At 46.6% G+C, this 144,179-nt stretch overlaps 1 protein-coding gene across 1 annotated transcript; it reads right to left on the bottom strand.

The window, feature by feature from the left end:
- Positions 1-25,280: 25,280 nt before the first annotated feature.
- Positions 25,281-110,924, bottom strand: AQP9 (aquaporin 9). The gene is made up of 6 exons (XM_068275516.1): positions 110,683-110,924; positions 90,957-91,083; positions 78,849-78,986; positions 76,420-76,538; positions 63,802-64,019; positions 25,281-26,156 (listed from the first exon to the last, which is right to left on the bottom strand). Exons 1-6 carry the CDS (start codon positions 110,863-110,865, stop codon positions 25,988-25,990), a joined length of 954 nt encoding a protein of 317 aa, XP_068131617.1. The 5' UTR covers positions 110,866-110,924; the 3' UTR covers positions 25,281-25,987.
- Between the last annotated feature and the right edge of the window lie 33,255 nt (positions 110,925-144,179).

Raw genomic sequence — 144,179 nt, 5'->3', positions numbered from 1 at the left:
TCGTGTATTTTGTGGTCAGTTTAACTACCGTCATTGTGTATTTTGTGGTCAGTTTAACTACCGATATTGTGTATTTTGTGGTGAAATCTGGTGCTGACATTGTGTATGTTCTGGTCAAATCTACCGCAAGATTGAATGATTTTTTTCTGGTCAAATCTGCCGACATGATTGAATGTATTTTCCTGTGAAATCTGCTCACATAACGTGTAATGTCTGGTGAAATGTTCTCGCATTACGTGTATTTTATGTTGAAAGCTTCTGACATTTTGTGTATTTTCTGGAGAAAAGCTGCGCAATGATGTGAATTTTCTGGAGAAAGGTTGACTAAAACTTGGGTGCACTTTTAAATTAGCTCCGCCCCATCCGGTCATAGCCACGCCCATTTTTTCGCGGTGGTGGACCGTGGGTGGGGGGGTGTCTTTCAATACCTAGCACCGGGTGTCAAATGCCCTAGGTACGCCACTGATTACCAGTACTCTACTGTACTAAGAAAACAACCTTTTTGCTTACTGAAGTTGCTAAAATCAGCTTTTCAGGGGGAATCACAACAATAGCATTTGCTAAAATGATTCTAGTTGAGGTTCAGACTACAAAATACAAGTATTTTAATTTGATTAACATTTCTTTAAAAAAAATGTTTTGACATTTTGATGTAATATCTAAACAGGGCTATTACAAAATTGACATATACAGCAAACTGTGTTGTCAAGGTTTGGTGCTGCTGAGTCCCAGAAATGTCTCTCAGGCCTCTTTCACAATGGGTCGATGTGTTTGAAAGTCGCACAACGTGCCCCTAATGCAGCGCATGTAGGTTATGAAATTGGACGTTATTTTGCACTGCGTTATGTGTCTCTTGGTGCGCCGTTTTCATTGCATGCGGATTGAACGAAACCAGCGCATGCGTTACATTTAAAAAAAAAAAAACATTACTGAGCATGTGCAACACACATAATGCAGCGAATGTATTGCTAAACGCACAGCATGCAGCACTTTCTAAATATTGCTACACGTTACACACAACGCAACGTGTGCACTGTGAATGTCGCACAGACTTTGTATTGCTGTGTGTTAGTCTGCGTTATAATTTTTTATAACGTGCAACTTTAACGTCCCACTGTGAAAGAGGCCTTAAGGCTGCCATACACTGGTTGATTGCCACTAGATCGACCAGCAGATAGATCCCTCTGTAATCGAATCTGATCAAAGAGGGATCTATTGGCTGCCTACACTGATTTCACTATGAAACCGATTCACAATCTGTGGAGCTGCTGTTGCCGGCGCCCCCCCCCCCCACATACATTCCCTGATCCGGCTCGAGTCCCCCGGTCTCTGCTGCCTCTTCTCCGCTCTCTCTTCTCCGCGCTGGGCTACAGGGCTCCGGCTTCACTTTACTTCCTGTCGGGGGAAGTTTAAACAGTAGAGGGTGCTCTACTGTTTAATCAAACTCCCCCGACAGGAAGTAAATGAAGCTAGCCAGAGCCCTGGAGCCCAGCGCGGAGAAGAGACAGCGGGGACACACACCGGTGGAACAGGTAATGTATTACCGCTAGCGTTGGTCGTTGGACATTTGAGTGCCGCTATCGACGCACTCCTGACCCGCCAGCGATCGGGTGAAATCTTCTGCGTGGATAGATTGACGGGAACGATCGATTTCGGATGGAAATCGATCGTTCGGTCAGCGTTTGCACAACAATTTCACAGCAGATTCGATCACAGTGATCGAATCTGCTGTATATTGGTGGGAAATAGTATAAGTGTATGGGCATCTTTAGTGACTATGTGCAACAGTAAGTGTCCCCAAGAGGTCCTCAAAGATAAAAGCACAACTGAAATGAGAGGCATATGGAGGCTGACATATTAATTTCCATTTAAACAATCCAGATTGCATAGCTGTCCTGCTGTTCCTCTGCCTCTAATGCTAGGTACACACGATACAATATTCTGGCTGATTTACCTGCCAGATCAAATTTTTTTCCCAACATGTCCGATCTGAATTTCTATCGGTTTCCATTCACTTTATGGAAATCAGTCAGAAAATTGGTCGAAATTCAAATCAGACATGTTGGAAAAAATAGATTTTGCATGTAAATCTGCCAGAAAATTGTATTGTGTGTACCTAGCATAATACCCTTAAGGGCCCTTTTCCACCTGCAGTCGCTAGCGTTCACGCTGAACGCTAGCGATTGCTGAATCGCAAAACCGGCGATTCCCCGACGTTCGCGGCCGCGATTTTGCTATGCTATGCACTGCATAGCAAAATCACGGCAAATATCGCTCCGCCGCGCGTTCGCGTTCCCGTCAAAAGCGAATCGCGGTAGTGGAAATGACCTACCGCGATTCCTATGTTAAAAAGCAAACCGTAGCGATTGTAAAATCGCTAGCGGTTTGCGTTTTTGCGATTCAGCCAGCGCAAACGCGCTGGTGGAAAAGGGCCCTAAGACCCTTAAAAAGCATACAGATCAGGTCTCTGACTAAAGTCTGAGTAGATTAGCCACATGCTTGTTTCAGGTGTGTGATTAGATCAGCTGGGCTGCCAGGTAACTGCTATTGTTGAAAAGGAAATAAATACGGCAGCCACCATATCCCTTTCACTTCAGGCGTGCTTTAACATAAAATGGCTCTTCCCATTTTTAAAGTGGTATTAAACTCTGACATAATATTCAATAAAAATGTGTTTTCTTACTTTTTATAACCCATATAGTTATCATATTTCCTTTTGTGCACAACTATTATTATTCATTTAGAAATTACAAGTTCCCAAAATACAGTTTTGTTGTTTTTTTTGCTCTGAAAGCTGCCATTACATTTTATTCATAGCTACAGTATTTATATATTTTAATGTACCCAGTGAATTTTTCTGAGCTGTGTCTGATCTGCACACGTTAGAAGGAGTTTCTGCACTGCCAGGGAATGTTTACATTCCTCTCTTGCTACAGTTAAGTAAACACAAGATAATATCACCTATTCGGATTCGGGTCTCACTGCAGGGAGCTTTCTATTTAAAAAACGTAAGTCCTGTATATAACTGTTTGAATGCTGTTAAAAAAAATTGTGGTAGTGTAATGAATAGCGGAGATGCCGCCACGCTGTCTGGCGGCGGGGCGGCTGTCTCCGCGTTCAGACCGGCGGTTTCCGCACAGCAACATGTGTCTGGTTTGCCTGGGCCTTCTAGTGCACTCAGATGGAGAGCTACGCGCGCGCGCGCCAGAAGACAGGACCTTTATGCCAGCAGGAGAGGTATCAGCTGATCAGGACGATCAGCTGATCCCAGCAGAACTCCTGATTGGCTGAGTGGCTGGGGGCGGCACTGCGGAGCGCTGTAGTATATATAGATCTTCCTTGTCAGTTGCTGGTTGTCTGCCGTTGCGAATACATACGTGTGAGCACTCAGACCTCAGTCAGATCCCACAGTGTGTTAGAACCAGTTGGAACTGGGAATTCACACTTAGCCAGATTCCGCTCTTGTCATTTACTTTGTCATCTCTGTGTTATACTTTAGACCAGTTCCAGGGTGTTGAGACCAAGGACCTCACACCCAAGCTTAGGATTACTGTGTCATTACTGTGTTATACTTTAGACCAGTTCCAGGGTGTTGAGACCAAGGACTTCACACCCAAGCTTAGGATAGTGTGTTATTCTATAGACTAGTTCCCGGGTGTTGAGACTAAGGACCTCACACCTCAGACTAGGATTGTTTTTGATATCTATTATGACCACTGGCTCCGTTGACCTCTCGCTTACTGATTCGGTACCTCTGCCTATCTGTCTACCAGTTGCCAACCTTGCCTGTACCCGGTTACCGAATCAGCCTTCTGTCTCTGTACCTTATCTGCTCGTGTGTTGCCGACCTGGCCTGTCTGACCCTTCTGACTGTCACTCATCCCTCGAGTGATCAGTCTGTCTGTACTATCCGTGACACTAATCCCCCAGGTGTCAGTTAGCTGAAAGGACCTCCTGCTCCTCAGAGAGTCCTTCCTGCAGTTCAGCCAGTGGCCTTACCCTACAGGAGTCCACTGGTTGCAGTACAGTCGGATTCCCAATCCATCTGGGAATCCTTGGCTGCAGTACAGTCTGATTTCCAGTCCATCAGGGAATCACTGGCTGCAAGATTATCTCCTCCTCTCAAAGAGATAGTCCCTGCACAGCCAGAGGCCACCTGCCTCTCAGGTGGTCACTGGCTGCAGTAGTCTCTGTGTCTCCCGCTTCACGGGAGATAGCCTTACAGTTGCACCAAGCGTTTACACTTCATTAGGTGTCCAGAGGTTAGTCATACTTGTATTATTGGTGATTCTGCAGATCATCCATAATCAGGTATTTATCTGTATTGTTGATGATTTTGCAGATCATCAATGATCAGATTCTCTCTGTGTGCTGACACCAATCGTTACAGGTAGTACATTATATGCTGTAAATAATTTTTTAGAGCAAAGAAGAAATGCTGGGTTTCATACCGCTTTAAACAACATGTTCCCCAAAAATGTGGTTGGCATCCTGTGTCACTTTCGTCCCATTTACTGCTGTAGTTACATTATAAGCTGCCAAACAATCTGTCACAATTTTCCTCTGTTGACTTCAGCTGTGTTCAGATTTTAGGAGCTGCTGTGCATAATCATTTTGGCCTGTTTATCTGAATTTCTGCTCATGTTTGAGTAACACTATTTATCTGTGCACTGATCAGGGATAAAGTGCAAAGCAACCACGAAAGATTGTTTTGATAAACCATTTATCCCCAATGATAACTTCAAAGCTTTTCTTCACTGCACATCTCCAGTAGTAAATAAGCCACATGCAGCTCTGTCATGAAAGCAGTAACTTGTTTTTCTGAGTCCATAAATCATTTACCATGACGACCAGAAAAAAATATGTATGCTTTTGTCTGTACTTGTATCTCTTACTGAAGGTATAAAATGTCCATATTTACAAAGGTTGACAGGTTGTATGGACACATAGCAAGGTTGTATGGACACATAACATAAACCTGTCATTATCAGTGTCAGAATAGAAAACAAATCCTTCTTACAAACACCATATACAATAATAAAAGTCTTTTTACATTGACATTATCAGATGCTGGGCAAACCTCAGAATTTGCTTCCTTTATCTAATCCAACATTTGAGGAGGTAGATTTCACTGTCTGCCACTTTACTGTAATGTGAAATATGTGTGTTATAAAGCTTGTTGGCTCTTTTTTTTTTTTTGCAAGCACTTTCTTGTCATTATGTAACACAACAAACGTACTTTTCATGACAGCCCCACGGTGCATATAAGGGAGCATAGTGATAGTAACAAAAGTAGAAATAGCGTTTAACCTCCCTAGCGGTGCATTTCTGTCTGGATTTATGGGTCTATAAACAGTACATTTTTTTCAATACTTTTAGGCCTCCACTTCTTAAAGGGATACTGTAGGGGGTCGGGGAAAAATGAGTTGAACTTACCCGGGCCTTCTAATGGTCCCCTGCAGACATCCTGTGCCCACGCAGCCACTCACTGATGCTCTGGCCCCGCCTCCGGTTCACTTCTGGAATTTAAAGTCTGAAAACCACTGTGCCTGCATTGCAGTGTCCTCGCTCCCACTGACAACACCAGAAGTGTATAGCACAAGCCCAGTATGGTCTGTGTCTGCGCAGTACGCTCCTGGTAACATTAGCGGGAGCGAGGACACGGCAACGCAGGCGCAGTGGTTTTCAGACTTTAAAGTCTGAAATTCCAGAAGTGAACTGGAGGCGGGGCCAGGGCATCGGTGAGTGGCAGTGCGGGCACAGGATGTCTGCGGGGGACCATTAGAAGCCCTGGGTCAGTTCAACTCACTTTCCCCCGACCCCCCCTACAGTATTCCTTTAAGTCTTAACTCGCCAAAATATATCAGAATGAAGGCCTGATAGACATTCTGCATATGAATAAAAGACTGAAACACAAAATTGTTGAAATAATTACATTTATAAACTGAAAATATAGCAAAACTGTACAAATAAGACAGCAGATTATTATGCAGTGTGTACATATATACACCTAATACAGCTCCCGCGTATGGTAGATTTTAAAACTGGGAATGGCACAGAGGGTAACATCACAATCGGGGAAGTCATGGTCGGTGCATTTTTTGGGGGGAGTTGGTGGAATGTATTCCATGAAATGACGGCCTGTGAGGCGCTCTGGGTTCACTACATAGAAAGCACAGTGCCCAACTCTGGCATCTGCTGCAGTCTGTTATTTCATGCAGATGCACTCACACATCTTCCAGATTACGTCAGTGTGTGTTACTGGGTTGTCACTTCGCTGCTTGTGGAGGATGTAGGCATTCCACAAGCTTTGCTCCAGGAGATGACGAAAGATCTTTGTAATATTTTTTTTCCTTTTGCTGCTTCCTTACTGCAGGGTAAAAAGTCACTGCCTGGTCGGCTCTATCCACATCACACATGGTGCTGTTGTAGTCCACCATGCCCTGAGACGTTTGGATTTCTTTACCTCCTCTTGTCCTGGTGGTGACAGTTGAGGTGTCATGCACTGTTTAGGAGACAGACATCCTTTTTGTCACACCAGCGGAGAGCCAGCATTTTCCCCTTTTGTCAAGCAACTATGTCCCCAGTTTTCAGCTTCTGCTTGGCATTTCCTGCCTATTAGGCCTAACGGTGCCAAAGGCATCAGTCTATTGCTTTATGCGGAACTCAAAAAGTTCAGGGGAGCTGCAGAAATTATCAGTGGTCACACAATAGCCTTTGTCCAGTAAAGGCTCAACCAGAGACAGTACAGAGGATGTCGCCACTCCGTAGTTGCTGAACCTGGGGTTGAACTTGGTGCCTTTCCCAGTATACAGTATAGTGTTACAGATGTAACCGGTTGCTGACTCACATAGCATGTATGACGCCAAAGGGGCCCACTTGGATGCTATATACTGTATCCGACTCAGCCTCCGCTTATAGGCCATCAGACTCTAGTTAACACTTATGTCCCTCTGTGGTACATAAATGCTCCGGAAGTTCTCAACAATGAGCTGATACACCTCACAAATTTGTTTCAGTTTTGGCGCAGTGTGAATGGACTCCTCGAAGGTGTAGTTGTTGGCGAAGTGCAAAAACGTAATGATCAAACTGAAGCGATATTTGGACATCACCGTTCCAAAAAAAAGGGGTCGCAATGAGTTTATTGGAGGTCCAATACCATTTCTGCAGGGGCTTCCCCATCACTCCTTTAAAAAAATGTTATTAAATGATTTTACACTATTAGGAGCTCTCTTAGTTTAAGTGTCTCCAGGAACTTCAGTGGTAATCTGCCTGCCCCCATATGCTTACATCCTACCTCTGGATTTTGGGAGGATATTAGGGTGAGTGCAGGCACATTGGGTGCCGTTGCATGTGAACAGGTGCGGTGGAGGCGGCTTGGTTTACACTGGTGAAGAGGTTACATAGTTACATAGTTATTTTGGTTGAAAAAAGACATACGTCCATCGAGTTCAACCAGTACAAAGTACAACTCCAGCCCGTCCCCCACAAACCCCTGTTGATCCAGAGGAAGGCAAAAAAAAACCCACAAGGCATGGTCCAATTAGCCCCAAAAGGGAAAAATTCCTTCCTGACTCCAGATGGCAATCAGATAAAATCCTTGGATCAACATCATTAGGCATAACCTAGTAATTGTAGCCATGGATGTCTTTCAACGCAAGGAAAGCATCTAAGCCCCCTTTAAATGCAGGTATAGAGTTTGCCATAACGACTTCCTGTGGCAATGCATTCCACATCTTAATCACTCTTACTGTAAAGAACCCTTTCCTAAATAAATGGCTAAAACGTTTTTCCTCCATGCGCAGATCATGTCCTCTAGTCCTTTGAGAAGGCCTAGGGTCAAAAAGCTCATCCGCCAAGCTATTATATTGCCCTCTGATGTATTTATACATGTTAATTAGATCCCCTCTAAGGCGTCTTTTCTCTAGACTAAATAACCCCAGTTTATCTAACCTTTCTTGGTAAGCGAGACCTTCCATCCCACGTATCAATTTTGTAGCTCGTCTCTGCACCTGCTCTAAAACTGCAATATCTTTTTTGTAATGTGGTGCCCAGAACTGAATTCCATATTCCAGATGTGGCCTTACTAGAGAGTTAAAGAGGGGCAATATTATGCTCGCATCTCGAGTTTTTATTTCCCTTTTAATGCATCCCAAAATTTTGTTCGCTTTAGCTGCAGCGGCTTGGCATTGAGTACGATTATTTAACTTGTTGTCGATGAGTACTCCTAAGTCCTTCTCCAAGTTTGATGTCCCCAACTGTATCCCATTTATTTTGTATGGTGCTAGACCATTGGTACGACCAAAATGCATGACTTTACATTTGTCAACATTGAACTTCATCTGCCATGTATGTGCCCATATAGCCATCCTATCCAGATCCTGTTGCAATATGACACTATCTTCCTGAGAGTTGATGATTCTGCACAATGTTGTATCATCTGCAAAAATAGCAACATTGCTCACTACTGCATCTACTAGGTCATTAATAAATAAATTGAAGAGCACTGGACCCAGTACAGACCCCTGTGGGACCCCACTGCTAACAGTCTCCCATTTTGAGTACGATCCATTGACCACAACTCTTTGTTTTCTGTCCATTAGCCAGTTCCCTATCCATGAACAGAGACTCTTCCCCAGTCCTTGCATCCTCAACTTTTGCACCTGACTTTTGTGGGGAACAGTGTCGAAGGCCTTTGCAAAGTCCAAGTATATCACATCTACAGCATTCCCAATATCCATATTAGCATTCACTACCTCATAAAAGCTGAGCATGTTAGTCAAACAGGACCTGTCTTTAGTAAACCCATGTTGATGCTGAGAAATAAGATTATTTTCTACTATAAAGTCATGTATAGTATCTCTTAGTAACCCCTCAAATAGTTTGCATACAACTGATGTTAAGCTTACAGGTCTATAATTTCCTGGATCTGATTTTTTGCCCTTCTTAAGTAATGGGAAAACGTGGGCTGTATGCCAATCCACTGGGACTCTGCCAGTTGCAAGAGAGTCACAAAATATAAGATAAAGGGATTTATCTATAACTGAACTTAATTCCCTTAGGACCCGAGGATGCATGCCATCCGGGCCAGGTGCCTTGTCTATTTTTAATTTATTTAGTCTTGCCTTCACTTCTTCCTGCGTTAAAGAGAATCTGTATTGTTAAAATTGCACAAAAGTAAACATACCAGTGCGTTAGGGGACATCTCCTATTACCCTCTGTCACAATTTCGCCGCTCCCCGCCGCATTAAAAGTGGTTAAAAACAGTTTTTAAAAGTTTGTTTATAAACAAACAAAATGGCCACCAAAACAGGAAGTAGGTTGATGTACATATCCACACATAGAAAATACATCCATACACAAGCAGGCTGTATACACCCTTCCTTTTTAATCTCAAGAGATCATTTGTGTGCTTCTTTCCCTCTGCAGCTATCTTCCACTGAAGTGTCAGGCTGTTTCTTCCTGCAGAGTGCAGACAGCTGTGCCTGTATGTAATTCTTCAGTATGTGAAAGCCCAGCCAGCTCAGAGGACGATTTATCCAGCTTGTAAAAGATAATAGAGCAGAGAGAGCTGCACTAATCTAAATAATACACAGGCAGTGTGCAGAGAGGGGCCTGGAGGAGGGAGATGCATCACAGAACCACAACACTGAAGAACTTGGCAGCCTTCCAGACACAGCCTGACAAGTCTGACAAGAGAGAGATAAGTTGATTTATTACAGAGATGGTGATAGTAGAACGTGCTGCAGTAAGCCAGAACACATTAGAATAGCTTTTGGAACTTGTAGGATGATAAAAAACAGGATGCAATTTTTGTTACGGAGTCTCTTTAAGTATTTAATATTACAGTTAGAAGATTGAGACTCTTCCGCCTCTGTAGTTTGCAACAGTGCTGTTTCTTTTGTGAAGACAGAAGCAAAGAAAGCATTTAATAACTCTGCCTTACCTTGGTCATCCACCATTGAGTTCCCACCCTCATCCTTTAGGAGTCCTATACAGTCAACCTTTCTTTTTTTAGAGTTAATGTACTTGTAAAACTTTTTTGGGTTAGATTTGATATCCTTAGCGATTTGTTTTTCAGCTTCAATCTTTGCCTGCCTAATTTCTGTTTTTGCAATTTTTATTGCACTCCTTATAATTGCTTAGTGCAGCCTCGGTCCCCTCCTGTTTTAAGACCTTATAAGCATTTTTTTCCCTCTTCATTTTATCTTTAACCTTTCTATTCATCCATAGAGGCCTTTTTTTATTCCTAGACATTTTGTTTCCATATGGGATATACATACTACAATATTGATTGAGTAGAAGTTTAAAAGCTTGCCATTTCCCTTCAGTGTCTTCCCCTTGTAGTACATTATCCCAGTTCACCAAACTTAGTGCCTGCCTAATTTGATTGAACTTTGCTTTTCTAAAACTTATACCCAGGGAGAAACCATAGTCCCACTGACTTTGGGCTGCACTCTTACTAGGATATTTTAATTGGCCACACCCACTGTGTTGTGGACACGCCCACTGCATTCTGTAGCCACGCCCATTTTTCACCGTGGCGCGTGAAGTTCTCCTGGGGGGGGGGGCGCCGTAGGTTTGGGGTGCCTAGGGGAGCCCAAACTTTAAATACAGCCCTGCTGCCCCCTAGTGGCACCTCTCATTACTGCGCCACTGGAGGAGTCAGAGAGGAGATATGGAACTGCGTGATGGGGAGAAGACTTGCAGATGTTCCCGACGGTGCTGACAAGTAAGTTGTACTGTCACTTTTGCTCGCATCCCTCTGAATATCAGGTGGGGGGAGACTGCTTAAAATGGGGGGACATCTGGCAATCTATACTAGGGGCAGACCACCTAATACTCTAGTGTACAGCTGGCAATTTATGCTTGGGGGGGCTAACCAATCCTGAGGGGCACATCTGTCTATCTTAACTGGCGGAGGCTACCTAATTCCTGGGGGCACATCTAGCTATATATATTGGGGGGCTACATAAACCTTGGGGACACATCTGGCTTTATGGGGAGGGGGAGGTTATCTATACCTGGGGAAAGATCTATCTATACTGGGGAGGCTACCTAACACTGGGGGCACATCTGGCTATCTATACTGGGGAGGGGGGGGGGGACTTCCTACGCCAGCACAGTGGTGGACATGGTCAGGGGGGAGGGTGTCGGGAGGGCCTCCAAATTTCTTTTGCCCCAGGGCCCCATTGGAGCTAGAACCGGCCCTGGCAGAGTCAGGCAGCGGGCGGCTTTACTCACCTCCTGCTACTTGGTCTCAGACATCTCCTCTTCCGGGCTTCTTTCCCTTCTCCATCACCACACCCAGCATGCCCAATAGAGACACCACTGCACCCAGCATGGCACCACACAGGGCATCTATGTGGGCATACTGGGTGCTGTGATGCCTTTATGGGGGCATGCAGGGAGCTGTGGTTATATTATGGGGGCATGCTGGGAGTTGTGGTGCCTCAATGGGAGGCATACGGGAGCATGGGAGGAGGTCCACTATAAGCTCAGGGGACGCTATGGGGAGACTGACAGACAAACTGGCAGCAGGCCTGCCTGCCCAGCAGAAAGCCAGACCAGCCGGCACAGAAGCCAGGTAACTCTGCCTAGTTATGTTTAAATGACACTGCCTATTTATGTGATATGCTGGATTTTTTTTATTAATGGAGGGGGGTGGGCTTCATCCAACATCTCTGCACAATTGTTCTAATGACTGCATCTGCTCAGCCACTGACAGGGCCGGCCTGCTCATGAGGCAGGGTGAAACATTTGCCTCAGGCGGCAAACTTCAAAGGGCGGCACCCGCCCGGGGGGGCCGGCCGCCGAGCCGGAGGGGTAGCGGGCAGGTCGGGGGTATTGGGCCTAGCGGTGGGGAGGGGGGTCGGACCCCCACCTCCCTCGCCTGGGTCCCCCGATCTGCGCTCCCCTCCAGCCTGTAATTAGTAAGCCGCTGCCAGATCGTAAGAGGCACGGGCGGGGAGGACTCACCTTTTCCGCGTTCCAGCGAGCGCTCCACTGACGTCACTTCCTGCATCGCCGCCCACTGTATTGTAAGTGGACGGCGATGCAGGAACTGACGTCAATGGAGCGCACGATGGAACGCGGAAAAGGTGAGTCCTCCCCGCCCGTGCCTCTTACGATCTGGCAGCAGCTTACTAATTACAGGCTGGAGGGGAGCGCAGATCGGGGGACCCAGGCGAGGGAGGGGGTGGGTCCGACCCCCCTCCCCACCGCTAGGCCCAATACCCCCGACCTGCCCGCTAACCCTCCGGCTCGGCGGCCGCCCCCCCCCCCCCGGATGGGACGGGGGGGGGGGGGGGGCGGCGGCAGCAGCTCTGCTAAATTTGCCTCAGGCGGCAAAAAGTGACGGGCCGGCCCTGGCCACTGATAACGAATCTATAAACTTTTGTAGACAAAGATTTCTAGACAGTGCCAATTCAGTGTGCAGGGGGAGGGGGCCCCATCCAAAGTTTTGCAGGGGGGCCCAGTTCTAGTTACGCCACTGCTTAGACCGCTGTTAAGTTCATGTAAATGTGGCTCCACCCATGACCACTCCCACATTCTGGTGCATGGTCACACCCATTTTTCGGCTGGCGTGCCCAAAAGTGCCCCGGAACTCTTAGGATCCTAGCAACGCCCCAGTCAGTTGCTGACCCTGCACCAACTGGAGATCGGCAATGTGGTGTGTGACAACGGCAGCAATCTCATTTCGGCTTTGAATTTGGGGAAGTCGACACATGTACCCTGCATGGCACATGTGCTGAATCTAATAATTCAGAGATTTGTGTCTAAGTACCCAGGCTTACAGGAGGTCCTGAAGCAGTCCAGGAAGGTGTGTGGGCATATCAGGTGGTTCTACATGGCCATGGCACGCTTGGCCGATATTCAGCGGAGAAACAACCTGTCGGTGAGGCGATTGATTTGCGATAGCCTGACTCACTGGAATTCAACGCTCCTGATGTTTAACCGCCTGCTACAACAGGAGAAAGCCATCAACCAGTATATATACAACTACAGTGAAAGGTCATGCTCTGGGTAGCTGGGGTTGTTCTGGCCGAAGTAGTGGACACTCATGCAAAATGCCTGCAGGCTTATGCGGCCGTTTGAGGAGATGACAAACCTGGTGAGTCTCAGTGAAGGTGCCATCAGCGACTTGATCCCATATGCTTTCTTCCTGGAGAGTGCCGTGCGTAGAGTGGTGGATCAAGCTGTGGAGGAGCGTGAACAGGAAGAGACGGAAAAGTGGGAACAATCATAAGCAGAACCAGATGTTTCCTCAACACCTGCGGCAGCACAGAGGAGGGGGGAGGAGGAGGAAGAGTCATCTGGGGAAGAGGAGTCAGATGAGGAAGGTTTTTTTTTTTAGGCGGAAGAACAACCGCAGCAGGCGTTGCAGGGGAGCTTGTGCTGCTCACCTTTCCCGTGGTATTGTTCGTGGATGGGGGGAGGAGGAAAACTTACCTGAAATCACTGAGGAAGAGCAAGAGGAGATGGATAGTATGTCGGCATCCAACTTTGTGCAGATGGCGTCTTTCATGCTGTCCAGCCTTTTGAGGGACAGTCCCCGCACACAGCATCTATGCCTGCACGCCGTGTGACTGCCTGCCCCAAGACTAAGTTGGTCCCCCACACAGCAACTCTGCCTGCAGGCCGCTTGACTGCCTTCTCCGCCACCACCAACAGGGTCCAGGACTCCAGGTGGATTCCTGAATTTTTAAGGCCGCTAACAAAAACAATACTAATTTTTTCTGGTGCGTGTACATGCCTGCCTAATTTTTCTGGCTGCGCTGCAGCTGCAACAACAAAACCAAAGGCATGTGCATGTACATGTGTCAATTCTCCTTCGTGATCGTTACCTTGCTACGGTGAAAGGGCTTGCATATCACAATGAAGCAATGACCTCCATATGAGAGTGTTGGGTAGAGTGACCATTTTTTTGTTGGTTCAGCCTGGGACGGGGGGACGCTTAAAAATGGGGGGATGCAGCGGGCATAGCGCGCCGTGCTGAAAATAAACGCAATGTGGGCAAAATTTCAGCACAAAATAAATGCAATGGGCAACATGTCAGCACAAAATAAACGCATTGTGGGCAACATGTCAGTACAAAATAAACGCAATGGGCAACATGTCAGCACAAAATAAACGCATTGTGGGCAACATGTCAGCACAAAATAAACGCATTGCGGGCACAAAATAAACGCACTGTGGGCAAACATGTCAGCACAAAATAAACGCACTGTGGGCAACGTCAGTACAAAATAAACGCAATGCGGGCAACATGTCAGCACAAAATAAACGAATGAGGGCAAACATGTCAGCACAAAATAAACGCACTGCGGGCAAACATTTCACCAGAAAATAAACGCACTGCGGGCAAACATTTCACCAGAATATAAACGCATTGCGGGCAAACATTTCACCAGAAAATAAACGCAATGGGGGCACAGTTCACCTGGAAAAACAAGCATTTACTCACCTGGCGGAAGTCTCCTCTGGTGCGCTGCTCCTGGGACCGTCTTGTTCCTCCTGCAGTCTCCCGCGCTCAGAGTGCAGGGCTATGGCAAGATGGCACCCGAAGCCCTGTACTGGAGAAACAAATAGTCTCCAGTACAGGGCTTCGGCAGCCATCTTGCCGTAGCCCTGCTCGCCTGCCGGTGTCGGAACAGACACCGGAAGACTAAGGAGGGTGGAGCGGGGCCGCGGGCAATGAAGTGGCACTGCGTCTATAGACGCCGCAGCCAGTTCATGCAATACAGTGACCAGAGTCCCGAGGCCAGGACGTCCCACTGCTGAAAGCAGGACAATTCCCGGGACCTCATGCAGCCTGGGACAGCGGACCCTGAATATGGGACGCGTGACGTCCCGGGCAATCCGGGACGTCTGGTCACTCTAGTGTTGGGGGGTACACCCAGGATAATAAGGTCGTTGCTTCATTGTGGACAGACCAAATTCGATCAGCTGGACAGACCGCCATCGCCTGCACTCTCACGATGGTGCGCACCAGTCCAGCACGGCCGTCACTACACAAACAGCTGTGTGCGGTGCGTTACACAGTGAGTTTGGTCTGTCAGTGTAAAGCAGTACACTAATTACACTCCCTGATTGATGTATACACATGCAAGATGTTTTAAAACACTTTATGCCTCCAATTTAGCATTGCAATGTGATTTCTGCCCCTAAAACACTGCTGTGCGTCAAATCCTGTTTTTTCCCGGGGAGTTTTGGCGTGTATCCCACTCCGCCATGCCCCTTCCAGGTGTCAGACCCCTTGAAACATCTTTTCCATCACTTTTCTGGCCAGAAATAATGTTTGAAGTTTTGAAAGTTCGCCTGCCCATTGAAGTCTATTGCGTTTCTCTAAGTTTGCGCGAACGCGAACTTTTGCGGAAGTTCGTTTTCGAGGTTCGTGAACCTTAAATCGGAGGTTCAAGCCATCTCTAGAGTAGTGTTGGGCGAACAGTGTTCGCCACTGTTCGTGTTCTGCAGAACATCACCCTGTTCGGGTGATGTTCGGGTTCGGCCGAACACCTGATGGTGTTCGGCCAAACTGTTCGGCCATATGGCCGAACTAAGAGCGCATGGCCGAACGTTACCCGAACGTTCGGCTAGCGCTGTGATTGGCCGAACGGGTCACGTGTAGTGTTGGGCGAACATCTAGATGTTCGGGTTCGGGCCGAACATGGCCGAACTCCGAACATAATGGAAGTCAATGGGGACCCGAACTTTCGTGCTTTGTAAAGCCTCCTTACATGCTACATACCCCAAATTTACAGGGTATGTGCACCTTGGGAGTGGGTACAAGAGGAAAAAAAATTTAGCAAAAAGAGCTTATAGTTTTTGAGAAAATCGATTTTAAAGTTTCAAAGGGAAAACTGTCTTTTAAATGCGGGAAATGTCTGTTTTCTTTGCACAGGTAACATGCTTTTTGTCGGCATGCAGTCATAAATGTAATACATATAAGAGGTTCCAGGAAAAGGGACCGGTAACGCTAACCCAGCAGCAGCACACGTGATGGAACAAGAGGAGGGTGGCGCAGGAGGAGAAGGCCACGCTTTGAGACACAACAACCCAGGCCTTGCATGAGGACAAGAAGCGTGCGGATAGCAATTTGCATTTTGTCGCCATGCAGTCATAAATGTAATACAGATGAGAGGTTCAATAAACAGGGACCGGAAACGCTAACCCATCACAGATGTTCATTGTTCATGTTACTTGGTTGGGGTCCGGGAGTGTTGCGTAGTCGTTTCCAATCCAGGATTGATTCATTTTAATTTGAGTCAGACGGTCTGCATTTTCTGTGGAGAGGCGGATACGCCGCCGATCTGTGACGATGCCTCCGGCAGCACTGAAACAGCGTTCCGACATAACACTGGCTGCCGGGCAAGCCAGCACCTCTATTGCGTACATTGCCAGTTTGTGCCAGGTGTCTAGCTTCGATACCCAATAGTTGAAGGGTGCAGATGGATTGTTCAACACAGCTACGCCATCTGACATGTAGTCCTTGACCATCTTCTCCAGGCGATCGGTGTTGGAGGTGGATCTGCACGCTTGCTGTTCTGTGTGCTGCTGCATGGGTGTCAGAAAATTTTCCCACTCCAAGGACACTGCCGATACCATTCCCTTTTGGGCACTAGCTGCGGCTTGTGTTGTTTGCTGCCCTCCTGGTCGTCCTGGGTTTGCGGAAGTCAGTCTGTCGGCGTACAACTGGCTAGAGGAGGGGGAGGATGTCAATCTCCTCTCTAAAGTCTCGACAAGGGCCTGCTGGTATTCTTCCATTTTGACCTGTCTGGCTCTTTCTTCAAGCAGTTTTGGAACATTGTGTTTGTACCGTGGATCCAGAAGGGTATAAACCCAGTAATTGGTGTTGTCCAGAATGCGCACAATGCGTGGGTCGCGTTCAATGCAGTCCTAGGCCGAAGAGGTCATAGCCTAGGGTCACAAAACCTGTTTATTGGGCAATTTCAATGGTGGCGAGTCTGACGTACATAAATCGCAGCAATGGCCGTTAGCAACGTCTGAATCTCATGAAATGTCTCATGCAGGTAGAAGACATATTGTTAGACTTGGGCTCCAAAGATGGGTTCCCTACATCTCTGCAAACCAGAGTTACAGGGCTCCAAATTTGGTAAAATCCCCCATAGGCTTTCATTGGGCCTCCTATTTACAGTTCCAAAATCTCACATCTTTTCAAAGGGCAATTACTCAGCAGTGGCAAATTTTCTAGCATTGTAGGGACCCTTAGGGGGAACATGACTGGTGAGTTTCGGGCCCCTAGGCCAAAGAGGTCATAGCCTAGGGTCACAAAAACCTGTTTATTGGGGCTATTTCAATGGTAGTGATGGTGACGTACATAAATCGCAGCAATGGCCGTTAGCAAAGTCTGAATCTCACGAAATGTCTCATGCAGGTAGAAGACATATTGTTAGACTTGGATTCCAAAGATGGGGTCCCTACATCTCTGCAAACCAGAGTTACAGGGGTCCAAAATTGGTAAAATCCCCCATAGGATTTCATTGGCTCCCTATTTCACTTTCCAAAATCTCACATCTTTTCAAAGGGCAATGGCTCAGCAGTACCAAATTTTCTAGCATTGTAGGGACCCTTAGGGGGAACATGACTGGTGAGTTTCGGGCCCCTAGGCCGAAGAGGTCATAGCCTAGGGTCACAAAAACCTGTTTATTGGGGCTATTTCAATGGTAGTGATGGTGACGTACATAAATCGCAGCAATGGCCGTTAGCAAAGTCTGAATCTCACGAAATGTCTCATGCAGGTAGAAGACATATTGTTAGACTTGGATTCCAAAGATGGGGTCCCTACATCTCTGCAAACCAGAGTTACAGGGGTCCAAAATTGGTAAAATCCCCCATAGGATTTCATTGGCTCCCTATTTCACTTTCCAAAATCTCACATCTTTTCAAAGGGCAATGGCTCAGCAGTACCAAATTTTCTAGCATTGTAGGGACCCTTAGGGGGAACATGACTGGTGAGTTTCGGGCCCCTAGGCCGAAGAGGTCATAGCCTAGGGTCACAAAAACCTGTTTATTGGGGCTATTTCAATGGTAGTGATGGTGACGTACATAAATCGCAGCAATGGCCGTTAGCAAAGTCTGAATCTCACGAAATGTCTCATGCAGGTAGAAGACATATTGTTAGACTTGGATTCCAAAGATGGGGTCCCTACATGTCTGCAAACCAGAGTTACAGGGGTCCAAAATTGGTAAAATCCCCCATAGGATTTCATTGGCTCCCTATTTCACTTTCCAAAATCTCACATCTTTTCAAAGGGCAATGGCTCAGCAGTACCAAATTTTCTAGCATTGTAGGGACCCTTAGGGGGAACATGACTGGTGAGTTTCGGGCCCCTAGGCCGAAGAGGTCATAGCCTAGGGTCACAAAAACCTGTTTATTGGGGCTATTTCAATGGTAGTGATGGTGACGTACATAAATCGCAGCAATGGCCGTTAGCAAAGTCTGAATCTCACGAAATGTCTCATGCAGGTAGAAGACATATTGTTAGACTTGGATTCCAAAGATGGGGTCCCTACATCTCTGCAAACCAGAGTTACAGGGGTCCAAAATTGGTAAAATCCCCCATAGGATTTCATTGGCTCCCTATTTCACTTTCCAAAATCTCACATCTTTTCAAAGGGCAATGGCTCAGCAGTACCAAATTTTCTAGCATTGTAGGGACCCTTAGGGGGAACATGACTGGTGAGTTTCGGGCCCCTAGGCCGAAGAGGTCATAGCCTAGGGTCACAAAAACCTGTTTATTGGGGCTATTTCAATGGTAGTGATGGTGACGTACATAAATCGCAGCAATGGCCGTTAGCAAAGTCTGAATCTCACGAAATGTTTCATGCAGGTAGAAGACATATTGTTAGACTTGGATTCCAAAGATGGGGTCCCTACATCTCTGCAAACCAGAGTTACAGGGGTCCAAAATTGGTAAAATCCCCCATAGGATTTCATTGGCTCCCTATTTCACTTTCCAAAATCTCACATCTTTTCAAAGGGCAAAGGCTCAGCAGTACCAAATTTTCTAGCATTGTAGGGACCCTTAGGGGGATCATGACTGGTGAGTTTTGCCACTGCTGAGCCATTGCCCTTTGAAATGGTGTGAGATTTTGGAACGGTAAATAGGAGGCCCAATGAAAGCCTATGGGGGATTTTACCAATTTTGGACCCCTGTAACTCTGGTTTGCAGAGATGTAGGGACCCCATCTTTGGAATCTAAGTCTAACAATATGTCTTCTACCTGCATGAGACATTTCGTGAGATTCAGACGTTGCTAACGGCCATGGCTGAGATTTATGTACGCCACCATCACTACCATTGAAATAGCCCAAATAAACAGGTTTTTGTGACCCTAGGCTATGACCTCTTCGGCCTAGGGGCCCGAAACTCACCAGTCATGTTCCCCCTAAGGGTCCCTACAATGCTAGAAAATTTGGTACTGCTGAGCCATTGCCCTTTGAAAAGATGTGAGATTTTGGAAAGTGAAATAGGGAGCCAATGAAATCCTATAGGGGATTTTACCAATTTTGGACCCCTGTAACTCTGGTTTGCAGAGATGTAGGAACCCCATCTTTGGAATCCAAGTCTAACAATATGTCTTCTACCTGCATGAGACATTTCGTGAGATTCAGACTTTGCTAACGGCCATTGCTGCGATTTATGTACGTCACCATCACTACCATTGAAATAGCCCCAATAAACAGGTTTTTGTGACCCTAGGCTATGACCTCTTCGGCCTAGGGGCCCGAAACTCACCAGTCATGTTCCCCCTAAGGGTCCCTACAATGCTAGAAAATTTGGTACTGCTGAGCCATTGCCCTTTGAAAAGATGTGAGATTTTGGAAAGTGAAATAGGGAGCCAATGAAATCCTATGGGGGATTTTACCAATTTTGGACCCCTGTAACTCTGGTTTGCAGAGATGTAGGGACCCCATCTTTGGAATCCAAGTCTAACAATATGTCTTCTACCTGCATGAGACATTTCGTGAGATTCAGACTTTGCTAACGGCCATTGCTGCGATTTATGTACGTCACCATCACTACCATTGAAATAGCCCCAATAAACAGGTTTTTGTGACCCTAGGCTATGACCTCTTCGGCCTAGGGGCCCGAAACTCACCAGTCATGTTCCCCCTAAGGGTCCCTACAATGCTAGAAAATTTGGTACTGCTGAGCCATTGCCCTTTGAAAAGATGTGAGATTTTGGAAAGTGAAATAGGGAGCCAATGAAATCCTATGGGGGATTTTACCAATTTTGGACCCCTGTAACTCTGGTTTGCAGAGATGTAGGGACCCCATCTTTGGAATCCAAGTCTAACAATATGTCTTCTACCTGCATGAGACATTTCGTGAGATTCAGACTTTGCTAACGGCCATTGCTGCGATTTATGTACGTCACCATCACTACCATTGAAATAGCCCCAATAAACAGGTTTTTGTGACCCTAGGCTATGACCTCTTTGGCCTAGGGGCCCGAAACTCACCAGTCATGTTCCCCCTAAGGGTCCCTACAATGCTAGAAAATTTGCCACTGCTGAGTAATTGCCCTTTGAAAAGATGTGAGATTTTGGAACTGTAAATAGGAGGCACAATGAAAGCCTATGGGGGATTTTACAAAATTTGGAGCCCTGTAACTCTGGTTTGCAGAGATGTAGGGAACCCATCTTTGGAGCCCAAGTCTAACAATATGTCTTCTACCTGCATGAGACATTTTGTGAGATTCAGACGTTGCTAACAGCTATTGCTGCGATTTATGTACGTCAGACTCGCCACCATTGAAATTGCCCAATAAACAGGTTTTGTGACCCTAGGCTATGACCTCTTCGGCCTAGGACTGCATTGAACGCGACCCACGCATTGTGCGCATTCTGGACAACACCAATTACTGGGTTTATACCCTTCTGGATCCACGGTACAAACACAATGTTCCAAAACTGCTTGAAGAAAGAGCCAGACAGGTCAAAATGGAAGAATACCAGCAGGCCCTTGTGGAGACTTTAGAGAGGAGATTGACATCCTCCCCCTCCTCTAGCCAGTTGTACGCCGACAGACTGACTTCCGCAAAGCCAGGACGACCAGGAGGGCAGCAAACAACACAAGCCAAAGCTAGTGCCCAAAAGGGAATGGTATCGGCAGTGTCCTTGGAGTGGGAAAATTTTCTGACACCCATGCAGCAGCACACAGAACAGCAAGCGTGTAGATCCACCTCCAACACCGATCGCCTGGAGAAGATGGTCAAGGACTACATGTCAGATGGCGTAGCTGTGTTGAACAATCCATCTGCACCCTTCAACTATTGGGTATCGAAGCTAGACACCTGGCACAAACTGGCAATGTACGCAATAGAGGTGCTGGCTTGCCCGGCAGCCAGCGTTATGTCGGAACGCTGTTTCAGTGCTGCCGGAGGCATCGTCACAGATCGGCGGCGTATCCGCCTCTCCACAGAAAATGCAGACCGTCTGACTCAAATTAAAATGAATCAATCCTGGATTGGAAACGACTACGCAACACTCCCGGACCCCAACCAAGTAACATGAACAATGAACATCTGTGATGGGTTAGCGTTTCCGGTCCCTGTTTATTGAACCTCTCATCTGTATTACATTTATGACTGCATGGCGGCAAAATGCAAATTGCTATCCGCACGCTTCTTGTCCTCATGCAAGGCCTGGGTTGTTGTGTCTCAAAGCGTGGCCTTCTCCTCCTGCGCCACCCTCCTCTTGTTCCATCACGTGTGCTGCTGCTGGGTTAGCGTTACCGGTCCCTTTTCCTGGAACCTCTTATATGTATTACATTTATGACTGCATGCCGACAAAAAGCATGTTACCTGTGCAAAGAAAACAGACATTTCCCGCATTTAAAAGACAGTTTTCCCTTTGAAACTTTAAAATCGATTTTCTCAAAAACTATAAGCTCTTTTTGCTAATTTTTTTTTCCTCTTGTACCCACTCCCAAGGTGCACATACCCTGTAAATTTGGGGTATGTAGCATGTAAGGAGGCTTTACAAAGCACAAAAGTTCGGGTCCCCATTGACTTCCATTATGTTCGGAGTTCGGGTCGAACACCCGAACATCGCGGCCATGTTCGGCCTGTTCGGCCCGAACCCGAACATCTAGATGTTCGCCCAACACTACTCTAGAGTCAAATTGAGCATAATGAGAGGATTGGGGGGAAGGGGCCATACTTGTAAAACAGATGGGAATAAGGAGAGGGTTTCAAATGTAAACAGACTTTAACACTGTCATTATCCTACATGACAAGGGCCAAAACTAAACTCCAGAGACATTCTCAGGTAAAGTAGGTAACTGTTAGTTAATTTGCAATTATATATATTTCATAGATACACCAGTATTTGTACAATAATTTTACAATGAGTTTTAATATTCTTTCATATACCCAGTCCTCCTGCTTGAAGAACAGCTATGCAACAAGTGAAATATATCTGTCAATTTCAACTCTGCTAAACTAAAAAATAAAAAAAATACTTAAAGTGTACCTGAAGTGAGAGAAATATGTAGGCTGGCATATTTATTTCCTTTTAAACAATACAATGTGCATGGCTGTCCTGTTGATTCTCTGCCTCTCATACTTTTAGCCTCTTGATCCTGTATCTAAGAATTTTATCTATAGACCCTGAACTAGCATGAAGATCAGATGTTTCTGACTGGCGTGTGATAAGTTTAGCCCCATGCTTGTTTCAGGTGTGTGATTCAGACACTACTGCAGCAACAGAGATCAGCAGGACAGACAGGAAACTGGTATTATTTAGAAGGAAATAAATATGGCAGTTACCACATGCCTTTTATTTCAGGTCCCCTTTAAGGTCACCTGGCTGTACATATCTATTTAAAGGGAAAGGACAACTATCAAAGTAAACTAAAATTCTAAATGCCACATATATTTACAATAAATAGTAGCAGATAGCAATATAAAGGCATTTTTTCATCTTTTCATGCTTTATATGAGCAAAATTACATTTACAGAAAACAGTTCTTACTGTGGGCATTACTATGGAGGACTGTGCCCAGCATATCCAGCATACAGAAACAATCTTCATTGGCTCTAATACTGTGACTGGAATCTGTTCAGAATGATAGAAAGCAGAAATATAGCTTCAAATGTGTGTAAATAATGATCAGCTTAAGCTCTGTGTTGCTGTCTGCGTGTCTCTCTCTTTCACACAGTGTAAAGTAAACAGTTTACAGCCAGGTTACAGTTCAGCTCTACCCCCCCCCTCCCCCATGCCAACACAAAATTGTTACAAAACAGCTGGTAAACAAGGCCTTTTGGTTTTTCACACAGACTGTGCCGAGAGACCTCTAAAAAAGCATTCTAGTGTTGCTGGCTAAAAGCTCTATAGGTATGTGGGGTTTACAGAAAAACAGTTTATTTGATAGTTGTTCTTTAACCACTTTTCCCCCGCGCGTATGTATTTCTCCGTCCCTTTTTCCATCCTTTAACCCCCAGGGACGGAGAAATACGTACTTTCCGCGCTCCCGCCGCTGTCCGCGCTCCCGCTAGTAAATACTCCGCCCGCCGCTAGTAAACATGCCGCCGCCCGCTCGCCCGGAGATCAATGAACGGGAAAATCCATTCCCGTTCATTGATCTAAGCCCCGCAATGATCCGCTGCCGCTCGGCTGAGCAGCGCGACCATTGTGGGAAAAAAAAAAGGTTCTCAGCCTCTTTCTACTTCCTGCAAGCGTCCTTCCGGACGCTTGCAGGTCGCATAAACAAAATGTTACTGTGGCCATCTTGTGGCCAAATAGTAAAACTACATCCAAAGCATTTTTCACATAGAAATAAATTAGTTTAACACACAAATTTAACCCTTTACCTCCCACACTGCCCAATTTTTTTTTCTTGTAATTTAAAAAAAAAAAAAAATTACAATTAAAAAAAAAATACATAAATAGTTACCTTAGGGACTGAACTTTTTGAATATTTATGTCAAGAGGGTATAACACTGTTACTTTATAAACTATGGGCTTGTAATTAGGGATGGACGCAAAACTGAAAAAAATGCACCTTTATTTCCAATTAAAATATTGGCGCCAAACATTGTGATAGGGACATAATTTAAATGGTTTTATAATCGGGACAAAAGGGCAAATACATTTCATGGGTTTTAATTACAGTAGCATGCATTATTTAACCACCCTGGCGTTCTATTAAGATCGCCAGGGCGGCTGCGGGAGGGTTTTTTTTAAATTTAAAAAAAACTATTTCATGCAGCCAACTGAAAGTTGGCTGCATGAAAGCCCACTAGAGGGCGCTCCGGAGGCGTTCTTCCGATCGCCTCCGGCGCCCAGAATAAACAAGGAAGGCCGCAATGAGCGGCCTTCCTTGTTTTGTTTAGATCGTCGCCATAGCAACGAGCGGAGTGACGTCATGGACGTCAGCCGACGTCCTGACGTCAGCCGCCTCCGATCCAGCCCTTAGCGCTGGCCGGAACTTTTTGTTCCGGCTACGCTGGGCTCAGGCGGCTGGGGGGACCCTCTTTCGCCGCTGCTCGCGGCGAATCGCCGCAGAGCGGCGGCGATCGGGCAGCACACGCGGCTGGCAAAGTGCCGGCTGCGTGTGCTGCTCTTTATTTGAACAAAATCGGCCCAGCAGGGCCTGAGCGGCAGCCATCGGCGGTGATGGACGAGCTGAGCTCGTCCATACCGCTAAGATGGTTAAAAACTATAAAGGCCAAAAACTGAAAAACAATAATTTTTTTCCCACGTTTTTTCCTATTTTCCCATTAAAACACATTTAGAATAAAATAATTCTTGGCATAATGTCCCACCTAAAGAAAGCCTAATTGGTGGCGAAAAAAACAAGATATAGTTCATTTCATTGCGATAAGTAATGATAAAGTTATAGACGAATGAATGGAAGGAGTGCTGAAAGGTGAAAATTGCTCTGGTGGTCAGGGGGTAAAACCCCTCAGTTGGGAAGTGGTTAATTGAATAATAAAAAAGAGTTTAACTTACCTGGGTCTTCTACTAGCCACCTGCAGACATCCTGTGCCCGCACTGGGACAAACTGATCCTCCGGTCCCGCGCAGCGAGTCAGTTTTAGTTTTTTGGTAACTGACCAGTCGATGGCCACTGTGCTTGCACAGCCCTGGCTGCGCGCGTCCTCAATTACGCTCCTGTCGCCGGGAGCGTCCTGTGCATGCACAGGGAGGCTGCAGGGGGCAAATAGAAGCTCCAGGTAAGTTAAGCTCTTTTTTTTTTTTTTATTGTGTTAAGGTTCCCTTTAAGAAAGAAAGCACAAGGGCAGCCAATTGTACTTGAAGAGGTAAGACAGTCAAATATTTATTTTTAAATTTCAGTCTGGATGCAATGGCATTGCAGAAGGCAAAAGCAAAACAAAAGATGCATGGCATAAATGTAGAAACCATTCTGCAGCCGTGTAGCTTTATGTGGCCCTGAGATACTCTCATGTTTATGGCCTTACAAATTGGCCTTTCTAGCAGCACAATTGATGGCAGTGCATCATACGTTTTCTTCTAGATGGCAGACAGCATCCCACTGCAAGGAAGCTATTGGCCTCTGACAGTAAAATCATTTTAACACACAGAAATTTTAATGGCATTGATGATTGATCACGGTTATTACACATTAGTGCATGACAAGACCAATTACCTGCATATACCTTTGTGACCTAGTCCATGGTCCATTAGTGCTTCATTAACAAGGAAGATTTATATCTGACCAATTAAGGGCATTATGATTATGCCCTAATACTTTTATATAGGAGAGTGAAGGTTAAGAATAAAATACTAATGAGAATATGAAACATAATTCTGATCTTTTCATATAAGTTTCAGTGCAGGTAATTAGTTATGCCACATATGGCTGTTACATCACTTTAAACCAATCGCTACAAGCCCATCTCTAAATTGGAAAGCAAGCTGGTTTCTGCTTTTATCTATTTTACAACCCTGTATTTCTGTGACTTCCTGAACGATTTCAAACAGTAAACAATGTCTCATGACATGTTGGCAAGTTCGTATTTTTCAGAGCTATCAAGGGTTTGTTTCATGGTGTCCCCATCTTTTTGATGATGAATTTCAATGAAAAGGATGTAAATGTAAGCTCCGAGACCTGCACCAACCATCGGGCCAACCACTGGAATCCACCAAAAGTTATTGCCAGTCCTTTATGAAAAAAAAGGAGAAGAATTGTCATTAATAAGCTGAAAACTAGTTGGTTATCAGGTAAAACAATCCTGAAATTAAATCAAAAAACAAAAACAGATACTTATCTATGAAAAGGAAAGCCTCTCGGTCCTATAGTGCCTTCCTGTTTTTCTCATGGTCCCCTCATTTAAACACTGTCATCCCCTTAGCAGTCTTCAACTGATGGGTCGAAGACTACTCTGTGCTGCTGTGGAAGGCATTGGGAGCCCAAGTGGTCCCAAAGATGGGTGGCTCCGTACTGCGCCTGCATGAGCACACGGTCTTGAGCACTTGGGCTCCCAAAGACTTCTGAAGCCACCCCCGGCAAGAGATTTGAACGGCCGTAACATCATTGGAATGAGGAAATCGCTAGATGAACAGCAAGACTTTATAGGATCCAGAGCCTTCCCTCCCCGTAAGTATCTGTTTTTTTATTCTGCTTCAGGATTGATTTAAGGCTTGACTAAAAGCTTTAAAGGGTATCTGACGTGATATGATGAGATAAACATGAGTATATATACTGCAATTCATGTACTGTATATAACTAGGCTGTTTACCTTTTTTCTTTTTTTCCATGTAAAGGGTTAGATTTTACATGTACAGATGGCAGTTTCTCACTAGTAGTACCTAGTCACTGATAACTAATTACAGCCATACAACTCTTGCCTGGCAGAGAACAACTTTTGAGTGCAGAAAATATATAAAAATGTCAATAGTTTATGATTGTGGGTCTACAGCAAAGATTTTTGAATCAGGATGATACCATTTATTGGCAAACTTTGAGATGAATAAACAGTAAGCTTTCGGATAACAATAAGCTTTCGTCGGACTTGGTTCCTGACAAAATGTGAAAAACACAGTTTGTATATACTGATATACAGAGGAGAACATTCTTTATCAAACATAAATAAATGTAATTAGATGGCTTAACTGTTACTTCAGGAGGCTTTCCCAGGCATCCTGGCTAAATTGATAAGATCAACACTTTCACTGGGAGACATCTCAAGCTCACTCCAACCTGAATTATCGCAAATTCTTTCTTTCTTTTTTTTTTTTTTTTTTTAGAAAGCAAACTCTTGTTTTCCTTAGTATTTTAGTAAGGGTGCTTTTAGGACCATTGTAGCCCCTCACACACTTCAATGAGTTCTGGCTCACCATGAGCTTGCTGGTTAGTGTGTACATCTCGGTGTTACAAGCCCTACTCCATAGAGCCAAATTAATCCATGCCACGCACTGATGAGGATTAAACAATCCGAAACAGTCTGTATGCATGTTGGATTATTATGGCTCTGTACAAATTAACAAGCTGACACATCATTGCATTCCAGCAGTTCTAGAGGTGTGTTTAGCTTCTAAGGACAACAATGGTTAATTTGCATATATTCAGCAGTGATGCACTGGGAGACATCTCAAGCTCACTCCGACCTGAATTATCGCAAATTCTTTCTGTTTTAAGAAAGCAAACTCTTGTTTTCCTTAGTATTTTAGTAAGGCGGCTTTTAGGACATTGTAGCCCCTCACACACTCCAATGAGTTCTGGTTCACCATGAGCTTGCTGGTTAGTCTACTTTCCTAAAACATAACAAAAAACAGAGTCTGGTGATGGGGAGACATCGTAAAATTCTTAATTCAAATTATGACTGAGCTGACTACATGCACCATTAATTCTAAACTAAAGAGAATTGTGGCATTTAAAACCATCTTCCCAGCACATGAAAGAAAATAAAATGAATAGTGACAGTAAATAGTGTTGGGCGAACACCTAGACGTTCAGGTTCGCGAACGTTCGCCGAACATCGCCGCGATGTTCGGGTGTTCGCGCCGAACTCCGAACATAATGGAAGTCAATGGGGACCAGAACTTTCGTGCTTTGTAAAGCTTCCTTACATGCTACATACCCCAAATTTGCAGGGTATGTGCACCTTGGGAGTGGGTACAAGAGGGAAAAAAATATTTGAAAAAGAGCTTATAGTTTTTGAGAAAATTTGATTGTAAAGTTTCAAAGGAAAAACTGTCTTTTAAATGTGGAAAATGTCATGTTTCTTTGCACAGGTAACATGCTTTTTGTCGCCATGCAGTCATAAATGTAATACAGAGAAGAGGTTCCAGGAAAAGGGACCGGTAACACTAACCCAACACCAGCAGCAGCACACGTGATGGAACAGGAGGAGGAGGCGCAGGAGGAGAAGGCCACGCTTTTTGAGACACAACAACCCAGGCCTTGCATGAGGACAAGAAGCGTGCGGATAGCATGCTTTGTACCGCCATGCAGTCATAAATGTAATAAAGATAAGTGGTTCAATAAACAGGGACCACGCAGCAAAGCTAACCCAGCAGCAGCAGACGTGATGGAACAGGAGGAGGCGCAGGAGGAGAAGGCCACGCTTTAAGGCGCAACTCAGGCCTTGCATGAGGACAAAAAATGCGTGCGCAAAGCAATGCAATGAGTAGTTTTCAGGACACAATGGGCTATTCGGAGGAGCTATTCCCACCCCCACAATCTTCTACCTGTGAAAGGTCAATGGAACAGCCACAAATGCTGTGCCCGGATTCACAACCTTTTTCTGTGGAAAATGCACCTCGCACTGAAATGCAAGGCGAGGCCGAGGATGAACATGACGTCAACAACTCAACATGACGCAAAATTGGGGCGGAACAGAAAGCTGCTTTCAATGTTTTGAAGGCCTTAAAGGGACACTTAAGTCAAACAAAAAAAATGAGTTTGACTCACCTAGGGTTTCCAATAGCCCCCTGCAGCTGTCCGGTGCCCTCACCGTCTCCCTCCGATCCTCCTGGCCCCGCCGGCAGCCACTTCCTGTTTCGGTGACAGGGGCTGACAGGCTGGGGATGCGAGTGATTCTTCACGTTCCCAGACACATTAGCACCCTCTATGCTGCTATATGGTATATGATATATGCTATAGCAGCATAGATGGCGCTATTGTGGCCAGGAACGCAAAGAATCACTCGCGCCCCCAGCCTGTCAGCTCCTGTCACCGAAACAGGAAGTGGCTGCTGGCGGGGACAGGAGGATAGGAGGGAGACGGCGAGGGCGCCGGACAGCTGCAGGGGGCTATTGGAAGCCCCAGGTGAGTAAAACTCATTTTTTTTGTTTGACTTAAGTGTCCCTTTAATTGCCTCCGGTGGCCAGTTAGATGCATCATTCATCACACCCAAATCCCAGAGCAATGTGTGCAGGAATTTGAATCGCAGGAGGTGTACCGAGATCATCTGGACAAGTGACCAAGTGACCAAGTGACCAAGTGACAAGTGACCAAGTGACAAGTGACAAAGTGAAAAGTGACCAGTGACAAAGTGACAAGTGACAAAGTGACAAGTGACAAAGTGACAAAGTGACCAGTGATAAAGTGACAAGTGACAAAGTGACAAAATGACAAAGTGACAAGTGACAAAGTGACCAGTGACAAAGTGACAAGTGAGAGGTTGTTCTGGGGAGCTCTACTCCACTGCACACAGTCACATATGAGGAGAGGTCTCGTCGGGACTGCTGACCCTCCTCAGCTTGCTCAAAGCCTTGAGGGTTCCTGAAGATCCTCTGCTTGGAGTTCGCCGGGGTTCAGCTTGGTGTCGGGGTCGGCGGCGTCCTCCTCACTCCAACGTGGCAGATCTTCTGTTGAAGGAAAAAAAAAAAACATTTTTAAAAGTCCAGTACCGCTTCTGAAGGACTCACCAAGAGATGCAGGAGCGCTTCAATCTAGCGCACCATCGCTCGCTGGGTGATGACCCTCCCTACGCGCTGGAATTCTACGCTGCACATGGTAGCACGCTTTTGCGCAGTGCCGAGGCGCATTCCAGCAGCTAGCTAGTAGCTACCAATCTTCTGTGGATCTGATTGGGCCACCATGTTGGATCTCTGCCAAGTCCTCCAAAATTTTGAGCAATCCACGTTGCTTGTGACTGAGCAGTGACAACTCTACAGTCAGCATTACAATACCACTGCTGTGTTTACTGAAGAAATCAATGTTGAAGATGGAAACCGCTGGCATGATGCAAGTGGGGGAATCTGAAGATGAAAACGATCAGCGTGATGATACCAACATCAGGCAACCTGCCTCAGGAAACGCTGGTACCAGCTATGACAAAGAACAGGACGAGGAACAGCTGGAGTTGGAGCAGGAATTGGATGCCCCCACTGCCGAGGGACAGAGCGGTGCACGTTGGACTTCCACAATTTATCGGGAATGGACAGCAGAAGAGGAAGAAAGTGATGCTGGTGACGAATATGGTGCATCACAACAATCACAACGCTCACAAGAACATGAAGACAGAGGAGTCTGGCAGGATTCTCTGGCACACATGGCTCAATTCATGCTAGACTGCATTGAACGCGGCCCGTGCATTATTCACTATTCATTATTATTCATTATTCTGGACAACACCAATTACTGGGTTTATACCCAGTTTATACAAACACAATGTTAAAAAAACTGATTGAAGAAAGTGTCAGACAGGTCAAAAATGGAACAATTCCAGCAGGCCCTTGAGGATGGAGACTTTAGAGAGGAGATTGACATCCTCCTCCTTCTCTAGCCAGTTGTACGCCGACAGACTGACTTCAGCAAACCCAGGAGGACCAGGAGGGCAGCAAAGAACACAAGCTGCTGCTAGTGCCCAAAAGGGAATGGTATTGGCAGTGTCCTTGGAGTGGGAACATTTTCTGACACCCATGCAGCAGCCCACAGAACAGCAATCGGGCAGTTCCACGTCCTCCAACACCAATCGCCTGGAGAAGATGGTCAAGGTCTACATGTCAGATGGCGTAGCTGTGTTGAACAATCCATCTGCAGACAGACGGTGAGTGTGACAGCACAGAAGGACCATGGCAAGTTACTCATAGTACCACAGATTGATAGTGCTGCCCAAAAAATTATATGGATCCGTGGACCCGGGCAGTACTGGGAAGTGGGAACGCAGATTTCAGTACCTAAACACACGATACAACATGTTTTCCGGGGTCGGACTCTGAGGCACATACAGATGGTCCCGATCATCATCCTCATCATACAACTCTTCTCCTGAGTCTGACCCACCCACCACCTCTGCCACCCCAACATCCCCAGACACAGACCCTTCATCGTCCTCAACATTAACTTGGGATGCTGGCCTGAGCCAGACCTCCTCCTCCACATCAGGCCCCATCATCTCCTCAATGGCAGCCCTCATTAATCGCTCTGTCGACGGACCGATGGACACAACGTTCTCCTCCGGGGAGGGCTGCTGCTGACCACTGGCTGCTGGGGTGGATGTTGTAGCTTGCGTGGGGCGTTGGCTGTTGCTGTTGTTGGGAGTGCTGCTCACAGCGGAGGTCTCTGAGGAACTCATGGTGAGCTCATATAGTGGTTGGCGGTGAGTGGAGTATTACTGATCCCAGCAATATACACACTGACTGGCAGAGTACGCAATGCTATATAGTGTGGCTGAGTGGTGTACACAGAGTGGCAGTACACACAATGCTATATAGTCTGGCTGAGCCGTGTACACAGAGTGGCAGTACACACAATGCTATATAGTCTGGCTGAGCGGTGTACACAGAGTGGCAGTACACACAATGCTATATAGTCTGGCTGAGCGGTGTACACAGAGTGGCAGTACACACAATGCTATATAGTCTGGCTGAGCGGTGTACACAGAGTAGCAGTAAACAATGCTATATAGTGTGGCTGAGCCGTGTACACAGAGTGGCAGTAAACAATGCTATATAGTCTGGCTGAGCGGTGTACACAGAGTGGCAGTACACACAATGCTATATAGTCTGTCTGAGCGGTGTACACAGAGTGGCAGTACACACAATGCTATATAGTCTGGCTGAGCGGTGTACACAGAGTGGCAGTACACACAATGCTATATAGTCTGGCTGAGCGGTGTACACAGAGTGGCAGTACACACAATGCTATATAGTGTGGCTGAGCGGTGTACACAGAGTGGCAGTAAACACAATGCTATATATAGCGTGGCTGAGCGAGGTACACAGTGGCAGTACACACAATGCTATATAGTCTGGCTGAGCGGTGTACACAGAGTGGCAGTACACACAATGCTATATAGTCTGGCTGAGCAGTGTACACAGAGTGGCAGTACACACAATGCTATATAGTCTGGCTGAGCCGTGTACACAGAGTGGCAGTACACACAATGCTATATAGTCTGGCTGAGCGGTGTACACAGAGTGGCAGTAAACACAATGCTATATAGTGTGGCTGAGCGGTGTACACAGAGTGGCAGTAAACAATGCTATATAGTCTGGCTGAGTGGTGTACACAGAGTGGCAGTACACACAATGCTATATAGTCTGGCTGAGCGGTGTACACAGAGTGGCAGTAAACAATGCTATATAGTCTGGCTGAGCGAGGTGCACAGTGGCAGTACACACAATGCTATATAGTCTGGCTGAGCGGTGTACACAGAGTGGCAGTAAACAATGCTATATATAGTGTGGCTGAGCGAGGTACACAGTGGCAGTACACAAAATGCTATATATAGTGTGGCTGAGCGAGTGGTGTACTACTGTTCCCAGCAGCGACACACAATGACTGGGGGGGGACCCTGGCTAGCGTGGCTGGAGAGCGAACTACCCTGCCTGCCTACCCAAAGCTAAACCCACAGAGAAATGGCGGAGATATGACGTGGTTCGGGTATTTATTTACCCGAACCACGTGACCGTTCGGCCATTCAGAGCACGTTCGGGTCCGAACCACGTGACCCGTTCGGCCAATCACAGCGCTAGCCGAACGTTTGGGGAACGTTCGGCCATGCGCTCTTAGTTCGGCCATGCGGCCGAACGGATTGGCCGAGCACCATCAGGTGTTCGGCCGAACTCGAACATCACCCGAACAGGGTGATGTTCTGCAGAACCCGAACAGTGGCGAACACTGTTCGCCCAACACTAACAGTAAACACCATCTTACCAGCATATGAAACAAAAAGTGAAAAGATAGAGAAAATAAAAAGAATTGTGGCATTTAAAGCCTAGCATACCAGCACAAGAAGGTGGAGTCCTTGTTTAAACCATCTTCGACAGTTTTGAACCAATGTATAAATTTAGTTTCTTGTGTTAGTCTCACTTTTTCCGATTTGAAGCCACCCATTAATACAGTGATGAGGAAATAGCTTAAACTGTGCACAGGTAAACAAAAGTGTGTGGGCGTTTAGAGATCAGTATATTTTGTAATATACTCTTTTCTGCTGTTAATAGCGAACCTGTAAAGTTTCATGCGGTCACGTAGAGGCTGTCCTGTTTCTCCCACATAAATTCCTTAGGGGCATTTTGCACACATGATAAGGTAGACCAGATTAGATGAGTCGCAGGAAAAGGTGCCTTGTACTTTGTATTCCTGTTGTGTACCTGGTATTGGTATCCTGTCGGTGGAATGCATGTGTTTATAGGCCCCACCAGTGATGCTTATCCGAGCTAGGATATCCGAGATACTCGGATATCCTAGCTCTTTTTTTACTATTCGAGCTCGAATACCGAGCTCAAATAGTATTAGCTATCCGGGCTGTGCTATCCGAGCGCATTTGGATAGCAATCAGCTATCTGGAGATATCCGAGCTGTCCGAGCTCGAATACGGAGCTCGGATAGCGTCATCAGCAGGTGACGTTACCTCGAGTCCTCACAAGCGAATCAGAGGGCTCCCAGCCCTCTGACTGCAGCCAATCACAGAGGGGGAGCCTGGCCAAGCCCCCCTCTATAAATAGTGGGCGCCATGTTGCCTCACTCGTCCTGCTTGTGACTTACTGACTGACTGTACTGAGAGACTGCTCCAGTGCTTTTTGTCTGTGCAAGTAGTGCATTTATTGTTCAATATACCAAGCGTTTTTACACTCCAACACTTGATATTCACCTGTATTGCTTTGTATTGTAGATAGATTGTATTTTAGGCAGTTTAGTTTGTGTGATTAGGGACTAGTGTTGGGCGAACAGTGTTCGCCACTGTTCGGGTTCTGCAGAACATCACCCTGTTCGGGTGATGTTCGAGTTCGGCCGAACACCTGACGGTGCTCGGCCAAACCGTTCGGCCACATGGCCGAACTAAGAGCGCATGGCCGAACGTTCCCTGAACGTTCGGCTAGCGCTGTGATTGGCCGAACGGGTCCCGTGGTTCGGGCCCGAACGCGCTCTGATTGGCCGAACGGTCACGTGGTTCGGGTAAATAAATACCCGAACCACGTCATATCTCCGCCATTTCTCTGTGGGTTTAGCTTTGGGTAGGCAGGCAGGGTAGTTCGCTCTCCAGCCACGCTAGCCAGGGTCCCCCCCAGTCATTGTGTGTCGCTGCTGGGAACAGTAGTACACCGCTCGCTCAGCCACACTATATATATAGCATTGTTTACTGCCACTGTGTACCTCGCTCAGCCACGCTATATATAGCATTGTGTTTTCTGACACTCTGTGTACACGGCTTAGCCTGGCTATATAGCATTGTGTGTACTGCCACTGTGCACCTCGCTCAGCCACGCTATATATAGCATTGTGTTTTCTGACACTCTGTGTACACGGCTTAGCCTGACTATATAGCATTGTGTGTACTGCCACTGTGCACCTCGCTCAGCCACGCTATATATAGCATTGTGTTTTCTGACACTCTGTGTACACGGCTTAGCCTGACTATATAGCATTGTGTGTACTGCCACTGTGCACCTTGCTCAGCCACGCTATATATAGCATTGTGTTTACTGCCACTCTGTGTACACCGCTCAGCCAGACTATATACCATTGATTACTGACACTCTGTGTACACCGCTCAGCCAGACTATATACCATTGTTTACTGACACTCTGTGTACACCGCTCAGCCAGACTATATACCATTGTTTACTGACACTCTGTGTACACCGCTCAGCCAGACTATATACCATTGTTTACTGACACTCTGTGTACACCGCTCAGCCAGACTATATACCATTGTTTACTGACACTCTGTGTACACCGCTCAGCCAGACTATATACCATTGTTTACTGACACTCTGTGTACACCGCTCAGCCAGACTATATACCATTGTTTACTGACACTCTGTGTACACCGCTCAGCCAGACTATATACCATTGTTTACTGACACTCTGTGTACACCGCTCAGCCAGACTATATACCATTGTTTACTGACACTCTGTGTACACCGCTCAGCCAGACTATATACCATTGTTTACTGACACTCTGTGTACACCGCTCAGCCAGATTATATAGCATTGTTTACTGACACTCTGTGTACACCGCTCAGCCAGACTATATTGCATTGTTTACTGACACTCTGTGTACACCGCTCAGCCAGACTATATACCATTGTTTACTGACACTCTGTGTACACCGCTCAGCCAGACTATATACCATTGTTTACTGACACTCTGTGTACACCGCTCAGCCAGACTATATACCATTGTTTACTGACACTCTGTGTACACTGCTCAGCCAGACTATATACCATTGTTTACTGCCACTCTGATTCTGCTGGGAACAGTAGTACACCGCTCGCTCAGCCAGACTATATAGCATTGTGTTTACTGCCACTCTGTGTACACCGCTCAGCCACACTATATAGCATTGCGTACTCTGCCAGTCAGTGTGTATATTGCTGGGATCAGTAATACTCCACTCACCGTCAACCACTATATGAGCTCAACATGAGTTCCCCAGAGACCTCCGCTGTGAGCAGCACTCCCAACAACAGCAACAGCCAACGCCCCACGCAAGCTATAACATCCACCCCAGCAGCCAGTGGTCAGCAGCAGCCCTCCCCGGAGGAGAACGTTGTGTCCATCGGTCCGTCGCCAGAGCGATTAATGAGGGCTGCCATTGAGGAGATGATGGGGCCTGATGTGGAGGAGGAGGTCTGGCTCAGGCCAGCATCCCAAGTTAATGTTGAGGACGATGAGAGGTCTGTGTCTGGGGATGTTGGGGTGGCAGAGGTGGTGGGTGGGTCAGACTCAGGAGAAGAGTTGTATGATGAGGATGATGATCGGGACCATCTGTATGTGCCTCAGAGTCCGACCCCGGAAAACATGTTGTATCGTGTGTTTAGGTACTAAAATCTGCGTTCCCTCTCAGTAGTGTTGGGCGAACAGTGTTTGCCACTGTTCGGGTTCTGCAGAACATCACCCTGTTCGGGGTGACTATATAGCAGACTATATAGCATTGTGTTTAATGCCACTCTGTGTCTACTGGGAACAGTAGTACACCGCTCACCCGCCACTGTATAGCATTGTGCTCTGTGTCGCTGCTGACAATTGTGGTACACCGCTCACCCACCACTGTATAGCAGGCTCGGACAGAGCCGCCGAACCACCGACGGTCCCATCGGTGGGCCCCGACTGCCCCTCCTCCTGGGGGCCCCTAGAAGGGGTGCGCTGGAGGGGAGAGCCGCGGGGAGGGCAGCCCGACTGTATTTTTTTTTTTTTATGTCCCTTAAAAAAAAACTATTTTCCCCAGTGGGGGGCCCCCTCCTATCATCCCCCTCCCTCACCTCGGGCTCGGAGGGCCCCCCTCCTGTTACGAGCGGCGGGTACAGCAAAGTTCCGGCGAGGTATAGCAGAAGATAGAGGTCCAGCTGCCTCCCGGGCTACGCTGTCTCCTCTATGCCGCTCGCACTGCTTCCTGGTTTAGTGCGCGGCAATTACAAAGGAGACAGCGACTGGGAGGAAGCTGGACCTCTATCTTCTGCTTTACCTCGCCGGAAGTTTGCTGTACCCGCCGCTCGTAACAGGAGGGGGGCCCTCCGAGGTGAGGGATGGGGAGGATAGGAGGGGGCCCCCCCGGGAAAAATAGTTTTTTTTTAAGGGAAAAAAAACAAAAAAAAACAAACAGTCGGGCTGCAATCCCCGCGGCTTGTAATTGGAGGGGGGACACCCAGGTGAGGGGGAGCATAGGAGTCGGGGCCCCCACTGGCTACCCACCCGGCTACCTAACTGCCCACCCGGCTATCTAACTGCCTACATTCCCACCCGGCTACCTAACTGCCTACCCTCCCACCCGGCTACCTAACTGCCCACCCGGCTACCTAACTGCCTACCCTCCCACCCGGCTACCCTTCTGCCTACCCTCCCACCCGGCTACCTAACTGCCCACCTGGCTACCTAACTGCCTACCCTCCCACCCGGCTACCTAACTGCCCACCCGGCTACCTAACTGCCTACCCTCCCACCCGGCTACCCTTCTGCCTACCCTCCCACCCGGCTACCTAACTGCCCACCCGGCTACCTAACTGCCTACCCTCCCACCCGGCTACCTATCTACCCACCCGGCTACCTAACTGGCTGCCCACCCGGCTACCTATCTACCCACCCAGCTACCTATCTGCCTACCCTCCCACCCGGCTACCTAATTGCCCACCCGGCTACCTAACTGCCTACCCTCCCACCCGGCTACCTATCTGCCCACCCGGCTACCTATCTGCCCACCTGGATACCTACCTACCCACCCAGCTACCTATCTGCCCACCCGGCTACCTAACTGCCTACCCTCCCACCCGGCTACCTATCTACCCACCCAGCTACCTATCTGCCCACCCTCCCACCCGGCTACCTATCTGCCCACCCGGCTACCTATCTGCCCACCCGGCTACCTATCTACCCACCCGGCTACCTATCTACCCACCCAGCTACCTATCTGCCTACCCTCCCACCCGGCTACCTATCTGCCCACCCGGCTACCTATCTACCCACCCAGCTACCTATCTGCCTACCCTCCCACCTGGCTACCTAACTGCCCACCCGGCTACCTAACTGCCCACCCAGCTACCTATCTGCCCACCTGGCTACCTAACTGCCTACCCTCCCACCCGGCTACCTAACTGCCCACCCAGCTACCTATCTGCCTACCCTCCCACCCGGCTACATAACTGCCTACCCGGCTACCTATCTGCCTACCATGCCATGGGCGTCCCTACATAGGGCAAAATGGGGCATGCGCACTCCCCTGGCTAGCTGCTGCCCCCCCTTAGCTACCCGGACGTGGCTGGCCCGCCCGCCCTGGGGTGGCAGCGGAGAGAGAAAAGAAGCGGCAGGCACAGCGGCGCTGCCTGCCGCATCACTTAATTCTAAAGGGGGGAGCGAGAGAGGGGGAGCCCCAAGGTGAGGGAAGGGGGAGGGGGAAACGTCCTCCCTTCCCCACCGCTTCTCTTCTCTCTCCGCTGCCACTGAGAACACCTATAGATCTGGCTATTTAAACTGGGGACACCTATAGACCTGTCTATCTATACTGGGGGGCCCTGTCACTACCTAAACTAGGGGCTCCTGTCACTACATACACTGGGGGGGGGGGTCCCTGTCACTGCATACACTGGGGGGCTCCTGTCATACCTAAACTGGGGGTACCTGTCACTAACTGAATTGGGGGGGGCGCCTGTCAATACCTGAACTGGGGGCACCTGTCACTACCTGAACTGGGGGGCCCTGTCACTACCTAAACTGGGGGCTCCTGTCACTACATACCCTGGGGGGCACCTGTTACTACCTTAACTGGGGGGCACCTGTCACTACAAACACTGGGGGCTCCTGTCACTTCCTAAACTGGGGGGTATCTGTCACTAACTAAACTGGGGGGCTCCTGTCGCTACCTAAACTTGGGGGTCCTGTCACTACCTAAGCTGGGAGGCTCCTGGTGCTACCTAAACTAGGGTGCACCTGTCACTACCTAAACTATCCAGGCCAGCCCAGCATTACCACCAGCCAACCAGCCCAGAATCACTGTCAAAAAGGCCACAGCATCACCACCAACAGTCAGGCCAACATTTACTTCAACCAGCCAAGTACAGCCCAGCATCACCGCCAGGCCGGCCACAGCATCACCGCCAGGCCTTTCAGCCCACACATCATCCCCAATCCAGCCAAAAACAGTATTGCCTGGCACAGCAGCCAGTAGAGGAGATTCAGAAGCCAGGTGAGAGGTGTCTACCATATTAATGGGGCATTCTGCCTATTTATGTGAAATGCTGTTTATTTATGTGCCTCATGACTGCTGAATTTGTCTTGTTGGGGGCCTCATGGTTACTGAATTTGTCTTGTTGGGGGCCTCATGGTTACTGAATTTGTCTTGTTGGGGGCCTCATGGTTACTGGATGTCTTGTTGGGGGCCTCATGATTGCTGAATTTGTCTTGTTGGGGGCCTCATGATTGCTGAATTTGTCATGTTGGGGGCCTCATGATTGCTGAATTTGTCTTGTTAGGGGCCTCATGATTGCTGATTTTGTCTTGATGGGGGACCTCATGATTGCTGAATTTGTCTTGTTGAGGGTCACATGATTGCTAACTGCGAGACTATGGAAAAAGCTGAATCATCATCATATGAGACAATAGCTACTTTTTAAAACAGAAAATAAAACTGGGAGGTTCTAAAAAAAAAAAAAAAAAAAAAAAACATTTTTCAGGAGTAGGATGGATGAAATTGTTTATCTTCACAGTTTATTTTCAACTTGGATTTTCCATAATGTTCATGTATGAGTTAAAACGTTTTTATTTAGTTTAAATTGCTGTTGCCACTTTGCAATAGATAAGTGACTTTTGGGTTGCAGTTTGGGCACTCTGCCTTCAAAAGGTTCGCCACCACTGTCCTAATCTAATGTCCCACCATTCATGCAAATTTGTCTCCACCCATGACTACACCCACATTCTGGTCCATGACCACACCCAATTCTTCCATGACCGCACCACTTCTTCCCCCTCCCCCTTTTTTCTATCTGCCCACCCGGCTAGCTATCTGCCCGCCCTCTCACCCTGCTAGCTATCTAACCTATACTGGGGGCAGCTACCTATCTAACCTATACTGGAGGCACCTACCAATGTAACCTATACTGGGGGCAGCTACCTATGTAACCTGTATTGGGGGCATCTACCTTGCTAGCCTTTACTGGTGGCAACTATACTGGCTACCTATATTGGAGGCACCTACCTAACTAACCTATACTGGGGGCACCTACCTATCTAACCTATGCTGAGGGAAACGATTCTGGCTACCTATATTAGCCCACTGCCTTACTGTTACAGTTACATTACAATTACCCCCCACCCATGTGATGTCATGTCCACACCCATTTTTTTTGTCGCTGCGCGCTTTGCTTTTTGGGGGGGGTGTTGGTAAATTATCCGCACCGGGTGTCAAACACCCTAGCTACGCCACTGGAGGGGGGCACAGCTTGGAAGGGGGGGAATTGGGCACAGAGCGGCGGGGAGGGGGGGGGGAGCGTCCCCCCCTCCCTCACCTAGGGCCCCCCCTTCCGCGCACCCCCCTCCTCCAGAAGTGCAGCCAGCAGCGAGCGGAGAATAGCTACAGAGATGATGCTATCTCCGCTCCGAGTCCGCATGCCGCTGCCCTGCTGGTCTCTGACTGTAGTGTGTGACGCTGTCCAATCACGCTCTCGCAGTACTTCCTGCTAGAGCGTGATTGGACAGCGTCACTACAGGAGACAGAGACCAGCAGGGCAGCAGCGGCATGCGGAGCGGAGATAGCATCATCTGAAGCTGGTAAGCTATTCTCCGCTCGCTGCTGGCTGCACTTCTCGAGGAGGGGGGTGTGCGGAAGGGGGGGCCCTAGGTGAGGGAGGGGGGGAGGCTTCCCCGCTGATCTGTGCCCTCTGCCCCCCCTTCCAAGCTGGGGGGGACTTGCATTGTGTGGGGGTATCTCTGCCACCAACCTGATTGCATTGTGTGGGGGTATCTCTGCCACCAACCTGATTGCATTGTGTGGGGGTATCTGCAGCCAACCTGATTGCATTGTGTGGGGGTATCTGCAGCCAAACTGATTGCATTTTGTGGGGGTATCTGCAGCCAAACTGATTGCATTTTGTGGGGATATCTGCCGTCAACCTGATTGCATTTTGTGGGGGTATCTGCCGTCAACCTGATTGCATTTTGTAAGGGTATCTGCCGTCAACCTGATTGCATTGTGTGGGGGTATCTGCCGTCAACCTGATTGCATCTTGTGGGGGTATCTGCCACCAACCTGATTGCATTGTGTGGGGGTATCTGCCGTCAACCTGATTGCATTTTGTGGGGGTATCTGCTGCCATTTGACTACTTGATGAATTATCATGAGGCATGTAACTACTTGAATATTTTATCTACAATGTATCTGGTCGGACCTAATCTCTGTGAATAACGCCGCTACTTATTTTGTGTTTTGTATTTTTTTTTTTAAGTCTGCCCATGACTCATCATGACCACGCCGATGTTCCAGTGCGTGGTGACACCCATTTAGTTTCGCATTTAGACATATCCCTATTGGAGACTGTCCTCAGAATTGCTCACAATCTATTCCTTACCATAAAGTCATGCAAAATTTACAGTACATGTGTATGTGAGCCCAAAATGGGGGGGGGGGGGAGGGAGGAGGAGGAGAGGGGGGTGGGCCCCAGGCTGAAACTTCCTTGGTGGGCCCTTGGTGTCCCAGTCCGACCCTGCTGTATAGCATTTCTGTACTGCCACTGTACTGCTGCCAGTCAGCGTGTACTTTAAGGATAAGTGAAATGAGGAAGAAATCCGGTAAAAGAGGGAGGGGCAAGGGAAGAGGTGTTTCCCCTGACGGTTCACGTACAGGCCACAGGGGAGCACCCAAGAAAACCCACTCAATACCGCCCATGTTGTCCAGGTCGACAACCCTCACAGATCCAAAAGAACAGGACCAGATAATTACTTGGATGACCTCTCAAGCGTCCAGCAGTGGGTTAAGCAGCACCAGCACATCACGCACGAGGTCCGAGTCCTCAGCCAGTTACAAGGAGCCAGTGGGTACAAAGCTGACACAACCGGCAGCGACACCACGCACACAACTGCCAGATAACCAGACGACGTTGGAGTGAGCTGCGCAGAGGTTGTTCTGGGGAGCTCTACTCCACGGCGGCGGCCCCCCACAATGACATATGACGAGTTTGAGGAGATGGAAGAGGAGGGTATGGACAATGTGGACATAGACCCAGATTTTGTTTGTGAACGAGAACATCGCCGTCGTAGCAGCAGCACAGATGAGTCTGTTGAGGAACCCACTGCTGCACGAGTTCGCCTTGTGCCACAAGGTAGGCGGCGCGCAATTTCAGGCACCGCAAGCATGGAAGTTCAAGTGAGAGGCAAAAGAGGTGCAAACAGAAATCGCCAGCAAGGCAGGTGCTCCAAAGTCTGGGCTTTCTTTGAAGACTGCACTGAGGATGTTACCATGGCGATTTGCAAGGTGTGCAAGACCCGCCTGAGCAGGGGGAAAAGTATTAACAACCTCTCCACCACCAGCATGAGCCGCCACATTCTATCCAAACATCCCACTCTGTGGGCAAACGCGGCAGGACAGGGTACCACCAGCAACACTGCCTCCCTTGGGTTCACCAGACTCACCACCAGACCCGCCTCAGCAGCAGCAGTAGCCCAGCCATTGCGTGGTTCACAACATTCACAAACATCAGACGATGCTGACACTGTCACTTTCCGGACTAGTGCTCTTGAGGTCTCCCAGTGTTCATCAAACACAACAACCAACAGCCCTTCGGTGTGCAGCCCTACGGTTGAGTTGTCTGTCTCTGAGATGTTGAGCGCAAGAGGAAATTGCCAGCAAATGACCCCCGGGCCGTGGCAGTAACAGCCAGCCAGCATAGCCAAGGTTCTGGCCTGCGAAATGCTGCCATATCGAGTGGTGGAGACAAACAGCTTCAAGGGCATGATGTCAGTGGCCATCCCACGTTACGTGGTTCCCAGCCGCTACCACTTTGCGCGCTCTGCAGTGCCTGAGTTGCATGAGCACGTGGTCAGCTAAATAACCCGAAGCTTGAAGAATGCCGTTGCCTGCAAGGTTCACCTCACCACTGACACCTGGACGAGTGCGTTCGGCCAGGGTCGATACATCTCCCTTACCGCGCACTGGGTGAACCTTGTGGAGCCTGGCAGCGATTCCTCACCTGCTACGGCGCGGGTGTTGCCCACGCCGCAAACAGCTGCACCGCCGTCCCTCCCACTGGATAACAACAGCAGCACCTACCTCTCTGACTCCTTCTCCTCCAACGCATCTCAAAGCTGTACCTCATCCGGAAACGCTAACCCAGCACCAGCAGCAGTAGGATCGTGGAAGCAGTGCAGCACAGCTGTTGGCATGCGTCAGCAAGCGTTGCTGAAGCTGATCTGCCTTGGGGATAAGCAGCACACAGGGGAGGAAATTTGGAGGGGAATAAAGGAACAGACGGATTTGTGGCTGGCACCGCTGGACCTGAAACCGGGCATGAAGCTAGACACCTGGCACGAACTGGCAATGTACGCAATAGAGGTGCTGGCTTGCCCGGCAGCCAGCGTTATGTCGGAACGCTGTTTCAGTGCTGCCGGAGGCATCGTCACAGATCGGCGTATCCGCCTCTCCACAGAAAATGCAGACCGTCTGACTCAAATTAAAATGAATCAATCCTGGATTGGAAACGACTACGCAACACTCCAGGACCCCAACCAAGTAACATGACCAATGAACATCTGGGATGGTTTAGCGTTTCCTGTCCCTGTTTATTGAACCTCTCATCTGTATTACATTTATGACTGCATGGCGGCAAAAAGCATTGCTGCTATATCCGCACGCTTTTTGTCCTCATGCAAGGCCTGGGTTGTTGTGTCTCAAAAAGCATGGCCTTCTTCTCCTCCTGCGCCTGCTCCTGTTCCATCACGTGTGCTGCTGCTGCTGGGTTAGCGTTGCCGCCCGGTCCCTGTTTATTGAACCTCTTATCTTTATTACATTTATGACTGCATGCATGGCGGTAAAAAGCATGCTATCCGCACGCTTTTTGTCCTCATGCAAGGCCTGGGTTGTTGTGTCTCACAAAGCGTGGCCTTCTCCTCCTGCGCCTGCTCCTGTTCCATCACGTGTGCTGCTGCTGCTGCTGCTGCTGGGTTAGCGTTGCCGGTCCCTGTTTATGGAACCTCTTATCTTTATTACATTTATGACTGCATGGCGGTACAAAGCATGCTATCCGCACGCTTTTTGTCCTCATGCAAGGCCTGGGTTGTTGTGTCTCACAAAGCGTGGCCTTCTCCTCCTGCGCCTCCTCCTGTTCCATCACGTGTGCTGCTGCTGCTGCTGCTGGGTTAGCGTTGCCGGTCCCTGTTTATGGAACCTCTTATCTTTATTACATTTATGACTGCATGGCGGTACAAAGCATGCTATCCGCACGCTTCTTGTCCTCATGCAAGGCCTGGGTTGTTGTGTCTCACAAAGCGTGGCCTTCTCCTCCTGCGCCTCCTCCTGTTCCATCACGTCTGCTGCTGCTGGGTTAGCGTTGCCGCGTGGTCCCTGTTTATTGAACCACTTATCTTTATTACATTTATGACTGCATGGCGGTACAAAGCATTCTATCCGCACGCTTCTTGTCCTCATGCAAGGCCTGGGTTGTTGTGTCTCACAAAGCGTGGCCTTCTCCTCCTGCGCCTCCTCCTGTTCCATCACGTCTGCTGCTGCTGGGTTAGCGTTGCCGCGTGGTCCCTGTTTATTGAACCACTTATCTTTATTACATTTATGACTGCATGGCGGTACAAAGCATGCTATCCGCACGCTTCTTGTCCTCATGCAAGGCCTGGGTTGTTGTGTCTCAAAGCGTGGCCTTCTCCTCCTGCGCCACCCTCCTCCTGTTCCATCACGTGTGCTGCTGCTGGGTTAGCGTTACCAGTCCCTTTTCCTGGAACCTCTTATATGTATTACATTTATGACTGCATGCCGACAAAAAGCATGTTACCTGTGCAAAGAAAACAGACATTTCCCGCATTTAAAAGACAGTTTTCCCTTTGAAACTTTAAAATCGATTTTCTCAAAAACTATAAGCTCTTTTTGCTAATTTTTTTTCCTCTTGTACCCACTCCCAAGGTGCACATACCCTGTAAATTTGGGGTATGTAGCATGTAAGGAGGCTTTACAAAGCACAAAAGTTCAGGTCCCCATTGACTTCCATTATGTTCGGAGTTCGGGTCGAACACCCGAACATCGCGGCCATGTTCGGCCTGTTCGGCCCGAACCCGAACATCTATATGTTCGCCCAACACTATTAGGGACTAGGGAGGGAGACTGTCACTGGTGCTGCTGCAGCTGCAGCTGCAGCAGCTAGGCCCTGTGCCTAGGCAAGGCAGCCTGCCCTGCTCTGTGCTCTAGTCTCTAGTTACCTGTGCTCTCACCTGTCCTACTCTACTGTACTACTTCTGTGTTAGATAGATTATTGTACTATTTTGTACTTAGCAAGGCCCAGCTTTACTGCTATACCTGTCCTGTATCTGCTCTCTGTATTCTAGTCACACCTGTTCTATTGTTTAGCTAGATTCTTCTATTGTTTAGTTAGTACTGTAGTGTACTCTAGTCTGTGTATAGGTGCCGTCCGTCACCGCGTTACCTAGGGTCTTTGTGTGCGCAGAGCACGTCTGCGCTGTCCGCACCCTCTCGTTAGTGCTACACCCGCCCTATTGTTTATATTACTTGTATTGAGTATTCGCTGAATTGTACTGTACTGTAGTCTGTGTATAGGGACACCGTCAGTCAGAGTCAGCTAGGGTCTTTGTGTGCGCACTGCGCACTCTCTCGTTAGCGCTACACCGATCTCTGCTGTAGAGTACACCTGTCCGTCACCTAACACACCCACCACCACCAGTCCCACCCCATTAAAGTACCCCACTTGTCCCACCCGCCTTTACATACATAACTTTTTTTTTTAACTTGTCTAATATTAAAAATGTACAATATCTGGCACTGGCAGCCGCGGTTTGGGCAGGGGCATCGGCAAGAGAGGAGGTCGTGGCAGCCGCGCCACCACCACTACCATGCGCAGTTCTGCGTCTGCACCAGTGGCTATTCCACCATTAGCCACTGGCCGTGGACGCCTTGGCCGCCCAACAGCTGGGAGTCACGCTGCAGAGACACAGCAGCAGCGTGTGGCGCAGATGTTCCTCCCACCACCAGGTCGTAGCCGTCCTATTGAGGAGAAGGACGCAGACTCTGTGGTGGAACTGATGGTGGATGAGCAGGCCACCATTAGCTCTGGAACCGAGTCCTCCACCCCCGCCACCACTCCTGTTCGCAAGAGCAGCAGCAGCCGCCCAGCACTGCCTGGGGAGGAGGTGGAGGAGGAGGAGTGCAGTTCTCCAGCCCCAGCGGGCAACACCAGCACCCTGTCACTCAGCACCTTCTTATCCCCAAGCACAGCGAGGGTATGGAGTGCTGTTGCGACAGAATTGGAGGAGGAAGAAATGCTGATGGGCACTTTGGGGGATGATGCTTTGGACAGTCAGACAGTGGTGAGTGTCCATCAGCCCATGCATGCAGAAGGGGAGTTTGTAGGGTCATCCCAGCAGGACATGTTTGCGGAGGGAGAGGATGATGATGACAGGGTGAAGGACAGAGACTGGGTGGCAGATCCTGGGGATGTCATCAGCTCTGAGGAGGAGGATGCGTCTGTGGGCCTTGCTAGAAGGATCAGCATTGCAGACATAGGCAGGATTAGAAGTGGGCGTGGTATGCAGGCCACACAGCGTGCTGATCCGGAGAGTTCTGCCAGTGCCACCAGCCGCACCAAGAAATCCCCCCCCCCCCAACCACCACAGGGAGACCAGCGGCAGCAGCACCTTCGAGCCGAAGGGGAAACTTCACCTCCCCAATTTGGAATTTTTTCACCCTGCCATATGTGGATTGCAAGTATGCCACCTGCAACCAGTGCCGCCAGCAGCTCAGGAGAGGGAAGTACCCCTCTGCGTACGGCACCACCTCTCTGGTGACCAATCTGGCAGGGAAACACTTTCATGAGCATGAGGAGTTCATGAAGTTGAAGGAAGCTGGCAGTGGCAGACCCGCCACCAATGCGAAGCCGTCGGCAGCAGCCACCCGCCCTCCTCCACCTCCTCCAGCAGCACCAGCAGCAGGAGTGCGTCAGAAACGCACTGCTCCTCCTCCCTCTGCAACTCCTGCCGCTGACACAGAGGCCTGTTCTGGCAGCCAGTCCTTAGTGGCCTCCTCTGCTCCCTCCAGTGATTCCTGTGCCAGCAAAAGGCGTCGCCAGACCCTGCTCAGCGACACCTTCCAGGGGGTGGTCAGGGTTCTGCCTCCCAGCAGCCATCGCGTGCGTCAGCTGAACGGCTTGCTGGCATGGGCCATGTGCTCCTAACTCCTGCCTTATTCCCTTGTGCAGGAGGGGAGCGACATGCGTGCGCTCCTGATGTGTGCAGCCCCCGATTGGCCAATCCCCAGCCGACATTTATTTGCACGCACGGCCATCCCTGTACTTCACCGCTCTGTGATGGCCAACGTTGGGAGAGGGCTGGATCACGCGGTGGGTCAACGGGTCCACGTCACCACTGACTCGTGGAGCAGCCGGTTTGGAACAGGCCGCTACCTGTCCTCCACCGCGCATTGGGTCAGCTTGGTGGAAGGGGGTGAGGAGGGGGAAGCAGCATCAAGCACTGTCAGAGCAGCAGCAGCAACGCAGTGGGTGGTGCCACCATGCAGGGTCAGCGGAATTGCAGCAGGTTCCTCTGATCCGCTTCCATCCTCCGGCACACCAGCCCAAACCCCCCGCCTCAGCAGCAGCATAAAGCCCCGCCACTGCCAAGCGCTGCTGGAATTGGTCAGCCTGGGGAAGACCAAACTGACGGCGAACCATGTCCTGGCCAAACTCCGAGAGCAGGAGAGGAATTGGCTGACCCCCAGAGGCCTCAGAGTCGGAGAGGTGGTGTCCGACAATGGGGCAAACCTGGTTGCTGCAATCAGCAGGGGAGACCTGACTCACATCCCCTGCCTGGCGCACGTCCTGAACCTGGTAGTCCAAAAGTTCCTGCGGACCTACCAGGGGATGGACCGACTCATTGAGGTGGCAAGGAAGGTTGTGCGTCATTTCCGGCACTCGGCTGCAGCCGTAGCGAGCCTGGAAGAGGTGCAGAAGGAGCTGCACCTGCCACAGCACCGGCTCATGATCGATGTTCCAACTCGCTGGAACTCCACCCTGGCGATGTTGGAGCATCTGGTTGAACAGAGGCAGGCTGACAGCCAGTACGTTGCACGCGCAACAGTTGCCGCCATCACTGCAACTGGGCGTGCCGCCACCAACCTCCCGTCCATCATCTCCATGGAGGACTGGGGGCACATGCAGCAGGTGTGCTCAGTGCTGGCACCCTTCCTGCAGGCCACCAACATGGTAAGCAGGGACCATGCAATGGTGTGCGAGTGGGTCCCCATGGTGTGTGTGCTGGACAGGGCCCTGTATGCACTGCTGGAAGAGGGAGCGGCAGCCTTGGACCAGCAGGAGCTGCAGGCAGCTTCACAGGCCACCTCTGAGGAGGAGGGCTTGGAGTTGGTGGAGGTCCCTGACCTTGCTGCTGATGAGGGGGAGCAGCAGAGCACAGCTGGAGTGGTGCGGGGGTGGAGAGAGGATGAGGTGGAGGAGGCAGAGGATGAGGAGGACAGCACTGTCGGCTCTGGGGCTGCCGATGATGTGCCAGCAGACGTGGCCAGACTCTTCCCAATGGCAGCGCACATGCTGAGGTGCCTGCGCAAGGACCCAAGGGTCATCCAGATGAAGCAGAGGGAGGACATCTGGATCTGCATGATGCTGGACCCACGTCTGAAGGGGAAGCTCAGCCAGTTCCTGCCTGCAGGAGGAGACCGTGCGCAACAAATGAGGGATTTGCAGCTGTCCCTTTTTGAGCGCTTGGAGGAAGCCTTCCCTCAGCCATCCACCCCCACTGTCCAGCCAGCACAGAGGCAGCAGCAGGTTTCTGCATCCACCAGCAGCAAGCGCACGCGCACCACAGACCTGCTGTCTCTGACCAACGAGCTCTACATGAGTGTAGAGCTGCCAGGGACTAGAGAGGAGGTGCCTGCAGCAGCATCCTTCTCCAGTCACAGACAGCACTTGACCCGCATGGTGGCTGACTACATGGGGTCCTTCAGCGGGCTTGACAGCGTTGCCCCTGTTGATCCCATGGAGTATTGGGTCAAGCACCTGCCGATCAGGAGCGAGCTTGCGCAGTACGCCCTGGAAGTGCTCTCCTGCCCCTCTTCCAGCGTACTGTCAGAGCGTTGCTTAAGTGTAGCTGGTGGAGTCGTCGCTGAGAAGCGATCTCGTCTGTCTCACAAGTCTGTGGACAGACTGACGTTTCTCAAAATGAACCAGGCTTGGGTGGAAGGCGAATTCCTGGCCCCTGTTGTCGGCGAGAGGGGGACATGAAGTGGCACACACACATTACACCTGCTGCTGCTGCTGCTGTATTTCTTCCTGCTGTCTGTGTCTCCACTGCCAGGGAACACATTAAAAGGTGCTGTTGCCCATGTGCCACCAGCTATTTACGCTCACAAATAGCTGCATTATTTTGAAAAAAAAATTAAATTATTTTAGAGGTGTCCGGGTTGAAAACTGTGCTGTCCCAATTGTGTATTGGACACAATGTGGGCTTCACGACCGCTGTCTGGAACATCATGATGTTCATTTACGGCCCTGGTACCACCGCTAGGAACCAGGGCCTATTATGTCAGTCACATCACACTGCCTGACACACACTAATCCTCCTCCTGTAGCTGCATTGAGCTTCTGCTGTCTGTGTGCTGCTGCTACCACTGCCAGGGAGAACAGAAGAAGAACTATTTTCTGCTGCCACCCACTCTCCTACCAGCTATTACCACACTACAATAGCTGCAACTACTTCCTCCTCCTGCTGATGTCTGTGTTTTACCACCGCCAGGGTACACAGAAAAAGGCGCTGTGGCTTGCAATGTGCCACTAGTACCCATTATGCCATCAACACAAATATAACTATTGTGTTATTAAAATAAAATATTTCCACAAATGAAGTAAAAAAAAATATTACAAAAGAAAGGGAAACCAAGACACATAATATAATGATAGAGAAGAAAGAAGAAGAAGATATAGAAGAAGACGATATAGAAGAAGAAGATATAGAAGAAGAAGAAGATATAGAAGAAGAAGAAGATATAGAAGAAGACGATATAGAAGAAGATAAATAGTACACTTCAGCGCGAATTCACTTGTGTCCACCACCGAAAACACCATAAAAATAATACGCTTACCAGATTATCACAGACCTTAACTACAGGGTCTGCAATATGGCTTAATGAGGTCAGCAGCAGGTTTCTTCGCAGCCGGCCTCCTCTCCAGACAAGCCGAGCAATCTAATCCTCAATTGCAGTATTTCACCAAAAATGAGGCATGCAAAGAGACAAACGCACATCTAAGCGTATCTACAGCGATTTTAATATCTCATTTAAAAAAACATAAAAGTTTTTTAAAAGTCACTCACATCTGGGCCCTTATGACAGGGACCCACAAGGAAAAACAGCACTTATCCCTACTAGTAGTCCCTGATGAAACTTTGACAGTGAAACTGGTCGGACGAGGCGGACGTGTGGCTGGACGGCGTCCTATGTTTTAAGTGCTGTTTTTCCTTGTGGGTCCCTGTCATAAGGGCCCAGATGTGAGTGACTTTTAAAAAACTTTTATGTTTTTTTAAATGAGATATTAAAATCGCTGTAGATACGCTTAGATGTGCGTTTGTCTCTTTGCATGCCTCATTTTTGGTGAAATACTGCAATTGAGGATTAGATTGCTCGGCTTGTCTGGAGAGGAGGCCGGCTGCGAAGAAACCTGCTGCTGACCTCATTAAGCCATATTGCAGACCCTGTAGTTAAGGTCTGTGATAATCTGGTAAGCGTATTATTTTTATGGTGTTTTCGGTGGTGGACACAAGTGAATTCGCGCTGAAGTGTACTATTTATGTTAATTGAAGACGTTTTGCTGAGACGTTGGACTTTGGCTGCGATATATGTAGTGTTCCACATGTTAAGATTTGCTTGGCTGCGCTGATATTGTTTTTTTGATGATATAGAAGAAGAAGAAGAAGAAGACGAAGAAGAAGAAGATATAGAAGAAGAAGACGAAGAAGAAGAATATATAGAAGAAGACGAAGAAGAAGACGATATAGAAGAAGAAGAAGAAGATATAGAAGAAGAAGAAGATACAAGAAGAAGATACAAGAAGTAGATGAAGAAGAAGAAGAAGATGAAGAAGATTCGAGTAGAAGAAGATATAGAAGAAGAAGAAAAAGAAGAAGATATAGAAGAAGAAGAAGATATAGAAGAAGAAGATGAAGACGACATAAATGAAGACTTCCAACTTACAACCATTTTGGACACACCTTCTCATGCAAACACTTTTCATGAAGTTAATTTACTATTTTTGATACCTTTTTTATAACTACTACATCACCACATAATCACTTGATGTTTTTCTTCATAAAAAAGGTGGTTTCATGCATCATTGACCTCCAATACAAGTTTTAAAAGCTATTTAAGGCCAGCTCGAATATTTTACTCGAATACAGACTCAGATAGTGACGTCGGATATCCGAGTTCGAATCGGATATTCGATTTACTTTGAATATCGAACTTCGAGTGAATTCGGATAGTTTACTATCCGAATTCGACCAAACTCGAATAGGATAATGAGGTATCCGATCAACACTGGGTCCTAGGGATGTTGTTAGCTTTCTTGATTTGGGTCCCAGCCATTAGCAAATTGTATCCCTGTTTAATTAAATTCTTCTTCAGGTAACCCAGGTGTTTGTCTTTGTCATCCCTGTCAGAACAGATCCGATTGCATCTTATTGCCTGGCTGTAAATTATGGAGTTTTTTTTATATGTTTGTGGTGGAAACTGTCATACCTGAGGTATGTGGGACGATCTGTCGGTTTGTGGTACATAGATGTTTGTAGCCTGTTCCCTCTGATGTACATGGTGGTGTCAAGAAATTTAATCTCCCTGTGAGAGTAGCTCTGTTTCAGTTTGATGGTTGGATGGAAGGCATTTAAGTTCCTGTGAAATTGGATAAGATCCTCCTCACTTGCAGACCATATGATCAAGATATCATCTATGAAACGGAAGTAGGCCATGGGTTTTATATGACAAGTATCAGGGTATTCTTCTTCAATCTTTGCCATGAAGAGATTTGCGTATGTGCAAATCGTGAGCCCATTGCCACTCCCATTTGCTGTAAATAGAGGTCCTCTCCAAAAGTGAAATAATTGTGAGAATGAATGTTATTAGTGTCCAAACCCTGAAGATATTTGTGAAAGGCTGTAATACCATCATTATGGGGGATGTTGGTGTACAGAGACTCTACATCCATACTGGCAAGAATGGTGCCTCCAGGCACTGGGTCGATGGCTGCCAGTTGGTTCAGGAGATGTGTAGTATCCTGTATGTAGCTTAGTCTTTTACAGACCAGAGGTTTCAAAATGTTCTCCAACCACCCTGAATTATTCTCTGTGAGAGTTCTCCCTGAGATTATGGGCCTGCCTGGGTTCCCCATTTTGTAGACTTTGGGAAGCATGAAAAAGCAGGCAGTTCTGGGCTTTTCAGGGATAAGGGTCTGTACATGATGCCGGGAGTTCACAGGCAATTTCTTTACCATCCTATTGTGTGCCATCCTGTACCTTTTTGTCAGGTGCTCCTGTAATTTGGCATAGTGCATGGTGTTAGACAACTGTCTTTGTGCCTCCTGGATATAGTCACTGGTGTTTATGATGACTATGGCACCCACTCTATCCGCTGGTTTGATGATAATGCCTCGATTCTCCTTAAGGGATCTGATAGCGTGTCGCTCTTGCAGTGTTATGTTTTGAGACAGTGTTTTTCTTTTATTCAGAACCCTGTCAGAAATTTGGTGACTAAATTTGTTGATGTATTTGTCCAGGGTAGGATTTTTTTTCCAGCTTTAGGGGTCCATCTGTATTTTTTTTGTGTATCTGGTGTGTGTTGGCTCATTATCCGTAGTGTTGCAAGATTCCTTGTCATAGTAGTGATTGTGGGTCTGAAACACTAAAAGACATTCAGCTGTCACAATTCATTCAGCTAAGACAATTAATACATTAAATCTACTTTTGCTAGCTTTTAAGCACAAAATAAAATAGGGGGATTGTAAAAAAAAAGTCATAATTCGGAGTATGAGGATATAATTGTTTATCTCATTGGCATATTTTCAATACAAGTTTGCTTTACGATATTATTAATCTGCTTGTTGAAACTGGTACTCATGCTAAAAATGTGTACTGAAATACAGACATTTTTTTTTAGCTATCATCAAAGTATGATGATAAATAAAAAGGTTAAACTTTATACTTATCATTCTTGCAAGCTCACTCAGGGGTCAGGACATCATTCATTACAGCAATCAACATTGCATTTACCGACTACTATTATCTGTTAGTAATTATTTTCCCTACTCACTGAGTGTGCTCTATAGAAAGAAGATCCTAGATTGGCGTCATACTAACACTAAACTTCATTCCCTTAACTCAAACTTTAATAATTCAATTCTATTTTTAACATTAATCTTAAATCATAATAATCCCAATACTAACCTAAACTGATTCCTGTAGTTATAAACATAGACACTAGATACAAAAAAAAATACAAGGTAACATTGTTCTCCATCTCCATCCACCTTACTGGTAGAGATGGCCAGACCGGTTCGCCGGCGAACGGTTCCCAGCGAACTTCCGTGGTTCGCGATCACGGCGAAACGGGAACTTTTCCGGAAGTTCGGTTCACCCTTATAGTGCATCATGAGGGTCAACTTTGACCCTCTACATCACAGTCAGCAGGCACATTGTAGCCAATTAGGCTACACTCCCTCCAGGAGCCCCACCCCCCCCCCCCTTATAAAAGTCAGGCAGCTTCAGGCAGTGGACTCACTCGTGTGCCTGCAGTAATTAGTGAAGGGATAGCTGCTGCAGACTCTCATAGGGAAAGCTTAGTTAGGCACTTGTAGGCTTGTTAGCTTGCTCCTGGCTGATTGCTAATGCTAAAAAAGCATCCCTCAACAGCTCTTTTGAGAGCTAATCTTGTTCTTGTGATCTATTTTTTTTTTTGCATTATATACAGCCCTGTCAGTCAGTGTCACTTTGCCTGTCTGTGTTTGACAGGTGCACATGTAATACCCATCACTGCATATACCTACTACCTGTTGTGTTCACTTCAGTGCACCCACCTACCTACGTGAGCGCACGCAGTGTCACTGTGCCTATCCGGTACCTGTCTATGTGTGACAGGTGCACATATTTTACCCATCGCTGCATATACCTACTACCTGTTGTTCACTTCAGTGCACCCACCTACCTACATGAGCGCACGCAGTGTGATATACCACTCCGTGCATACCTGTTAACTGCACCTGTGTGACTGACTGCACATTGTATTAGTCAAGTCAGTGAATACCTTTCACTTCATCCCCCCCAATATGGACAAAACAAAAGGCAGAGGCAGGCCACCTGGTAGGTCTGTTCGAGGTTGCGCTGTCGTGATTTCGTGCGGCCCGCGACCAAAGTACAGTGTTCAGAAGAAGGCACGTGCCATCAACCCCCAATATTGTCAGGACGTAGTTGACTATTTAACACAGCCAAACACACAATTGGAGAAACTCACTCCCAAACAGTTCTCTGCTGCTTTATAAAGCCTGCAGGCTGCTTATAAGCCAATGAGAAATGTACACATATAATACACCTAGCTTGCAGTGATTAATCAAGCAGAAGCTGAGCAAGTCAGCCAGTCAGTTGGAGAGGGCTTCAGTTGCATATAGACAATGGCTATATGACCAGCAGGGGGCACCAGCGTGCAGGACTTGCTCAGCTTCTGCTTGATTAATCACTGCAAGCTAGGTGTATTATATGTGTGCATTTCTCATTGGCTTATAAGCAGCCTGCAGGCTTTATAAAGCAGCAGAGAACTGTTTGGGAGTGAGTTTCTCCAATTGTGTGTTTGGTAAGTTTTAGAGCAGTAGGAGACAGGCCTTGGGGGTGGCAGCTCCAAGGTTTTGGCTGCGCTCACATGTGGTGTTGGGTGCTGGTTCTGGGGCCCCGGGCAGTGAGAGTTCTCGGGGCCCCAGGCTGGCTCATGCACCATTGTTTTTAATTTTATTGTAGTATCTCATGCAGTTTAGTTAGGAGGGGGGCAGATGAGAGGGAATATCCTGCACGCTGGTGCCCCCTGCTGGTCATATAGCCATTGTCTATATGCAACTGAAGCCCTCTCCAACTGACTGGCTGACTTGCTCAGCTTCTGCTTGATTAACTGCTTCCCGACCGCCATATAGACAAATGGCAGCCGGGAAGCTGACGCCGCAAGGACCGCCGTATAGACAAAATGCGGCGGTCCTTGTATGGGCGTGGGCGGAGCGATCGCGTCATCCGTGACGCGATCCTCCGCCGGGAGTCGGAAGCCTGGCATTTTGCCTCTGCTCGCCGGCCACTTAGCAGCGCCGGCGAGCGGAGGGATCTCGGGGATCCGCCAATCAGAAGGTATAAGGCACTTTGTTAAGTAAACAAAGTGCCTTATACGTGCTTCCTCCTCGCCTCGTGGTCTCATTGTTGCAGAGACCACTAGCGAGGAGGAAGCACTTTGTGAGTATCACAGCACACACGTTTTTTTTGCCTACAGCCCCCCTGATCTCCCACCCCAGGCCTCATACCCCCCCTGATCACCCCAGCAGACCCCTGCCAGCACCCTTGCACCCCTTTAAAAACCCCAACCCCCCCACCTATCACTAACTTTAAACGCTATCCCCTGCGTTAGGTCCCTAACTGCCTCCTAGTCACCCCTGATCCCCCCCCCTACCTTTAGATCACCCCCAGACCCCATCCCAGACTACCCCCCTGTATACTGTATACATCTGTATACAGCTACCTTACCCTCTGATCCCCCTCTGATCCCCCTCTGATCACCTGTCTATCACCTGTCCATCACCCCTTGGCACCCCCACCCTTCAGAGCAGACCCTAACTGCCCCGCAGGGGTAACCGATCACCTGCCCAGGCCCTCGATTGCCCTCATACCCCCCTTCTGATTACATCCCCTGCTCTTTGTTTACATCTGTCCTCCCCAGCAATCACTAACTGATCTGCGATCAGTAACCCCCTGTGTCTGCCTCTCATCAGATCAGGACTCAGTCTGCCCCGTGCAGGCTCCTGATCAACCCCCCACCCCCTCAAATCGCCCTCAGACCCCCCCCCCCCTAATCACCGTCCAAGTGCATTGTTTTTGACTGTGCTGCGCTTGTATTCGATTGTGCTGCGCTTGTATTTGATTGGGCTGCGATTGTATTTGATTGTCCCGTGATCTGCTTCGATTGTCCCGTGATTGTTTGATTGCCTGAGACCCCACTTCCCACCACACCCAACCCCACCCTCCCCCCCCCCACCACACCCAACCCCACCCTCCCCCCACCACCTCCAACCACCACCTTCCGAGTGCATCAGATTTGCTTGTGCTGTGATTGGAGTCGATTGTGCTGTAATTGTATTTGATTGTCCCGTGATCGGCTTCGATTGCCCCGTGATTGTTTGATTGCCTGAGACCCCACTTCCCGCCACACCCAATCCCACCCTCCCCCCATCACCTTCCGAGTGCATCAGATTTGATTGGGCTGTGATTGGAGTCGATTGTGCTGTAATTGTATTTGATTGTCCCGTGATCGGCTTCGATTGCCCCGTGATTGTTTGATTGCCTGAGACCCCACTTCCCGCCACACCCAATCCCACCCTCCCCCCATCACCTTCCGAGTGCATCAGATTTGATTGTGCTGTGATTGGAGTCGATTGTGCTGTAATTGTATTTGATTGTCCTCTGAGACCCCACTTCCCACCAACCCCAATACCTCTCAAATACTCCCTTTTTGCTAGGTAGGTGCTCTTTTTTTCTGGGTAGTCTCGGAGGAAAACCCCATAAATTTAGCAATCCAAAATGGCAAGAAGGGGGCTTTCCGATGACGAGGTATACAGGTACATGGACCAGTCGGATGAGTTCTTTTGGGAAGAATCATCCGTCGAATCTTCCGGGTCCGAATTTGAACCTGTAGAAAGCAGTGGTTCCCTGACCGATAGTGATGACGAGGCTATGGTCCCGGCTAGAGCCAGGCGTACCAGACCCCAAGTCGTTAGACCGCAGGTGGCGCAGGATCCGCCTCAAGGGCAGCAGGGTGGTGCTAGCGCTGTTGATAGTTTTCTTGGTGAGGCAGGCACCAGCAGCGCAGCATCTCCTGGACTTAGTGCCAGTGCTTCCGTAGACCCTGGCGAAGTGGTGAGCGTCAGCATGGAAGTGGAACTGGTACGGTGGCAAGTGCAGTAGTACCCCCGTCGCAGCCACCAAGAAGAAGACGGGCCCGTAGTACCCATAGACTCCCAGAGGTGCTGGCACAACCAGATTGGCAATCCCCTGATTCCGCCGCACCCGTAGTGCCCCCTTTCACCGCCCAGTCTGGAGTCCAGGTGGCGACAGCTCATCTAGGAACGGCCCTAGACTTTTTGCAGCTGTTCATCACCCAGGTTCTCCTGGACTTAATTGTGGTTGAGACCAATCGTAAAGCCACACAATTCATCACCGAGCACCCGGAGAGCATGTATGCCCAGCCTTTCGGGTGGAAACCAGTCCAAGTTTCCGACATTAAAATCTTTTTGGCCCTTATCCTTCACTTGGGACTAATGAAACAAAATGTATTGCGGTCGTATTGGTCTACGAACCCAGTACATCATGTTCCCTTGTACCCTGCTGCCATGTCCAGGACACGATTTGAGTCCATCCTGCGCTTCCTGCACTTCAACGACGACGAAACCTGTCTTGAAAGGGGAGACCCTGCTTATGACCGGCTCCACAAAATTCGGCCCCTCATAGACCACCTGTCCTCAACATTTGCAGATGCTTATATCCCTGAACAGAACATCTGCGTAGACGAGTCCCTCTTACGCTTTACCGGGCGCCTTGGCATCAAACAGTACATCCCAAGCAAGCGCGCCCGGTATGGGGTGAAACTGTATAAGCTCTGTGAAAGGGCCACAGGCTATACATGTCGTTTTAGGGTCTATGAGGGAAAAGACTCAAAAATGGAGCCGGTCGGATGCCCTGACTACCTGGGGAGCAGTGGAAAGGTTGTGTGGGACTTGGTGTCACCCTTGTTCCGGAAGGGGTACCATCTTTTTGTGGACAATTATTACACAAGTGTGGCCCTCTTTCAGCACTTAAAGTTAGAAGGAATCCGATGCTGTGGCACTGCGCGGCATAGTCGCCAGGGCTTCACCCAACGGCTCGTTACCACCAGACTTCAACGGGGGCAGAGGGCCGCCTTGCGTACTGAAGACCTGCTCGCGGTGAAATGGAAGGACAAGAGGGACGTTTACTTTCTGTCCACCATTCACACAGACACGACAGTCCAAATTCAACGGGCAACTAAGGTCATTGAAAAGCCCCTTGTCGTCCACGAATATAATGTCAACATGGGAGGGGTGGACTTCAATGACCAAAGGTTAGCGCCCTATTTAGTTACCCGGAAAACAAGACGCTGGTATAAGAAAGTGTCTTTTTATCTGATTCAATTGGCAGTTTACAACAGCTTTGTTCTCTACAGTAAGGCTGGGAGAACTGGATCTTTCCTCCAATTTCAGGAACAGATCATTCTGGACATCCTGTATCCAGGAGGTGCCAGCCCCCCCCCCCCCCCCAGATGCAACTAGCCGACTGCATGGTAGGCATTACGCCTATCAGATTCCGTGTGCCCCAGGTCAACGCATCCGAAGAAAACGTTGTCGTGTCTGCAGCAGGACTGGAAGAAGGAATGACACCAGTTTTTATTGTCCCCGCTGTCCTGACCAGCCTGGCCTATGCGTAGGGCCGTGTTTTGAGAGGTACCACGAGCAGGTACACTATTAGAACCTAGGGAACTCCAGACACAGGAGTAGGCACACACTCAGTGGTCTTTCGCACATTGTCGCAGGGAGAGGAGAGGTAAGCTTGAAAACCAAACGGGTAAGCATAAAAGTCGGAAGAAGGATCGGTTTCCATGCTTGATATTGCTGATCTGTCCTGGGTTGGCGATATAAGACGGCATGTTTGAATTTCCCTTGAGTGTGGACACCCCCGGTTTATATGTGATTTGGGCCTATGATGATGCTTTAATGCCACACAGAGTCATCTCTATTGGCAGGCATATTGCTGTATCCTACAGGCATAATGCTGTACACTAAAGTTCTGAGGCCCAGTCACATAAGTTGGTGGCTCACCCTGAGTGCAGGGTGGCACGGGGTGTCTCTCTCCTGAGGTTATCACTGCCATTGATGTGGAGCAAGGTATGTTTGCCGTTCATTTTTCCTTTCAGCCCAGAGTGCATTACTTGTATACCCAATATAAGGAGTATAGCAGAAACTCCTAATACTGGCCATACATGTAATGATTGCAGAGACCCTAAAATGCCAGGACAGACTCCACAAATGACCCCATTTTGGAAAGAGGACACCCTAAAGTATTATGTGAGGTGCACGGTGAGTTCATAAAAGATTTTAGTTTTTGTCACAAGTTAGCAGAATTTTTTTTTTATTTTTTTTTTTAACAAAGTGTCATTTTCCGTTTACTTGTGACAAAAAATAAAATTTTCAATGACCTCACCATTACCCTCATGGAATACCTTGTTGTGTATTCTTTCCAAAATGGGGTCATTTGTGGGGTTTGTTAACTGTCCTGGCAAGTGGGCGGGGTGCTAAATTGTGAGCACCCCTGTAAAGCCTAAAGGTACTCATTGGACTCTGGGCCCCTTAGAGCAGTTAGGGTGCAAAAAAGTGCCACACATGTGGTATCGCCGTACTCGGGAGAAGTACTATAATGTGTTTTGGGGTGTATTTTTACACATACCCATGCTGGGTGGGAGAAATACCTCTGTAAATGACAATCTTTTGATTTTTTTACACACTATTGTCCATTTACAGAGATATTTCTCCCACCCAGCATGGGTATGTGTAAAAAATTCACCCCAAAACACATTGTACTACTTCTCCCGAGTACGGTGATACCACATGTGTGGCACTTTTTTGCACCCTAACTGCGCTAAAGGGCCCAAAGTCCAATGAGCAACTTTAGGCTTTCACAGGTCATTTTCCGCAAAATGACCTGTGAAAGCCTAAAGGTGCTCATTGGACTTTGGGCCCTTTAGCGCAGTTAGGGTGCAAAAAAGTGCCACACATGTGGTATCACCGTACTCGGGAGAAGTAGTACAATGTGTTTTGGGGTGAATTTTTACACATACCCATGCTGGGTGGGAGAAATATCTCTGTAAATGGACAATTGTGTGTAAAAAAATCAAAAGATTGTCATTTACAGAGGTATTTCTCCCACCCAGCATAGGTATGTGTAAAAATACACCCCAAAACACATTGTACTACTTCTCCCGAGTACGGCGATACCACATGTGTGGCACTTTTTTGCACCCTAACTGCGCTAAAGGGCCCAAAGTCCAATGAGCACCTTTAGGCTTTCACAGGTCATTTTGCGGAATTTGATTTCCAGACTACTCCTCACGGTTTAGGGCCCCTAAAATGCCAGGGCAGTATAGGAACCCCACAAATGACCCCATTTTAGAAAGAAGACACCCCAAGGTATTCCGTTAGTAGCATAGCGAGTTCATAGAAGATTTTATTTTTTGTCAAAAGTTAGTGGAAAATGACACTTTGTGAAAAAAAACAATAAAAATCAATTTTCCGCTAACTTTTGACAAAAAATAAAATCTTCTATGAACTCGCTATGCTACTAACGGAATACCTTGGGGTGTCTTCTTTCTAAAATGGGGTCATTTGTGGGGTTCCTATACTGCCCTGGCATTTTAGGGGCCCTAAACCGTGAGGAGTAGTCTGGAAATCAAATTCCGCAAAATGACCTGTGAAAGCCTAAAGGTGCTCATTGGACTTTGGGCCCTTTAGCGCAGTTAGGGTGCAAAAAAGTGCCACACATGTGGTATCGCCGTACTCGGGAGAAGTAGTACAATGTGTTTTGGGGTGTATTTTTACACATACCCATGCTGGGTGGGAGAAATAACTCTGTAAATGGACAATTGTGTGTAAAAAAAATTAAAAAATTGTCATTTACAGAGCTATTTCTCCCACCCAGCATGGGTATGTGTAAAAATACACCCCAAAACACATTATACTACTTCTCCTGAGTACGGCAATACCACATGTGTGGCACTTTTTTGCAGCCTAACTGCGCTAAGGGGTCCAAAGTCCAATGAGCACCTTTAGGCTTTACAGGGGTGCTTACAATTTAGCACCCCCCAAAATGTCAGGACAGTAAACACACCCCACAAATGACCCCATTTTGGAAAGTAGACCCTTCAAGGTATTCAGAGAGGGGCATGGTGAGTCCGTGGCAGATTTCATTTTTTTTTGTCGCAAGTTAGAAGAAATGGAAACTTTTTTTTTTTTTTTTTCTCACAAAGTGTCATTTTCCGCTTACTTGTGACAAAAAATAATATCTTCTATGAACTCACTATGCCTCTCAGTGAATACTTTGGGATGTCTTCTTTCCAAAATGGGTTCATTTGGGGGGTATTTATGCTATCCTGGAATTCTAGCTCCTCATGAAACATGACAGGGGGTCAGAAAAGTCATACATGCTTGAAAATGGGAAAATTCACTTTTTGCACCATAGTTTGTAAACGCTATAACTTTTACCCAAACCAATAAATATACGCTGAATGGGTTTTTTTTTTATCCAAAACATGTTTGTCCACATTTTTCGCGCTGCATGTATACAGAAATTTTACTTTATTTGAAAACTGTCAGCACAGAAAGTTAAAAAAATCATTTTTTTGCCAAAATTCATGTCTTTTTTGCTGAATATAATAAAAAGTAAAAATCGCAGGAGCAATCAAATAGCACCAAAAGAAAGCTTTATTAGTGACAAGAAAAGGAGCCAAAATTCATTTAGGTGGTAGGTTGTATGAGCGAGCAATAAACCGTGAAAGCTGCAGTGGTCTGAATGGAAAAAAAGTGGCCGGTCCTTAAGGGGTAGAAAGCCCTAGGTCCTCAAGTGGTTAATCACTGCAAGCTAGGTGTATTATATGTGTGCATTTCTCATTGGCTTATAAGCAGCCTGCAGGCTTTATAAAGCAGCAGAGAACTGTTTGGGAGTGAGTTTCTCCAATTGTGTGTTTGGTAAGTTTTAGAGCAGTAGGAGACAGGCCTTGGGGGTGGCAGCTCCAAGGTTTTGGCTGCGCTCACATGTGGTGTTGGGTGCGGGTTCTGGGGCCCCGGGCAGTGAGAGTTCTCGGGGCCCCAGGCTGGCTCATGCACCATTGTTTTTAATTTTATTGTAGTATCCCATGCAGTTTAGTTAGGAGGGGGGCAGATGAGAGGGAATATCCTGCACGCTAGTGCCCCCTGCTGGTCATATAGCCATTGTCTATATGCAACTGAAGCCCTCTCCAACTGACTGGCTGACTTGCTCAGCTTCTGCTTGATTAATCACTGCAAGCTTGGTGTATTATATGTGTGCATTTCTCATTGGCTTATAAGCAGCCTGCAGGCTTTATAAAGCAGCAGAGAACTGTTTGGGAGTGAGTTTCTCCAATTGTGTGTTTGGTAAGTTTTAGAGCAGTAGGAGACAGGCCTTGGGGGTGGCAGCTCCAAGGTTTTGGCTGCGCTCACATGTGGTGTTGGGTGCTGGTTCTGGGGCCCCGGGCAGTGAGAGTTCTCAGGGCCCCAGGCTGGCTCATGCACCATTGTTTTTAAGACTATTTAACACAGAACACAGAATCTATCTGATGTGTGCTACACGCTAGGAACAGATTTCCAATAGATTTCAGTATGAAATCTATTGAAAATCCATCAAAATGCAGCATTGCACTATTTGACCAAATGCAACGCTATGGGCCATCAATCAGCCGCCAGCAGCCGATTGACCTAGATTTTCCATCCAGACCGATCAAGTAAATAAAAAAAAATCAAAATCAAATTTGGCCAGAAATCAATCAATCGATCGGTCAATCGACCATGCTGCCTGTTGCATCAATATCTAGATGATTCGATTCGAGTGGTTGAAATGGCCATATATTGATGGCAGAAATTGATGAGAGTATGGGTACCTTAACTAATTTGTTCATGTTTTTCCTATCTCAAGGGCAAGAAGTTAGCCATATAAATGGAACTTTTTGGGTTTTTGGTAAGAAAGATACTTAACCCTATTCATTAATTTAATACTGAAACCATATATCTTTAACCTCCCTGGCGGTTAATTTTTTTTTCCAAATTGAAAAAATCCTTTTTTTTTTAAATTTTTATTTTGTTTCATGTAAAGCTACCAGAGTGGTAGCTACATGAAACACCACTAGAGGGCGCATGTGGCCCTCTAGTCCGATCGTCGCCGGCATCTATAGCAAACAGGGGAGCGCGTATATAACGCGTTCCCCTGTTTGGCTTCTCCTGTCGCCATGGCGACGATCGGGATGACGTCAGGCACACCCGATTCAGCCCATAGCGCTGCCCGGAACTCATTGATCCGGGCAGCGCAGGGCTCTGGCGGGGGCCCTCTTCAGCCGCTGCGTGCGGCCGATCGCCGCGGAGCGGCGGCGATCAAGCTGTGCACGCGGCTAGCAAAGTGCTGGCTGCGCGCACAGCACTTTACAGCATATAAATCGCTGCACCAGGGGCTGAGATCTCCCCCTGCACGGCATAGCCCAAGCTCAGCTCGGGCTTACCGCCAGGGAGGTTAATATGTTGATTTTATGAGAGATCTGAAATAAAGTGACATTAATGTTACATGGTGCCAAAGACAAGCATGAAAAATAGAAGTGATTTCTCTGACTGGGATCACATACGTGAAAACCTCATAGCCCCATCCAGCCACTGCAGTGAAGATACGCGGTCCTAGGTCTCTAGCTGGGTTCATAGCACATCCACTGTTCATCCCCATAGACAGTCCTAAGAGCAGAATTAGGAGGCCAACTGCAATCGGTTCTAGTCCTTTAGGAGCAGCCATGTTTTTCTTGTCAAATATGGCAAACACCATAATAAGCAGCAGTGCTGTTGACATTACCTTTAAAAAAAACATATAATCTCTGAGTTAGTTTGTATGATAGATGAGAAAACAACTTGTACATGATACATTTAAAAGAGCTTTACATTTTTGGTATTAAAAATGAATCTCTATCAATATAGATCAATTCCTACAGTGTCCTGGGCTATGACAAGTTAATGATATGGTTCAGACACATCCTGAAACACACTAATGCCCTGCTTTTTGGAAATAAAGAAGGCCCTAAAAACTCACCTTTTCACTGTGCCCCCCCCCCCCTCACTGGAGCTCTAAACCCGTAGCTGAGCTCTGGTCCCTACCTTTTGTGTCCCTACCTCTCCTTCTAGATCGGGGATGTCAAACCGGTCCTTCGAGGGCCGAGGGCCGAGGTCCTCACACATTTTTGACACAGCTCAAATTAATCAATGGGTCTAAATCAGGAAAGGTGTGGTCCAACACATTCCTCTCTCAGTCCATCCTAAACACTGGCATGGATCTTGCCCTCCAGGCCTGAAGTTTGACACCTGTGCTCTAGATTGTGAGCATTCGGCCAGGGTCCTCCTCCAGTGGCGTAGCTAAGGAGCTGTGGGCACCAATGCAAGTTTTACATTGGGAACCCCAAGCGCTCTATACATAGCAATTGAGACGGTGCTCCAAAACCTGCCAATGGCAACTACAGTGTCAGAGGTGCAAGAAGGGGATGGGAAGCAGTTTATTAATGATTACTACTATTCAAAGTATCTATAAAAGTGATTATTATGAGCAAAGGACCAATAGATAGCTAATACGGTGGTGGAGGGAGGGCCTCTTGGGGCCCCTCTGGCCCAAGGGCCCAATGCGGTTGCCTTTCCTCCTCCTTATGTCTCCAACCTGATCGCGCACATCTATTACCGTACACCCATCCTATAGATCTGAGTGAACCTAACTTGCCTAATCTTCATGCTCTCATCCAGTGACTGACTAAACATTACCTGGTACTCATACTGTGCTGCGTGATCTGGTTTGCATGTATTCCTGTATTGTCTTATTGCTGTATGTTACCCTTAAATATTGTCTGTAACCTTAACTAATGTCCAGTGCTGCGTAATATGTTGGCGCTTTTTGAATACAATATATGTATACTGTGTATATATGTATATAATTAAAAGAGACTTGAAATGAAAGGGATATGGAGGCTGTCATATTTATTTCCTTTTAAACAATGCAAATTGCCTGGCTGCTCTGCCGATCCTCTGTCTCCAAAACTTTTAGCCATAGCCCCTGAACAAGCATGCACATCATATGTTTGTCTTAACTTTGATTGGATTTGTTGCATGCTTGTTCAGGTAGGTGATTTCAGACACTACTCATGAATAAAAGATCAGCATGATGCAAACCAAGAAATATGGCCGCCTCCATATTTCTCCATTTTTTAAAAGGTCAGATCCAGTGACATGACAGAAAGAGATGATTGTATGATACCAGTGTGGTCAATAAGGGTAGTGAATAGTGGGAGCAGTGGTATTCGAGCTCCGAATAGCTGCAGCTATTCGAATGGGCTATTCGCGTAAACGCGAATAGCCCATTCACTATTCGAGCTATTCGAGCAAACGGCGCTATTCGAGCTCGGTACCGAGCTCGAATAGCGTCATAGCCCAGATTGATGTCCTTAGAGCCAATCAGAGGGCTCCCAGGCCCTCTGACGGCAGCCAATCACAGAGGGGGACCCTGGCCAGCCCCTACCCTATAAATAGCGGCCGCCATGTTACGTTTCTCCGTCCTTGCCTGAGACTTGCATAGAGAGAGAGTTGCTCCTTTGTGCTTTGGCTTAGCAAGAGCTTTATTGTGGTCATTTACCTAGCGTTTTTGCTCACATACACCTCCTATACACACCTATATTGTTGTTAGTTAGTTAGACATTGTATTTTAGTTAGTAGCTTTTGTGTTACATAGAGACAGACACAGCTGCTGCAGGCTTACAGCTTTAGGCCTCAGGGCCTTGCCTGTGTGGGCAGCTGTCCTCCTGTCCTCTGTTTATTTCTCTCTATTCTATACCAGTATTTCTGCTGTCCTTTACTACTGATTGTATTAGTATTGTAGTTATATACTGTAACTGTACTAGGACACTCACTGTCACTGTTCATAGGCTACTAGCTGCTCCTGCGTGTGTGCACTCACTGTCTGTGTACACACACTACACACACTCTATTTCCAAGTTCTGATAACTGATTGATTATTGTAATTGAATATTGTAATTAGTTAGTTGTACTCACTGTTACTACTTACTGTACTAGGAGTCTCGGACACTCAGTCACTGTTCATAGGCTACTAGCTCCTGCGTGTGTGCACTCACTGTCTGTGTACACACTACACACACTCTATTTCCTTCTGATAACTGATTGATTATTGTAATTAGTTAGTTGTACTTACTGTTACTACTTACTGTACTAGGAGTCTAGGACACTCAGTCACTGTTCATAGGCTACTAGCTGCTCCTGCGTGTGTGCACTCACTGTCTGTGTACACACTACACACACTCTATTTCCTTCTGATAACTGATTGATTATTGTAATTAGTTAGTTGTACTTACTGACTGTTACTACTTACTTACTTACTGTACTAGGGACACTCACTCAGTCACTGTTCATAGGCTAGCTCCTGCGCGTGTTTGCACGTGCGTGCACTCACTGTCTGTAGTGTACACACACTAAATTTACTTGTGATTACTACTGATTATTGTAAGTTGTAACTGCTAGTTGTACTTCCTGACTGTTACTACTTACTTACTGTACTAGGGACACTCACTCAGTCACCTCACCCACCAACCCACTCCATTAAAGTACCCCACTTTTCACCCGCCCTTTTAAAAAACTTTTGTCTATACGCCCAAAACATCGAAGATGTCTGGAAGTGGCAGCCAGCGCGGTTTGGGCAAGGGGAAGGGCAGCAAGGGAATCAGGAGGAGAGGGAGCAGCATTGTGGCAAGCCGCGGGAGCGGGCGCGCCACCATGCACAGTTCCGCAGCAGCAGCAGCAGCGTCAGTGGCTAACATTCCTCCCATAGCCACTGGCCGTGGACGCCTTGGGCGCCGCCCAGCAGGAGCATCTGCAACTCACGCTGCAGAGACACAGCAGCAGCAGCGTGTAGCACCTGCTCCGATTTTCCTCCAGCCGGGTCGGAAACGTCCCATTGAGGAAAAGCATGCAGACACTGTGGTGCAACTCATGACGGAGGATGAGCAGCCCGCCATCAGCTCTGCATCTGAGGCCTCCACCCTCACCACCACCACCACCACCCCTGTTCGCAGCAGCCGCCCAGCAGGGCCTGGGGAGGAGGCCAGTTCACCGTCAGTTGGCGACCTGTCATTCAGCAGTCTTTTGACCCCAGGCATCATGAGTCAATTGTCTGCTGTTGTTGGCGATTTTGAGGAGGAGATGCTGATGGGCACTTTGGGGGATGAGGGATTGGACAGCAAGACTGTGGCGACAGTCAAGCAGCCCATCCATGCATCAGGAGAGGAGTTTGGGGGGGTCCTCATCCCAGCAGGACATGTTTCAGGAGGGGGAGGATGATGATGACCCGGTGACAGACAGAGACTGGGTGCCACCACCTCCAGGGGATGTCGTCCTCAGCAGCTCTGAGGAGGAGGAGGAGGATGCTCTTGTGGGCCTTGCAAGGAGGCGCATCATTGCAAGCATTGGCAGCAGCAGTAGGCAGGTCCCACAGCCTGCTGGTGTCTCAGGCTCAGCAGCAGCAGCATCTGCCAGTACCACCACCAGCCGCACCCAAGCCCCCCAAGCCCCCCCCCCCCAACCACCACAGGGAGACAGGCAGCAGCGCTTCCATGCCGTAGGGGGATGTTTCTGTCACCAATCTGGCGCTTTTTCACCATGCCCACAGTGTACAGCAAGTACGCCACTTGCAACCACTGTCAGCGGAAGTTGAGCAGAGGTGCAGACCCCTTAAAGTTCTGCACCAGCTCGCTCATCAACCACCTTGCTGCGAAACATTTCCACCAGCATCAGGAGTTCCAGAGGCTGAAGGCATCTGGTGCTGGCAGTGGCACCACACCCATCACTGCACAGCCTTCAGCAGCAGCAGCAACAGCAGCCACCCGCCCTCCTGCTCCTCCAGCAGCACCAGCAGGAGTGCGGAAACGCACTGCTCCTCCCCCCTCTGCAACTCCTGCCGCCGACACTGAGGCCTGTTCTGGCAGCCAGTCCTCAGTGGCCTCCTCCGCTGTGTCTGCTGATTCCCGTGCCAGCAAAAGGCCACGCCAGAGCCTTTTGAGCGAGTCCTTCCAGGGGGTGGTTAGGGCTCTGCCTCCCAGCAGCCGTCGCGTGCGGCAGCTGAACGGCTTGCTGGCACGGGCCATGTGCTCCCAACTCCTGCCGTACACGCTCGTGCAGGAGGGGAGCGACATTCGTGCGCTGCTTGCTTGCGCAGCCCCAGACTGGCAGCTCCCCAGCAGACACTTTTTCTCCCGCAAGGCCATTCCTGCACTGCACCGCTTTGTGATGGCCAATGTGGAGCGAGGGCTGGAGCACGCGGTTGGTGAAAGGGTCCACGTCACCATGGACTCCTGGAGCAGCCGCTTCGGGACAGGCCGCTACCTGTCCTTCACTGTCCACTGGGTCAGCTTGGTGGAAGGGGGTGAGGATGGGAGAGCAGCAGCGGGCACAGCAGCAGCAGCAACACAGTGGGTGGTGCCACCCCGCAGGGTCAGGGGAACTGCAGCAGGTTCCTCCGATCCTCTGCCATCCTCCGGCACACCTGGCCAAACCCCCCGCCTCAGCAGCAGCGTGAAGGCCCGCCACTGCCAAGCGCTGCTGCACTTGGTCAGCCTTGGGAAGACCAAGCTGACGGCAACCCATGTGTTGGCCAAACTCCAGGAGCAGGAGAGGATTTGGCTGACCCCCAGAGGCCTCAGAGTCGGAGAGGTGGTGGCCGACAATGGGGCCAATCTGGTTGCCGCAATAGACAGGGGAAACCTGACCCACATCCCCTGTCTTGCCCACGTGCTGAACCTGGTGGTGCAGAAGTTCTTGCGCACCTACCAGGGGATGGGCGAACTGCTGGAAACGGCAAGGAACGTTGTGCGTCACTTCCGGCGCTCGGCTGCAGCCTGTGCGAGCCTGGAAGACGTGCAAAAGGAGCTGGATCTGCCACGCCATCGGCTGATCCTTGACGTTCCGACTCGCTGGAACTCCACCCTGGCGATGTTGGAGCGTCTGGTTGAACAGAAGCGCGCTGTCAAACAGTACCTTGCCCTGGCCACTGTTTCCGCCGCTCAGAGAAGGGACAAGACCAGCAACATCCCGTCCATCGTCCCCGATGATGACTGGAGGCACATGCAGCAGGTGTGCTTAGTGCTGGCTCCCTTTCTGCAGGTCACTAACATGGTGAGCAGGGACCATGCTATGGTCTGCGAGTGGGTGCCCCTGGTTTGTCTGCTGAACAGGGCCCTCGATGCTTTGCTGGAACAGGGAGCGGCAGCCTTGGACCAGCAGGAGCGGCAAGCAGCTGCACAGTCCACCTCTGAGGGGGAGGAGGAGGAGGACTTGGTGGAGGTCCCTGACCTTGCTGCTGATGAGGGGGATCAGCACAGTGCAGCTGAGTTGGTGCGGGGGTGGAGAGAGGATGAGGCTGACGAGGCAGAGGAGGAGGATGAGGACAGCAGCACTGCCGTCGATGTGCCAGCAGACGTGGCCCGCCTCTTCCCAATGGCAGCGCACATGCTGACGTGCCTGCGCAGAGACCCCAGGGTGATCCAGATGAAGCAGAGGGAGGACATCTGGATCAGCATGATGTTGGACCCACGCCTCAAGGGGAAGTTGAGCCAGTTCCTGCCGCCTGCAGGAGGAGACCCAGCGCAACAAATAAGGAGCTTGCAGCAGGCCCTTGTTGAGCGCTTGGAGGAAGCCTTCCCCCAGCCTTCCACCCCCACTGTCCAGCAGCCAGCACAGAGGCAGCAGCAGGTGCCTGCATCCAGCAGCAAGCGCCCCACAGACCTGCTGTCTCTCAGCCACGAGCTCTACAGGACTGTAGAGGCTCCGGCAGCAGTGACTAGAGAGGAGGTGCATGCAGCAGCATCCTCCACCGGTCACAGCCAGCGCCTGACCCGCATGGTGGCTGACTACATGGGGTCCTACAGCGGGCTTGACAGCGATGCCCCTGTTGATCCCATGGAGTATTGGGTCAAGCGCCTGGAGATCTGGAGCGAGCTGGCGCAGTACGCCCTGGAAGTGCTGTCCTGCCCCCCTTCCAGCGTGCTGTCCGAGCGCTGCTTCAGTGCAGCTGGTGGTGTGGTCACCGAGAAACGCTCACGTCTGTCTCACAAGTCTGTGGACAGACTGACGTTTCTCAAGATGAACCAGGCGTGGGTGGAAGGCGAGTTCCTGGCCCCTGTTGTCGGCGAGAGGGGGACATGAACTGGCTAAGAACCATCGTTAATGTGCCTTACCACCCTTTACCACCTCCTGGCTCCTGCTCACTAAGCCAGCCTGGTTCACTTTGACTATTACGTCGCCTGCAGCCACACATTTTACACCTACAGTGGGCTGCTGTGTACTGCCCTTCTGCTGTCTGTCTGTGTTTCCCACTGCCAGGGTACACAGATTTACCTTCTGCTACCACTCTGCCACCAGCTATTACGTCAAACAATAGCTATATATCTGTGTAATTTGTTTTACAAACAAAACCAAAAAACCATAAAAAAAAAAAAAAAAAGGTTTAATTTTTCTGAGGTGCCCGGGTTGAAAACTGTGTTGTCCCAGTTGTGTATTGGACACGATGTGGGCTGCACGACCGCTGTCTGGGACCTCCTGTTGTGTTCATTTACGGCCTGGTATCACCGCTAGGTACCAGGGCTATTATGTCACGCTGCCTGCCTGCTGCCACACTCACACTACTCCTCCATTCCTCCTGATGATGCTGCTGTCTGTCTGTGTTTCCCAACGCCAGGGTACACAGATTTACCTTCTGCTGCCACTCTGCCACCAGCTATTACGTCAAACAATAGCTATATCTGTCTGTGTAATTAGTTGTAAAACCAAAACTACAAAACCATAAAAAAAAAAAAGGTTTAATTTTTCTGAGGTGCCCGGGTTGAAAACTGTGTTGTCCCAGTTGTGTATTGGACACAATGTGGGCTGCACGACCGCTGTCTGGGACCTCCTGCCTGCTGTGTTTATTTACAGCCCTGGTATCACCGCTAGGTACCAGGGCTATTATGTCACGCTGCCTGCCTGCTGCCACACTCACACTACTCCTCCATTCCTCCTGCTGATGCTGCTGTCTGTCTGTGTTTCCCAACGCCAGGGTACACAGATTTACCTTCTGCTGCCACTCTGCCACCAGCTATTACGTCAAACAATAGCTGCTCACATTACTCCTCCATTACTCCTGCTGCTGCTGCTGCTGTCTGTCTGTCTGTGTTTCCCAACGCCAGGGTACACAGATTTACCTTCTGCTGCCACTCTGCCACCAGCTATTACGTCAAAAAATAGCTATATCTGTGTAATTGGTTGTAAAACCAAAACTACAAAACCATAAAAAAAAAAAAAAAAGGTTTAATTTTTCTGAGGTGCCCGGGTTGAAAACTGTGTTGTCCCAGTTGTGTATTGGACACAATGTGGGCTGCACGACCGCTGTCTGGGACCTCCTGCCTGCTGTGTTTATTTACAGCCCTGGTATCACCGCTAGGTACCAGGGCTATTATGTCACGCTGCCTGCCTCATTGACTGCCTGCTGCCACACACTCATCCTCCTCCTCCTGCTGCTGAATTTACCTCCTGCTGTCTGTGTGCCACTGCCAGGGAGCACATACAATGGCGCTTCCAACATGCGTGCGCCACCAGCTATTTGTTACGCTCAAAAATAGCTGCATTTCTTTAAAAAAAAAAATTTGAAAAGAGAAATAAGTGAAGAAGAAGACAATATAGAAGAAGATGAAGAAGATGAAGAAGAAGAAGATGAAGATGATGAAGAAGAAGAAGATGAAGAAGAAGAAGATGAAGATGATGAAGAAGAAGAAGATGAAGAAGAAGATGAAGATGATGAAGAAGAAGAAGATGAAGAAGATGAAGAAGATGAAGATGAAGAAGATGAAGATGATGAAGAAGATGATGATGAAGAAGAAGATGAAGAAGATGAAGAAGATGAAGATGATGAAGAAGATGAAGAAGAAGAAGAAGATGAAGAAGTTGAAGATGAAGTAGATGTAGAAGAAGAAGAAGAAGAAGATGAAGAAGATGAAGAAGAAGATGAAGAAGATGAAGAAGAAGATGAAGAAGATGAAGAAAAAGAAGATGAAGAAGAAGAAGATGATGATGAAGAAGATGAAGAAGAAGAAGAAGAAGATGAAGAAGATGAAGATGAAGAAGATGAAGAAGATGAAGAAGAAGAAGATGAAGATGATGAAGAAGAAGAAGATGAAGAAGAAGATGAAGATGATGAAGAAGAAGAAGATGAAGAAGAAGAAGATGATGATGAAGAAGATGAAGAAGATGAAGAAGATGAAGAAGATGAAGAAGAAGAAGAAGATGAAGAAGTTGAAGATGAAGTAGATGTAGAAGAAGAAGAAGAAGAAGATGAAGAAGATGAAGAAGATGAAGAAGAAGATGAAGAAGATGAAGAAGAAGATGAAGAAGAAGATGAAGAAGATGAAGAAAAAGAAGATGAAGAAGAAGAAGATGATGATGAAGAAGATGATGATGAAGAAGATGAAGAATAAGAAGAAGAAGACAATATAAAAGAAGAAGATATAGAAGAAGATATAGAAGAAGAAGATATAGAAGAAAAAGATATAGAAGAAGAAGAAGAAGATATAGAAGATAAAGAAGAAGAAGAAGAAGTATATACAGTACTGAACAAATTTCTGGACACAACTTCTCTTTTCAACTTTTTTTTTTTAAAGGAACATCCCCACATAATCACTTGCTGTTGTTACTTGGAAAAAAAGAGGTTTCTTGCATCATTCACCCTCAAAACAAGTGTTGGAAGCTATTTAAGGCCATTTCGAATAGTCAGCTCGAATAATGAGCTCGAATACCGACTCGAATAGTGAGCTCGAATTCCGAGGTCGAATCGAATAGTAAAAATTATTCGACTCGAATATTCGACTGATCTCGAATAATTTACTATTCGAATTCGACCTAACTCGAATTTTGAAAAGGGGTATTTGAGCACCACTAAGTGGGAGAAGCTTGGAAGAACAAAGAGAAATCGAGAGCCCGATATGGTGTAGTATTGTTAAGTTGGTTGTGGTTAAAAGCAAAATATTTAGATATACTCACAAACATGGGTTACCCATAGGCAACCACTTCAAGTGCAGGTGGGGAGTATTAGAACCTGACCCCACTCAGGTTATTAAGATGTCGCTCTCTGTAGATAGGAAACGGGGTAGCACCCCTCCACCGAGGGTGGACTCAAGATTTCAGCAAGGCTTGGTGTACAGAGGCGCCAGAGTAGAATAAAAACGTTTAAAAACCGTCTAAAAGAGGGGGATGTTCAGGTGGACTTACCTCCCTCGAAAATATAAAACTCAATTGAGTCACAATATATCAATACAAAAATATTTTATTGAATTCCACTTAGTGCAACGCGTTTCGCAGGTGTGGTCCTGCTTCATCAGGCAAAAAGGAGTTTAACTCAATGGGTCTAGATGCAGAAGTGAGCGCCTCTGCATCTAGACCATCTAAAAGAGGGGGATGTTCAGGTGGACTTACCTCCCTCAACAATATAAAACTCAGTTGAGTCACAATATATCAATACAAAAATATTTTATTGAACTCCACTTAGTGCAACGCGTTTCGCAGGTGTGGTCCTGCTTCATCAGGCAAACAGGAGTATAACTCAATGGGTCTAGATGCAGAAGTGAGCGCCTCTGCATCTAGACCTCTCACTTCTGCATCTAGACCCATTGAGTTATACTCCTGTTTGTCTGATGAAGCAAGACCACACCTGCAAAACGCGTTGCACTAAGTGGAGTTCAATAAAATATTTTTGTATTGATATATTGTGACTCAATTGAGTTTTATATTTTTGAGGGAGGTAAGTCCACCTGAACATCCCCCTCTTTTAGACGGTTTTTAAACGTTTTTATTCTACTTTGGCGCCTCTGTACACCAAGCCTTGCTGAATAGTGGGATAAAGTTGACATTGCAGACAGACAAGGAAGTCATATGCAAATAAAAAAACCCTAATGGCTAATAATGAAATGAAAGTCAATGAGAATGCAATGGTATGCATTTTTCATGCGTTTTCCATGCGTTTTTATATGAGTTTTTTTCCAAACACAATTTCTGTTAATGTTGTATTTCCGCTTCCTGCTGTCTTCCTAGTGATTTAAAAAGGCATGAAAAAAGCATGTGAACTGCAAACACATTAAAACGCTTGCAAAACGCATGAAAAAAGCAGTAAAAACACACAAAAAATGCACACAACATTAACATAAAACATGACATAAAATGCAGCCTTTCACGTTATGTTATGCCTAATGGAAAAAAAGCTGGTGGCAGATCATGCTAAAGTCTATACTTAATATCCTTAAGCCAGGGTGGCATCATGACATGAATAGAGAGTTCCTCATTGTTCTTGGGCACAAGAACTGCACCCAAGCAATCATTGTGATTTTCCTTCCTGACGCGAATCACTGTTTTTTCATGTTAGAGAGATCGGGAAAGGTCTGTATTGGAGTTTGGGGTGGTAAGCTTCATGTTAGGCTTTAGATAAGTGCTAGAGTCAGGGTAGAGTTATTAGCTAATAGCTAGGACTTCAAGGGATAATATTAACTTGGTTAAGGTGAGTGGGCCATATGTTAGATTCAGACATAGTGCCATGTGCCCTAGGCTTAGGTGAAAGAGAGATAGGCATTTCGGAAGAAAAGTTTTAAAGTTCAGGTGCACAGAGCAGAGTTGGGGAATACCAGGCACTGAGGCAGGTTGGGCTTATGGTAACTAGTGGCGATGGACAGGGCCGGTTCTAGACTTTTTGCTGCCTGAAGCAAACTTGTGAGGATGCACCCGAACCAACCCCCCATGAGCAACCGACAATTTGCTCTTCTTCATTTAAAGTGGAATATAACCCAGCATTTCTTCTTTGCTCTAAAAAAATATTTACAGCATATTATACACAACCAGCATTTTTTTTTTACTAGACCAGCATTCAAAGGGTTACACACAGGGCTAGAAAGTTCAGTGCAGAGAAATCTAGATGCATCCAAAGTGTAGATTATGTTATCTTGTGTTTACTTAATTGTATCAATTGGCAGTGGAGAAGCTGCTGGACACAGACAGAGACTCAAAGCATTTCTGAATTCAATACATAATGAATAAAACCAGTTATTAATAAAATGCAAAGTCAGCTCACAAAGCAAAAAAAATTACTTTTGGGAACATATCATTTCTAAATGAATAATAATACTTATAAACAAATGAAAATATGATAACCATATGGCATATAAAAAGTAGGAAAACATGTTTTTATTGAATATTATGTCAGGGTTTTATACCGCTTTAATGTTCTCACATGACATGCTGCAGCTCAACACAATAGCGCACTGGCTGGCTGTGAATCTCGCTTCTCCTCCTACTCTGACTGCATGCTGGAAGCGTGAACACACATTACAAAAATGCTACCCCTGTAATCTCTGCGCCTGTTGCAAGTGTTTCTCCTAGCTTCATGAGAGAACTGGCCCGGGCGAACTGATGATATAAACAATTATATATATCCTTCTACTCCTAAAAATGACTTTTTAAAGTACCGCAGGTTTTTTTTTTTATATTTAAACATTTACAAATTAAGTTGAATGTTTTACTGTAAGTGTCTCAGAGTTAGAAAAAGGCCAATAGTTCGTTCATTTTATCTCTCTCTGCCCTCAGTCAGAAGTTGTATTCTGTAATTTGCTTATCAAGGATGTCTATTAACAAGACAGAAGCTGTCACTTCCATGCCTAAAATTAACTTTGTCATGTAGCAAAATAAAACAAGTAAAACAGCCTGGTTATTAATATGTTTTGTACTGTACATACAGATGTTTATCTCATCATGTCACATGTCGCCTCGGGTACACTTTAAGGTTTGACTAGGTTGGGTTGAGGTATGAGAGGTCTTGCAAGGTCACATGGTATTAGGCTTGCACTACTTACTGCAATAGCTTGTCCCAAATCAAACAGCAAAGGATAGATAAATCAGAAGTGAATGGACATGCCATGGTAAGAAAGTGGACATATATGTAATATGAATACCCAAGTTACACTTAAATTGTTCCATTCTTTTCACAGAGGCAACACTGATAATAACTTGAAAAACAATATTATTATAATATTCAACAATGATACTACATTATCTAAGTTGTCAGCGATCTTTATTGGAATGTCTACAAAACCCTGCCTAAACTGAGTGACTATTATTTTATATCTGTGGACAACAAAAGGTCTTACTTGATCTCCAACTGCATTAATTGTTGACAGATATGGAGATGGATAGGTTGCAAAAATATGTGCTGTAGCGTTTGGACCATGCACTGTAAGAACTCCACCTGTGTACTTGATTAATGCATCTGCAAAACAAAACCGTGATATCTGTTATCTCCCTTCTACTCCATTAGCATTTTATCCCAGCCCATCAGCTTTATTCCTTTATTCACTTTTTTACTTTGACCATTTTCATTAAGATGATGTTGATTTCTGCTGAACTTTACATATACAATACTTACCGTATATGTTTTATATTAGTATCAACATATGATGTGAACTAATCTTTTAATGTAAGGCATGTGCCTTTATTGCCTGACAATATGGGGCGGCCAGGGGGATTTTTTAAGTTTTTGTGGGTTTTTGGTAATATGTAGAATGTTGGCACTGTATATACATCTACTTTCAAAAATGTAATCTCCCTTTCTAGTAATACAAACATACAGACTGGTGACAGCGCTCATGGATGCATCTGATTGCAAGCCTACAAAGGCAAAGCAGAGCCCCTCTGGAACGAAATACACGCCCTGAATGCAAAGCAGATGCAAATTGTAATCTAAATTCTAATCTAAAGCTTTGTGAAGTGATTTTGAAACAGTGAATGCAGCTGGCCACTAGTATACTTACATTCAATTCATACAGCAGGAGGAATGGCAGCGCTTTCAAAACTCATACCTGAATGATTTTTTTGCATAGATGTGCAGAGCTCCAATAACTACTGGACTAAAGTATACACCAACACTCATTACAGGCACAAAGAGGGGGGACATAGCTTCAGTGTGGGGTGAACCTATACCTGAATGATTTTTCTGCCATAATGTGCAGAGCTCCAATAACTACTGGACTAAAATACACACCTGGCTTTCACTACAGGCAAAGGGGGGTGTTAGCTTCAGTGATAATATTCTAGTAATACGCCATCCAAGTAGCCCCATATAAATGTAATCATTAATTTTAGTTGCGACTGCTTGATGTACCCCTATATGCGAAAGGGGGAGACCTTCTTTAATTGGGATAAATCTGCATCCTTCAAGATCATGGATTATATAGATTGTGCTACTGAAAAGGTGATATATCAGTTACAATGCCCATGTAATAAAATGTATACAGGAAAGACATATAGATCATTGAGAGCCAGAATACAAGAGCATGTTAATAATATTAAGGCCAAATATGAAAAAGAGCCCAATAGCTATGCATTTCAAGAATGTTCACAATTCTGACCCCAAATACTTAAGTGCTATGGGGATATATAAATTGAATATTAGCCCTAGACGGGGCGATTTTGATGAACAATTGCTGAAGAAAGAATCCTTATGGATATACAAATGTAATTCAATGCAACCATATGACCTGAATAGTGATATGAACTTGAAGGTGTTCTTATAGGCAGCCCGGTTTGCATTCTGAAAAAGGTCCACAAGATGGAGCTCTCAACAGCTCTTAGCCGCAATGCGTCATGTGTACAAAAATACACGTAGACGCTTGCACCAGCATAAAAGCAGAGTGTGAGCGTATCTACGTCATCAAGTCTGAAGAAGCTGATTGGCATCCGCATGGATAATCTGGAAAGCTTTGTAATAAGCAGATTCAACGTGCAGGTTATGCGAGTACCAGCTTTGCCGGCTGCATCCCACAGGCGTATTTCAATAGAGCTGTGCTCTGGCTGAGAAAACTAAGTGCAGTGCAGTGCAGTGTGTGGATTTGGAGCGTTATGGAAAAGCTAACCTGAGTCTATAGTCTGGTTGATGCTTTGGCTGCAAGGTTGTATATATATATATATATGCATGTACGTAATGAGAGCGTATTTCATTTGAAAGAGGCGTGCTGTAATGGCACACGGTGTTGGACTGAAGAATTGTTGCTGGTGACCAATATAGCTAATGCAGTGGGATTACCTGTGATTAAAGGGGCCTGAAGATAATTTGAAATGAAATAAATACCGATAACTTGTGATCTATAGGTGCATCTATATTGCTCCGGGTAAAAACCCTATTGCAGATATGCTATATTTGATGAGTTTTAAATGTTTTTAATCATGTGAATTGTAGCTAATTTTTTGGAAATCATGATAAATTAATACATTTTGTACTTGTTTATACCGGGTTTCCTATATAGTTTGTTAGGTTATGTGAGTTTTTTATAGGTGAGACGGTTGATAATTGAAGAGGTAGATATCCTGCAATATTTCCTTTCTTTTCAATGTAAGAAATAGTTGGACCAGTGAAATATAATTTCTGCTTGATTGTTTTGTTACTAAAATTGTCATACTTTTTTTTAACCTTTCTCAGAAAAAAGCCTGCATATTTTGTGTGGGGTGGGGAGTCTGCACAGTTGTTACATATTATTGTTTTGAAAACTAATTTTGCAAGGTCTCATTTACCAAATATACTTACCATAATACACACCAAAAACACAAGCAGACCCAGTGATGGCACCCAAAAACTGTGCGCTCACATAGAAAGGGAGCTTGACCCAGTCTAATCTTCCAGTTAAACACATAGCAAATGAAACTGCAGGATTGATGTGACCACCTAAAATGACACAAGTAGAACATGTAACTGTTGCTTACTGAGACATCAAAACACACATCTTTTAGATATGAGGAGGGTTTCTCTAGCTGACTAGTTATCTCACTAATATTATACCTGTACAGGATCTTCTTAAAAAATTAGCATACTGTGATAAAGTTCATTATTTTTTGTAATGTACTGATAAACATTAGACTTTCATATATTTTAGATTGAAATACACACAACTGAAGTAGTTCAAGCCTTTTATTGTTTTAATATTGATGATTTTGGCTTACAGCTCATGAAAACCCAAAATTCTTATCTAAAAAAATTAGCATATTTCAACCGACCAATAAAAGAAAAGTGTTTTTAAAACAAAAAAGTCAACTTTCAAATAATTATGTTCAGTTATGCACTCAATACTTTGCCGGGAATCCTTTTGCAGAAATGACTGCTTCAATGCGGCGTGGCATGGAGGCAATCAGCCTGTGGCTCTGCTCAGGTGTTATGGAGGCCCAGGATGCTTCGATAGCGGCCTTAAGCTCATCCAGAGTGTTGGGTCTTGCGTCTCTCAACTTTCTCTTCACAATATCCAACAGATTCTCTATGGGGTTCAGGTCAGGAGAGTTGGCAGGCCAATTAAGCACAGTAATACCATGGTCAGTAAACCATTTACCAGTGGTTTTGGCACTGTGAGCAGGTGCCAGGTCGTGCTGAAAAATGAAATCTTCATCTCCATAAAGCTTTTCAGCAGATGGAAGCATGAACCCACTTTTGAACCAGAAACAGCGGCAGAAGCGTCTGACCTGGGCTACAGAGAAGCAGCACTGGACTGTTGCTCAGTGGACCAAAGTACTTTTTCGGATGAAAGCAACTTTTACATGTCATTCGGAAATCAAGGAGTCTGGAGGAAGACTGGGGAGAGGGAAATGCCAAAATGCCTGAAGTCCAGTGTCAAGTACCCACAGTCAGTGATGGTCTGAGGTGCCATGTCAGCTGCTGGTGTTGGTCCAATGTGTTTTATTAAGGGCAGGGTCAATGCAGCTAGCTATCAGGAGATTTTGGAGCACTTCATGCTTCCATCTGCTGAAAAGCTTTATGGAGATGAAGATTTCATTTTTTAGCATGACCTGGCACCTGCTCACAGTGCCAAAACCACTGATAAATGGTTTACTGACCATGGTATTACTGTGCTCAATTGGCCTGCCAACTCTCCTGACCTGAACCCCATAGAGAATCTTTGCGATATTGTGAAGAGAAAGTTGAGAGACGCAAGACCCAACACTCTGGATGAGCTTAAGGCCGCTATCGAAGCATCCTGGGCCTCCATAACACCTGATCAGTGCCACAGGCTGATTGCCTCCATGCCACGCCGCATTGAAGCAGTCATTTCTGCAAAAGGATTCCCGACCAAGTATTGAGTGCATAACTGAACATAATTATTTGAAGGTTGACTTTTTTGTTTTAAAAACACTTTTCTTTTATTGGTCGGATGAAATATGCTAATTTTTTGAGATAGGAATTTTGGGTTTTCATGAGCTGTATGCCAAAATCATCAATATTAAAACAATAAAAGGCTTGAACTACTTTAGTTGTGTGTATTTCAATCTAAAATATATGAAAGTCTAATGTTTATCAGTACATTACAAAAAATAATGAACTTTATCACAGTATGCTAATTTTTTTAGAAGATCCTGTAAATGCGAAAGTTTGGATGTTTGCTACTCAATCACGCAACAATGGCTGAACGGATTTGAATGAAATTTGGCACACACATAGTACATTACCTAGAATAAAGGGATATTTTTTATTACCATAACCAAAAAAGTAGGCGGAGACAAATACAAATTTCACTGTGAAAATGTAAACTGCAGCCATTCTTACTCTGGTAATGGCAGGGTTCTCAAACTTTGCACAGTTGGTCACTGGATGACTGTGATTAATATTCAGAAAAGTGGGTGGAGCCTACAAAAGGCAATCAAAATTCAAATATTGATTTTTCAAGGGGAATATTTAATTGCTGCCATTCTTGCACCGTTAATGCCATAAGCCTCAAACCTGGTACAGTTGGTCATTGGGTGACTGGGGTTCAAATTCAGAAAGGAAGTTGGAGCCACAAACAGCCAATCAGATTTGTTTCATTTCAATGCAAATTATTGATGCCAAAGACCGCAAAGCTCACAAACTAGGTTATTGAGTAAGTAATTGTGTGTTAGGGTTAGAAAAAGTGGGTGGTGCCAACACCAGCCAAATACATACCGGGCAATGTCGGCCATCAGCTAGTAGAATTATAATGCAGTACACAAATATCATGCAATGGGAATAGACCAATCGGGAATCCAGTAGATGCAGAAGGCACATCACTGCCCATCTTCCAATGCGCTTATTACAGAGGCATCTTCATCCCTTGATAAGTGGGAATACATTTTTGTTTGTTAATCTCTGTGATGTACTGCAAAGGGGCAATGTATAATGCAAATCGACCTTTTCGTTTTCAAAGAACAACTGAAGTGAGAAGAATATGGAGGTTGCCATATCTATTTCCTTTTAAATAATACAAGTATCTGGCAGCCCTGCTGATCTATCTGGCTGCATTAATGTCTGAATAACACCAGAAACAATCATGCAGCTAATCTGGTCAGATCTGACAATAATGTCAGAAACACCTCATCTGCTGCATGCTTGTTCAGGGTCTATGGGTACAAGTATTAGACGCAGAGGATCAGCAGGATAGTCATGCAACTGGTATTGCTTTAAAGGAAATAAATATGGCAGCCTCCATATCCCTCTGGCTTCAATTTTCCTTCAGGCTGCTTTCACAGTGGGGCGTTAAAGTCCCACATTACAGCAGCCAGTAACGCAGCCCAACTCACAGTAATGAAAAATCAATGTGCTGTTCACAGTGCCCAGGTTGTGTTACATTGTAACGCTACACGTTGAATGAAAGTGCAGCATGCTGTGCATTATACTGGGCTTTAGCTGTGTTAGACTGCTTGCACATGCTCAGCGACTAGCCACATGGCTAATTAATATTCACTGCACTGTGGTGACGTTGTAACCTGGACTCGTAGTGTTTTCCGGATCATGAATGATTCGTTCATTTGATCCGGATCTTTTTTGTGAGTCGGATTATCACAATGAATGATTTGGTTCACAGTGGATGTCTGTCTGGAAGAAACAGGAACATACAGAATGTACAGTGCAGGGAAAGTCCTGTCCTGCTAGTCATTTCACCCCCAGTCTTCTTCCCTAGTAAAATGATTCAAATGATTCGGTTTAAAGATCCGGATCTTTTCAATGATCCGATTCGAATCATCCGAATCCTTGAAAAGATCCGGACTTCCCATCACTATCCTGGAGCGGCTGTTCTATCAGTATAGATAGAACAAAAACAGTGCACCAAGAGCTGCATAATGTGGCTCAATCTGACGTCCAATATCAACACCACCATGCGTTGCGTTAGGGGCACATTATGCGGCCTTAACGTCCCCTAAAACGCAAAGTCTTGGTGTGAAAGAGGCCTTAAACTTGCAGTTCAGGCACAGTTTTTATGCATTTAATACAACATTACTTTCAATAAAGTAAGCATAGAAAGTTGTTCTTCAAAATAGTTGTTAACACACCTTTAGTGACCTACAGCTGTCTGCTCACATTAAGGCTGGGTAAAGAACACCCCCTTTAATTTCAGGGGTATGATGAGGCATGATTGCTTTGTCAGCTAATCCCATGCAGACTCTTAGCGAGGTTTTAGCTGGATTTAGCAGTAGGCACACTAGGCACAAGCCTAGAGGCACCAGCATGCTGAGAGGCAGCTCATCATCCTAGATTTGCACTGATGTCACTGCCTCTTAGAGGAGAGAGCTGGATGGGCACACCCAAGTTTGGATCTGGATTTGCCTATTTGCCCAGTGGGTGAATTTGAGGGTGCCAGAGCATCTGTACCTATAGGCTAGGTGCACACTTAGCAGAAATGCAAGCGTTGTGGAAAATGCTGCGTTTTTGCCGCTAATGGAAGTCTGTGGGCCACAGGAAAAAACCGCATATGCGTTTTTGATGCATGCGTTTTCAAAAACGCAGGTTTTGTTGCATAATCTTCAAAAACGCAGCAAAAACGCACATAATGAAAGTCAATGGAAACGCAATGGTATGCATTTTCCATGGGTTTTTCCATTGGGTTTTCTATGCATTTTTGTTAAAAAAAAAAATTTGTGATGTATTTCCGCTTCCTAGGGATTTGCATAAAACACAAAAGAAAAACACATGAAAAAACGCATACAAAACGCATATGATTTTTGTATATGCAAAGCGCAAACACATTAAAACGCACACAAAACGTTTGAAAAATGCTTCCGCAGTACAAAACGCTAACGCAAATGCACCAAAAACACAGTAAAAACACAGCAAAAACGCACAAAAAACGCACACAACATGAAATGAAACATGACATAAAACGCAGCATTACATGTTATGTTATGTGTGTACCCAGCCATAGGCTTTCAAGCTATAAATCTGTCCCTGCACATAGCCTATTAAGAGGCATGTCTGAAGAGTGATTGAAAGAAGGGGAATCTGAGCAGGCAGCTAGAGGTTGTGGGGATTTATGAACTGGTGCAGCACATAACTTACATTAATTAATATATTCTTAAGTCAGTGCATAATCTACCGCAACAAACATGAACTTTAAAATCACCTGTATGGTTAGGCTTTAAAAAAACAGGTTGACATTCTTTTTACCGAAGCATTCCTTTCCTCCTCTGGTGATGGTCATGGCCACCCACATGCTATTATGCCAAGCAGTTTCACAGCTAACATGGTTGGAGGGAAATTGTATTGCTTCTAATTATACGCTGCTATGTTATTTCAACGCAGACAATGCCATGCAAGCAACCACAAGTCATTCAGGAACCTCCAATTACATACTTGCCTCTGGTTATTTGGCTGCAGCATCTGTATTATTTAATATACTGTAAATCCTAATTGTAACTATAATTTGGCAGCATTCACCATCCTGTAAGAATTGCACTTGGGATTCTCTTCTGCAGTCACCAGTGTGCACACAACTAGTACTGTTCTCTGACAGTACTGCATTGCTGTTACTTGATTTTCTGCATGTGGAAAAAAAAGGCATGCAAGTGTGAACTAACCCACTGATTAACATTGGTTCTCAGCAGTGGCGTAGCTAAGAAACTGTGGGCCCTGATGCAAGTGTTACAATGGTGCCCCCCAAGCACTCTATACATAACAAATGATACGGCACACCAAAACCTGCCAATGGCAACTACAGTGTCAGAGGTGCAAGAAGGGAATGGGGAACAGTTTGTTAATGATTACCACTATTCAAAGTATCTATAGAAGTGATTATTATGAGCACAGGACCAATAGAGAGCTAAGCCGGTGGAAAAGGGCCCTTATTTCAATCACATGAGTTTTGCCGCAGAGCAGAAAACACATGAAAAAACGCACAATATGTTACTCTATGGGCCACACAGAAAACACAATGATGTGCGCTTTTAGGTGCAGGAAAAAAACGCTCAACAAGTTCATTCTTTCACATACGATTTTCATACAATGTTTCCCTATGGGGATTTAAAAATGCATGTTTTTTAATGGTATTTTTGAAAAAACAAAGGGGAAAATTGTTTGAAAATGATTTATTTTACTTGCCCAATATGAATATTCATTAAAAAGGCCTTCCAGACGGTAAAACAGCATTTGCCATTGATTTGAATGGCGGCGCCATAATTATCCGGCAGAACTGTGCGCCATTTGTATCTGCTCTGTTATGCAGTAAGTGTGCATGCAGTGAGTTGTGAAACCACACTCTGTCAGACTGCACCGCAATGGTGAACATTGCATTGCTTTTGCATTGCAACGTTTTGCATTACAATGCAACCATTACGTCGCATTGCAATAGCCCACTGGGAATATAGCCTAAGAGTTGGAATGCTGGCTGAAGATTGAGGGTGCAGTAATAGGATTATTCTGTTAATTAGGCAGTAAAGATGGAATAAAAAGTGTGACTTTTTTATTTTACCTTTCATTTTCATGGCTTACTTTATACATGCGAGCTCTACTTCCCAAGTGTAACAGAAAATGGGGTGTCTACCAAATACGGCCATGGGAATATTGTATTGTGGTTTTATTCTAAAATGCTTTTACAATTCTAGCATTTTTTGTGCATTGCTGGGATTGACCTTGATGAGCTCATTTCTGTTTGCTCGCTCAGAAGTTCACCATTTCATGCCTTTGAACAAATAAGCACAGATAAAATACACATTATAACAAAAAAACAGGGGCGTAGCAATAGGGGTTGCAGAGGTTGCGACCGCATCGTGGCCCTTGGGCCAGAGGGGCCCCGAAGGGCCCTCCCTCAGCTACAGTATTAGCTCTCTATTGGTCCTGTGCTCATAATAATCACTTCTATAGATACTTTGAATGGTAGCAATCATTAACAAACTGTTACCCATCACCTTCTTGCATCTCTGACACTGTAGTTGCCAATGGCAGGTTTTGGTACCCCGTATCAATTGCTATGTGTAGAGTGCTTGGGGGGCCCAATTGTAAAACTTTCATCAGGGCCCACAGCTCCTTAGCTACGCCACTGCAAAAAAACCTCCCCATTCTCACAGAAAATAATCCAGAGCTATGTACATTTAAATGTTCCCTATGCAAAGTCTATAACTCCTAAAAAGCATGGACCTGTGTATGTTATGGACAAATATACTTATTCCCCTGCAATGACATCATTATGCTCTGTATCCATCTCCAGCCAGGAATGCAGTTATTTATCTGTTAGTTTTAGAGAGAGTGAGGAGGGATTGTTCGTGTTCCCACTGGGAGGAGAGGAGCATTGGACAGTTACTGCTGTCTTTGTTCCCAATGAAGGAGGGGGGGGATGAGGAACATTGGACAGTTACTGCTGTCTGTGTTCCCCCTAATGAGAATGATCAGCAGGATTGCCAGTCAACTGGTACTGTTTAAAAGGAAATAAATATCACAGCCTCAATAAGTCTCTCACTTTTGGTTCTTTTTAACACTGTGCCCGTAGCACTGGACTATTCCATCTGCAGGGATCAGTATTCAATCCCTCAGGTGACAGTTCAGGACAGAGAATTGTGCAGATGCATCGGTAGCCTGCAGGCTAGCAATGCACTCTGTCGCTATGGAGGTGGAGGGATGATGGTGTAGCATACAACAGAGCGGAATAGAATGGGAGAGATAAGGAGGAGAACAATACTCTCAGCCTGCACTCAGATTAGATGATCCTGCAGGCCGAAACTCTCACTGATGCATTGCTCCACACATGCTAGATTCTGGTCATAGGCAGCCCCCACTGGCTGAGAACCATCTAGCAGGTGTATGAAGCATAACACACATTTCAAACACTGTGCAAAACAGATCATTTATATAGTGTACTATATTGTAGTCACAATCCTCTTGTTTATAAGGTAGAAATGGAGAACAATTATTTTACATCTCTGTGTATCTGTATAATGTTCATTTCCATCTTCTTTCTGCTGTATAATGGGAGAATATTTAAATAGGATAGATACCCATAAGAATTCCCAGTTATACGCTGGACTGACTAAACATCTGTACAGCTGAATCTCCTCTGCTGTATGTTTTAAACCAAGCAAACGTTGAATCAATGTAAAAGTTAATAGTGTATGTCTAGCTTCATACAGATCAGAGTCCTTGATGCTAAACTCTATCTATAGACACTTGAAAGATTCATTAGTTACTCTATTGTAAGCTTGTCTTTCAAAGTGTGAGTTACTACTGCTTAACTGCCTGTTATATAACCAAGTACTTTCATATTATTGCAAATCCAATTTATATGCATCTAAGTGATACACTGTCTTTAAAACATGGCCCCTTTCATTCATAAATACAATCAGATTTTTGACCATTATCGATCTCTGAACTTTGTTATTGAACACCAGCTGCAGAGGTTAGAAGATGCTTGACATGCATTATTCTGTCACCCATGAAGTACTGTATCTGACTTATCTTCTTAGGAAAATTAACATTTAGTGGTGGCAAAAATAATTCCTCTTAACAGCCCAAACCATTTTCTACACATTCTACCTAACTGGCCGTTTAACTTTAATAACTGTCATGATGCTATATATATATCCCTCATATGATCATTAGCAATGACATCATCCACCATTATTTCAAAGGCAAACTGTGTCTTAAAGGAAACCAGAAATGAAGAATACTTACCGGTTTATACATACTTAGTCCTTCCTCCAACCCCATATGCATGGATCGCTCCCACGCCGCCGTCCTCCACTGCCTGCAGCTCTGGTACCGGGTCCCGTAACTTCCTCCATTTGCGACCAGTCTGCGCAAGAGGAAGTGCGCTCTTTACAGCGGCGCCTGGAGAGATATGTAAAGAGTGTACTTCCTCTTGCTCAGACTGGCTGTGAATGGGCAAACTAAGGGACCCGATACCGGAGCTGCAGGCAGCGGAGGACGGCGGCGTGGGAGCGATCCATAAGTAAGTATTCTTCATCTCTGGTACACTTCAACAAATTACTTAAACTGCAGCCACAATTTATTTTAAAGGAACAACATTTACTGAGACAGAGGTTTTATTTGCTAAGGTTGTAGAACAAGGGCCGGACTTCTTATCGCCCAAGGCCGACTATTACCAGCCGCCCCAACCAAAACCATATCCTACCACCTCTCTTCACACACACCCACCCAAACATTTTTGGGACGCTGGTGTCCTCTATTGCGGCTAGTGCCGAGGTCTCCATGGCAATATGAAGTGAATCAATCACGTCACACGGGGAGCTGGTCAATCAAGCGATCTACTGTACTGTGTACTGTGAGAGGCTGCCTTCTGTATTCTGTACTATTTGCTGGTGCTGCCCCTGGTCCTTTCATCCCCCATGCCAAGTGCGTGAGACCCGGCCTTCTGTAACTGCCTGCAGCTGCTGCTATGTCATTGGACAAGGTCTGGCTTTTTGCTAGTCACACACTGTTCACAAACATTTGGTTAACGGACTGCAGCTGCCTGTAGCACAGCACAGGCAGATGCAAGCTGGTACTAATAGTGCAGTTATCCTGACCCCTTTCATTTGTTTGGGCACTTGCAAATAATGCCCTGCAAATAATGCCCACTGTCTGCAGGCCGCCCCTTGTTTATCTGGTGCCCTAGGCCATGGCCTATGTGGCCTTGCCAGAAATCCGGCCATGTGTAGAACTGTGCAGAACACTGGTGAACAACAGGACTCATCCAGCAAACCGGTCTTACATTCTCCACCATTTTTTAAACCTTAGGAAATGAACCCTACAGTCTGTCTTGTAATCATATTTTTTTTTCTACAAACCTTCTTCTTGTTTACTGTATTGTACTTCTGTTTTCTTACAGTCTTAGCATTTGGTATGTAGTGGCTGAAGTGATTTTGGCTATATCTCATTCATCTTCTAGAGACACGCTGCCACATCATTTCAGCAGCTTAATCTTACATGCTGCTTTCTTTACTTGACTTTAGTTGTTTTAAAGTCCATCTAAACATAAAAATAAATTCTGCCACTGCCACTGGATTAGTGCGTACTAGTTCAACACTAGCCTATAACTCTTACTTCCCACCAGTGTGGAATTTCTGTAGGTGGCAAGGACTGTAGGTGGCAAGGGCAAGGAGGCCTTTTCTTTGCTGCAGTGTTGGCTGTGTGCTCCGTGGCTAGAATCAAGGCACTTCTTCTATGCCAGGAAAGTTTGGAATCGGCTTCTATTCGATCTTCCAATAACTGTCAACTGTTTTTTATATTTATGGGCCGAAATTGCTTGCGTGTATCGATCGGACATGCTGGTAAATCTCAGGCCGAGGTGCTCAATCTGGTGTACAGCGGTAACGACGTGCGATATCGGGATGTGCAGCAAACGCGACGGAACCCCTGGCACTGTCCACCTTGGTGTAAATTTGCCCCATGTGTGTATTTATATTTTACCTGTCCTCTATCACCCACCGCAGTGCCCATCCTTCTTCTGCTGCCTCCATTTGTGCTCACATGCTGCCGGTGTACAGCAGGTGACGTGTGTGACATCAAACACATGCCACATGCTATACACCAGCAGCGTTTGAGGTGCAAATGGAGGAGGCCAAAGAACAATAGGCACAGTGGCAAGCGACAATCTAACTCTTGGTCAAATTTGCCCATCATCTCTAGCCATACATTTAGAGATGATGAGCGAATTCAACAAAGAGCCAGATTTCTCTTTGATCGAAACATCCAGTTTTGATTTACCACTTCCATAGAGTATGAGGGCAAACAGATTTTGAATACTATAAACAGATTGTTTAGGTAGGCTCCCAGATTGTTTAGGTAGGCTCCCATACTACAAGAAAGTTAAAAAAAATACAGTCCTGGCCAAAAGTTTTGCTGCTAAACTGCTTTAAGATCTTTGTTTCAGTTGTTTATGTAATGTACTGAAATGGAATTATAAGCACTTCATACGTTTCAAAGGCTTCTATTGACAATTACATGATATTTATGCAAAGAGTCAGTATTTACAGTGTTGGCCCTTCTTTTTCAGGACCTCTGCAATTCAACTGGGCATGCTCTCAATCAACTTCTGGGACAAATCCTGACTGATAGCAACCCATTCTTTCATAATCACTTCTTTGAGTTTCTCAGAATTCGTTGGTTTTTGTTTGTCTACCCACCTTTTGAGGAATGACCACAAGTTCTCAATGGGATTAAGATCTGGGGAGTTTCCAGGCCATGGACCCAAAATTTCAATGTTTTGGTCCCCGAGCCACTTAGTTATCACTTTTGCCTTATGACACGGTTCTCCTTCGTGCTTGAAAACGCATTGTTCTTCACCAAACTGTTGTTGGATTGTTGGAAGAAGTTGCTGTTGGAGGGTGTTTTGGTACCAATCTTTATTCATAGCTGTGTTTTTGGGCAAAATTGTGAATGAGCCCACTCCCTTGGATGAGAAGCAACCCCACACATGAATGGTCTCAGGATGCTTTACTGTTGGCAAGACACAGGACTGATGGTAGCGCTCACCTGACAAACCTTTTTCCAGATGCCCTAAACAATCGTAAAGGGGCTTCATCGGAGAATATGACTTTTCCCCAGTCCTCAGCAGTCCACTCACCATATTTCTGCAGAAGATCAATCTGTCCCTGATGTTTTTTTGGGAGAGAAGTGGCTTCTTTGCTGCCTTTCTTGACACCAGGCCATCTTCCAAAAGTCTTCGCCTCACTGTGCATGCAGATGCGCTCACACCTGCCTGCTGCCATTCCTGAGCAACCTCTGCACTGGTTGCACTCCAAACCCGCAGCTGAATCCTCTTTAGGAGATAATCCTGGTGCTTGCTGGATGTTCTTGGACGCCCTGAAGCCTTCTTAACAAGAATTGATCCTCTTTCCTTGAAGTTCTTGATGATCCTATAAATTGTTGATTTAGGTGTAATCTTAGTAGCCACAGTATCCTTGCCTGTGAAGCCATTTTTATGCAGCGCAATGATGGCTGCATGCGTTTCTTTGCTGGTCACCATGGTTAACAATGGAAGATCAATTAGTTCAAGCATCACCCTCCTTTTAACATGTCAAGTCTGCCATTCTAACCCAATCAGCCTGACATAATGATCTCCAGCCTTGTGCTCGTCAACATTCTCACCTGAGTTAACCAGACGATTACTGAAATGATCTCAGCAGGTCCTTTAATGACAGCAATGAAGTGCAGTGGAAATGTTTTTTTGGGATTCAGTTAATTTCCATGGCAAAGAAGGACTATGCAATTCATCTGACCACTCTTCATAACATTCTGGAGTATATGCAAATTGCTATTACAAAAACGTAAGCACCAACTTTTTCTAATTTCCAATATTTTTGACAGTCTCAAAACCTTTGGCCAGGACTGTAGATTATGTAGTGTTTATGATACAGATGCTAGTGATAGCATTTCTTTTAATAACAACAACAATATTATGCAGTATGTCACACAGAAAAAAACTGCTATGCCTACCAGACACTCCTCCAGTAGCGTAGATGGCCATAGTGACGGCCATTGCAAAGCCAAGGTTATTGGTTAAGAATCCACCAGCCTTTCCACCACTGAGAACAGATGATGCCACACACGAACAGCCTAAAGTCTGCATTTAAAAATAACCCAAGTTTAGATTCATTAGTAATACATTTTACTGTACTTACTTTACTGTAATTTAGCTATATCATATGCATCCCCTGTCTGCACTGTGATCATGCTTCTTTATCTGAAGTACTTCTTAATTTACCAGGACAAAATAACACCAAAAAATATTGCTAAAACTGGATGGCATAATTCTGATTTCAGTACAAATGGCTCTGTTGAAGAAAATTCTTTAGTATGAACTGTAAAATAAATTATGCTTTGGTAGTAGATAAAATGGGCCATATGCACGTAACTTTTTCTCCTGAGTTTACTCCTAGGAGATAGTTTTTCAACTTCTTTTTAAAATAACTTTTCAGCACTTTGCAATTAAAAAAAAATACCAAAAAGTAGGTAAAGAAGTGCTATCAAAATTATTTAGAGTACTTTCTCGTTAGCTGTTGGTTTGAAAGGCATTTTATTGACAAGGGTCCATATGCAATGCACTTTTTTACCTGAGCTTTCTCCAAAGTGAAATTTTCGAACTGCCTTTTAAACCACCAGCAAGCAAAGAAAAACTAAAAATATAGTTGATAGGACTTTTTCACGTACTTTTTGGTATGTTTTCCATTGCAAACTGCTAAAAAGTTATTGTGAATCAAAGAAGAACAATTATCTCCTATGAAAAAACTCAGGAGAAAAAGTGGGCATATGGGCCAATTTGTGAAAATATCCCCTAGGAGAAAACATAAGAGAAAAGGTTAATTGCATATGGGCCAATGGCCTTTATTCAATTCACTTTTTCTCCTAGGTTTTCTCCTAGGTGATATTTTCACAATTTATCAATAAAATACCCTTTAAGCCAGCAAGCGAGAAAATATTTTGATAGCGTTTTTTCAACTCCTTTTTGGAATTCAGAGTTCCAAAAAGTTTTTTAAACAGAAGATGAAAAATTATCTCCTAGGAGGAAACTTTGACTTTTGGCCCATTGACTTGCAATTAATTCAGATATTTAGAAAAAGGTCTTACACAAATTGACAGTTAAACAACATTACAGTGACACAATCTTCCTCCCCATCTAGGATAATTTCCTTTATGCCCTGTCCTCACAGGAGCTAGATGAATCTCTCCATCTCCAACAAGAACAGAGACTACAACATATAGAATCCCTCCATCTCCAACAAGGACAGAGACTACAACATAGAGAATCACTCCATCACCAACAAGGTCAGGGACTACAACAAACAGAATCTGTCCATCTCCAACAAGGACAGGGACTACAACCTATAGAATTTCTCCATCTCCAACAAGGAAAAAGTCTACAACATATAGAATCACTCCATCTCCAACAAGGACAGGGACATATAGAATCTCTCCATCTCCACCAAGGACAAAGACTACAACATATAGAATTTCTCCATCACTTATGCTGGGCATACACGGCACTTTCTTCCCTTATTAATCGAGCCGCTGATGGGCTCGATTGTTAATATCTGACAGGTCCGATGACCTGCCGGATAGATTTCCCACTCGATCCGCACGCGCGGACAAGCGGGGATGCGCCGGCATCGAGCCAACAGCTCGATCCGGCACATAATTGCATCCATAAACGTGCTGTGTATGCCCGGCATAACAAAGACAGAGACTTTAACATATACAGGATCTTCTCAAAAAATTAGCATATTGTGAAAAGTTCATTCTTTTCTGTAATGTACTGATAAGCATTAAACTTTCATATATTTTAGATTCAAATACACACAACTGAAGTAGTTCAAGCCTTTTATTGTTTTAATATTGATGATTTTGGCATACAGCTCATGAAAACCCAAATTTCCTATCTCAAAAAATTAGCATATTTCCTCCGACCAATAAAAGAAAAGTGTTTTTAAAACAAAAAAAGTCAACCTTCAAATAATTATGTTCAGTTATGCACTCAATACTTGGTTGGGAATTCTTTTGCAGATGTGACTGCTTCAATGCGGCGTGGCATGGAGGCAATCAGCCTGTGGCACTGCTCAGGTGTTATGGAGGCCCAGGATGCTTCGATAGCGGCCTTAAACACATCCAGAGTGTTGGGTCTTGCGTCTCTCAACTTTCTCTTCACAATATCCCACAGATTCTCTATGGGGTTCAGATCAGGAGAGTTGGCAGGCCAATTGAGCACAGTAATACCATGGTCAGTAAACCATTTACCAGTGGTTTTGGCACTGTGAGCATGTGCCAGGTCGTGCTGAAAAATGAAATCTTCATCTCCATAAAGCTTATCAGCAGATGGAAGCATGAAGTGCATGAAGTGCTCCAAAATCTCCTGATAGCTAGCTGCATTGACCCTGCCCTTGATAAAACACAGTGGACCAACACCAGCAGCTGACATGGCACCCCAGACCATCACTGACTGTGGGTACTTGACACTGGACTTCAGGCATTTTGGCATTTCCCCCTCCCCAGTCTTCCTCCAGACTCTGGCACCTTGATTTCCGAATGACATGTAAAAGTTGCTTTCATCCGAAAAAAAAAGTACTTTGGACCACTGAGCAACAGTCCAGTGCTGCTTCTCTGTAGCACAGGTCAGGCGCTTCTGCCGCTGTTTCTGGTTCAAATGTGGGTTCATGCTTCCATCTGCTGAAAAGCTTTATGGAGATGAAGATTTCATTTTTCAGCACGACCTGGCACCTGCTCACAGTGCCAAAACCACTGGTAAATGGTTCACTGACCATGGTATTACTGTGCTCAATTGGCCTGCCAACTCTCCTGACCTGAACCCCATAGAGAATCTGTTGGATATTGTGAAGAGAAAGTTGAGAGACGCAAGACCCAACACTCTGGATGAGCTTAAGACCGCTATAGAAGCATCCTGGGCCTCCATAACACCTGAGCAGTGCCACAGGCTGATTGCCTCCATGCCACGCCGCATTGAAGCAGTCATTTCTGCAAAAGGATTCCAAGTATTGAGTGCATAACTGAACATAATTATTTGAAGGTTGACTTTTTTGTTTTAAAAACACTTTTCTCATATTGGTCGGATGAAATATGCTAATTTTTTGAGATAGGAAATTTGGGTTTTCATGAGCTGTATGCCAAAATCATCAATAAGAAAAACAATAAAAGGCTTGAACTACTTCAGTTGTGTGTAATGAATCTAAAATATATGAAAGTCTAATGTTTATCAGTACATTACAGAAAATAATGAACTTTATCACAATATGCTAATTTTTTTAGAAGATCCTGTATAATCTCCTAATCTCCAACAAGGACAAGGACTACAACATATATAATCTCTCCATATAAAACAAGGATAAGACTACAACATACATAATCCCTCCATCTCCAACAAGGACAGAGACTACAACATATAGAATCCCTCCATCTCCAACAAGGACAGAGACTACAACATATTGAATCTCTCCATCTGCAACAAGGACAGGGACTACAACATACAGAATTTCTCCGTCCTCAACAAGGACAGAGACTAAACATATAGAATCCCTCCATCTCCAACAAGGACAGGGACTACAACATATAGAATGTCTCCATCTCCAACAAGGACAGAGACCACAACATATAGAATCTCTCCATCTCCAACAAGGACAGAGACTACAACATATAGAATCCCTCCATCTCCAACAAGGACAGAGACTACAACATATTGAATCACTCCATCTCCAACAAGGACAGGGACTACAACATATAGAATGTCTCCATCTCCAACAAGGACAGGGACTACAACATATAGAATGTCTCCATCTCCAACAAGGACAGGGACTACAACATATAGAATGTCTCCATCTCCAACAAGGACAGAGACTACAACATATAGAATCACTCCATCTCCAACAAGGACAGAGACTACAACATATAGAATTTCTCCATCTCCAACAAGGACAGAGGCTGCAACATATTGAATCTCTACATCTCCAACAAGGACAGAATCTACAACATAGAGAAGCCTACTAAGTGTGAAGCCTTAAGGTGCCCATACATGGTGCAATGTTTTATTTTTTTTTTATTAGATAATTTAGTTCGATTATTCCATTAGATAGAATATAAAGATTTTTCCAGCATGTCCGATCAGTTCTTTCTCGAAAAAACGGGATAATCGTTCGAATTTCTTGATTGTAAAAAAAAAAAAATATTTTCAACTTTCATTCGATTCGAACATTTAGATCGAATAAACGGGAAAATTGAACGTTTTTATTGTATCGGGTATGGGCACCATTAGAGGTCCATTGAGATTTTATTACTGCATCCCCCATTTCCTGTGTCATATCAGGGAACATATTAAAATATTGGTGGCTCAAAGGACAAAGAGTGATGTAACATTTCCACATTGGAGAGATTCGAGATTCAAGGGCTTTTCCAAACTATGAAAAATGTTTATTTTACCGCAGTCCATCTTCAAGTTATGTTTATAAGACAAGATACACTAAGCTGATTTTGGGTGATTGAAGTGGGGAAGCAAATGTCACATTCTGAGATGGACAGATATTTTCTGTTAATGCACTGATGGTACAGCATTGCAATGAGCTAATAAGACATTGGAAGGCTTATTGAGGGGGTTGATGTATTGATTCAGTGATCATGGAAGGGCTTATTTTTGAGGGGATTGGTGTATTGATTCAGTGATCATGGAAGGGCTCATTCCACTGTGAATACAAGGTCAATTTATGAAGTGATGCAGTATCAAAGGAGACGGCTCTCAAATGATGCACAGCCTCCTTACTTCCATTATGCATCCACAATACAGTTATTGATGGCTCACATTGATTGTTTGTAAAGATAACATGTGCTTCTCGTTCACCTAATGTTGCCCATTGGTATATTACCTGTTTATATTAATGGGACCTACCAAGTATGTTCCATTGCTAAATATGTCTGCCTTGAGATCCTGTCAGCTGAGAGTGTGCAAGCAGCCAGATCATGTACCTTCTGCGGCTACCATGTGCAGTAACAACCCCCTCTTTTAGCTTTTGGCAAAGGAACAGGCAGCCTATGAATACAGCACAGCAGATAACAGCTCTGCTTTCTCTCTACATGACCTGCCTCACATAAAAAAGTCTTCATGTCTTCTCCCTAAGATGCAAAAGCCAAAGTTGGGGTGAGAAATGCAGAAGGCGGAGTAAAACCACTGCACACCAACATACAGCAGCCTGAACTCCCTAATCTAGCAAATGTGTGTGCTGTAAGGTAAACAGAGAGGTTGCTTTAAAGCAAATCGTGTTTTAAATAAAGAAACCAGATACTTACCTAAGGAGAGGGAGCCTTCCCTCTCCCGATGCCCTTGGTTCAGCGCTTGCTCCTCCATTTAAATCCCCAGCGGTGAGGGACTTCGGGAGCCAAGTCCTCCCAAAGACAGGCGGCTCCATACTGTGCACACGCGAGTGCACAAGAGTGCAGTATGGAGCAGCCTGTCTTTGGGAGCACTCTGGCTCCTGAAGACTTTCTGAAGTCACCTTCACCAGGGGAGCAAGCAGTATTTGACCAAATTAGTCAAATACTGCAGCGCTGCACCAAGGGCACCGGGAGAGGAGAGGGAAGGCCCTATTTTAGGTAAGTATCTGGCTTTATCTGTAATATCTGTAATTTACTGTAACTTAAAATGTGTTGGCCAGCAGCCTCCCCCAGGAGTGTTAGAATCTTGCATTATCCTGAGGTGCCACAAGACTCAGCACACCCCAACATTATAAAAGTCACCACTTTGTAGAGGACTACAACTTTAGTAAAGGTGACCATACAGGATCCCTATATGAGCAGGATTCAATCAGATAGTGATCAATTCCTACTGTACAAACATCCAATCAGAGTTTCGATTGAATATTTGCACAAAATTGACAGAAGGTCATGCAGAGCAATATATTACTGGCAGATTCAATTAAAGTGACTGTCTTGATCAAATAAAACAAAAACTGAGGGTCCAGACCACAGCAGGCCAGCCTCCTGTCACTGTGGATTGGAGGTGGGTCTGTTACAATATTTCTCCATGATATTTCAAGTGCTGGTGAGTGCTGGGCAGTGAAGTGGGAGGAAGGGTGTAGTTCTTGTAATGTGACAAGGGTTGGGGGTTGTAGGAGAAGGAGTTGGGACAGTATCCATAGGTGCCAAAGCACATCCAAATGCTCCAGCTTCATGGCTATCTGGCAGGATAGGGAGGGCAAATGCAATTACTCCAAAATTGAAGACCCTTAGAGGTGCTTGTAGCAGGATGTGGTAGAGTGCGTGTTAGTTGGGGGGAGGAGAAAGGGAGAAATTAAATAAAAAATAATTCATGGACATAGGCTTTAAGTTGCTTTTGGTATTACTTTCTTAAAGGCAAATGAGCACCAGGGATTTTTTTTTTTAATTTACCTCTCCATAAGAAAGTATACGGAAACGCGGAAAGGCCGCTGTCTCTCGAGGTGAGGTGGCCGTTTCCGCGTCCAGCATGGCGTCACAACGCGGAAAAAACGCCGCATGCCGCATAGGCAGTGCGGCGGAATCCGCATTGGTAACGGCGGAATCCGCATTGGTAACGGCGGAATCCGCATCAGAGGCGGCCCCCGCACTAGATACATTGCATGGCAGTACTGGTGTGGCTGGGACTGATAGTCCACCAAGATTCAGACTTACACGCGCGCGAGCACAGAGGCAGAGTTTAAATAGCAGTTAGAAGGGAGTCGGCTGACCAGCTGGGTCAGCTGACAAATTCCACTGCTCTCATTGGACCAGCAATTGGGGAGGTCCTGGAAAGGTCCTAGAGTATATATACTGCTGGTTGTTCACTTGCTCTTTGTCTGGCGTGCGATCACATATGTGGGAGCACCCAGATCCGTAGTCAGATCCGCAAGTGTGCCGGGACCAGCTGGAGCTGTAATCCTACACTTAGCTAGATTCTGTTGATAGCTAAAGTACTAGTTTGATTGTGATTATCTGTTATGACTTTTGCCTGCCTTGACTATCCTCCTGAACTCTGATCTTGCACCTCGATATTTCTGATACTCTGTTGCCGAACCCCGGCTCGTTCCTTGACTCTGCTTCTGCCTCCTGATTTTGTACCCCGATATTTCTGATACCCCGTTGCTGAACCCTGCTTGTACTTTGACTCCGCCTTTGCCTTCTGATCTTGTACTTTATCTGTCCGTGTGTGTACGACCTGGCTTGTCTGACCTTGAGAACCGACCTTACTGTTAGAGGCGGTTCCTCGCTCTGTTAGTGATCCTTCCTCCTGAAGGTTACTTTCAGTCTGTCCTTCCTACTGTCAGTCTGACTCCTCCCGTCTTGGAGAGCTCAGGTCTGCGGAAGGAATCTGTGCAGTACTCCTTGCTGCACTGAGGCCTAGTCCTCAAAGTGTTACTGTTACACCAAACACTACACTCTACTCAGGTGAACAGAGGTTAGCTAGTATATCGGATTATCAGTGATACTGCAGATCACGTATAATCTGGTATACATCTGTATTCCCAGTGATTCTGCAGATCACTGGTAATCAGATCCTCTCTGTGCTTCACCGATCGTTACAGAACGCCAGACCAAAATACAAAATGGACGCAAACACTGATCGTCTGGGTGTGCTTGCCACTTCGGTGGATAGCCTCCACCAAGCACTGGGCCAGCACAAAGCCTTGATTGACGCCCTTTCAGGCTCCGTGCGAACCCTCCAGACGTCAGTTGATTCAGTGCGATCCCCTCCTAGTGATGCCATACGTATGCCTGTACCTGATACATTTTCCGGCCACAAGTCTGACTTCCGGAATTTCAGGAGTAGAGTGTTGTCATACTTTGAGTTGAGACCCCGATCCTCGGGGACTGAGACCCAACGGGTCATTTTTATTAAAACACTGTTAACTGTGGATTCCCAATCCTGGGCATACAACCTGTCTCCCACAGATACAGCTTTGACCTCAGTAGAGGAATTTTTTAAGGCTATGGCCATGATATACGACGACCCTGACCATGCGGCAACTTCTGAGCGGAAGCTCAAACTTTTGCGGCAAGGCAGAGGGTCAGTCGAGGATTACGCGGCAGAATTTCGTAGGTGGTCTGTTACCACCAGATTTGACAATTTTGCTTTGATGGATTATTTTCTGTCTGGGTTGTCGGAGGAGGTCTCTGACTTGATGTTAACCTTACCCGAGCCCAAGACAGTCGATGAGGCCATATCATCGGCCATCCGAGTCGATCGTCGACTACGTCATCAGAGGCAGACTAGGGGCAGTCACCGGGTCAGAGTGACTTCGTATGTGGCACCTTCTGCTACACCCTCAGTAACGGCATCTCCGCCTGTGTCACCCTCTCCGGCCTTACCTCCACCCGAACCAATGCAAATTGGTCGATCTAAACTGACCCAGGTGGAACGTAGGCGGAGAATAACAGAACAACTGTGCCTGTATTGTGCAGAAGCAGGGCATATGGTGCGAAACTGCCCTAACAAGTCGGGAAACGGGTCTGCCTAGGAGTAGTGGGGGGTGACACCCTAGGCACATCATTCTCACCCCAAAAAGAGAAGAAGTTACTTCTCCCCTGTACTATTACATGGGATAATAAGTCTGTAGCCACTGAGGCTTTTATTGATTCCGGCTCAGCGGCCAATTTTATGAACCTTGAATTTGCTCAGGAGTTGGGTATTCCTCTCACTCCAGTAAGTCCCCCCATTCAGGTCACGGCAGTAGACGATTCCCCTATGCAACGGGATCGTCCCCTGTCACAGACTCCGCAGGTGAAGGTCACGATAGGGGTACTGCATGGGGAACAACTACAGTTTTTCGTTTTACATATGTCAACCTCCACTATTATCCTAGGCATGCCTTGGTTACAAGCCCACTCTCCACAAATCGACTGGGCTACGGGCCAGGTAACCAGATGGTCCGATCATTGTCATCAGCAGTGTGTGGGGAAGGTGACATTGGGTCAGACCAAGGTTTACGTGGAGGGTGTTCCCGAGGTATATTCCGATTTTTCTGATGTTTTTTGTCCCAAGTCTGCTGATCAATTACCTCCTCATCGCCCGTTCGATTGCCCCATTGATCTCCGTACTGGTTGTATGCCCCCTAGGGGTCACCTGTATAACTTGTCCGGTCCCGAGAAGTTGGCTATGCAGGAATACATTCGTGACAACTTGGCCAAGGGGTTTATTCGGCCCTCTCGGTCACCTGCTGGGGCCGGCTTCTTTTTCGTTAAGAAGAAAGACGGGGGTCTTCGACCTTGTATCGATTACCGAGGTCTCAATAAAATCACGGTGAAGAATCGCTATCCGTTACCATTGATAGACGACTTATTCACGCAGGTCACTACTGCTAAGATCTTTTCTAAGTTAGATCTGAGGGGGGCATACAACCTAATCCGCATTAGAAGGGGCGATGAATGGAAGACGGCCTTTAACAGACCCGACGGGCATTACGAGTACTTAGTGATGTCCTTCGGGTTGTGCAATGCGCCAGCCGTCTTCCAGGAACTAATCAATGAGGTATTCCGGGAGGTATTGGGTAAATTCGTACTGGTATACCTCGATGATATACTCATTTACTCCAATAACCTCTCCGAACACAGGGTCCACGTGAAATTTGTCCTAAACAAATTAAGACAGAATAGGCTCTACGCTAAGGTGGAAAAGTGTATATTTGAAGTGACCACGGTCACGTTTCTGGGATACGTAATTTCCACCTCGGGCCTCTCAATGGATCCTGCCAAGGTCACAGCCGTGTTGGAGTGGCCACAGCCAGTGGGGTTGAAGGCCCTGCAGAGATTTTTAGGGTTCGCGAACTATTACAGGAGGTTCATTAAGGGATACTCCACGTTAGTTGCCCCCCTTACCAGTCTCACGAAAAAAGGGGCAGATACCAACCACTGGTCTCCTGAAGCCGTGGCGGCATTTGCTCTATTGAAAAAATTATTTTGCTCAGCACCAATTTTGAGGCATGTTGACACGTCCTTTCCCTTCATTGTGGAGGTTGATGCCTCAGAAGTTGGGGTGGGGGCGGTGCTGTCTCAACGGTCTGGGTTGCAGGGCAGATTACACCCATGTGCTTATTTTTCCTGCAGGTTTTCACCTGCAGAAAAAAATTATGATATAGGCAACCGGGAACTTCTGGCTATTAAGTTGGCATTTGAGGAGTGGCGCCACTGGTTAGAGGGGGCAGAGCACACGATCACTGTTTACACTGACCACAAGAACTTGGAATACATCGAGGGGGCTAAGAGGCTGAGTCCCCGTCAGGCCCGGTGGTCCTTATTTTTTACGAGGTTCAGGTTCATAATCACGTACACTCCAGGCAGCAAAAACGTCAAAGCAGATGCCCTCTCCAGGTGTTTTGAACCTGAGACAGCACAGCCTACCGCTCCTGAATCCATCATCCCGCAGAAAATGGTGTTAGCCACCACGGAGACTTGGGAGGATTGGACAGAGATTTTGGGTCCCTTTCAGCGGGATGTTCCTGAGGGGAAACCCGAAGGGGTCTTGTTTATCCCACTGCCATTCCGGTTACAAGTTCTGCAACTCTTTCACACCCACAAGAATGCTGGTCATCCTGGAGCGGCCAGAACGCAGGATCTGATTGCCAGGTGTGCTTGGTGGCCTTCCTTGGCAACAGATTGCAAGGAGTTTGTTAAGGAGTGTGCGGTATGTGCCAGGAGTAAACCCTCCCGGCTGGCACCTGTAGGAAGGTTGCAGCCTTTGCCCACCCCGAGTGAGCCATGGACCCACCTGTCCATGGATTTTGTGGGGGAATTGCCCAGGTCTGAAGGCATGTCTGTTATTTGGGTGGTAGTCGACCGGTTTAGCAAGATGGCCCATTTTGCGCCCCTGAAAGGACTCCCCTCGGCTCAAGAATTGGCCGAATTGTTTATCATTCACGTCTTCCGGCTGCATGGCATTCCGGAAGACATTGTGTCTGATAGGGGAGTCCAGTTTGTGTCTGGATTCTGGAGGGCATTTTGTCACCAAATGGGCATGAAATTGTCGTTCTCGTCAGGCTACCACCCATAGACGAATGGGCAGACAGAACGCATTAACCAATCTCTGGAGCAATTCCTGAGATGTTACGTTGCGGAGGCACAAAGTGACTGGGTGAAATTTTTGCCCTTCGCGGAATTCGCCCAAAATAATTTAAAGAATTCCTCGTCTGGGTTTTCCCCATTCCAGATTGTAACAGGGAGGTCACCCAAATTCTCCCCTTTTCCAGTTGTCTCGTCCCCATTTCCTGCACTGGAGGATTGGCAGAGGTCACTCAGGGACAATTGGGGAATTGTTAAGGGGAATTTGCAGAAGGCGTTCCAGAGTCAGAAGGGTCAAGCAGATAAGAGACGGTCCGTGGAATGGAAGTTTCAGCCAGGGGATCTAGTCTGGGTGTCCACACGTCACTTGACCCTGAAGCAGCCATCTGCCAAACTGGGTCCCAGGTTTGTGGGCCCATTTTCCGTGACCAAACAGATTAACAATGTTACGTATACCATTGACCTTCCCACCAGCATGCGGGGGGTGAAGTCCTTCCACGTGTCCCTTCTTAAACCTGCAGTCCAGGTGGGTCCTACTCCTCCTCCTCCCGTGTTGGTAGATACCCAACCCGAATATGAAGTGGAAAAAATATTAGATGCTCGCAAGGTACAAAACTCGGTACAGTACCTCGTACATTGGAAAGGGTATGACATCGAGGAGAGGCAATGGGTACCTGGGAATCGTATGCATGCGGATGAGTTGGTGAGGGAGTTTCATGCCTTACACCCCGAGAAACCTGGTGGGAGTTGTCCGGAGTCCACTCCTCGGGGGGGGGGGGGGGGGGGGGGGTACTATAAGGAAACACGGAAAGGCCGCTGTCTCTCGAGGTGAGGCGGCCGTTTCCGCGTCCAGCATGGCGTCACAACGCGGATAAAACGCCGCATGCCGCATAGGCAGTGCGGCGGAATCCGCATTGGTAACGGCGGAATCCGCTTTGGTAACGGCGGAATCCGCATCAGAGGCGGCCCCCGCACTAGATACATTGCATGGCAGTACTGGTGTGGCTGGGACTGATAGTCCACCAAGATTCAGACTTACACGCGCGCGAGCACAGAGGCAGAGTTTAAATAGCAGTTAGAAGGGAGTCGGCTGACCAGCTGGGTCAGCTGACAAATTCCACTGTTCTCATTGGACCAGCAATTGGGGAGGTCCTGGAAAGGTCCTAGAGTATATATACTGCTGGTTGTTCACTTGCTCTTTGTCTGGCGTGCGATCACATATGTGGGAGCACCCAGATCCGTAGTCAGATCCGCAAGTGTGCCGGGACCAGCTGGAGCTGTAATCCTACACTTAGCTAGATTCTGTTGATAGCTAAAGTACTAGTTTGATTGTGATTATCTGTTATGACTTTTGCCTGCCTTGACTATCCTCCTGAACTCTGATCTTGCACCTCGATATTTCTGATACTCTGTTGCCGAACCCCGGCTCGTTCCTTGACTCTGCTTCTGCCTCCTGATTTTGTACCTCGATATTTCTGATACCCCGTTGCTGAACCCTGCTTGTACTTTGACTCCGCCTTTGCCTTCTGATCTTGTACTTTATCTGTCCGTGTGTGTACGACCTGGCTTGTCTGACCTCGAGAACCGACCTTACTGTTAGAGGCGGTTCCTCGCTCTGTTAGTGATCCTTCCTCCTGAAGGTTACTTTCAGTCTGTCCTTCCTACTGTCAGTCTGACTCCTCCCGTCTTGGAGAGCTCAGGTCTGCGGAAGGAATCTGTGCAGTACTCCTTGCTGCACTGAGGCCTAGTCCTCAAAGTGTTACTGTTACACCAAACACTACACTCTACTCAGGTGAACAGAGGTTAGCTAGTATATCGGATTATCAGTGATACTGCAGATCACGTATAATCTGGTATACATCTGTATTCCCAGTGATTCTGCAGATCACTGGTAATCAGATCCTCTCTGTGCTTCACCGATCGTTACAGAAAGGTTCTTAATGGAGTGTACTGTTGGGAGGCGGCGGTTGGGGTAAGCAACCTACACTTACCCACAGGGGGCAGCTCCATGTGGAGGTCACCATCTTCTCCACAGAGATGCCTCACAGTCCCACACAGAGATGTAGTCACATCCATGGACTACATCTCCCGGCATGCATTGTGGTGGGCTCATGCATGACACTGCCAGGAAAATGAGAGTTCTGCACTGTGCTGGCTCTCTATGGAGAAGATGGCGACCTCCATACGGATGAGATGCAGAGGCGGACATAGGCTTGTGCAGGCCGTGCAGTCGCACAGGGGCCCCTTGTCTTCTAGGGCCCATGCAATTGCACCAGTTAGGGCCTGATTATCCTCTAGGCTTTTCTCCACGGATTTCTCTCAGAAACTCCAGAGAAACAATGATAATAAGTTGTGCCCCAGTCATATACAAGTTTAAAATGTGTGCTACATTAATACAGTGCCTACAGAATGTGACCTAGGTTCATGTACTTTTATCTTATCGGCATTGTTTGGATCCAACCACCATCTGTTATGACCACGCCCACTCGCATGGGGCCTGCTTCATTTATTTTGAACAGGGGCCCATCGTTGGCTTTGTCCGCCACTGATGAGATGCCAGTATGCCACAGGAGCAGCCCCCCATAGGTAAGTAATGCCTCTCACCCCAACCTCCTCAATGGCACACTCCATTAAAAACCTTATGGGGAGGTTAATTTAAAAAAAATCTCTGGTGCTCAGTTTGCTTTAAAGTGAGACTAGATTACTGACACTAGCTAATTGCTCTGTGTGCTGGGAACTTTGCTATATGGGCTTTCAAACAGCAACAGGAGCGCAACTAGAAGTCCCAGCGCCCCCTGCAAGAATTTGAACGGGCACCCCCACCCTGGGGCACGCTCATGGTGGTTTTGGGGGGGCAAGGGGGGGGTCGCAGCATGAGGGGAGAGCTTTGCACATCAGTGGGGAGGGGGGGACAGTCCCCCCCCTCCCTCACCTCGGGCTCTCCCCTCTGCGCTCCCTTCCTGCATATATCTAAGTGGCAGCAGCGGCTGTTTTAACAGGAAGTAATGTGAAGCCCTTGCAGATCTGCAACCTCCGTGGTGAATGGAGGTAATTATAGCTGCTGCCGCCGCCGCTGCTGACACTTAGATATATACAGGAGGGGAGCGCAGAGGGGAGAGCCCGAGGGGAGGGGGGGAGGAACTGTCCCCCCTCCCGCTGATGTGCAAAGCTCTCCTCTCATGCTGCGACCCCTCCTGCCCCCCCAAAACAGCCATGAGCGGGCTCTCGCGCGGGGCACGGGCTGCTTCCCCTATTGTTACGCCAGTGTATAGCAATGTATAACCAAAACGAAGGCAAAGCAAACGAGGCACCATTTTCACTAAAACAAGAATGCAAATTTCACTGCCAAACTAACTTCTCATGAAACAGCAGCTGTGTGCTAACAACCACTGTTAGATGGCTGGAATTGAGCAAATAAAAAAAAAAATAGTGCAATCTATTCTGCAATATAAATAAGTGAAATTTGTTTGTCAGAGCTTGTTTGGATTTTCTCCGAAGTGGGGCAGTCAGGGTACATTGCAACACGCTGTAGCAGAAAGGCTGCCTGTGCCAGCACTGCAAAAGTCATCTGGGGATTTCTTCTCAAATGTAAAAAATCATTTATACTGCATGTTTAACATACATTAATTTCTACACTTAGCACATCTGAAAAGAGGGATGTGTTTATGTCAAAAACATAAAGTATTATGAATGCTGAAGATTTACAGTCACATATCCTCCAGTTTTATGCCAACAAGAACTGCCTGTTTAGCAGAAATAATTCTCTCCAAAATAAAGGAAATTGCAAAACATAGTTTTCATGTGACTGGAAAAAAAGAAAAAAACAGTGCAGCGTTCAGTCCAGCAAGTTAATAATAGTGATAAATGGAGTCAAAGCAAATAACCTTCATGCGGGAACACAGATCTATATTTGTTAATCATTAAGGCCAAGACCTCTATAATTCACTAGAGATGAAAATAGTATTTACATATTTATACTATATATGTGACATATGTTTTATTCTTCATTGCATAGAATAAGTACACAGCTAACATGTCATATACAGTGTATAGAAGGTATGCTAGTAGTAGTTACAAGTGTAAAATCCATGAAGAAAGATATTTATAGAAAACTTTTTCCTGTGCAAATTTCTGCTATAAATAAAACATTTAAGAATAGCAATGTTTTATTTTTGTCTTCTATGAAAACTTTACTAGTAGCACCTGATCGCTTACGTTAAATATTGTATTATTGATTTTATGTCTTAATGAAGATATTAGCTTTTTCTATTGTTTAATCTCATTTTTTTTTTTTACATAAAGCAACAGTACAGAGCTTTTTCTGAAAAATATGGCTACACTTTATCTTCCTCACCCCCAGCCACTTGTCTATTTACACAACATGGTATAGCAAGGTCCGATTAGTAATTATTGATCACACATTAGGTCTCTGTCCCTAAGGTCTAATCCTGCTTCCATATTCTGATTGTCCATGCATGTCAGTGAAGCTTATTCTGAACTCTTGGTGTCATTATCATGTGACAATATCAGGAGAACTTCTGTCCAAACTCTGTGATCAGTAAGTATTCTAGTGTTAAGCTGCTGTTTAGTTATGCTGTTACAGTTAACAGGATAAATGGCTGGAGGTAAAGACAATGTGTGCAGAGAAAACTGTGTGATGGCTGTATGTAAGCATTGGAGATTTGATCTCATAATAGCCTTTCTGACCATAGTTTCAAAGTTTTCAGTGAAGACACAGGTACAATTATATTCTTCAAATCAAAGAGGTCACTCACATCCTTTACCATTTACATTAGAATTATTTTGCGTTTACACAGTGCTGACATTTTCCACAGCACATTACATGCTACACTAAATAATTGTCAGGAGCTGACAATCTAATCTCTCGCATATTCATAGCCTAATGTCTCTTCCACAGTCTGGCTTGTATGTACTCAGGGTCAAGTCCCGCACAGATGCATCACTGGCCTAAAGCCTAGCAATGCATTATATTGCTATGGAGGTGGGGCAGAGATGGATTCAAGAGACACTGAAGCGAAAAAAAAAATTATGATACTATGATTTGTATGTGTAGTAAAGCTAAGAAATAAAACATTAAGATCAGATACATCAGTCTAATTGTTTCCAGTACAGGAAGAGTTAAGAAACTCCAGTTGTTATCTCTATGCAAAAAAGCCATTAAGCTCTACAACTTTCAAAAGTCGTGGAGAGGGCTGTCTTCTGACTTTTATTATCTCAACTGTTTTATTTTTCTCTGCCAGAGGAGAGGTCATTAGTTCGCAGACTGCTCTGAAAGAATCATTTTGAATGCTGAGTGTTGTGTAATCTGCACATATTAGAGAATGATGCAATGTTAGAAAAAACACCATATACCTGAAAAATAAAAATGAGAATATTTTCTTTGCTGCTAACCTTCTAGTAATTATTCATAGTACACAACCAATTCATTATATCATATATATTTTTTTTGCTTCAGTGTCTCTTTAAGATGTAATAGAGCCCAAGGCACGGTAGTGAATTTGGGGCCCCCTTGTGGTCCCTTTGGTAAGCTGAAGAGGAGAGAGGTCAAAGAAGATGCCCACATGTGATCCTCTGGTGATGTCACCACTTTGCACAGAATAGGGAGAATGCAAAGCATTTTTTGTATGCTGTGCATCACCTAAGCCTGTCATTTTTAGTTAACCGTCATAGAGAGACAGCTTCTTATCACATCTTTGTTTGTATAAGGCAGACATTAGTGGATTTACTGTAAACTGGGAGTAGCCATAGAAACAATTCAATTCTGCACAGTTTCTCTGTATATACAGTACATTTATCATGGCATACAAAAATACAGGTTGTGCATGTAATGTGCATGTAATGCGTATCTATGATAATGTCAGATCCCTGAGCACTGGTGTGTATGGCTTCCTCCTGGATATCTATTCTCTGTACCGCCCTTGCTTGACTTAAGGTACCCATTTTTATAGTACAATATTTAGGGAATGATTGTCTTTTTAATCAGATTATACAGATCATATTGCATGCAAACAGAGAAGCTATAGGACCACTATAGCCAAAAATTGCAAAATTAAAAAATCCATGAAAACACATAAGTAAAAAGTAAATTTCTCCCAGAATAAAATGCGTTATAAGTAGTAGAAATCTGACAGAACTGACCGGTTTTGGACTTGCCCATCTCCTCAATAGGGATTCTCAGGGTTTTCTTTATCTTCAAAAGCATTTAGGGAACAGCGGTTACTCAGTCCAACAGCCAGAATAGTGTGCAAATAGATTTTATATAGAACATTTCCAGGGAGCGCTTTTGTAAAGAGTAAATTAAATACTGAGAATCGTCCATGAAGAGATGAACTAGTCAAAAACCTGTCAGTTCTGTCAGATTTCTACTAACTACAGTAAGTGACAACAACATAGGAGGAAAGTAATTTAAAGCTTATTTTACTCTAGACTCTAGAAGAAACATACTTCTTATTTCTAGGTGTTTACATGTATTTTACATTTTAAATTTTTCTTTTACACTAGTGGGCCTTTAAAGTGGAGCCGTCAGCCCTATTACCTCAGAAAAAAAAACCATTTATAAGTAGATAAATACTTGCTCTACTTACATAACACATGTATTGCACTGTCCACATTTTGTTTTAGTGATTTTTCTATAGTAACAAAATAATTTTCTTAGGATTTTCCATTTTGTCTGTTTCTATCTTGAAGCCAATCCTGACATAATTTCCTCCCTTACTCTGTCTGTGTATCATTGTCCTCCCCCCTCCCAGTCTTCAGACACTCCCACCCAGCTCTGCAGTAGAAAGTGCATTGAGAAATATTGGCCAATCAGAGAGGAACAGAGGTGTGGGAGGGGAAAACAGGAAGGAAAGAGGTTTCAGCCAATAAGGCTACATTAGTTAAGTCTGAGGGAAAAGTAAAGAAGATAAAAAGAAAACCCAGCATGCCCTGCAACTTCCTTTGTGCGGCAGATGTAACAGATAAGAGCCAGGGAAACTGGGGAATTATGTTTTATGGAGAAGAAAAATAAGAGTGATTTTTAACTTTTGGATTGCCTGGTCAGCATCCTTACTTGTTTACCAGATAAAAATAAAGAATTGATTTTTTATTTTATGCCCGACAGTTACTCTTTAAAGAAATGGTCGTTCTGCTTGGCAGATTTTTTCATAGATATAACTATAACTGGTAGAAATATGATTCCAAGTTGTATTAATTCCTGGTGTGGGTCGATTACATATGATCTCTTCATTCAGTCAGAATGATCTTATTGAAATATGATTGTTCTCTAAAAATTGCACCATTAATGGATGCCATAAGACCATTGCTCTGCTTGATATTTCCCTTTTTCCTGACTTCCATTTAAAAATAGTAGGTGGTGAACACATCCATATGCACCACCTATGGTGAGCATACAGGGGGCTAGGACTGGTAGAAAGGGAAAGTTATGCTGTGGTTCTAACCAAGCTGGGGGAGGCGGGAAGGTGGATATCTGGCAACAAAGAGGAGGTTACACTACAACTACCATAGACACAACTTGGGCAATAGCCCAAGTGCTGCTGTCCCCCTACCCCCCCCCCCCCCCCCCAGTCTCCCCTGACCTGTGCTCCCCAGGGTGTTTGGCAGCATGGCAACTCACCTGTCCCAGCTGCCATGCTGCTTCATTATTCCGTGCGCTCTCACCTGGACACATAATCTCAGTGAGCTGGCATTTGTCATTATATAATAACATGCACTGGGTCACTGAGAAGAGGTGCCTCTGTGAGGATGAAGAAGGGAGCACACAGACCAATTGAGCAGCACGCCAGCCTGGATAGGCGAGTTGCTAATGCTATGCTGTCAAAAATGAAAAAAACATGCATGAGCGGCACCATGCTATTGAGCCTGCGCTGTGCAGCCATGCTTGTACAAGGATGGGAAAGTGGCCATGGGAACCTATTTCACAAGTCCTGGAATAATGGGTGCAGAGGGTCCCATCGCTGAAACAGCGAGCTTGAGGGGAATGGGGGAAGCCTCTGGATTCAAAGCAGTTATTTTCGGTGCACAGCGCTCAGTGGCAAGTGCCGAAACTGGCCGCTACTATAGCACTCATGCTATAGTGCTCTCCCCATGCAAGGGTAATTCAGGGCTCCAGCCAGACCCCAAATTAGTCCCTCTAAGTCGCTATGACTCGAAGGGGGAATAGTATTTAACGCCTCTGGGAATTTGAGTGCCAACCAGTGAGGTTATAATGCGTACGTTCTGGATTATCCAGAGGCTTCCCTCTACTGAGGTAAACAACATCTATGTTTTAGCTTTTTAACAATCACAGGTACACTTTAAGACAAAAGGTATGTTAATGCATAGAACTCCACTGTTTAGTGTGGCCCTATATATCGGTTTCATTGTTGCTTCCTCTCCTACTTCAGGCTGACTGTGTGCTAAAGGCTGTCATGTAACTGTGCTGACCACCAGTTAACAGTCTTGTACTTTCCCATACACTTTACTCGCTTGTGTATAATCTATGCTAGAAACAGAGACAAATAAGATGTCAAATGTTTTCTTTTACTTTTTTTAACCCTCATACAAGCAAAAAGAAAACAGCTGTATTGCAAATAAACTCTCAGCAAACTGCACACATCAGCACAGCAACTCATAAAGAAACAGAAAAACAGCTGCTACTTACTATCAACAAAGAAGTGCCGAAAAACTCTGACAGGGTTTCTTTTGCCAGGCTGTTCCTAAGCTGCAGTTTGCTTAAACAGCTTCTGTCTTCCTGCATGGCTATCGTGCTGTACTTGCTGCTTCTCCGGCTGCCCTTGGCGTTGTCAGATTCAGACATCTTCCTCTGTAGATTTTGGATCCCCATTTAAACTTTAACCACGTGGGAAATTGAGAGGAGCTGATGCACACAACTCACAAAAAGCACTCAAAGAGCTGATTCATATATTGCCAAGAATGTCCTGTGCTGAGCTGCTATTGGTTGGCACAATCTACATTTAAAAAAAAACAGCTCATCCTAAAAAAAAATTCAATTTTATTTTATATGTGTGCTTAGAAAATATCTTCATGGGTGGTAGAGAGCTGCAGTGCTCTAGGTGAAAGGTATAGTACATAGGAGAACACACCCAGTGTAATTATACCTAGCTTGTAGCTTCAATAATAATAATAGGCTTTTTATAATTTTTAGCTTTGGTGTTTTATTAATGTGATGACCCGTATAAAGTGTCGATGTTTTACCGGAGATCGTTATACCCAGGTTGGCATTTGTGCATTTTTCCTCTGGGAGATGATTAATAATTAGCTGGAGGATATTTTGGAACATCAGATATAACAATAACATTTCTATAGCACTTTTTTCCCATAGTACTCAAAGCCAGGGTTGCTCGAATGTACCAAAATTCGATTCGGGTACATTTGATTTCGGGTCTGGGGCAAATTTGGATTTGAATTCGATCAAGATCACCGAATTCAATTCGAATTCGGTTCGTGTTCGGTAACAAAATTCGTGAAAAAATTAGTGTTCGCGAATTCGGATGCTTTTTTTTTTTTTAAAGGGAAATCACATTTAAATAGGTGTAATAAAAAAAATGTGATGGAAAACTTTTTTTCTGCATTTCTTTTTTATTCTTCTTCGCCGTCTTCTTTTTGTTCTCTCCATCTTTTTCTTCACCGTCTTCTTTTTCTGTTTTACCATCTTCTTTCTCGTCATCAATCATATTCATTACCATCATCATCTTCATCATCTTCTTCTTCACTGGCATCTTGTTCTTCAAGTTCTTCTTCTTCTTCACCTGGTTTATCTTCAATTGGTTTTTCATCTTCTTCTTCACCTGGTTCTTCTTCGTCTTCTTATTCTCCTTCAATCATCTGGTTCTTCTTCTTCAATCATCTGGTTCTTCTTCTTCACCTGGTTATCCTTCACCTGGTTTTTCTTCACCTGGTTCTTCTTCTTCATCTGGTTCTTCTTCTTCATCTGGTTCTTCTTCACCTGGTTCTTCTTCTTCATCTGGTTCTGCTTCACCTGGTTCTTCTTCACCTGGTTCTTCTTCTTCACCTGGTTCTTCTTCTTCACCTGGTTCTTCTTCTTCTTCACATGGTTATTCTTCTTCTTCACCGTCCACCACCATTTTTTTTCGTTTTGTGTTCATATTCTTCCTCTTGAACCCAACTAAATGTTTTTTCCCTTACAGAAGTGTACTGTTGTAAAATGTTATCTTCAACACCAGCATAGCTAAATTTGTGGCGTAATAGCTAGTGGCGCATGGCAGCAGCGCAAAATTCTGTGGACGCTGGGAACACAGACAGCAGGTGAATAAGTACAGCAGCAGCAGAAACAGGAGGAAGAGTGACGTGTGGCAGCAGGAATTGTAACGGGGCCATGGTACTTAGCGTTGGTAGTACCACGGCTGTAAATAAAGACACCAAGATCAGGAGGTTCCGGACAGCACAGTTTTTAACCCAGACACCTCAGAATTTATTTTTTTTACAACGGTATATAGCTATTGTAGTGCCATAGTAGCTACTGGCACTTGGCAGCAGCACATAATTCTGTGGGCCCTGGCGGTGCGAACACAGACAAGCAGGAGGATAAGTACAGCAGCAGCAGAAGGAGGAGTGACGTGTGACAGCAGGTAGCGCATAACTCTGTGGACCCTGGCGGTGGGATCACAGACAGGCAGGAGGATAAATTCAGCAGGAGGAGGAGGAGTGACGGATGGCAGCAGGCAATGTAATCTGTGGTCCCTGGCGGTGGGAACACAGACAGCAGGAGGATAAATGCAGAAGCAGGAGGAGGAGTGACGTGTGACAGCAGGCAATGTAATGGGGCCATGGTACTTAGCGTTGGTAGTACCACGGCTGTAAATAAAGACACAAAGATCAGGAGGTTCCGGACAGCAGTCGTGAAGCCCACATTGTGTCCAATGCACAACTGGGACAGCACAGTTTTCAACCCAGACACCTCAGAATTTTTTTTTTTACAACAGTATATAGCTATTGTAGTGGCGTAATAGCTAGTGGCGCATGGCAGCAGGCAGCGCATAACTCTGTGGACCCTGGCGGTGGGAACATTGACAGGCAGGAGGATAAGTACAGCAGCAGCAGAAGCAGGAGGAGTGATGTGTGGCAGCAGGCAACGTAACAAGGCCATGATACTTAGCGTTGGCAGTACCGCGGCTGTAAATAAAGACACCAAGATCAGGAGGTTCCGGACAGCAGTCGTGAAGTCCACATTGTGTCCAATGCACAACTGGGACAGCACAGTTTTCAACCCAGACAACTCAGATTTTTTTTTACAACAATATATAGCTATTGTAGTGGTGTAATAGCTACTGGCGCTTGGCAGCAGCGCATAATTCTGTGGGCCCTGGCAGTGGGAACACAGACAGGCAGGAGGATAGGTAGAGCAGCAGCAGAAGCAGGAGGAGGAGTGACGTGTGGCAGCAGGCAATGTAACAAGGCCATGATACTTAGCGTTGGTAGTACCACGCTGTAAATAAAGACACCAAGATCAGGAGGTTCCGGACAGCAGTCGTGAAGCCCACATTGTGTCCAATGCACAACTAGGACAGCACAGTTTTCAACCCAGACACCTCAGAATTTATTTATTTTTTACAATAGTATATAGCTATTGTAGTGGCGTAATAGCTACTGGCGCTTGGCAGCAGTGCATAATTCTGTGGACCCTGGCGGTGGGAACACAGACAGGCAGGAGGACAAATTCAGCAGAAGGAGAAGTGATGAATGGCAGCAGGCAATGTAATCTGTGGACCCTGGCGGTGGGAACACAGACAGCAGGAGGATAAATACAGCAGCAGCAGAAGCAGGAGGAGGAGTGATGAATGGCAGCAAGCAATGTATTCTGTGGACCCTGGCGGTGGGAACACAGACAGCAGGAGGATGAAAATCAAGTCAGCGCTGCGTAATAAGTTGGTGCTTTATAAATACAATAAATAAATAAATACATACATAAATAAATAAATTCCTAAATAAATAAATAAATTCATAAATAAATAAATAAATACAGCAGCAGGAGGAGGAGTGACGTGTGGCAGCAGCAGGCATGTCACGCGGGCCATGGTACCTAGTGTTAGTACCACAGCAACCAAAGAAAACCCAGGCCAAATTATCAGGACCCAGGGACTGAAGGTTGATGTCAAATAATAACTCCCAGGCACCTCATGTCCTCCTGTCGCCGACAACAGGTGCCTGGAATGTGCCTTCAATCCAGGCCTGGTTTATCTTAAGGAATGTGAGCCTGTCCACGCCCTCTGTGGACAGACGAGAGCGATTCTCGGTGACCACGCCACCGGCCGCACGGAAGCACCTCTCGGACAGCACGCTGGAAGGGGGGCAAGACAGAACTTCTAGGGCGTACTGCGCCAGCTCACTCCAGATGTGCAAGCGCTCCACCCAGTACTCCAAGGGGTCCATGCTGCCGGTATCAAGCCCACTGAAGGACCCCATGTAGTCGGCCACCATCCGGGTCATGCGCTGGCTGAGACTTTGAGAGGAGGTGGCTGCTTCACGCACCACCTCTCTCAGCTGCTCTACCGTCATGTAGAGTGCCTGCGTCAATGACAGCAGGTCTCCTGGGTGCCTTACACTGCTGCTGGCCGCAGGCACCGGCTGCTGTGCTGGCTGGACATGGACAGAGGGGGCGAAAGGCAGGGGGAAGGCTTCCTCCAATCGCCGAACAAGGAGCTGCTGCAACTCCCTTGTTCGCTGCTCACGGTCTCTAGCAGGCAGAAACTGAGCCCACCTCCCCCTCAGCCATGGATCCAGGATCATGCTGATGCAGGCGTTCTCCCTCGCTTGCATCTGCTTGACCCTGGGGTCTGTGCGCAGGCAGTGCAGCATGTGCACTGCCATGGGGAACAGGGTGGTCCGTGCAACAGAGACATCAGGGTCAGCATCCTCCTCCGACCCCTGAGCCTCTTCCTCCTCTCTCTACCCTCGCACCACTGCTGCTGCGCTCCGCTGTTCCCCCTCAGCAGCAACGTCCCGCACCTCCAACTCCTCCTCCAGGGACTCAAAAACCTGTGCAGCAGTGGACTGCGCAGGCGACTGCTGTTCCAGCTGCTTTAGGGCCTCCTATCCCAAATCCACCAACTCTCCAAGTGCCCTGTCCAGCAGACAAACAAAGGGCACCCACTGGCAGAGGGATGCCCGTTCCTGGCTCACCAGGTTGGTTCCCTGCAGGAAGGGAGCCAACACCAAGCAGACCTGCTGCATCTGCCCCCACTGTGCATTGGTGAGGAGCTGGAGTTTGGTGGTGCCGGCGACAGTGCCATCCACGATGTACCGGTTGACAGCCCTCCTCTGCTCAACCAGCCACTCCAACATCGCCACGGTGGAGTTCCAGCGAGTTGGCACATTGACGACAAGGCGGTGTTATGGCAGGCCCTCATGCTGGTGGATCTCTGCCAGGTTTGCTGCGGCAGCAGCTGAGCGGCGGAAAGTGCGCACAATTTTCCGCGCCAATTCCAACAGCTCCTCCATCCCCTGATAGGTGCGCATGAACTTCTGCACCACCAGGTTGAGGACGTGGGCCAAGCAGGGGATGTGGGTCAAGTCTCCCCTGCTGATGGCAGCCAGCAGGTTGGCGGCAATTTCGGACACCACCAATCCGACTCGGAGGCCTCTGGGGGTCAGCCACGTCTTCTCCTGCTACCTCAGGTAGCGGAGCACGTTGGCTGCCGTCAAGCTGTTTTTCCCAAGGCTTTTCATCTCCAGCAGTGCTTGGCAGTGGCTGTAACGTACCTCTTCTGAAGGAGACCGATGTGCCGAGGACAGCAACTCTTGCGGGTTATCAACTGGAGGCCCTGGAGTGGGTACGGCGGCAAGAAGTTGACAAAGGGCAGGAGCGCTAGCAGGACCAATGGCGTGACACCGAAGCATGTGACCAGTGCGGCTCTGAAGCGCCCCCGCGGGTCAAGTCTGGTAGTGCAGGGACTTGACCAACCAGCAGGAACTTGAATCTGGAACAATCCGATAGACAGGTGAGTAGACAAGCAGTAGGGTTCAAGCAGTGAGGCGGGTTCTCGGACGGGCAGAGGTTCGGCAACAAATCGGGTACTCAGACGGACCAGGGTCGGCAACAAATCGGGTAGTCGTACAAAGCCAGGGTCAGTAACAAAGCGGGTAGTCAGACGGGCCAAAGTCAGCATCGGAACAGGACAAATCAGGCAGGCAGACAATAAGTCACATCACAGGAGATACAGGGAACTTGCTGCAAGACTACAGCGCCGAGCACTGATCTCAGCAGGCTTAAATAGGCCGTTTGGTGCTAATTACGTCATGTGTCATGACGTACGCATATGCCCGCGCATGCGTACTTCAAAGCGGGATTACATGTACACGCGGAAATCCCTCCGCGTGCGTGCACGAACACACCCGCCACCACAACTTCCGGTGCAGAGGCCAGGCGCGCACGCAGCAACACACGCAGACGCACACCACCGGGCCCTGTTTTCAGGAGGCTGATAGCATGCCCCAGGACCCGCAGACATCCGTGAGTACCGGCTGCCAAGCCTGCCCATAAGCTGACCGTGACAAGGCCCCCCCCTAAGGGGCAGCCTCTGGATGCCCTCTGGGACCTGGCTTACCCGGAAATCTGTGATGAAAGTCTCTGACCAACCTGGGTGCATGTACATCCTTTTCTGATTGCCAGGAATTCTCCTCAGGTCCATACCCCTTCCATTTGATCAGATACTGAAGAGCCCTGCCTCGTCTTCGGGAGTCAAGGATTGCCTCGACCTCGAATTCCTCCTCTCCATCCACCATAACAGGAGGAACAGGATCTTGTAATTGATTAGGGAATGGTTCAGTTGATACAGGTTTGAGTAAAGATGCATGAAACACAGGATGCACTGTAAGTGTACTTGGAAGTACTAATTCATAGGCTACACGCCCAATTCTTCTCTTGACAGGGAAAGGACCCATAAACTTGGGACCCAATTTCCGAGAAGGGCAAGCCAGTTTAATATTCTCAGTGGAGAGCCAAACCAGCTCTCCTTCCTTAAATTCCAGGTCCCCTCTTCTATGACAATCGGAGTATTTCTTGAAAGCAACCTGGGCACGAGCCATATTGTCTTGAAGAAATTTATTGTTGGTGGACCAGAAAGTGACCATCTCTTGTGCAGCAGGAACTGAAGACTGACCAACAAAATTAGGCAGAAATGATGGATGATAACCATAGTTTGCAAAGAAGGGAGATTGTTGAGTTGATGAGTGAATAGAATTATTGTAGGAAAATTCTGCTAACGGAAGTAGTGAGTACCAATCATCTTGTGAAAAGGAGACAAAGCATCTTAGGTATTGTTCCAATGTCTGATTGGTTCGTTCCGTCTGGCCATTGGATTGAGGGTGGTATGCAGAGGAATAATTAAGCTGAATCTTGAGAATTTTACATAGAGCTTTCCAAAACTTGGATGTGAATTGAGAGCCCCTGTCAGATATGATGTCATCTGGGATTCCATGGAGCCTGATGATTTCCTTTACAAAGGCTGAGGCAGTGGATTTAGCTGAAGGTGTCCCCTACATAGCCACAAAATGAGCCATTTTTGATAACCGATCCACTACTACAAAGATTGTGTCATAATCCTCAGAAGTGGGTAGTTCAACAATAAAATCCATAGATATAGAGAGCTTCCAAATTAGCTAGGGAGGCATGTTTTTGGTCCATAAGTTGATGGGCCCAGGTCTGGGGTTCCCCTTGAAGAAGAGAAATCACGAATCCCACTTTGGTTGCTTCATCCGTGAAGGTGCGAGGCTGCAACAGAAAAAATAATTCGCAGGCATGTTTGAATGCTTGAAACTTTGTAACGTACCTCTTCTGAAGGAGACCGATGTGCCGAGGACAGCAACTCTTGCGGGTTATCAACTGGAGGCCCTGGAGTGGGTACAGCGGCAAGCAGTTGACAAAGGGCAGGAGCGCTAGCAGGACCAATGGCGTGACACCGAAGCGTGTGACCAGTGCGGCTCTGAAGCGCCCCCGCAGGTCAAGTCTGGTAGTGCAGGGATTTGACCAACCAGCAGGAACTTGAATCTGGAACAATCCGATAGACAGGTGAGTAGACAAGCAGTAGGGTTCAAGCAGTGAGGCAGGTTCTCGGACGGGCAGAGGTTCGGCAACAAATCGGGTACTCAGACGGACCAGGGTCGGCAACAAATCGGGTAGTCGTACAAAGCCAGAATCGGTAACAAAGCGGGTAGTCAGACGGGCCAAAGTCAGCATCGGAACAGGACAAATCAGGCAGGCAGACACTAAGTCACGTCACAGGAGATACAGGGAACTTGCTGCAAGACTACAGCGCCGAGCACTGATCTCAGCAGGCTTAAATAGGCCATTTGGCGCTAATTACGTCATGCGTCATGACGTACGCATATGCCCGCGCATGCGTACTTCAAAGCGGGATTACATGTACACGCGGAAATCCCTCCGCGTGCGTGCACGAACAAACCCGCCACCACAACTTCCGGTGCAGAGGCCAGGCGCGCACGCAGCAACACACGCAGACGCACACCACCGGGCCCTGTTTCCAGGAGGCTGATAGCATGCCCCAGGACCCGCGGACATCCGTGAGTACCGGCTGCCAAGCCTGCCCATAAGCTGACCGTGACAGTGGCGGGCCTTCATGCTGATGTTCAGACGGGATCGCTTGGCGGCGGGAGCTGCTGCTTCTCCCCTGACCCCGCGCAGTGGCACCACATAGTGGGCGACTGGTGCCTGCTGCTGCCGCTGATGCACCCGAGGGTGGACCTGCTGCTTCCTTGCTCGGGCTTTCCACTAGGCTGACCCAGTGGGCCGTAAAGGACAGATAGCGGTCTGTCCCAAAACAGCTGCTACATGAATCCATGGTTATGTGGATCCGCGCACTCATGGCGTGATCGAGCGCACGGACCACGTTCGCCATGGCAAAGCGGTGCAGTGCTGGGATCGCCGTGCGGGAGAAGTAGTGGTGGCTGGGGACATGCCAGTCTGGGATCCCAAACTGCAGCAGCGCTCTCATGTCACTCCCCTCCTGCACAAAGGAATATGGCAGGAGCTGGGAGCAAATGGCCCGGGCAAGCAACCCTTTCAGCACCCGGATGCGCCTGTGGGTGGGAGGCAGCACCTTGGTCACACCGGGGAATGACTCGCTGAGCAGGGTCTGGCGGTGTTTTCCTGCACAGGAGGATGAGAAGGCCACTGTGGAGGGAGCTGATGAGGCCACTGAGGACTGGCTTCCCGGGGGGGGGACGACGACGACGACACAGTGAGTTGCTGCTGCTGCTGCTGGATGGGCATGGGGGTGGGATGCTGCTGCTGCTGAAGTGTGTGCAGTGGCTGTGACCTTTGCTTGCGCCACAGTCCTTCACCTTCAGAAACTCACTGTACTCATCAAAATGTTTGCTCTCTAAGTGGGTCTGCATGCACGAGGTACTCAACTTGAGGAGATTGCGACCTCTGCTGAGACTGACACCGCAACTGTTGCAAATTGCACGGGTCGCGTCCACTGGGCACTTAGTGAAGAACCGCCAGACTGGGGACTTCAACTTGCCCTTTGAGCTGGAGGGCTAGGGATTTTTTTGGCCCTTGGAGGGTTGGTTTTTTTTCTGCTTGCTTGGAGGTTTGCTGCGGGTGGTGGCAGCGGATGAAGCAGCAGGCTGTGGCTCCTGCCTTCCACGTGCTGTGCTGGCCACCTTGCTGCTGCCACCACGCCTCTGTGCCAAAGACATCTCTTCCTTCGATGACGAGCTGCCTTCAAGCAAGTGTGCTGGTGGTACTGGTGGCACATAGGGAGAATCCAGCACATCATCATCATCATCCCCAAACATCTCCTCTGAGCCCGCCTCAACCAACTCCTGTACCCCAAAATCCCCTGCATCACGCCCCTCCTCATTAGCGCCAACCACAAACTGCTCCACCTCAAACTCCTCCTCCTTGCATGATGATGTCCCCATCATCTCCTGCTCAAAGTGCTCCACAACATTCCTGTACATGGCTGCAGTCACTGGGGTTAAGACCGAGCGCAGTGAGGGCAGGCTGGTCGATGGGGTCACCGTGACCTCAAGCGGTGGTGGAGGCCTGCTGCGGACCGGAGTGCTGGTGGTGGTGGTGGCGGTGCTGGTCTCGCTGGTGCTGGAGGCCTGGCTGGAAACGGTGGCTTGCTGCTCCGCCATCATTTCCACTACAGCCTGCACCTCACTCTACTAGTACTACTAACAGCAGTAGTGTACTCTACAGTACTAACTAACTCGTGTGACAGACAGTGACAATTACAGTCGGCCACACACGGTCAGTCGCAATCAATAGGGTCGGGCAAATGACAGTGACTCACAGGTCACAACAACGGATGCTGGCCTGTGATGTAACGCTTATTTGTTACACAGTACAGAAGCTAAATAAATCACAGACTAACAGTAGAAAAAATTTACTGAACAGGTAGTAGTAGTAGACTAGTAGTAGTACATGGGTAACTAATAAATCCCTAGTGTACTATACAATAACTAAGTGGTGTGCCAGACAGTGGGTGACAAAGTCGGTCACACACGGTCAGACCCAATCAATAGGGTCGGGCAAATGACAGTGACTCACAGGTCACAACAACGGATGCTGGCCTGTGATGTAACGATTATTTGTTACACAGTACAGAAGCTAAATAAATCACAGATAACAGTAGAAAAAATTTACTGAACAGGTAGTAGTAGTAGTAGACTAGTAGTAGTACATGGGTAACTAATAAATCCCTAGTGTACTATACAATAACTAAGTGGTGTGCCAGACAGTGGGTGACAAAGTCGGTCACACGCGTTCAGACCCAATCCATAGGGTCGGGCAAATGACAGTGACTCACAGGTCACAACAACGGATGCTGGCCTGTGATGTAACGATTATTTGTTACACAGTACAGAAGCTAAATAAATCACAGACTAACAGTAGAAAAAATTTACTGAACAGGTAGTAGTAGACTAGTAGTAGTACGGAGGCAACTAATAAATCCCTAGTGTACTATACAATAACTAAGTCGTGCGGCAGACAGTGACAAAGTCGGTTACACACGGTCAGATGCAATCAATCAATAGGGTCGGGCAGATGACTGTCACAGATCACAACGGATGTTTGCTGGCCTGTACACAGTCAGTAACTAACTAACACAGTACTGAAGCTAATAAACTAACAGACTACAGCAGTACTAAATAATTAACTAAACTAGTACTAGTACACAACTAACTAGAATCCCTAACCTACCTAAGCTAGTAGTAGGCTAAGGCTGCCCTAGGCTAGCAGGCCTAGCCTGCACACAGACTAACACTAGCCTAGCACAGTATACACTATACACTAGCTGACTAAAAACAATCAAATTACTATCTATCTATGTAAGAGTACAATCAATGTGTTTAGGAGGTGTTTAGGAAGCAAAACGCAAGGTTTAGCAATGAGAATGCACTTGCTCAGACGCAGCACAGCACTGGAGATACTCTCAGTACCAGCAGTCACACAAGTACGTGGCTCCGCAACATGGCCGCCGCCTTATATAGAGGAGGGGAGGGCCAGGCTCCCCTCCTCTGATTAGTTGCTAGCATTGCCAGGGCCTCGGCTGGAGGACTTCTGATTGGCCCACGTCACGTCACTCCCGAATCCCGAAGCTGAACCCACCGCGTCATCCGGCCGAATTCGAGTGCGCATATTCGGGAACCTTCGCATTCGGCATGACGCGTAATCTTCTGGTTCGGCTTCGACTTCGGCAATGCTGAAATCTACGCGAATTTTTCGGGTAGATTCGCATTCGGGAGTCCTGGAGAGCAACCCTGCTCAAAGCGCTTAGGCTCTCTCAGATTCAGTAGTTGGTAGTAGGATGAAGTATTCACACAACAAAAATTATATTTCTGCAAATGCCAAACTATGGAGGTGGGTTTTCAGTCTGGATTTAAACACATCCAGAGACGGAGTTGTCCTGATCTGCTGAGGTAAGGAGTTCCATAACGTAGGAGCAGCATGACTTTCTGGGACCGACCATTTCCAGGTGGACTCTGGGTATGACTAGATTATTAGAACCTGTGGATCTGAGATTGCAGGGATTGCTACGCAGCTGTAACATTTATTTCATGTATCCAGGGCCCAGATTATGTAGTGATTTAAATGTCATGGATCTGGATTTACTTCATCCAGGTTGCATCAGAAATTAGAAATTACAATGTGTTAAAAAATATTCAGACTAAAGCTACGTAGATACATTAATTATTTGTTACATGAAATAATTGTTAGGGATCATTTTAGGCAACAGTTAGATATCAAGCACTGTACAGATGTGCTTTTTGGCTCCTGTTCTGATTTTTTGGGCTAGGGGTAGAGTAGTACAAGCGAGTCTGCACCCTAAATTTCCTGTAGGCACAAGAGACATCATCCAGCAACAGCGATCAGGCCCTCTTGATCACTAGAGGGCAGAAGTGATGTCAGGGCACACCTGTACACACTCTCTAGATTTTCAGCCGAGATAATCATTTTTTTGCTAAATCTAAACTGAATACATTGTTTGAGTTGATGACTTATGACCTGTGCAATTGTGATACATTTTTTTGCTCTCTTCACAGTTTAGAATAGAGATGATACATAATTTAAATTTATTTCAGGACTCAATGGCCATTCAGAACTTTTTTTGTCATTTAACCACTTCCCGACCGCCGTATATACAATTGGCGGCCGGGAAGTGGACCCCGCAAGGACCGCCGTATTGACAAATGGCGGCGGTCCTTGTAGGGGCATGGGCGGAGCGATCGCGTCATCAGTGACGCGATCCTCCGCCTCCGCCTGGCGCCGCTCACCCCCCGCAACATCCCGCCGGCCATACGGAAGCACCGGCGGAATGTTAACCCGACGATCGCCGCATACAAAGTGTATAATACACTTTGTAATGTTTACAAAGTGTATTATACAGGCTGCCTCCTGCCCTGGTGGTCCCAGTGTCCGAGGGACCACCAGGGCAGGCTGCAGCCACCCTAGTCTGCACCAAGCACACTGATTTCCCCCCCCCTGCCCCAGATCGCCCACAGCACCCATCAGACCCCCCCCTGCTCACCCCCCAGACCCCTGTTTGCACCCAATCACCCCCCTAATCACCCATCAATCACTCCCTGTCACTATCTGTCAACGCTATTTTTTTTTTATCCCCCCCTGCCCCCTGCTCCCTCCTTATCACCCCCCCACCCCTAGATCGCCCGCAGATCTGACATCAGATCACCACCCAAGTGCAGCGTTTACATCTATTCTCTCCTCTAAACACCCACTAATTACCCATCAATCACTCATCAATCACCCCCTATCACCACCTGTCACTGTTACCCATCAGATCAGACCCTAATCTGCCCCTTGCGGGCACCCAATCACCCGCCTACACGCTCAGATTGCCCTCAGACCCCCCCTTATCAATTCGCCAGGGCATTATTTACATCTGTCCTTCCCTGTAATAACCCACTGATCACCTGTCAATCACCCATCAATCACCCCCTGTCACTGCCACCCATCAATCACCCCCTGTCGCTGCCACCCATCAATCAGCCCCTAACCTGCCCCTTGCGGGCAATCTGATCACCCACCCACACCAATAGATCGCCCGCAGATCCGACATCAGATAACCTCCCAAGTGCAGTGTTTACATCTCTTCTCTCCTCTAAACACCCACTAATTACCCATCAATCACCCATCAATCACCCCCTATCACCACCTGTCACTGTTACCCATCAGATCAGACCCTAATCTGCCCCTTGCGGGCACCCAATCACCCGCCTACACGCTCAGATTGCCCTCAGACCCCCCCTTATCAATTCGCCAGTGCAATATTTACATCTGTTCCCCCCTGTAATAACCCACTGATTACCTGTCAATCACCTGTCAATCACCTATCAATCACCCATCAATCACCCCCTGTCACTGCCACCCATCAATCACCCCCTGTCACTGCCACCCATCAATCACCCCCTGTCACTGCCACCCATCAATCACCCGCTGTCACTGCCACCCATCAATCAGCCCCTAACCTGCCCCTTGCGGGCAATCTGATCACCCACCCACACCAATAGAACGCCCGCAGATCCGACGTCCGATCACCTCCCAAGTGCAGTGTTTACATCTGTTCTCTACCCTAAACACCCACTAATTACCCATCAATCACCCCTGTCACTGCTACCTATCAGATTAGACCCCTATCTGCCCCTAGGGCACTCAATCACCCGCCCACACCCTCAGAATGCTCTCAGACCCCAGCCCTGATCACCTCGCCAGTGCATTGCTTGCATCTATTCCCCCCTCTAATCACACCTTGAGAGACCCATCAATCACCTCCTGTCACCCCCTAACACACCTACCCATCAGATCAGGCCCTAATTTGCCCTGTGTGGGCTCCTGATCACTCGGCCAAACCCTCAGATCCCCCTCAGACCCCCTCCGATCACCTCCCCAGTGCATTGATTGCATCTATTTTCCCCTCTAACCACCCCCTGAGACACCCATCAATCACCTCCTGTCACCCCCCTAGCACTCCTATCCATCAGATCAGGCCCAATACAACCTGTCATCTAAAAGGCCACCCTGCTTATGACCGGTTCCACAAAATTCGCCCCCTCATAGACCACCTGTCATCAAAATTTGCAGATGCTTATACCCCTGAACAGTCATTTTGAGACATTTGGTTTCCAGACTACTCACGGTTTTGGGCCCGTAAAATGCCAGGGCGGTATAGGAACCCCACAAGTGACCCCATTTTAGAAAAAAAGACACCCCAAGGTATTCTTTTAGGTGTATGACGAGTTCATAGAAGATTTTATTTTTTGTCAAAAGTTAGCGGAAATTGATTTTTATTGGGTTTTTTTCACAAAGTGTCATTTTTCACTAAATTGTGACAAAAAATAAAATTTTCTATGAACTCACCATACACCTAACGGAATACCTTGGGGTGTCTTCTTTCTAAAATGGGGTCACTTGTGGGGTTCCTATACTGCCCTGGCATTTTAGGGGCCCTAAACCGCGAGGAGTAGTCTAGAAAACAAATGCCTCAAAATGACCTGTGAATAGGACGTTGGGCCCCTTAGCGCACCTAGGCTGCAAAAAAGTGTCACACATGTGGTACCGCCGTACTCAGGAAAAGTAGTATAATGTGTTTTGGGGTGTATTTTTACACATACCCATGCTGGGTGGGAGAAATTTCTATGTAAATGGACAATTGTGTGTGAAAAACATCAAACAATTGTCATTTACAGAGATATTTCTCCCACTTAGCATGGGTATGTGTAAAAATACACCCCAAAACACATTATACTACTTCTCCTGAGTACGGCGGTACCACATGTGTGGCACTTTTTTACACCCTAAGTACGCTAAGGGGCCCAAAGTCCAATGAGTACCTTTAGGATTTCACAGGTCATTTTGCAACATTTGGTTTCAAGACTACTCCTCACGGTTTAGGGCCCCTAAAATGCCAGGGCAGTATAGGAACCCCACAAATAACCCCATTCTAGAAAGAAGACACCCAAAGGTATTCCGTTAGGAGTATGGTGAGTTCATAGAAGATTTTATTTTTTGTCCCAAGTTAGCGGAAAATGACACTTTGTGAAAAAAAACAATTAATATCAATTTCCGCTAACTTGTGACAAAAAAATAAAAACTTCTATGAACTCACCATACTCCTAATGGAATACCTTGGCGTGTCTTCTTTCTAAAATGGGGTCATTAGTGGGGTTCCTATACTGCCCTGGCATTTTAGGGGCCCTAAACCGTGAGGAGTAGTCTTGAAACAAAAATGACCTGTGAAATCCTAAAGGTACTCATTGGACTTTGGGCCCCTTAGTGCAGTTAGGGTGCAAACAAGTGCCACACATGTGGTATCGCCGTACTCGGGAGAAGTAGTACAATGTGTTTTGGGGTGTATTTTTACACATACCCATGCTGGGTGAGAGAAATACCGCTGTAAATGGACAATTGTGTGTAAAAAAATCAAAAGATTGTCATTTACAGAGGTATTTCTCCCACCCAGCATGGGTATGTGTAAAAATACACCCCAAAACACGTTGTACTACTTCTCCCGAGTATGACGATACCACATGTGTGGCACTTTTTTGCACCCTAACTGCGCTAAAGGGCCCAAAGTCCAAGGAGTACCTTTAGGATTTCACAGGTCATTTTGAGAAATTTCGTTTCAAGACTACTCCTCACGGTTTAGGGCCCCTAAAATGCCAGGGCAGTATAGGAACCCCACAAATGACCCCATATTAGAAAGAAGACACCCCAAGGTATTCCGTTAGGAGTATGGCGAGTTCATAGAAGATTTTATTTTTTGTCACAAGTTAGCGGAAATTGTTTTTAATTGTGTTTTTTCACAAAGTGTCATTTTCCGCTAACTTTTGACAAAAAACAAAATCTTCTATGAACTCACCATACTCCTAACGGAATACCTTGGGGTGTCTTCTTTCTAAAATGGGGTCATTTGTGGGGTTCCTATACTGCCCTGGCATTTTAGGGGCCCTAAACCGTGAGGAGTAGTCTTGAAACGAAATTTCTCAAAATGACCTGTGAAATCCTAAAGGTACTCATTGGACTTTGGGCCCTTTAGCGCAGTTAGGGTGCAAAAAAGTGCCACACATGTGGTATCGCCGTACTCAGGAGAAGTAGTATAATGTGTTTTGGGGTGTATTTTTACACATACCCATGCTGAGTGGGAGAAAGATCTCTGTAAATGGACAATTGTGTGTAAAAAAAATTAACAAATTGTCATTTACAGAGATATTTCTCCCACCCAGCATGGGTATGTGTAAAAATACACCCCAAAACACATTATACTACTTCTCCTGAGTACGGCAATACCACATGTGTGGCACTTTTTTGCAGCCTAACTGCGCTAAGGGGTCCAAAGTCCAATGAGCACCTTTAGGCTTTACAGGGGTGCTTACAATTTAGCACCCCCCAAAATGTCAGGACAGTAAACACACCCCACAAATGACCCCATTTTGGAAAGTATACCCTTCAAGATATTCAGAGAGGGGCATGGTGAGTCCGTGGCAGATTTCATTTTTTTTGTCGCAAGTTAGAAGAAATGGAAACTTTTTTTTTTTTTCTCACAAAGTGTCATTTTCCGCTTACTTGTGACAAAAAATAATATCTTCTATGAACTCACTATGCCTCTCAGTGAATACTTTGGGATGTCTTCTTTCCAAAATGGGGTCATTTGGGGGGTATTTATACTATCCTGGAATTCTAGCCCCTCATGAAACATGACAGGGGGTCAGAAAAGTCATAGATGCTTGAAAATGAGAAAATTCACTTTTTGCACCATAGTTTGTAAACGCTATAACTTTTACCCAAACCAATAAATATACACTGAATGGGTTTTTTTTTAATCAAAAACATGTTTGTCCACATTTTTCGCGCTGCATGTATACAGAAATTTTACTTTATTTGAAAAATGTCAGCACAGAAAGTTAAAAAAATCATTTTTTTGCCAAAATTCATGTCTTTTTTGATGAATATAATAAAAAGTAAAAATCGCAGGAGCAATCAAATAGCACCAAAAGAAAGCTTTATTAGTGACAAGAAAAGGAGCCAAAATTCATTTAGGTGGTAGGTTGTATGAGCGAGCAATAAACCGTGAAAGCTGCAGTGGTCTGAATGGAAAAAAAGTGGCCGGTCCTTAAGGGGTAGAAAACCCTAGGTCCTCAAGTGGTTAATTAAGCATTCAAATGTGTTTTCAGTTCCAAAAGCTCACCCCTTAGTGATACTTTAAAAGATGTCAATGGAGTGTTGACAGAGTTGGATGGTCTTGGAGGGAAGCACTGTACCAATTAATTTATCAAGAAAAGTCCAAACAAACCAGGGTCATTCCTGGGATGTTAGAGGAACACAGTATCCAAAGGGGTTGGACAAGAATAAGTCAAGGTACAGAATTTAGGCCGGTCCAGAGAACATTCAAGATTCAAGCACTTTATTGTCATTGTGTAACAAAATAAAATTATTTTTTATTTAAAATCGAATTCAAGACTCAAGGTCATTAGGTCAAATGTCAGACAAGGTAGTAAAACAAAGCAGTCCAAAAATGATATATTTTAGCTGGAAGTACACAGGGCAAGCGAACACTGGACAGGGACAGAACTTTAATGGGGTAGGGAGCAAACAGGTATGACCATGAGTCCCAGCAGATCATTGGCTGCCAAACTCATAGAGTGGCCAGTTTGCAGCTATTATTAATTACTAACATTTCCCCATGATGTGAAGCCATGCGCGCCCATCTAGAAAGATGCTAGATCATGCACATGCTCATGCATGCAGGGCCACTGAGGATTCAGTGTGGTCGCTAAGTAACCTGATCCTACTAACCCAAGGAGGAAGCTGACTGTTTGGGATAGCTTTCATGGAAGCTGGTGCATCACTAGAATATCGGCTTGGTCAGTTTGTTACACGTTTACATCTCTGTTACCTAAGAGATGTTCCTTCTGTGTTAACCACTTGAGGACCCACCCTTTACCCCCCCTTAAGGACCAGCGCTGTTTGATGGGATCTGTGCTGGGTGGGCTCTGCAGCCCCCAGCACAGATCAGAGGGCACGCAGAGCGATCAGATCGCCCCCCTTTTTTCCCCCCTATGGGGATGATGTGCAGGGGGGGTCTGATCGCTCCTGCTGGTGGCATGTTGCGGGGGGGGGGCACCTCAAAGCCCCCCTCCGCGGCGACATTCCCTCCCCCTCCCTCTCCTACCTGTCCCCCCAGTGATCCGGGCTGCACAGGACACTATCCGTCCTGTGCAGCCAGTGACAGGACGTCCTCTGTCACATGGCGGCGATCCCCGGCCGCTGATTGGCCGGGGATCGCCTATCTGCCTTACGGCGCTGCTGCGTAGCAGCGCCGTACAATGTAAACAAAGCGGATTATTTCCCGGCCCGCAGGCTATTCACGGAGCCCCCCGCCGTGATTTGACAGGAAGCAGCCGCTCGCGCGAGCGGCTGCTTCCTAATTAATCAGCCTGCAGCTGGCGACGCAGTACTGTGTCACTGGTCCTGCAGCTGCCACTTTGCCGACGCACGGTATAAGCGTGCGGTCGGCAAGTGGTTAAACAATCCTCTGATTGGATGATCAATCAGCTTCATTTCTACAAAACTGTAACTAGGATGCACAGATTGCAAGAGTGCAAGCATAACTGCCACTTTCCGAAGGTGGTGCTTGACATTCCTTGCAGCCACAACACACTGATGATGTGGATTACCTAGCATCAGTAAGTTCAATCAGCTGCCTCTTCCTCACAGGCACAATTTGCAGAGGGTCAAGAAAGACTTCTTTGTCCCATGCTAAATCCCCTAAGTAGTCAAACAGTCAACAATGAGGAGTCAGAACTGTTTCAGCACTCTGTGTTGTGGCTGTTAATGGTAGTGTTGGGCGAACAGTGTTCGCCACTGTTCGGGTTCTGCAGAACATCACCCTGTTCGGGTGATGTTCGGGTTCGGCCGAACACCTGATGGTGTTCGGCCAAACTGTTCGGCCATATGGCCGAACTAAGAGCGCATGGCCGAACGTTACCCGAACGTTCGGCTAGCGCTGTGATTGGCCGAACGGGTCACGTGTAGTGTTGGGCGAACATTTAGATGTTCGGGTTCGGGCCGAACATGGCCGCGATGTTCGGGTGTTCGAGCCGAACTCCGAACATAATGGAAGTCAATGGGGACCCGAACTTTCGTGCTTTGTAAAGCCTCCTTATATGCTACATACCCCAAATTTACAGGGTATATGCACCTTGGGAGTGGGTACAAGAGGGAAAAAAAATTAGCAAAAAGAGCTTATAGTTTTTGAGAAAATCGATTTTAAAGTTTCAAAGGGAAAACTGTCTTTTAAATGCGGGAAATGTCTGTTTTCTTTGCACAGGTAACATGCTTTTTGTCGGCATGCAGTCATAAATGTAATACATATAAGAGGTTCCAGGAAAAGGGACCGGTAACGCTAACCCAGCAGCAGCACACGTGATGGAACAGGAGGAGGGTGGCGCAGGAGGAGAAGGCCACGCTTTGAGACACAACAACCCAGGCCTTGCATGAGGACAAGAAGCGTGCGGATAGCAATTTGCGTTTTGTCGCCATGCAGTCATAAATGTAATACAGATGAGAGGTTCAATAAACAGGGACCGGAAACGCTAACCCATCACAGATGTTCATTGTTCATGTTACTTGGTTGGGGTCCGGGAGTGTTGCGTAGTCGTTTCCAATCCAGGATTGATTCATTTTAATTTGAGTCAGACGGTCTGCATTTTCTGTGGAGAGGCGGATACGCCGATCTGTGACAATGCCTCCGGCAGCACTGAAACAGCGTTCCGACATAACGCTGGCTGCCGGGCAAGCCAGCACCTCTATTGCGTACATTGCCAGTTTGTGCCAGGTGTCTAGCTTCGATACCCAGTAGTTGAAGGGTGCAGATGGATTGTTCAACACAGCTATGCCATCTGACATGTAGTCCTTGACCATCTTCTCCAGGCGATCGGTGTTGGAGGTGGATCTGCACGCTTGCTGTTCTGTGTGCTGCTGCATGGGTGTCAGAAAATTTTCCCACTCCAAGGACACTGCCGATACCATTCCCTTTTGGGCACTAGCTGCGGCTTGTGTTGTTTGCTGCCCTCCTGGTCGTCCTGGGTTTGCGGAAGTCAGTCTGTCGGTGAACAACTGGCTAGAGGAGGGGGAGGATGTCAATCTCCTCTTTAAAGTCTCCACAAGGGCCTGCTGGTATTCTTCCATTTTGACCTGTCGGACTCTTTCTTCAAGCAGTTTTGGAACATTGTGTTTGTACCGTGGATCCAGAAGGGTATAAACCCAGTAATTGGTGTTGTCCAGAATGCGCACAATGCGTGGGTCGCGTTCAATGCAGTCCTAGGCCGAAGAGGTCATAGCCTAGGGTCACAAAAACCTGTTTATTTGGGCTATTTCAATGGTAGTGATGGTGACGTACATAAATCTCAGCCATGGCCGTTAGCAACGTCTGAATTTCACGAAATGTCTCATGCAGGTAGAAGACATATTGTTAGACTTGGATTCCAAAGATGGGGTCCCTACATCTCTGCAAACCAGAGTTACAGGGGTCCAAAATTGGTAAAATCCCCCATAGACTTTCATTGCCTCCCTATTTCACTTTCCAAAATCTCACATCTTTTCAAAGGGCAATGGCTCAGCAGTACCAAATTTTCTAGCATTGTAGGGACCCTTAGGGGGAACAGGACTGGTGAGTTTCGGGCCCCTAGGCCAAAGAGGTCATAGCCTAGGGTCACAAAAACCTGTTTATTTGGGCTATTTCAATGGTAGTGATGGTGACGTACATAAATCTCAGCTATGGCCGTTAGCAACGTCTGAATTTCACGAAATGTCTCATGCAGGTAGAAGACATATTGTTAGACTTGGATTCCAAAGATGGGGTCCCTACATCTCTGCAAACCAGAGTTACAGGGGTCCAAAATTGGTAAAATCCCCCATAGACTTTCATTGCCTCCCTATTTCACTTTCCAAAATCTCACATCTTTTCAAAGGGCAATGGCTCAGCAGTACCAAATTTTCTAGCATTGTAGGGACCCTTAGGGGGAACATGACTGGTGAGTTTCGGGCCCCTAGGCCAAAGAGGTCATAGCCTAGGGTCACAAAAACCTGTTTATTTGGGCTATTTCAATGGTAGTGATGGTGACGTACATAAATCTCAGCTATGGCCGTTAGCAACGTCTGAATTTCACGAAATGTCTCATGCAGGTAGAAGACATATTGTTAGACTTGGATTCCAAAGATGGGGTCCCTACATCTCTGCAAACCAGAGTTACAGGGGTCCAAAATTGGTAAAATCCCCCATAGACTTTCATTGCCTCCCTATTTCACTTTCCAAAATCTCACATCTTTTCAAAGGGCAATGGCTCAGCAGTACTAAATTTTCTAGCATTGTAGGGACCCTTAGGGGGATCATGACTGGTGAGTTTTGCCACTGCTAAGCCATTGCCCTTTGAAATGGTGTGAGATTTTGGAACGGTAAATAGTAGGCCCAATAAAAGGCTATGGGGGATTTTACCAATTTTGGACCCCTGTAACTCTGGTTTGCAGAGATGTAGGGACCCCATCTTTGGAATCCAAGTCTAACAATATGTCTTCTACCTGCATGAGACATTTCGTGAAATTCAGACGTTGCTAACGGCCATAGCTGAGATTTATGTACGTCACCATCACTACCATTGAAATAGCCCAAATAAACAGGTTTTTGTGACCCTAGGCTATGACCTCTTTGGCCTAGGGGCCCGAAACTTACCAGTCATGTTCCCCCTAAGGGTCCCTACAATGCTAGAAAATTTGGTACTGCTGAGCCATTGCCCTTTGAAAAGATGTGAGATTTTGGAAAGTGAAATAGGGAGGCAATGAAAGTCTATGGGGGATTTTACCAATTTTGGACCCCTGTAACTCTAGTTTGCAGAGATGTAGGGACCCCATCTTTGGAATCCAAGTCTAACAATATGTCTTCTACCTGCATGAGACATTTCGTGAAATTCAGACGTTGCTAACGGCCATGGCTGAGATTTATGTACGTCACCATCACTACCATTGAAATAGCCCAAATAAACAGGTTTTTGTGACCCTAGGCTATGACCTCTTCGGCCTAGGACTGCATTGAACGCGACCCAGGCATTGTGCGCATTCTGGACAACACCAATTACTGGGTTTATACCCTTCTGGATCCACGGTACAAACACAATGTTTCAAAACTGCTTGAAGAAAGAGTCCGACAGGTCAAAATGGAAGAATACCAGCAGGCCCTTGTGGAGACTTTAAAGAGGAGATTGACATCCTCCCCCTCCTCTAGCCAGTTGTACGCCGACAGACTGACTTCCGCAAACCCAGGACGACCAGGAGGGCAGCAAACAACACAAGCCGCAGCTAGTGCCCAAAAGGGAATGGTATCGGCAGTGTCCTTGGAGTGGTAAAATTTTCTGACACCCATGCAGCAGCACACAGAACAGCAAGCGTGCAGATCCACCTCCAACACCGATCGCCTGGAGAAGATGGTCAAGGACTACATGTCAGATGGCATAGCTGTGTTGAACAATCCATCTGCACCCTTCAACTATTGGGTATCGAAGCTAGACACCTGGCACAAACTGGCAATGTACGCAATAGAGGTGCTGGCTTGCCCGGCAGCCAGCGTTATGTCGGAACGCTGTTTTAGTGCTGCCGGAGGCATCGTCACAGATCGGCGTATCCGCCTCTCCACAGAAAATGCAGACCGTCTGACTCAAATTAAAATGAATCAATCCTGGATTGGAAACGACTACGCAACACTCCCGGACCCCAACCAAGTAACATGAACAATGAACATCTGTGATGGGTTAGCGTTTCCGGTCCCTGTTTATTGAACCTCTCATCTGTATTACATTTATGACTGCATGGCGACAAAACGCAAATTGCTATCCGCACGCTTCTTGTCCTCATGCAAGGCCTGGGTTGTTGTGTCTCAAAGCGTGGCCTTCTCCTCCTGCGCCACCCTCCTCCTGTTCCATCACGTGTGCTGCTGCTGGGTTAGCGTTACCGGTCCCTTTTCCTGGAACCTCTTATATGTATTACATTTATGACTGCATGCCGACAAAAAGCATGTTACCTGTGCAAAGAAAACAGACATTTCCCGCATTTAAAAGACAGTTTTCCCTTTGAAACTTTAAAATCGATTTTCTCAAAAACTATAAGCTCTTTTTGCTAATTTTTTTTCCCTCTTGTACCCACTCCCAAGGTGCACATACCCTGTAAATTTGGGGTATGTAGCATGTAAGGAGGCTTTACAAAGCACAAAAGTTCGGGTCCCCATTGACTTCCATTATGTTCGGAGTTCGGCTCGAACACCCGAACATCGCAGCCATGTTCGGCCTGTTCGGCCCGAACCCGAACATCTAGATGTTCGCCCAACACTAGTTAATGGAAGACCCAAAAAGGTGTCCTACAACATGCTGCAATAAAATGGACTTAAAGAGACACTGAAGCGGAAAAAAAAATATGATATAGTGAATTGGTTGTGTACTATGAATAATTACTAGAAGAGTAGCAGCAAAGAAAATATTCTCATACTTTTATTTTCAGGTATATAGTGTTTTTTCTAACATTGCATCACTCTATAATATGTGCAGATTACACAACACTCAGCATTCAAAATGAGTCTTTCAGAGCAGTCTGTGAAGTAATGACCTCTCCTCTAGCAGAGAAAAAGTAAACAGTTCACTGTAGTCCCTCTCCAAGATGGCCGCCGCTATGACTCAGGGGATCCTGGGTGATGTAGTCATTGCAATCCGGAGCAGAGGACATCAGTATCCCTGTAGTCTGTTTTTTCAAGATGGCAGCCGTCTGACTCAGGGGATTCTGGGTAATGTAGTCTATGAGGCACAAGATGGCCGCTGCTGCTGACATGTGGATTCTGGAGTTTGCAGCCCCCAGTTAGCAGATGGGGGATGTACAGTGGAGTAAAGCGGTGAGTGTAATGATATACTGGGGTTGTTTAATAAGGCTACTGTTTTTAACTGGAAGGGGGATTAGGATTTCAAGTAATAAATGCTGGGTGATGGGTGTACACACCCGAAATGCGGAAGTAGCCGCTAAGTGAGATGGGTACTGTAGTCTTTAGTCCAATATGGACAGCCTATTGGAGTGGCCGCATGATTATGACAGAAGCGGCAGCAGCGAATGAATCCAGCTGAGACAGCTGGTCATGTGATAGAGGTGGAGAGTATTTAAAGCGTCCCTCAGCTCTGAATGGCCGAGCCCCTGATGAGTCATTGGACGAAACTAGTAGGGCGGAGCCTAAGGAGCTGAGGAGACGCTGGAGGATCCTGTGCTACATTTTTTTATATGCGCATGTTTTACTGCAAATTTGTAAGTGCACTACTTTTATTACTTTTCAAAATCAAACGGAATTATGCTATGGTCGGCTTTGTTTGAGTCCTAGGATGTCCTTTATCCCAAAAACTGAAGTTATAACAACACGCTATATTGCTGGTCTGTTGCGGGTCGGCCAGTGCATCTGGTGAGCGCCTTGTGTATCTGTTTATGGTGGAAGCACGTTGGTGGCACTGTTCTGGAAAAGGGGTGCACTGGTGATAATATTAAGCTCTATCCAAATGGTATCACACTATTGCATTTCCCTTGTTTTATTCTGAGCTTATGGTCGGATGCCTGGAGAGGCTGGTGAAGTGATCGGAGGAATCTCTTGCTGGCAAGGCCAAAAACGCTGACTGCTGATCTGAAAAGATTGGCCAACCGATCTGGTGAGCGTGTAGTGATAAGCGCTGTGACAGAAATTTATCAATTTCTTTGGAGGAAGTTTTACAGTGAAGAGCCTATACTTATCAAATGTGGATGAACTTTGTTTGGACAGCATTAGGCTTACGCCAAAGAGGACATTGATTACTTAGCAGCATTAGTGTTGCAGTTCTTGTTACTGTTGATCGCTCTGCTTTTATGTTTAACTGCCACTTTCCGAAGGTGGTGCTTGACATTCCTTGCAGCCACAACACACTGATGATGTGGATTACCTAGCATCAGTAAGTTCAATCAGCTGCCTCTTCCTCACAGGCACAATTTGCAGAGGGTCAAGAAAGACTTCTTTGTCCCATGCTAAATCCCCTAAGTAGTCAAACAGTCAACAATGAGGAGTCAGAACTGTTTCAGCACTCTGTGTTGTGGCTGTTAATGGTAGTGTTGGGCGAACAGTGTTCGCCACTGTTCGGGTTCTGCAGAACATCACCCTGTTCGGGTGATGTTCGGGTTCGGCCGAAGACCTGATGGTGTTCGGCCAAACTGTTCGGCCATATGGCCGAACTAAGAGCGCATGGCCGAACGTTACCCGAACGTTCGGCTAGCGCTGTGATTGGCCGAACGGGTCACGTGTAGTGTTGGGCGAACATTTAGATGTTCGGGTTCGGGCCGAACATGGCCGCGATGTTCGGGTGTTCGAGCCGAACTCCGAACATAATGGAAGTCAATGGGGACCCGAACTTTCGTGCTTTGTAAAGCCTCCTTATATGCTACATACCCCAAATTTACAGGGTATATGCACCTTGGGAGTGGGTACAAGAGGAAAAAAAAATTAGCAAAAAGAGCTTATAGTTTTTGAGAAAATCGATTTTAAAGTTTCAAAGGGAAAACTGTCTTTTAAATGCGGGAAATGTCTGTTTTCTTTGCACAGGTAACATGCTTTTTGTCGGCATGCAGTCATAAATGTAATACATATAAGAGGTTCCAGGAAAAGGGACCGGTAACGCTAACCCAGCAGCAGCACACGTGATGGAACAGGAGGAGGGTGGCGCAGGAGGAGAAGGCCACGCTTTGAGACACAACAACCCAGGCCTTGCATGAGGACAAGAAGCGTGCGGATAGCAATTTGCGTTTTGTCGCCATGCAGTCATAAATGTAATACAGATGAGAGGTTCAATAAACAGGGACCGGAAACGCTAACCCATCACAGATGTTCATTGTTCATGTTACTTGGTTGGGGTCCGGGAGTGTTGCGTAGTCGTTTCCAATCCAGGATTGATTCATTTTAATTTGAGTCAGACGGTCTGCATTTTCTGTGGAGAGGCGGATACGCCGATCTGTGACAATGCCTCCGGCAGCACTGAAACAGCGTTCCGACATAACGCTGGCTGCCGGGCAAGCCAGCACCTCTATTGCGTACATTGCCAGTTTGTGCCAGGTGTCTAGCTTCGATACCCAGTAGTTGAAGGGTGCAGATGGATTGTTCAACACAGCTATGCCATCTGACATGTAGTCCTTGACCATCTTCTCCAGGCGATCGGTGTTGGAGGTGGATCTGCACGCTTGCTGTTCTGTGTGCTGCTGCATGGGTGTCAGAAAATTTTCCCACTCCAAGGACACTGCCGATACCATTCCCTTTTGGGCACTAGCTGCGGCTTGTGTTGTTTGCTGCCCTCCTGGTCGTCCTGGGTTTGCGGAAGTCAGTCTGTCGGTGAACAACTGGCTAGAGGAGGGGGAGGATGTCAATCTCCTCTTTAAAGTCTCCACAAGGGCCTGCTGGTATTCTTCCATTTTGACCTGTCGGACTCTTTCTTCAAGCAGTTTTGGAACATTGTGTTTGTACCGTGGATCCAGAAGGGTATAAACCCAGTAATTGGTGTTGTCCAGAATGCGCACAATGCGTGGGTCGCGTTCAATGCAGTCCTAGGCCGAAGAGGTCATAGCCTAGGGTCACAAAAACCTGTTTATTTGGGCTATTTCAATGGTAGTGATGGTGACGTACATAAATCTCAGCCATGGCCGTTAGCAACGTCTGAATTTCACGAAATGTCTCATGCAGGTAGAAGACATATTGTTAGACTTGGATTCCAAAGATGGGGTCCCTACATCTCTGCAAACCAGAGTTACAGGGGTCCAAAATTGGTAAAATCCCCCATAGACTTTCATTGCCTCCCTATTTCACTTTCCAAAATCTCACATCTTTTCAAAGGGCAATGGCTCAGCAGTACCAAATTTTCTAGCATTGTAGGGACCCTTAGGGGGAACAGGACTGGTGAGTTTCGGGCCCCTAGGCCAAAGAGGTCATAGCCTAGGGTCACAAAAACCTGTTTATTTGGGCTATTTCAATGGTAGTGATGGTGACGTACATAAATCTCAGCTATGGCCGTTAGCAACGTCTGAATTTCACGAAATGTCTCATGCAGGTAGAAGACATATTGTTAGACTTGGATTCCAAAGATGGGGTCCCTACATCTCTGCAAACCAGAGTTACAGGGGTCCAAAATTGGTAAAATCCCCCATAGACTTTCATTGCCTCCCTATTTCACTTTCCAAAATCTCACATCTTTTCAAAGGGCAATGGCTCAGCAGTACCAAATTTTCTAGCATTGTAGGGACCCTTAGGGGGAACATGACTGGTGAGTTTCGGGCCCCTAGGCCAAAGAGGTCATAGCCTAGGGTCACAAAAACCTGTTTATTTGGGCTATTTCAATGGTAGTGATGGTGACGTACATAAATCTCAGCTATGGCCGTTAGCAACGTCTGAATTTCACGAAATGTCTCATGCAGGTAGAAGACATATTGTTAGACTTGGATTCCAAAGATGGGGTCCCTACATCTCTGCAAACCAGAGTTACAGGGGTCCAAAATTGGTAAAATCCCCCATAGACTTTCATTGCCTCCCTATTTCACTTTCCAAAATCTCACATCTTTTCAAAGGGCAATGGCTCAGCAGTACTAAATTTTCTAGCATTGTAGGGACCCTTAGGGGGATCATGACTGGTGAGTTTTGCCACTGCTGAGCCATTGCCCTTTGAAATGGTGTGAGATTTTGGAACGGTAAATAGTAGGCCCAATAAAAGGCTATGGGGGATTTTACCAATTTTGGACCCCTGTAACTCTGGTTTGCAGAGATGTAGGGACCCCATCTTTGGAATCCAAGTCTAACAATATGTCTTCTACCTGCATGAGACATTTCGTGAAATTCAGACGTTGCTAACGGCCATAGCTGAGATTTATGTACGTCACCATCACTACCATTGAAATAGCCCAAATAAACAGGTTTTTGTGACCCTAGGCTATGACCTCTTTGGCCTAGGGGCCCGAAACTTACCAGTCATGTTCCCCCTAAGGGTCCCTACAATGCTAGAAAATTTGGTACTGCTGAGCCATTGCCCTTTGAAAAGATGTGAGATTTTGGAAAGTGAAATAGGGAGGCAATGAAAGTCTATGGGGGATTTTACCAATTTTGGACCCCTGTAACTCTAGTTTGCAGAGATGTAGGGACCCCATCTTTGGAATCCAAGTCTAACAATATGTCTTCTACCTGCATGAGACATTTCGTGAAATTCAGACGTTGCTAACGGCCATGGCTGAGATTTATGTACGTCACCATCACTACCATTGAAATAGCCCAAATAAACAGGTTTTTGTGACCCTAGGCTATGACCTCTTCGGCCTAGGACTGCATTGAACGCGACCCAGGCATTGTGCGCATTCTGGACAACACCAATTACTGGGTTTATACCCTTCTGGATCCACGGTACAAACACAATGTTTCAAAACTGCTTGAAGAAAGAGTCCGACAGGTCAAAATGGAAGAATACCAGCAGGCCCTTGTGGAGACTTTAAAGAGGAGATTGACATCCTCCCCCTCCTCTAGCCAGTTGTACGCCGACAGACTGACTTCCGCAAACCCAGGACGACCAGGAGGGCAGCAAACAACACAAGCCGCAGCTAGTGCCCAAAAGGGAATGGTATCGGCAGTGTCCTTGGAGTGGTAAAATTTTCTGACACCCATGCAGCAGCACACAGAACAGCAAGCGTGCAGATCCACCTCCAACACCGATCGCCTGGAGAAGATGGTCAAGGACTACATGTCAGATGGCATAGCTGTGTTGAACAATCCATCTGCACCCTTCAACTATTGGGTATCGAAGCTAGACACCTGGCACAAACTGGCAATGTACGCAATAGAGGTGCTGGCTTGCCCGGCAGCCAGCGTTATGTCGGAACGCTGTTTTAGTGCTGCCGGAGGCATCGTCACAGATCGGCGTATCCGCCTCTCCACAGAAAATGCAGACCGTCTGACTCAAATTAAAATGAATCAATCCTGGATTGGAAACGACTACGCAACACTCCCGGACCCCAACCAAGTAACATGAACAATGAACATCTGTGATGGGTTAGCGTTTCCGGTCCCTGTTTATTGAACCTCTCATCTGTATTACATTTATGACTGCATGGCGACAAAACGCAAATTGCTATCCGCACGCTTCTTGTCCTCATGCAAGGCCTGGGTTGTTGTGTCTCAAAGCGTGGCCTTCTCCTCCTGCGCCACCCTCCTCCTGTTCCATCACGTGTGCTGCTGCTGGGTTAGCGTTACCGGTCCCTTTTCCTGGAACCTCTTATATGTATTACATTTATGACTGCATGCCGACAAAAAGCATGTTACCTGTGCAAAGAAAACAGACATTTCCCGCATTTAAAAGACAGTTTTCCCTTTGAAACTTTAAAATCGATTTTCTCAAAAACTATAAGCTCTTTTTGCTAATTTTTTTTCCCTCTTGTACCCACTCCCAAGGTGCACATACCCTGTAAATTTGGGGTATGTAGCATGTAAGGAGGCTTTACAAAGCACAAAAGTTCGGGTCCCCATTGACTTCCATTATGTTCGGAGTTCGGCTCGAACACCCGAACATCGCAGCCATGTTCGGCCTGTTCGGCCCGAACCCGAACATCTAGATGTTCGCCCAACACTAGTTAATGGAAGACCCAAAAAGGTGTCCTACAACATGCTGCAATAAAATGGACTTAAAGAGACACTGAAGCGGAAAAAAAAATATGATATAGTGAATTGGTTGTGTACTATGAATAATTACTAGAAGAGTAGCAGCAAAGAAAATATTCTCATACTTTTATTTTCAGGTATATAGTGTTTTTTCTAACATTGCATCACTCTATAATATGTGCAGATTACACAACACTCAGCATTCAAAATGAGTCTTTCAGAGCAGTCTGTGAAGTAATGACCTCTCCTCTAGCAGAGAAAAAGTAAACAGTTCACTGTAGTCCCTCTCCAAGATGGCCGCCGCTATGACTCAGGGGATCCTGGGTGATGTAGTCATTGCAATCCGGAGCAGAGGACATCAGTATCCCTGTAGTCTGTTTTTTCAAGATGGCAGCCGTCTGACTCAGGGGATTCTGGGTAATGTAGTCTATGAGGCACAAGATGGCCGCTGCTGCTGACATGTGGATTCTGGAGTTTGCAGCCCCCAGTTAGCAGATGGGGGATGTACAGTGGAGTAAAGCGGTGAGTGTAATGATATACTGGGGTTGTTTAATAAGGCTACTGTTTTTAACTGGAAGGGGGATTAGGATTTCAAGTAATAAATGCTGGGTGATGGGTGTACACACCCGAAATGCGGAAGTAGCCGCTAAGTGAGATGGGTACTGTAGTCTTTAGTCCAATATGGACAGCCTATTGGAGTGGCCGCATGATTATGACAGAAGCGGCAGCAGCGAATGAATCCAGCTGAGACAGCTGGTCATGTGATAGAGGTGGAGAGTATTTAAAGCGTCCCTCAGCTCTGAATGGCCGAGCCCCTGATGAGTCATTGGACGAAACTAGTAGGGCGGAGCCTAAGGAGCTGAGGAGACGCTGGAGGATCCTGTGCTACATTTTTTTATATGCGCATGTTTTACTGCAAATTTGTAAGTGCACTACTTTTATTACTTTTCAAAATCAAACGGAATTATGCTATGGTCGGCTTTGTTTGAGTCCTAGGATGTCCTTTATCCCAAAAACTGAAGTTATAACAACACGCTATATTGCTGGTCTGTTGCGGGTCGGCCAGTGCATCTGGTGAGCGCCTTGTGTATCTGTTTATGGTGGAAGCACGTTGGTGGCACTGTTCTGGAAAAGGGGTGCACTGGTGATAATATTAAGCTCTATCCAAATGGTATCACACTATTGCATTTCCCTTGTTTTATTCTGAGCTTATGGTCGGATGCCTGGAGAGGCTGGTGAAGTGATCGGAGGAATCTCTTGCTGGCAAGGCCAAAAACGCTGACTGCTGATCTGAAAAGATTGGCCAACCGATCTGGTGAGCGTGTAGTGATAAGCGCTGTGACAGAAATTTATCAATTTCTTTGGAGGAAGTTTTACAGTGAAGAGCCTATACTTATCAAATGTGGATGAACTTTGTTTGGACAGCATTAGGCTTACGCCAAAGAGGACATTGATTACTTAGCAGCATTAGTGTTGCAGTTCTTGTTACTGTTGATCGCTCTGCTTTTATGTTTAACTGCCACTTTCCGAAGGTGGTGCTTGACATTCCTTGCAGCCACAACACACTGATGATGTGGATTACCTAGCATCAGTAAGTTCAATCAGCTGCCTCTTCCTCACAGGCACAATTTGCAGAGGGTCAAGAAAGACTTCTTTGTCCCATGCTAAATCCCCTAAGTAGTCAAACAGTCAACAATGAGGAGTCAGAACTGTTTCAGCACTCTGTGTTGTGGCTGTTAATGGTAGTGTTGGGCGAACAGTGTTCGCCACTGTTCGGGTTCTGCAGAACATCACCCTGTTCGGGTGATGTTCGGGTTCGGCCGAACACCTGATGGTGTTCGGCCAAACTGTTCGGCCATATGGCCGAACTAAGAGCGCATGGCCGAACGTTACCCGAACGTTCGGCTAGCGCTGTGATTGGCCGAACGGGTCACGTGTAGTGTTGGGCGAACATTTAGATGTTCGGGTTCGGGCCGAACATGGCCGCGATGTTCGGGTGTTCGAGCCGAACTCCGAACATAATGGAAGTCAATGGGGACCCGAACTTTCGTGCTTTGTAAAGCCTCCTTATATGCTACATACCCCAAATTTACAGGGTATATGCACCTTGGGAGTGGGTACAAGAGGAAAAAAAAATTAGCAAAAAGAGCTTATAGTTTTTGAGAAAATCGATTTTAAAGTTTCAAAGGGAAAACTGTCTTTTAAATGCGGGAAATGTCTGTTTTCTTTGCACAGGTAACATGCTTTTTGTCGGCATGCAGTCATAAATGTAATACATATAAGAGGTTCCAGGAAAAGGGACCGGTAACGCTAACCCAGCAGCAGCACACGTGATGGAACAGGAGGAGGGTGGCGCAGGAGGAGAAGGCCACGCTTTGAGACACAACAACCCAGGCCTTGCATGAGGACAAGAAGCGTGCGGATAGCAATTTGCGTTTTGTCGCCATGCAGTCATAAATGTAATACAGATGAGAGGTTCAATAAACAGGGACCGGAAACGCTAACCCATCACAGATGTTCATTGTTCATGTTACTTGGTTGGGGTCCGGGAGTGTTGCGTAGTCGTTTCCAATCCAGGATTGATTCATTTTAATTTGAGTCAGACGGTCTGCATTTTCTGTGGAGAGGCGGATACGCCGATCTGTGACAATGCCTCCGGCAGCACTGAAACAGCGTTCCGACATAACGCTGGCTGCCGGGCAAGCCAGCACCTCTATTGCGTACATTGCCAGTTTGTGCCAGGTGTCTAGCTTCGATACCCAGTAGTTGAAGGGTGCAGATGGATTGTTCAACACAGCTATGCCATCTGACATGTAGTCCTTGACCATCTTCTCCAGGCGATCGGTGTTGGAGGTGGATCTGCACGCTTGCTGTTCTGTGTGCTGCTGCATGGGTGTCAGAAAATTTTCCCACTCCAAGGACACTGCCGATACCATTCCCTTTTGGGCACTAGCTGCGGCTTGTGTTGTTTGCTGCCCTCCTGGTCGTCCTGGGTTTGCGGAAGTCAGTCTGTCGGTGAACAACTGGCTAGAGGAGGGGGAGGATGTCAATCTCCTCTTTAAAGTCTCCACAAGGGCCTGCTGGTATTCTTCCATTTTGACCTGTCGGACTCTTTCTTCAAGCAGTTTTGGAACATTGTGTTTGTACCGTGGATCCAGAAGGGTATAAACCCAGTAATTGGTGTTGTCCAGAATGCGCACAATGCGTGGGTCGCGTTCAATGCAGTCCTAGGCCGAAGAGGTCATAGCCTAGGGTCACAAAAACCTGTTTATTTGGGCTATTTCAATGGTAGTGATGGTGACGTACATAAATCTCAGCCATGGCCGTTAGCAACGTCTGAATTTCACGAAATGTCTCATGCAGGTAGAAGACATATTGTTAGACTTGGATTCCAAAGATGGGGTCCCTACATCTCTGCAAACCAGAGTTACAGGGGTCCAAAATTGGTAAAATCCCCCATAGACTTTCATTGCCTCCCTATTTCACTTTCCAAAATCTCACATCTTTTCAAAGGGCAATGGCTCAGCAGTACCAAATTTTCTAGCATTGTAGGGACCCTTAGGGGGAACAGGACTGGTGAGTTTCGGGCCCCTAGGCCAAAGAGGTCATAGCCTAGGGTCACAAAAACCTGTTTATTTGGGCTATTTCAATGGTAGTGATGGTGACGTACATAAATCTCAGCTATGGCCGTTAGCAACGTCTGAATTTCACGAAATGTCTCATGCAGGTAGAAGACATATTGTTAGACTTGGATTCCAAAGATGGGGTCCCTACATCTCTGCAAACCAGAGTTACAGGGGTCCAAAATTGGTAAAATCCCCCATAGACTTTCATTGCCTCCCTATTTCACTTTCCAAAATCTCACATCTTTTCAAAGGGCAATGGCTCAGCAGTACCAAATTTTCTAGCATTG

The sequence above is a fragment of the Hyperolius riggenbachi genome, chromosome 3 (genome assembly GCF_040937935.1).
Source record: "Hyperolius riggenbachi isolate aHypRig1 chromosome 3, aHypRig1.pri, whole genome shotgun sequence".
NCBI lineage: Eukaryota > Metazoa > Chordata > Amphibia > Anura > Hyperoliidae > Hyperolius > Hyperolius riggenbachi.
The sequence above is the reverse complement of the archived record's forward strand: the minus strand, read 5'-3'. Positions and strand labels throughout refer to the sequence as shown.

What these genes read in the sequence shown, in the direction of transcription:
- AQP9 (XM_068275516.1), bottom strand. Translation starts at nt 110,865, where the DNA reads ATGGGGATCCAAAATCTACAGAGGAAGATGTCTGAATCTGACAACGCC. An exon ending in TCGGCACTTCTTTGTTGATA is followed by an intron (nt 91,084 to 110,682) that starts GTAAGTAGCAGC and finishes TTTTAAATGCAG; the next exon opens with ACTTTAGGCTGTTCGTGTGT. An exon ending in CGCTACTGGAGGAGTGTCTG is followed by an intron (nt 78,987 to 90,956) that starts GTAGGCATAGCA and finishes GTGTCATTTTAG; the next exon opens with GTGGTCACATCAATCCTGCA.